Source organism: Haliotis rubra, unplaced genomic scaffold (genome assembly GCF_003918875.1).
Source record: "Haliotis rubra isolate DU_JTF1 unplaced genomic scaffold, ASM391887v1 Scf254, whole genome shotgun sequence".
Taxonomy (NCBI): domain Eukaryota; kingdom Metazoa; phylum Mollusca; class Gastropoda; order Lepetellida; family Haliotidae; genus Haliotis; species Haliotis rubra.
The window spans coordinates 19,968-141,863 of record NW_025766603.1 but is presented as its reverse complement, the minus strand read 5'-3'; the positions used below and the strand labels follow the sequence as shown (position 1 = coordinate 141,863).

The 121,896-nt window shown below is 41.0% G+C and overlaps 1 protein-coding gene across 2 annotated transcripts; it reads left to right on the top strand.

The window, feature by feature from the left end:
• The first annotated feature begins 13,145 nt into the window (after window positions 1-13,145).
• Window positions 13,146-97,117, top strand: LOC124279650. 2 transcript variants are annotated; one of them, XM_046715486.1, is made up of 14 exons: window positions 13,146-13,408; window positions 29,866-29,962; window positions 32,033-32,217; window positions 34,805-35,302; window positions 37,213-37,401; window positions 58,730-58,843; window positions 61,470-61,604; window positions 67,478-67,647; window positions 75,036-75,078; window positions 75,454-75,581; window positions 77,754-77,933; window positions 78,523-79,930; window positions 82,546-82,580; window positions 96,895-97,117. In XM_046715486.1, the coding sequence occupies exons 2-14, from the start codon at window positions 29,887-29,889 to the stop codon at window positions 96,983-96,985; spliced, it is 3,252 nt and encodes a 1,083-aa protein (XP_046571442.1). In that variant the 5' UTR covers window positions 13,146-13,408; window positions 29,866-29,886; the 3' UTR covers window positions 96,986-97,117. The 2 variants fall into 2 exon arrangements, with proteins under 2 accessions (XP_046571442.1, XP_046571443.1); XM_046715487.1 differs by lacking the exon at window positions 13,146-13,408 and adding an exon at window positions 23,012-23,031.
• The last annotated feature ends 24,779 nt before the right edge of the window (window positions 97,118-121,896 follow it).

The following is a 121,896-nucleotide window of genomic DNA, read 5'->3' as shown; positions in this document are numbered from 1 at the left end:
TGGAGATGTTATAAAGTAAAATAGGGTAGGCAAGTATGTTCTCCACATGTTTAAAAGTGAAATTCCTCTTTTTTCTATATCCAATGATTGCTCTCTTAAGTCCTTGGTATGTAAGAAAATCAACATATATATCATATTTCAAAGACAGTATATTACCGTCCACATTTACTATGTTTCTCAAGTATATTATTCCCTTGTCTTCCAAGTTCCTGTGATCGACTGTTTTGCCACCGATCAAAATATTGTTATTGTGCCAAAGTGATTGATTTGGGACCTCTGTATTATTAATTTCATTCTGATAACAAATTGTTAAATAGTCAGACCATGTCTCCACAACCTCCCCCCAGAATCTATTTGAAACATTGGGTACCATACATTTGTTAGTATAAAAACCATCAGCGAACCATAGTTTCTGAATATTTGGAATACATAGTGTGGCATTGTCTATGCATGTAGAATTGTCACATAAGTCTTAATCCAAGCAAGTTTTGGGGATTTTAGAATGTTTTGTACTATTGGAATATTGAAACCTTCATATTCAACAATAGTAGTAGTAACCTTCCTTTTAATTTTATCCTTCTTGCCCTTAAAAGTAAAGTTAAAGCATTTCTTCTAAAAAGATTGAATCGTATCATCTGGAGGGCTTGGTATAGATGAGAACAGATGATTTAATTTTGACAGTAGTAGTGATTTCAGCACAACATTTCTTCCCATAGGTGTTAACAATCTAAATTCCCAAGTTTTCATCTCTCTCTCAATTTCCACAAGCTTGTCAGAATAAATAATGTCTACCATGGATTCTAGATCAACAACAAATTTGATACCTAGAATATTAAACTGTGATTGTGACCAATCTAGATTATACTCCTTGCAAAGCTTGTACCTTGACTTTTTTTAGATCCTTTCCATATTAGGCTTGTCTTTTCATTAACTTTAAGTCGAGAAAACCTTGCAAGAACTGTTAAAATATTAAGCACTGCATGTAGACCCTTTTCGGTTACAGGCCGGGAGATCCATATTTCCGAAACAGATAGCCAAAATGGTTATCTCCCATTTGACCGACACCAATTTGACACTGAACTAGAAGGTTAATTAGGGTAACACCTACGGGTATAATGAAACAGTGCACTGTCTAGTGAGTAGAGCAGGGTGAGCCTGAAACAGGTTCGTTACTGAAACGTTTGATTGTTGGTAAATAGAACTTTCTTGTGATTAAATGATTTCTCTTCTCAAAAGTGATTTTACTATCAATTATTATCGAATATAAAACAGGTTTGTCACTGAGAGGTTTGATTGTGTTTATTGTGGATTTGATGATTCCTTAGGAGATAATTTTGGAACATCTGTCTCGGAAAACAGATTCTGTAGATCAATTTCTGTGCATTCTTCCCTGAAGTATAACTTTTGGTAAAACCGTTTTGTTTCTTCAAGAATATCACTTTGCTTATTTACTACAGAGCCATCGTTTCTTACAAGTTTTGAAATCGACTTATTTAAAAAATTTCTTGACTCAAGGTGCAGAAAGTATTTTCTTGGTTTTTCTCCATGTTCTATCCAGGTCGCTTTTGATCTAATGAAAAGTCCTTGGGTTTTCTCCTTATTTGTTGTTTCTAATTCTGTTTTTATTTCATTTAACTTATTCAATATATTCTCCTTTTCACTCATATTTTCTCTGTATCTAGTTTAATTTCTAATTCTTGCAATTTACCCTCAAGTTCTGTTTCTTGTTTATTTCTCTTTTTCCTTTTTGTTGATGAGTAATATATAGTCATACCTCTAGTTTCAAGTAGCAACATTTCCCACAGTAACTGGTCATTTAGTTCATACTTCAAACCTTCCTCTTCCTGGTTAGAGATTTCATATTTCTGTAAAGTAGCTCTTATTGTTTCCTTAACCATTCTAATGCATTCTGCATTGTGCAATAGTGATGTTATTAAATTTCCAAAATCCTTTACCTCTTTCCAGTTGTGCCGAATTGATTGTAATAGATATTATTGAGTGGTCAGAATTAATGATTGGAATAATATCTGTGTCCGAGATTGAGTGCATTAGATTATGAGAGATCAAAAAGAAATCTAAACGAGATTGCTTTAAAGGAGTTGGTTGTCGCCAAGTAAAACGTCTTTCGTTAGGGTGAATCTCACGCCATGGGTCTTTTAAGTCTAACAATTCAGTTATCTACTCATGTTCAGTTCTAGCTTTGGGATTATTTATATGTTTATAATTATATGTATCCCTTTCACTATCTAATACTACGTTCCAATCACCACAGATTATTGTCTTCTCACTTTCCATATTCTCAACAGCTGTTTTAGTATGTTTATAGAAATCTGGATCATCAGTATTTGGTCCGTATAAATTGACTAGTGAGTATACAATTTCATTTATTTTGTAGTTTTAATGCAACATAATTACCTTCTTCTTGAGGAAGTAAGTATTGATTAGTGCAAAGTTGCGGTAGGGGTCAAACTAGTTTCAAAATGTTCTAGAAGTTACTGCAAAAAATGAATGCTTTAATATTTCTTAGACGTTACATTCCAATGAAATAAATGACTTTTTCAAAAAGAGCGATGAGTTGTTTCATTACGTAAGTTGCATACATGTTGACAGCCGATGCGGGGCGTGGTGTTTCTGCGTGACGGTCAAAACATCGGAGAACTCCGAGAAGCAGAAACACAACGCCTGGCATCGGCTGTTTACATGTGCAAATTATGTAACGAAACAACTCATCGCTCTTTTGAAAAGGTATTTGACGTGCCGCGATACAACAAAGTCCGAGTATGTGAATGGAAGCAAAATACTGATAATATTTGCACCGTATGTTTTGCCCCTCTTATGGTGCAGGATTAAGTTGGTTTTCAAAAGCTGTGTTTTTCACATGAGCCGACTAAAATGGAATGGCGGTAGGTCTAGGTCACATGACACGTGGTGTTCCTCCAAGTAGGTACCAATGGTCTGGACAACAGTATTAATAGGCAGCCGTGATTCTGTAAGCTGTGACCGCCACCATATAGCTGGAATATTGCTGAGTACCGCGTAAAGCTAAACTCAATCACTCACTGTAAGCTGTGGGGTTATACAGTATTCATTCTCACAATGCGTTTATATAATACCCATCAAAAGTTTAGACTCACTTAAAGCACTCACTATATGTTATGTATATATATGTGGTTTTATCGAAAATTAATTTCTCCACTAATTTAGGGGAACCATCTGCAAACCTTATGCAGATGAACTGCACGAGGATTATGCATCAAATTGATGAAAAGCCTGTGCAAATATCGTGCATGTGAACTGCTGCGTGTTGGTGTAAAGATTTGTTAAGAATTCGCCAATTTTCGCTGAGTTTCATAATTTATTGAACTCATCACAATAATCTTTTCAACGTTACGAATTTGTTTTACAATACATCAGTTCATGTGTAAAGAGTATGGAATATTTTGAAAAATCTAGTTTAGGACAGTTGACTGAAGTAAGTGGCTACATTTACACTAGTGAGTCTAAACTTTTGATGGGTAGTATATATACAACCTGTAGAGGCAAGATACTTTATAGATTCCTTTGTGGGAACGTTGCATTTGTTTCCATCAACTTCTAAAATGCTAATAAAACATATTTACAGTATATACTATCTGGCATATTGAAACAGTGAGTCGATAATATACACATTACATATACATGTATCTAGATATATTTCATTCCCCGATCCCCACCCACACCGAAACCATTTGTTAAATATTGATGAGGACTGTTTAACCTTCAAGTAACGTGAAGTTTATCTGGCTATTGCCCAGCTTTAGGTTATCTAGCTATTGCCCAGCTTTAGGTTATCTGGCTATTGCCCAGCTTTAGGTTATCTAGCTATTGCCCAGCCTTAGGTTATCTGGCCATGTATTTAGGTTATCTAGCTATTGTCCAGCTTTAGGTTATCTGGCTATTGCCCAGCTTTAGGTTATCTGGCTATTGCCTAGCTTTAGGTTATCTGGCTATTGCCCAGCTTTAGGTTATCTAGCTATTGTTCAGCTTTAGGTTATCTGGCTATTGCCCAGCTTTAGGTTATCTAGCTATTGCCCAGCTTTAGGTTATCTAGCTATTGCCCAGCCTTAGGTTATCTGGCCATGTATTTAGGTTATCTAGCTATTGTTCAGCTTTAGGTTATCTGGCTATTGTTCAGCTTTAGGTTATATAGCTATTGCCCAGCTTTAGGTTATCTGGCTATTGCCCAGCTTTAGGTTATCTGGCTATTGCCCAGCTTTAGGTTATCTAGCTATTGTTCAGCTTTAGGTTATCTGGCTATTGCCCAGCTTTAGGTTATCTGGCTATTGCCCAGCTTTAGGTTATCTGGCTATTGCCCAGCTTTAGGTTATCTGGCTATTGCCCAGCTTTAGGTTATCTAGCTATTGCCCAGCTTTAGGTTATCTGGCTATTGCCCAGCTTTAGGTTATCTTGCTATTGCCCAGCTTTAGGTTATCTGGCTATTGCCCAGCTTTAGGTTATCTGGCTATTGCCCAGCTTTAGGTTATCTAGCTATTGCCCAGCTTTAGGTTATCTAGCTATTGCCCAGCCTTAGGTTATCTGGCCATGTATTTAGGTTATCTAGCTATTGTTCAGCTGTAGGTTATATAGCTATTGCCCAGCCTTAGGTTATCTGGCCATGTATTTAGGTTATCTAGCTATTATTCAGCTTTAGGGTTATCTGGCTATTGCCCAGCTTTTAGGTTATCTGGCTATTGCCCAGCTTTAGGGTTATCTAGCTATTGCCCAGCTTTTTTATCTAACTATTGCCCAGCCTTAGGTTATCTGGCCATGTATTTAGGTTATCTAGCTATTGTTCAGCTGTAGGTTATCTAGCTATTGCCCAGCCTTAGGTTATCTGGCCATGTATTTAGGTTATCTAGCTATTGCTCAGCTGTTTAGGTTATCTGGCTATTGCCCAGCTTTAGGTTATCTAGCTATTGCCCAGCTTTAGGTTATCTGGCTATTGCCCAGCTTTAGGTTATCTAGCTATTGCCCAGCCTTAGGTTATCTGGCCATGTATTTAGGTAATCTAGCTATTGTTCAGCTGTAGGTTATCTGGCTATTGCCCAGCTTTAGGTTATCTGGCTATTGCCCAGCTTTGTTATCTGGCTATTGCCCAGCTTTAGGTTATCTAGCCATTGTCCAGCTTTAGGTTATCTAGCCATGTATTTAGGTTATCTGGCTATTGCCAAGCTTTATGGTGTCTATTTCCAGCGTTAGGTTATCTAGCTATTGCCAAGCTTTAGGCTATCTAGCTATTGTCCAGCTTTAGGTTATCTAGCTATTGTCTTGCTTTATGTTTTCTAGCTATGTCTTTAGGTTGTCTAGCTATTTCCAAGCTTTAGGTTATCTAGCTATTGTCCAGCTTTAGGTTATCTACCTATTGTCCAGCTTTAGGTTATCTAGCTATTGTCCAGCTTTAGGTTATCTAGCTATTGCCCAGCTTTAGGTTATCTAGCTATTGTCCAGCTTTAGGTTATCTGGCCATGTATTTAGGTTATCTAGCTATTGCCCCGCTTTAGGGTGTCTAGCTATTTCCAGCTTTAGATTATCTAGCTATTGTCCAGCTTTAGGTTATATGGCTATTGCAAAGCTATAGGTTATCTAGCCGTTGCCTAGCTTTTGGTTATCTAACTATTGCCTAGCTTTAGGTTATCTGGCTATTGCCTAGCTTTAGGTTTTCCAGCTATTGTCTAGCTATAGGTTATCTAGCCATTGCCTAGCTTTAGGTTATCTAGCTATTGCCCAGCTTTAGGTTATCTAGCTATTGCCCAGCTTTAGGTTATCTGGCCATGTATTTAGGTTATCTAGCTATTGCCCCGCTTTAGGGTGTCTAGCTATATCCAGCTTTAGATTATCTAGCTATTGTCCAGCTTTAGGTTATATGGCTATTGCAAAGCTATAGGTTATCTAGCCATTGCCTAGCTTTTGGTTATCTAACTATTGCCTAGCTTTAGGTTATCTAACCATTGCCTAGCTTTAGGTTTTCCAGCTATTGTCTAGCTTTAGGTTTTCTAGCTATTGCCTAGCCTTTGCTTATCAAGCTATTGCCCAGCTTTAGGTTATCTACCTATTGCCTAACTTTAGTTTATCTGGCTATTATCCAACTTTAGGCTACCTGGCTATTGCCCAGCTTCAGATTATCTAGCTATTGGCTGGCTATAGGTCGTCAAATAGTTATGACTGATTCTATCTCGATGTCATTTTCTGGTTCACACATCATTTGGTGTCAGTATTTCAGCTTATGTACCATAGATTATTGGTATACTGACACTCTTTTCTCTGATGTAGCATTCATCAACGGACAAGTGGTTGAAGACGTCACCGACTTCGCATACCTGGGCAGCAAAATCGTCACAACTGGTGGCACAGAGGAGGACATCAAGGCCAGGATTAGAAAAGTCCAATATCCTTTCATGAAATTAAAACAGATCTGGGAAAGCACTGTCCTATCCCTGAAAAGAGGACGTCCAAAACAGACCTGGAGACGAAGCCTTGATGAGGGAAACCGGCTGAACCTGGGAGGCTACCAAGAGCATAGCCACTGACCGGCAAGCATGAAGGACAACTGTTGAGGCCCTATGCTCCCCAGGAGGAAGTCAAGTAAGTCAACATTCATGAGTGAATGAGTTTAGTTTTATGCCGCTTTTTGCAATATTCCAGCAATATCACAGTAGGAGACACCAGAAAATGGGCTTCACAAATTGTACCCCTGAGGAATTTAACCCAGGTCTTGTGGCGTTTTAACCACCTGGCTACCCTACCGCCCCAACATTCATGAACCATTCGTTCCTTTATGATATGGTTGATCAAGTTGGTTTCCCTTCACATGCTGTCACTGATTTTGAATTGGTACAAACATAAGGTGTTCACTGGTCTCGAGGGGGACATGGGCTGATGTAACCTCGATGTTTGTGTATGTTCCCTGAAACCGAAACATCAATGAACCAATGCACTTGTTATATGCACAAGCCCATCTATATATATTTGCTCATGCATTGTGTAGTTTGCAGCCTATGCATCATTCAAGGTTATTACTGTAGAAGTTGCCTTACACTAACAAACTCTTGAAAGGAGAAAATTTATTGGCAAGGAAAAGCATCTTTATATGTTTAATTCGTGTAGGTTTTTTGTATGTATTCCGTACAAACCAGGGTTATATATACATGTATAAATGTCAAGCTAACTCTCATTTGTTTTGTATTTTTCATGTAAATCATCTGTCTACATGGGACAATGGACAAGTCGACAAGTCCAACTCTAAGAACAGCATATGGAACCACCGCAAAGCCTCATGACAACATCAAGAACCAGTTTTCAGTGCCAAGACCAGCCACATTTCACAATCAGATACCCTGACAACAGCAGAAAGAACTTGTGCCCCTATACCAGAGAGACATTAATAAACTACTCACACTTTGCTGAGGATCACAAAAGTTCCCAACTTTACTTAAACATAGATTTATAATTTGAAATTGTATCCATTTAAAACTAGATAAATAATGTGGTAACCCCTCTTTAGGCAAAGAGCCACTTTGATCTAACCTTATGCACTTGATACATGAGTAACTATAAAATGGCTTTCATGGCACCAATCAACCATTTTGCAAATCATGGAACGAGTCCTTGACATGTACACAACACGTGTCTATAGCAGGTATGGGATCCACAAGATGCAGTGGCATACTGAAACCTAGGATCCGTGCTTACAATAAGTTTAGATTTTTAAACCAAATTAGAACCCATATCATAGTTTTCTGTTGAATCAATGATTTGATCCTTGGTAAAGTGTGAATAGTATACATAGAATTGTTATTTACTATACTACCAGTTTCTTGTGATTGTCCATCAACTAAAAGTTTGTAGTGTCTAGGAGAAGCCATGATTGGAAATTCAGAGTTATCTTTCCTTGGAAATAGTCCTTGAATATCTCCCTGCCCCTTTGGGCTTAGACAAGGTCCAGTCGTAAACATGGCCACGAGAGGGGTTCGAATCCAGTTTTGATCTGGCTGAGACCAAACTCTTCGATTTGGGCTCATTAAGATTTAACCTAGAGTAAGCGTGTCTATTGTAATACTATAATCATCCAAGCATCGAGTAAATGTGTGAACAAGATTAGTGCCAGTTGAATTAGGATTAGCAGGAATAAGTACTCCCCTCTGTCTTGTCATTTCATTTATTGTAGGGTATTATGAGGCACACTCTTTTTTGTATCATCAACAAATCGTAATCTTTATGGTTCAGTGTTAGATAAATAGTTAGGAAATCAAAATGTTACTCGGTTGGGTTTAGACTCTCCAACTCAGGTTAGCTCTAGCCCTCAGCCGAGAGGCTTGTACTGACTCTCTGTGGCCACCCAATGTTATTCTGTATTTGTTAATAAAATTGTAATTAGCTTCTTGCGACTTTGGACTCTTTGCTGAGCGACCCAACGACCAGCACGCTATTTAGAGGGAGTTTCATGAGAAACCTCATTGGTACCTTACATAGGCGAACATAATACTGCTCTCAGATCTACTTCAGATGTTTCTGAATCTGTCCTTCGGACTGCTTTGGTAGAAATAGAGACTGTTTTAAATAGCCAACCTTTGACCCACAATAGTCAACACCTTGAGGATTATACCACAGTAATGCCAAATAATTTTCTTCTTGGAAGGCGACATAGCCCTGTCATGTTCTGGTGCCCATCCCTTTACAGTTGTATGACCCTGTCATGTTCTGGTGCCCACCTCCTTACAGTTTCATAGCTCTGTAACTGTAAAGGGATGGACACCAGAACATGGCAGGGCTATGTAACTGTAAAGGGATGGGCACCAGAACATCACAGCAGTAAGGGATGGGCACCAGAACATGACAGGTGTATGTAACTGTAAAGGGATGGGCACCGGTCATGAAAGGGCTACACAACTGTTAAGGGATGGGCACCAGAACATGACATGGCAATGTCACTGTAAAGGGATGGGCACCAGAACATGACAGGGCTATGTCACTGTAAAGAGATGGGCACCAGAACATGACAGGACTATGTACCTGTAAAGGGATGGGTACCAGAACATGACAGGGCTACACAACTGTAAAGAGATGGGCACCAGAACATGACAGGGCCACACAAGTGTAAAGGGATGGGCACCAGAACATGACAGGGCTACACAACTGTAAAGGGACGGGCACCAGAACATGACAGGGCTACACAAATGTAAAGGGACGGGCACCAGAATATGACGGGGCTACACAACTGTACAGGGATGGGGAACCAGAACATGACAGGGCTATGTACCTGTAAAGAGATGGGCACCAGAACATGACAGGGTTATGTAACTGTAAAGAGATGGGCCACCATGACCTGTAAAGAGATGGGCACCAGAACATGACAGGGTTATGTCACTGTAAAGAGATGGACACCAGAATATGACGGGTGTATGTAACTGTAAAGAGATGGGCACCAGAACATGACCGGGTTATGTCACTGTAAAGAGATGGACACCAGAATATGACGGGGCTCTGCAACAGTAAAGGGATGGGCACTGGAACATGACAGGGTTATGTAACTGTAAAGGGATGGACACCAGAATATGACGGGGCTACACAACTGTACAGGGATGGGAACCAGAACATGACAGGGCTATGCAACTGTAAAGAGATGGACACCAGAATATGACGGGTGTATGTAACTGTAAAGGGATGGGCACCAGAATATGACGGGGTTATGGAACTGTAAAGAGATGGACACCAGAATATGACGGGGTTATGAAACTGTAAAGGGATGGGCACCAGAATATGACCATACACATATAACGGGATGGACACCAGAATATGACGGGTGTATGTAACTGTAAAGGGATGGGCACCAGGGATGGGCACCAGAATATGACGGGGTTATGGAACTGTAAAGAGATGGACACCAGAATATGACGGGGTTATGGAACTGTAAAGGGATGGGCACCAGAATATGACCATACACATATAACGGGATGGATACCAGAACATGACAGGGCTACACAATTATAAAGGGATGGGCACCAGAACATGACAGGGCTACACAACTGTAAAGGGACGGGCACCAGAATATGACGGGGCTACACAACTGTACAGGGATGGGCACCAGAACATGACAGGGCTATACAACTGTAAAGGGATGGGCACCAGAACATGACAGGGCTACACAACTGTAAAGGGACGGGCACCAGAATATGACGGGGCTACACAACTGTACAGGGATGGGCACAAGAACATGACAGGGCTACACAACTGTAAAGGGATAAAAACCAGAACATGACAACAGTATATGTTCATGTTCTGGCGCCCATCCCTTCTCACACACACACACACACACACACACACACACACACACACACACACACACACACACACACACACACACACACACACACACACACACACACACACACACACACACACACACACACACACACACACACACACACACACACACTATCTCACTCCACTCTGTCTCACTATCTCACTATCGCTTTCACTCTCCCTATCTTACCATCACTATTTCTCAGCCTTCCTCTCTCTCCCACTTTCTTAGTATCTGTGGATACTAACGTATAGAAATTTAAGCAGCAATACCCTTTCTAAATTCATAAGAAATATCCGTCTGAAGTCCATAGCTGATGCAGCGTTAAGCAATATCTAATTCCAAGTATCCATGTGACGCACCTTATCACCTCTACCTCCTCTCTCTCTCTCTCTCTCTCTCTCTCTTTCTTTCTCTCTCCCGATCTCTCTCTCTCTCTGACGCACACACAGTCACACACTATAGGCGGAACCAGATATTTCCAAACGGGCGGGGTGTGGGTGTGGGTTGGGGTGTTGGCGTGGTCAGGGGGTTTGAACCCCTTGAACCTCAACTTGGCTACGTCATTGCAAAACATTAACTTCAATGTGGTCTTTAGTCATTTTCAAAAAAACAAAAGGGGGGGGGGGACCCCCTGAACCGTCCCTCTGGATCCGTCACTGGACCCATGACATATTTTATTTCGGGTCCATTAAACTTTCTTCCACATAACACATATTCCCACAAACATACTTCTACACAACACAAACATAGTTCCGCGTTAGTTACACATTCCAAAGCACCGCCCTTCCCGCTCTCGCTTATGCCACACACTTAACCTTTAAAAACATACCCCGCATGTGTGTTTTGCCTGTTAAATGCTTCTCTATTCACTCATAAACATTGTACAAATATCTGGGGGCATTTTCACCAGTCGCTGACAACAAACGTGTTTGTACGTTTTTCAGAACAGGATTCCCACATGGAAATGAATACCTGCGAATATATAAACAGTTTAATTCAACGTTTAATTCAAACTTACGCTTGAATGACTCTCGTGCGGTGACAGCACAATGGAGCATACCCGGTGAGAAACTCGAGTTTAGAATTCACACGGCCGGGGGTGTTATCAGATGCCGTGAGAAGTGATGATTTATAAATACCAGGCAACATAGGGTTTCAGCATGGTTAAACGTGTCTGGAAGTTTGGTTGGTTGGTTGGTTGTTTAACGCCGCGCTCAGCAATATTCCAGCTATATGGCGGTGGTCTATAAATAATCGAGTCTGGATCAGACAATCCAGTGATCAACAGCATGTCCATCGATCTACGCAGTTGGGATACGATGACATATGTGTCAACCAAGTGAGCGAGTCTGACAACCCGATCCCGTGTGTCGCCTCTTATGACAAGCATGGGTTGCTGAAGATTAATTCTAACCCGGATCTTCATGGGTTCTGGAAGTTTGTAAGTTTGTCAGTGAATATGTTTGTTGCTTAACGTGACAGTCAGCAATATTCCCGCTATATGATTAAACGAAGCAGTACGATTAGGCAATATAATGATTGATATCATGAGTATAATCAGCTGGAAACAGATGACATTCAGTCAACCATGTCAGCCAGCGTCAGCAGACCTTCCAATCGACTGATCGACATCGATGTAGACTATAGGTGAGGTGAGGTGAAATTGGGTTTAACGTCGCGCTTGAGAATATTTCGCTCATATGACGACGTGCATGCGCGTGTATGTGTATGTGCAGCTGCTTGTACTAGCCCAGACTGAAGCTGATTTTATAGTGCTAGCCCACTGAGATACCATACCGCAGTGAAGCATGAATACCCCACTCAGACACATTATACTGACTCCGAGCCGACCAGTCCTTGTTGTACCCATTAATGCCGAGCGCCAGGCAGGGACCAACAAGTACCATATTTTAACATATTTTGGTATGACGCGGTCGGGGATCGAACCCACGACCTTCCGCTCTCCGGGCGGACACTCTAACCACTACACCACGGAGGCGGTCTGATTTAGACTATAGGTTCCCTAAAGTATTGTTATCGTAAGATGTGACTGATTGTTTGGTCGGGCTTGTGGAAATGTCATCGTATCCCATTTCGGTGGATCGATGTACGTCATGTAGTTGGAATATTGCTGTGTACGACGTTAAACAACAACAAAAGGAAGGAAAACAATAAAGAACACTCATCGATTTTATTTGGATGTTTTATAATGCAAAATGGAAGCTCTTTACAAGACGTATATGCCTAGCCACAGAACACTTCGTAAGCCGTATTGTCGTTTCAGTGGGATGATAACATAAAATGTGAATGCATTATCTGGCATGCATGGACCCGATGTGCATTATGACTTGAAGTCATCTTTTCTTGACAAAAAGGAAAGGGGTTTTATTTTGTCTTTTTTTTGGATAAAAGATAAATAAATAGAGAGTAAAATATATTGATATTAAATTAAATAAATACTAAATGAATAAATAAAAAGTAAATTACATAATAGATAGATAGATAAATAGATAGATGATTGACTGACTGACTGACTGACTGACTGAATAAATAAATAAATAAATAAATACATAAATACATAAATACATAAATACATAAATAAATAAATAAATAAATAAATAAATAAATAAATAAATAAATAAATAAACACCACACAATATATAAGAAGCAATCTCAAAGTGAGCAGCAATAATTATCCCTTTACGCGTCACAACACCTGAATGCACAAACCCGTCATGTCAATTATCTATCTCCCCGGGGTACTTTTGAGACGGTCCCTGCACGTAATTCTCCCTAAATCGATGTCGGGTATCCATCTACCCAGTGCGTGAGATAATGGCGTCTCCTTGCTCGCTGCACGGTTCATGGCGTCTGGAAATTACGTTCTCGACTTGACAGATGAGATCCTCTTCGCCGTGAATCAGTCGACACTGGAATGTCATTGTCCGAGACAAGCAGCTCTCTTTAGCCGTGCCCCAGGTGTGGACAGCGGCCCCTGTGTCCACTCATAGCTGGACAGGGCAGACAGGTTACCTTGTGGACTACATGTGGATTGTATCGTTGCAGGTAGGTGCTGGTGTTTGGTTAGTGTGTGGTCTGTAGAAGGGCAGCTGTTACGTTACCTGTAGGTTTGTAAAGGTGTTGACATAGTTTTATGGAGGTGGTGCTTACAACGTGACGAGAGGTGTGGCGATGCGGTTATAGTAGGACTGGTGTGTGAGTTGCAAGTCGTCGATGTCAGTTCCTAATCCTGTAAATCATACACGAACACACACGAGCAAACACACACGAACGAACGAACGAACGAACGAAAACACACACACACATTTAACTTCACGGTTTGATATGACACATTCTCAAGCCTGCGCTCTCTCTTTTTCTGTCCCTCTGTGTGTCCGCCTGTCTCCTCCCCTCTCTCTGTGTCTCTCTCTCCTCCTCTGTCTGATTCTCTCCCCCCTCTCTCTGTCTGTCTCTCTTTCTCCCCATCTCTATCAATCTCTCCTCTCCCCTTCTCTCTTCTCTCTCTCTCTCCGCTTTGTCTTTCTGTCTGTCTGTCTGTCTCTCTCTCTCTCTCTCTCTCTCTCTCTCTCACACACACACACACACCTACCTGTAACCTAGCTACATCTCTAACATCGATGGCTGGAAGGCTTTCTCCAGTAGTAACACCTATTTATTTACAAACATTACTTTTGTTAAACGCAAGTCAGCAATATCCCAAGTAGGTTCTGAAGCAAATCAGACCCTCACGGTGGCCAGAACAAGTGCTTGTACCCTCACAACACCTGATGTCAAGTTTCTTATTGTGTTACACACAGGTGTCGCGAAACCGCTTGACCCGTATCCCAGCCAACATGCTGTAGTTGATGTAGATCGCCTCATAAGGTAAGCGTTGTGCCTGAGGGGTGTTTTGTTGTCCGTCCAGATAGAAGTTGTTTGTACTGGTATTTGTTACACTGTTAATGCTACTGCTTTGTACACCGTTGAGATGAGTCATGATGTTTTATATCATGTAAGTGTGATTGTGTGCGATAGAGACTGTGTGGTGTGGGTGGTTGCAAGTCAAAGAGCATATGTCGCCCCAGCTTCGTCTTGTAAACAACAAACACTGCATTGTGAGTGTTTTACAAATCCCTAAACAATTACTCAGCGCGTATGTTTATATCAGCAGAATATACCTTGTACGTTGTTGTAGTAGCTGAATGTGGGAAACTACTGACTGTATGGGACTGATGACTGTAAGGAACAAGCCCGACTGTAGGGACTGTACTGACTGTACGGGACTGTACTGATTGTACGGGACTGTACTGATTGTACGGGACTGTACTGACCGTACGCGACTGATGACTGTACGGGACTGTACTGACTGATGACTGTACTGACTGTACGTTACTGTACTGACTGTACGTTACTGTACTGGACTGTACTGACTATACGCGACTGATGACTGTACTGTACTGTACTGACTGTACGCGACTGATGACTGTACGTGACTGTACTGACTGTACGTGACTGTACTGATTGTACGGGACTGCACTGACTGTACGGGACTGTACTGACTGTACGGGACTGTACTGACTGATGACTGTACTGACTGTACGGGACTGTATTGACTGTACGTTACTTACTGGACTGTACTGACTATACGCGACTGATGACTCTACTGTACTGACTGTACGCGACTGATGACTGTACGTGACTGTACTGACTGTACGTGACTGTACTGATTGTACGGGACTGTACTGACTGTACGGGACTGTACTGACTGTACGGGACTGTACTGATTGTACGGGACTGTACTGACTGTATGCGACTGATGACTGTACGGGACTGTACTGACTATACGTGACTGATGACTGTACGGGACTGTACTGACTGTACGGTACTGTACGTGACTGATGACTGTACGGACTGTACTGTACTGACTGTACTGTACTGACTGTACGGGACTGTACGGGACTGATGACTGTACGTGACTGATGACTGTACGGTTCTGTACTGTGTACTGGACTGTACTGACTATACGCGACTGATGACTGGACGGTACTGTACTGACTGGACTGTACGTGACTGGTGACTGTACTGACTGTACGCGACTGATGACTGTACGGGACTGTACTGACTACGAGACTACTGACTGTACGGGACTGTACTGACTGTGCGCGACTGATGACTGTACGGGACTTACGGGACTGCCGACTGTACGAGACTCCTGACTGTACGCAACTGATGACTGTACGGGACTGTACGAGACTACTGATTGCACGGGACTGTACTGACTGTACGGGACTACTGATTGTACGAGACTACTGACTGTACGAGACTACTGATTGTACGTGACTACTGATTGTACAGGACTGGTGACTGTACGGGGCAGGACTAACTGTACGGGGCTGTACTGACTGTACGGGACTGCCGACTGTACGGGACTGGTGGCTGTACGGGACTGGTGACTGTACGGGGCAGGACTTACTGTACGGGACTGGTGGCTGTACGGGACTGGTGACTGTAAGGGGCAGGACTAAATGTACGGGGCTGTACTGACTGTTCGGGACTGCCGACTGTACGGGACTGGTGACTGAGGGACTACCGACTACACGGGACTGCCGACTGTACGGGACTGGTGGCTGTACGGGACTGGTGACTGTACGGGGCAGGACTTACTGTACGGGACTGGTGGCTGTACGGGGCAGGACTTACTGTACGGGACTGGTGACTGTACGGGGCAGGACTGACTGTACGGGGCTGTACTGACAGTGTGGTTTGTACTGACTGCACCTTTACTTTCTGAACTGACTTGTTGTACCGAAAGTTCTGAAGTGAGACAGAGTTGTGAACCTTCCTTCAGACTCAGTATCCTCAGTTCAAACACATTCCTTTACAGTATTACTCTCCTCACGACTGTGTAGTATTGCTAAAGTTATGCACTGTCCTTAATATTACGACTGTGTAGTGTTGCTAAGGTTATGCACTGTCCTTAATATTACGACTGTGTAGTGTTGCTAAAGTTATGTACTGTCCTTAATATTACGACTGTGTAGTGTTGCTAAAGTTATGTACTGTCCTTAATATTACGACTGTGTAGTATTGCTAAAGTTATGCACTGTCCTTAATATTACGACTGTGTAGTGTTGCTAAAGTTATGTACTGTCCTTAATATTACGACTGTGTAGTGTTGCTAAAGTAATGTACTGTCCTTTAATATTACGTTGCTGTGTTATGTACTGTCCTTAATAAACGTGTGTAGTGTCCTTCCCATATATTACGACTGTGTAGTGTTGCTAAGGTTATGTACTGTCCTTAATATTACGACTGTGTAGTGTTGCTAAAGTAATGTACTGTCCTTAATATTACGTACCATCCTGTAGGATCATGTACCATCCAGTAGGTGATGTGCAGTCCTGTTGATAATGTACCACCCTGTATTATGTACCATCCTGTATGATTATGTACCGTCCAGTTGAGGATATACCATCCTGTCTCTTGATAATGTACCACCCTGTATATTTATGTACCCTCCAGTGGGTTATGTACCATTCTGTCGGTTATGTACTGATTTGTGGGTTATGAACCAACCTGTTGATAATGTACCATCTTGTTAGTAATGTACCATCCTGTAAGTTTTTGTACCGTCCAGTGGGTTATGTACCATTCTGTCGGTTAAATACCATCATGTAGGTAATGTACTATCCTGTGGAAGATGTACCTGTAGGTTATGAACCTCCTGTGAATTACGTACCATCCTGTGGATGATGTACCATCCTGTGGGTTAAGTACCATTCTCTATCTAATGTTCTACCATGTGGATGATGTACCACCCTGTGGATGATGTACCATCTTGTGGGTTATGTACCACCCCGTAGAATACGTACCTCGCTGTGGACTACGTGCCACCTGGTAGATTAGGAACGAGTGTGTGAAGCGTACTAGTACAAAAATATCAAGCCCAATCTACGGATTTTACATATATGACTGATATATGACAACATACGAGTCACAATGTTGCTAGGCAACGCGAACACATAACCTCTTGCGACAAGAATTATATTACACAATATAAAAGCGAAGTACCAGGATAACGGAAATGTTTCAGTATGCGAGTTGCATATAGCCCACCGCCCCGAGCCCAATAACAAACATAGGATGCGAACCTTTAGATCGAAGTCGACAAAAACTGGAAACAAGAAGAACTATATTAGTAATACACACGTCGCCTCGCCTAGCGCTAGGGCAACACGTTCAAACCCATAACGACAACTGAACTGTGAATACGAGTCCCCGACGATGTGAATACCCTGTGTGTAAGGTGAGAAGCATGTCAGCCTTTAGGCTCTGTATCGACTGTTCTCAACTGAAGGCTCTGCACTCAGTGTTCCGTTCTCACGCAAGGGGTTGTGTGATACCATCTACAGACAGGATCTCGGTCTTCACAAAACTCGACAGGGTTGTGTACCCGTGGTATGACCTCTGGTGGGGAGGCGGGCACCCTTGCGTGTGTGTGTGTGTGTGTGTGCGTGTGCGTGTGCGTGCGCGCGTCTATGGGCTCTTGTTCGTATTTGGGTGTGTGTTGCTCATGGTATTTGTTCGCATGCGTGTGTGTTTGTGTGATGGATGGATGGACGGATGGATGGATGGATGGATGGATGGTGATGGGTGAGTTTAGATTTGCGCCGCACTCAGCAATATTCCAGCTATATGGTGGCGATCTGTAAATAACCGAGTCTGGACCAGACAATCCAATGATCAACAGCATGAATAGTTAAATATAATGACATGTTTTGTTTATTTACACCACCACCCCCAACACCCCTCCCCATATGGTATGGACATGAAAATTGGACTTTACAAAATCAAGTTGATAAAGGTTATCAAGAAGTTAATAGACCGATGCCAACACACACTATGACAACATACACCGTTACTATCGGGCGCTTCCTTTCTCCTCTGTATCCACGCTTGAATATTCCGTGCTGGTATTGGCTTAGTATGTAATAGTGGTTCAAAGGTATGAGTTTCTGATTTGGTCGGAACGAACCACGGAATCATGGTTTAGCTGATATTTTTATATAACTGGTTTGGTCATTTTATTCTATACCCTGGATATGTTCTTCACGTCAGTTTCGTAAGGCCGATTTAGTTTCAGCGGCATGCTCGTCCTAATTGCGTTTTTGGGGATGTCAAGCTTAATATCGAAATGTATTCTGAGCTAAGTACGCCGTGATATACCTGAAATATTGCTAACAGCGGTGTAAAACCATATTCTCACTCACTCACTCTGAGCTAAGTTAGTGATAAAAGAGGATCTCTGATATTACTTCCGAACAGAAGTTATGATGGCCAATAGGTCAACGGGACTGTCATAATGGAATGATTAATATAACCTGGATACTCGAAAATGTCCCATCAGTTACACTGAACAATGGGTCTCCACTGTCAACAATAAACAACCTATTGTAAAGGCACTGCTCTGTTGATTTGTAACTTGTCACATTCGCCTTCGGTTTCGTGTGATAAATCCCTACATAAATATACCTATGGGATTTTACGATAAGTCATTAAGACGTACATGGGACGCACAGAGGGCATAATATATTGTATTACTCTTGTCACCATGGCAACAACTTCAGGTAATGGTCACATGTCATACCTTTAACGGTAATTTATTTTCGGCTGCATAATAGCTGATGCGGCATTATGCAATATTCGTTCACTCTCACCTATGTTTTTCAACTGAATATCTTCTGAAATGAATGACCCGTGAAGATCCAGGTTAGAATTGGTCTTCAGTAACCCATGCTTGTCGTAAGAGGCGACTAACGGGATCGGGTGGTCAGGCTCGCTTGATGCATGTCATCATATCCCAATCGCGTAGATCGAGGCTGATGCTGTTGATCACTGGATTGTCTGGTCCAGACTCGATTATTTACAGACCGCTGCCATATAGCTGGAATATTGCTGATTTCATGATGAAAACACGAGGTCACAGGCCCATGTTACAATTATGATAATGAGGGCACCTATACCGCGCAGTACTCCACACCACAAAGGGACAGGCTCCAAGCGCGCACAAACAACACAACATTATTACCCCGGATAACCCAAGCTGCCTGTTAGGCGCTAGAAGGTTATAGTCATATGACTTTATCCCACCGGGTACCCATTTTCTGCTGGGTGAACAGTGGCAATTTTGAACAAACTCACTTGCCTAAGGTTAGACCACACATATCACATGTGCTTTGTTGTGGGCCAGGACTGAAGTCCTAGAAACTCTAAGGAGTCAAGATGCCAAACACGGTCACCCATCCAAGGATTCTCCGCGCTCAATGTTGCTTAACTTCAACTGTTTTGTGACCTGAGCTCTCTGCACAGGACCACGCGCCACAATACATTTGTTCTTAGAGGTGACAATGTGCGCCACATGGATACTTGGAATTAGACCGCCTCCGTGGTGTAGTGGTTAGAGCGTCCGCCCGGAGAGTGGAAGGTCGCGGGTTCGATCCCCGACCGCGTCATACCAAAAGACGTTTAAATATGGTACTTGTTGGTCCCTGTCTGGCGCTCGGCATTAATGAACTGGTCGGCTCGGAGTCAGTATAATGTGTCTGAGTGGGGTATTCATGCTTCACTGCGGCATGGTATCTCAGTGGGCTAGCACTATGAAACCAGCTTCAGTCTGGGCTAGTACCAACAGCCGCACATACACATACACATGCATGCACCTCGTCATATGAGTGAAATATTTTCAAGCACGACGTTAAACCCAATTTCACCACACCTCACCTCACTTGGAATTAAACATGAGAATACAGTAGACATGTATACACCAGTAATATTCTGGGACAATGGTATTACATAAATCACACAGACAAGAAGGTATTTCTTTTCTTAAAGGCTAAACAAGAACACTTGGCGAAGCCATTTAGGGTAAAACTGTTAGAGGTAAACAGAAAAAAACCTTATTTTCTTAGGGATATTCCCAGTAAAAGGGGCATACAAGGCAAACATGGAATTCTGTTTCAACGCAAGGCACTATACAAAAAGGGCAAAATCTGTCAGATTTGGGTATACCCGCAGTAAAATCATTTCTAGCCAAACACGTGTTATATCAGTAAACCATTCAATGGTGATACTCCAAACAGTAGAGCTTAAATAAGCTAACAGATACCTACTTGCTCGCGAACATCTAAATGTGCTCACGATATAGTCGGAATTGTTGGATCATCGTGAGTAAATATTGCTTAACGCCGCAGCAGCTATCGACTTCAGACGGTAGTTTCTTATGAATATGAAAGGGCGTCGTTGATTATATTTTTATGCCTTAGAAAGCACAGAAATATAGCCATTTAACAGCCTGTGAAATGAGTGTCAACGAACATCCAAAGATGCGTGGTGGACCTCCAGCTTCGAGAGCTCGAGCTCGTCAATTCTGAAGTACTGTGATTGATTTGTAGTCAGTGGTGCATATACAGTTGACCTACTTCTACAACAATGAACCGCTTCCTCGGCCCAGACTATAGGCCCATCAACAGGGGCCAATAAATAGTTCAAGTGTATCAAATCCTGTAATGGGGAATTTGATACCTCTAATCTGTGATGAATACCAGCATGAATGATTTGAGCAGGCCGATCGGGGAAGATCTGTAGACAAAATGCGGGATCACTGTTCAGACGGCCTGACATCGTCAGGCAGATCACCCGCTAGGATCTAGATCATATCGATCAGGATTTGGTCATTGATAATTGTGATCGATAAACATTCCTATCGTGTCAGGAGATATACCTTTACATGGTTAATTAGTATCAGGTGACGTATGATTTTACGTGGAAGCCCTTAAAGAATTACTGATCTTTTGACAATTAGTACAATTTTGTTGGTGGTGGGGTGGGTAGCCCAATGGTTAAAACGCCCGCTCGTCACGCTGAAGACCCGGGTTCAATTCCCTATATGGGTAGAATGTGTGAAGCCCATTTCTGGTGTCCCACGCCTTGATATCACTGGGATATTGCTAAAAGCGGCCTAAAACTAAACACACTCACTACTATTTTGTGAGAGAATTTTTTCCGAAAACATAAATCCTATGCATCGACTTTGGTGGTTAAGTAATCACAATATCTCGGAAAATCAACAAATTTCGGAAAATATATTAACTATTTGTTGTTTCGTTAATTCTTAATTAGTATCAGATAACGTGCAGTTGCAATAGTGTAGTTTTACGTGGAAGTCTTCCAAGAATTACTTCAATGTGCAAGATTTTTGAACAATTAGTACTGAATATTTTGTGGGGCGGTGGAATAGCCTAGTGGTTAAAGCGTTCGGATTCAAATACTAAATTCAATACTAATATGTGGCATAATTTCCTCGAAAACATAAATACCATATACTGACTTTGGTGGCTAAGTACCCATACTAAAAACCAACGTATCATGGACAAAAACAAGTTGTTGTTGCGTTTATACCTGAAAACAAATAAATAAAACTTGCACTTTGAGAATAATTTGCATGATTATTTTATATTTGATAAGCATGTTTACAATCCTATAAATCCATGTTCTAGAACATGCTCAAAGCATTATATGGTCACCACGGTAAATAAATCTGTGTGTACTCGATTGTCATATGAGCACCCTGGGAGCATACTATTAAATGTGAGTGCGTGCGTGCGTGCGTGCGTGCGTGCGTGCGTGCGTGCGTGCGTGAGTGCGTGAGTGAGTGAGTGAGTGAGTTTAGTTGTTAAATAATCACAGTATCTCGGTAAATCAAATATCTCGGAAAATATAACTATTTGTTGTTTCGCTTATTCTTAATATGAAACAGACCCGTGAAGATCCGGGGTAGAATAGGTCTTCAGCAACCCGTGTTCTTGCCATAAAAGGCAACTATGCTTGTCGTAAGAGGCGACTAACGGGATCGGGTGGTGAGGCTCGCTGACTTGGTTGACACATGTCATCGGTTCCCAATTGCGTTGATCGATGCTCATGCTGTTGATCACTGGATGGTCTGGTCCAGACTCGATTATTTACAGACCGACGCCATATAGCTGGGATATTGCTGATTGCGGCGTAAAACTAAACTCACTCACTCACTCACGTAATATGAAACATGCATTTTGAGTGAATGACTCAGTATGGTTTTACGCCGCTTGTAGCAATATTCCAGCAATGTCACGGTGGGGGACACCAGCATTTAGAAGAATATGCATGGTTATTTTATATTTAATGACCATGTTGACAATACTACAGTAACAAGTTCTAGAGCATACTCGGAGCATTCGACTTTCATACTCAGCTTCCTGAGGAGTATACTGTCGGATGTTATCTTTCAGTATAATGATGATTTGAGGCATATTGGTATATGTGAGTGAATGAATGAGTGCGTGGGTGCGTGCGTGCACTCGAGATGAAGGGAGGGAGGGAGCGGGCGGTTGGGTCTGTGGGTGGGTGCTTGGGTGAGTGAGGGAGGCAGGGAGTTAAATTCATAAAGTACTGTATGTACGTCCAATATATTTCCCAACATGTTTACATGCATTCCTGTAAATCAACAGCTCGCAATCTCAACCTATCTTCAGATGACACAAATCCCAGGTCAGAGTACACGGGCGTCACTTGAGAATATTTAATCGCGCCTTCCTATGTTTACCGTTATCAATACATATGTATTTACTCTGTCAACAGGGCCGGGATTTCATAAGGTAGGTGAGGATTTGTCGTGACCTCTTAGGTTTCAATAGTTTTATTTGACAGCAGGCTGTAAGTGTGATAGAAACAGCACGTTTCCTAATGCGAGTGAGATTTACTTATCTGCCTGTACACTTCCCCTATTACTGAAGGTATTATCCTCGTTCTGCAATGATAAATGCACTTGACCGAATTGTTTCGTTTGGAATTTATTCAAATAGTACGACGCTAAAAATGACCGTCCAATCATTTTACTCGCATGAGCGAGAGAGATTATGTGCTGTAAGTTAGAGACGGTTGTCTCCCAAAACCCCTACATCCCAATACCCCTACAACAACAAACGGCATTTACCTGTCTGGCATAATGAACTGACCCAAAGGGGAGATTACAGGGTGGAGTATACAGATGTATACAGATGAGAAGGGAATAAGATTGTGCTGTAGTTGTTATGGTTTTGATAATTCATTTTAAATAATTGAGAATAATTAAATTTTGAACCCATTTTAGCTTCCTGATGTACATAATAGACAGATTTTACAAATGGTAATATATAATATCAGCTGTGTGACATTCAGTATTTAGTTTGAACCCATGGCATCATGTATAAATAAGTGAAAACATGAGATAAAGTTATGTCCTCATGATTACGTCATCTGAAAGGCGGATGGGTAGTGTCTCCAAAACAAGCTCTTTCAGTAAACATGAAGGGGGAATCACTTTAACAAGCGACTGTAGTTTCAAACTGCTTTTTTATGCACTTTAATATCTAAGTTTGATTCGAGCAGACCTCTACCCATCTCAAACACACAAAATGTTTCTTGCATATTTTGTTTCCTGAAACTTGTGATGCATTTATTGCAGATTTTGCATTTTTTGGGGGTACCAAGATAGAGAGTCAAACAAAATGGGGGTCATGAGGCTGGAAAACAGCAAAAGCAATTCGCTTGAGGTTGACAGATAATATGTAGAAAAATAAAACACAAAAAAACAACATTTAATATGTTATGACATTGTGATATTTAATGAAGTTAATTAAACCTCAAGTTCAATATTATTGAACTTTTGTTAAAATATTTTTGTTATCATCCATAAAAACCATTCACTCAAAATGTTAGTTTGGTTATTGCTCATTAAAATCATTCTCTCAATTTCTAAGTGTTTGGGGCTGGTCCATTGTATGAAATAGGTAACAGGCACGAGATTAGCAGTGCACTGGACCATGAACTTTGTTGTTATAAGCTGTAGGGGTTTTGGGAGGTTATCTTTGAGAGCTGTGCAGGTTGTGACGTCATTTGTGAACCACAACAATGTTGGCAAGGGGGTCTGGGATATGTACTAAAATAAATAACGTTCAAAGCGGCTTAAAACAAAACTCAACCACCGACCCCTGGCAATCAATTAAACAAACAAAACGACCCTTTCCTCTGAAAACTGAAGTGCAGACCAATTACTAACAAAGTTTAACATGTCGTTGAGATGTGCCAAGGTCAATTAAAAATTAAGTATTAATAGCTAAAAGCTTTACAACCAATTAAGGACGGATGCAAATCGATATTAGCATTGACGGGTCTTGTCAGGTGAAACCTTTTACACAACAGCAACTTAGTGGGTAATTATTTCTACTGATTATTTTCCGTCCGTGCAGTCTTGCATAACGTTATAATAGACGTCGTTGGTCACGTGACCTGACGTTATTGTGAGGTTGGCGTGAGAAGGGACAATCGTTGACAGTTGTTGACACCCATTGGCCACCGTTGGTAATGAGCACTGGAGTTGTTAGGGCTCCAGGCAATACTTGAGGGGATGTGTCACAACTTAATTTCAGTGTTTTTCAGTGAGTGAGTCAGCATAACGTCGCTCGGAACTACTCGCCTCTTCTTGACCTACAAGAAGACTCGTACCTGTATAGTACGCCATTATTGCCAAGAATCGTGGGAAACCAATCAAATCTTGCGTGGTAAAATGTGAAATGAGCCTAAAAGTTTCGTTATTAGTTTTCAGTATTATTTCCGTGATTATGAAATTATTTTGTTACTGAAAATTTGTTAACGACATAAGAAACTAACTTAAAGTGACTTTCGTGTTGTATTATAAATTTCTAGAGGTAGCCATGATTGGAAATTCAGAGTTATCTTTCCTTGGAAATAGTCCTTGAATATCTCCCTGCCCCTTTGGGCTTAGACAAGGTCCAGTCGTAAACATGGCCACGAGAGGGGTACGAGTCGCCATCCATCTTTGCACGACTAGTTCCGAATGCAGCAATGGCATGGTCGACGTTTCAGTTTAATGTGGGAGGAGAGCCCGAAATGATGAAGTCGTTTCCCATTTTTTAAACCCATTTTTGAAACATAATTTAACGTGGCTACGACCCCACGATCGTAAGTTTCGTAAGTTTCAGGGCCGTGGAGCTCATCACGCTCAAGACCAGGGCCCAGATTTTCGAAGCTTTCTTAGCGCTAAGATGGTCGTAAGTGCCATACATTAACATTAACTTACGACTATCTTAGCGCTAAGAGAGCTTCGAAAATCTAGGCCCAGGGTACAACGTGTGAAGCCCATTTCTGGTGTCCCCGGCAATGATATCGCTGAAATATTGCTAAAAGCGGCGTAAAACTAAAGTCATTCACTCACCCTTGCACGCTCAAGGGACACAACTCCACGCAGCTAACTGCGGCGCCTCAGATTTCTGGATGATCCGGCAATGCCCACTTTCACGTCAGCGACATACACGCCATGCTTGTGCTAGTCCAAATCAATGCTTCGTAGTTCTACCCCACGGGGATACGAAGCCACTGTGCATCATGGTCACCCCAGACACACTATACTGACAGTACACCCTGCCCAAAATCTGTCTCACAATTGACGAACCACATTATTTTCCCTTTCTGCAATGCATAAACTCGTTTGTGAAACAAGTCTGGATTTCCTTTAAATCTCTTTCTCACTTGAGGTGAGGTGAGGTGAAATTGGGTTTAACGTCGTACTTGAGAATATTTCGCTCATATGACGACGTGCATGCGTGTGTATGTGTATGTGCGACTGCTTGTACTAGCCCAGACTTAAGCTGGTTTTATAGTGCTAGCCCACTGAGATACCATGTTGCAGTGAAGCATGAATATCCCACTCAGACACATTATTCTGACTCCGAGCCGACCAGTCCTTGTTGTACCCATTAATGCCGAGCGCCAGGCAGGGACCAACAAGTACCATATTTTAACGTCTTTTGGTATGACGTGGTCAGGGATCGAACCCGCGACCTTCCGCTCTCCGGGCGGACACTCTAACCACTACACCACGGAGGCGGTCCTTTCTCACTTGAAATGGGACCCGTGAAGATCCGGGGCAGAATTGATTATCAGTAACCCATGCTTGTCGTAAGAGGCGACTAACGGGATCGGGTGATCAGGATCGTTGACTTGGTTGACACATGTCATTGTATCCCAATTGCGTTGAACGATGCTCATGCTGTTGATCAACTGATTGTCTGGTCCAGACTTGATTATTTACAGACCGCCGCCATATAGCTGGAATATTGCTGAGTGCGGCGTAAAAGTAAACTCACTCACTCGCTCACTATAAATTCTGAGCGCCAGTCAGAGTAGCAAAAGTAATATATTCTGGATTGACTACATGTAGCTGAATGTATTACATTCAGGAATACCTGTTACTTAAATGTTCTCCATACAAAGATGGGATGATTGGCTAAAGGGTTCGTGGAGTAAATAGTGAGTGAGTGAGTGAGAGAGTGAGAGAGTTAAAATTTAAATTGACATCGGCAATATTTCAGCCATATGTTCTCCATACATAGATGGGGTGATTGGCTAAAGGGTTCGTGGTGTAAATAGTGAGTGAGTGAGTGAGAGAGTGAGAGAGTTAAAATTTAAATTGACATCGGCAATATTTCAGCCATATGTTCTCCATACAAAGATGGGGTGATTGGCTAAAGGGTTCGTGGTGTAAATGAGTGAGTGAGTGAGTGAGTGAGTGAGTGAGAGAGTTAAAATTTAAATTGACATCGGCAATATTTCAGCCATATCGTGACGAGTGGTGTAAATAAACTGCGGCTTAAGTTGTCGTAATTTGAAAACCGGAGTTGCTTCCCCTAAACGTTCCAGGATCTGCGGCTGGTTTGTTCGAACTTAATCTATTGATCGTTGAACTATTGTTACCATTCCCATGTTCTTTGATTTGATCAAATTTCTCCCATGAACAACGTGAACCGCTTGGATTAAAAAATAAATCTGTATCAAGATATTACTGAAATACGCGTGAGTTACTTTAAACCTAAACTATTAATAAGTTTGTCTTTAATTCGAACTGAAGACCACAGGCCCGAAGTATATACCGTGTTCAACAACAGAGGGAATTTCCCTTCTTAGGAGCATGATAAATGAACAAATCAATATTTTCATTAAATGTAGGTTCAACAGCTGAAAATACCTGGTTAAAAAATACCTGGTCTTTTGAAGGTTCTTTCGTAAAATAACTAGGTATATATTTCCTTCATAGGTTACTGTAATGTTCACACATTAGTAGACCATGGTATTCCATGACCTTATTTACAATATTTGCATATTGTAGATTCGTTATGAAGATTTCACTTATAACTCATTAACTACAACAGTAATTGAATTACAATAAATTCAATCAATTGAACAAAACCGTGACAACACTAATCTTATTTTTATATATAAAGTTTTTTGAAAGTTGACAGGAATACAATTAGATTGTTAGATATATTTAAATAGATTGAAAATAAACAACAACACAGAGCCACTCCAACTTGTTTCATTAATTTCTTCAGGGATGATAACCAGATATCAACCTGTCAGATCTCTTCGATCCTCTTCCGTGAAGCATACAACAATTAACTTTCCATCTGAGTCTCAAGCGCTGCAGAGCAGTTTATTTCTGGATATAGCGCTATATAAGTTTTTCCATAGATAGACTGACTGACTGACTGAGTTTGGTTTTACGCCGCTTTTAGCAATATTCCAGCAACATCACGGCGGGGGACACCAGAAATGGGCTTCACACATTGTACCCATGTGGGGATTCGAACCCGTGTCTTCGGCGTGACAAGCCAACGCTTTAACCACTAGGCTACCCCACCGCCCCTTCGATAGATAGATAGATAGATAGTAGATAGATAGATAGATAGAGATAGATAGATAGTAGATAGATAGATAGATGGATAGATAGATTAATTTCTTCAGGGAGTACTAATGAAACATGTATGATTGAAATTGGCCCTGTGTTTTTTTTCAATCTATTTATGTACATATTTTTAGACTGAATAAACCAGAAATATATATCCCATTTACCTACCCCGTGTCAATATTGACGCCGTGAAACAATTGTCAAGACTACTGAACATGCTATTACAATAGAATACTGGAATGTACTGCAAAGTGTTTCCACCTTCATATAATATAGAGAGGACATTATCGCTCCTTGAAGTCTACTTTGTTCGCCTGCAGCACGACATACACGTTCATAGAAAGCTCTTAACGTCTAATGTCTCCATTAAGGCAGTTATATATATTTCATGAGCATTACCGTAACTGTAATATACAGTCTGCAAGCCTTTGATCTGGGCTTATTGTCCGACATTGTTTGATATAAAACTAGACTTAGTAGGAAGTCAGTGCGCATATCATCTTTAATACGGCTTTTATTCGGACTCCTAGCGAGTCCGTGAATAGGAATGGAAATACATGTCAGGTCAATCGTTGCTTCGTTGGCGGTGGAAGGTTAATCAAGGCAAATCGGTCCATTAAGTGAAGCCATAAGAATTTGCTGCAAAGATGTTGAAATTAGTATCTTATGGTGCTTTATGGTCGTTCCAAGATATTGTTATTGTGATGTCGGGTGGTGGATTATGCAGCAGAACCTCATAAATGCGGGTCCCTGGTTAACCTGCAAAGATCTCCCTACGTATCTTTCGTTAAGTATTGCACCTTGCTGTCTAGTTTGAATTAGATGTTAGACGTTAGATTATGCCCTGACGACACAGGCGCCGCAATTAGCTATACAGAGTTACGTCCCTTGGGAACGCCTGAAACCTGGCGTAGTCGGGTTCGAATCTCAATTCGCGCCAGTTATGCTTCCATCATTGTCAGCACCATGGGATTAGGCCTGCAACATGCCGGCTGCCATGCCACCAAAATGCCGACACGCCATAACTGGAATACTGTTAACACCCACATTTAGGAAAATGATGGCAATCGCTGGTCCGGAGCCTGAGAGTACAAAACCCATACCCCCAACCTCCACCCCCAAAACCCCAAACAATGCAAATTGAACAGAACAGTTGATCTTACATGGGGTGTGCGGATTTTCGGACTCGGAAAAAACATGTTCCTGATCAGCCTCCGAAAGGCAGATTCTGTTCGCGGTACTCCGTGCACGGAGAGTCGGAATATATTGATAATATATACATGAGGCTGGTCCTTTATACAGTCACACAAAATTAACACACAAAAATACCTCTAACAAGCGCTCATATCGCGGGTGAAGATAACGAAGATATCGTGTAGGAATTAGAGTCGGAATATCATTCTTGCTGAATATATACATGAGGCTGGTCCTTTATACAGTCACACAAAATTAACACACAAAAATACCTCTAACAATTGCTCATTTCGCGGGTGAAGATATCGTGAGGGGATTAAACTCTACAGAAATGCCCGCACACGCACATACATATTATGTCAATATTATCGTTTTGAAGCAATAACCAAATTGTGTTTCTTAAAATTAACACAAGTCGGATTTGCTACTAAACTACTAAATTCTATTTCACAACAATTTCAGCTTCTGCTAATAATAAAAATTCCGTTTTCAGGTGACCTGAATTAAGATCAGCATGGAAATGCCCGACCTTGACCTTGGCCTCCACGAAGAGGAGCTCGTGGTCCAGAGAAACCCCGAGGCGTTATTGGGTGAGTGTTTGTCTTTAATGTTTTGGTCAGCAATAGCTCAGCGATTTGTAAATTATCCAATCTGGGCCAAACTAATTAGTGACGGACATACGAATAGTATCCATCGAAGTAAGACGACAATCTGCCAGAAAATATAAAAATGACAGCACAATCAATTTTGCAAGCATCTTTTGAGAGTTTGTCTACCTCAGTATCCGCACGATGAAAAGACCCCTTTTAAATATACTTCTCATTTATTGAGAGCGATACTGGAATACGTCGTATTGTTACGAAACTTTGGAACATCGGCACTGTACATGAATTGTGCACTTACGTTTATAAACCTTTTATTATCTTTTAATGAAGCTGAATATAATACAATTGCCTGGTAACGTGGGATACTGCTTGCATGACATCATATTCGGAATTTCCCAATCCAGTGTTCAGCAGTATATCATTCCACTCATTGTACGATTGGTTGGTTGGTTGTTTAACGCTGCACTCAGCAATATTCCAGCTATGTGGCGGAGGTCTATATATAATTTAGTCTGGACAACACAATCCAGTGATCAACAGCATGAGCATCGATCTACGTAATTATGATACGATGACATGTGTCAATTAAGTCAGTGATCCTGACCACCCGATCTCGTTAGTCGCCTCTTACGACAAGCATGGGTTACTGAAGATCAGGGGCGGTGGGGTAGCCCAGTGGTTAAAGCGTTGGCTCGTCACGCCGAAGACCCGGGTTCGAATCCCCACATGGGTACAATTTGTGAAGCCCATTTCTGGTGTCCCCCGCCGTGATGTTGCTGGAATATTGCTAAAAGCGGCGTAAAACCAAATTCAGTCAGACAGTCAGTCCTGAAGATCAATTCTAACACGGATCTTCACGGGTTCTGATTGTACCAGGACAATTCAGTGCAAGTTGCAGCAACAACTTTATAAAAGGGCTTTTACAGATACGTATTATTTTGGTAGGAATTTTTCACTTACAAATAGATCCGTAACTTACTACAACATGAATAATTTCAATTTTTTAAATCCCCCAAAATGATGATTGCATTTTAAAGAAGCAGTCTCATCTAAACATGTATTTCTGAAAAACAGTTTGTGTGTGCACAGCTGCATGCCGGAGATACGACATTTCCGGTGCCCCTTGCCCAGATATTGCTGCAATATTGCTAAAAGCAGCGTAAAGCTATACTTATATAGTTAGCTGTTTGTAACAGCAGATTAAGTACCTTTTATGCAAATGTTGCTACACCTCTTGGTAAAGCGGTCGGCGAATCAGTTCGCCATAAAATTAATATGAAATTATGAAGATGAAACTAAATACTCAGAAATTAATTATAAGTTGGCTTTGACAACTGAACTTGTCAAAGTGTGTAAAACACTATAAAATCATTCAAAGCAAACATGCGTGCGTTGTCTGAACAGAGTTACCTCCCTTGGATTGCTCTTGCTAAATGTATTTCACCAATGTTTGATCGTGTTAAATAATGAAACAGCTGGAAATTGTGGATTGGTGTGATGTATTTCATACAGGAAGCTGATTTTCTTGTGTTTCTGTGACTGTTTTCAGCATCGTAACGTTTTAATAACGTTTGTTATGTTTTGGTCCAAATGTATACTATTTTGTTTAGTTTTAGTTTAGTTATAGTTTATAGTAATACTAAAATAATAATTATTCTTACCATTACGATATGTACAGATTTGTATTGTAGAATGTAAAGAGATACTGAATAATCCATGATTAAATCCAGGTTAAGATAAGTCGTAAGAGGTGATTTAATAAATCGTGCGGCTTCATTGCTGGCGTATCATCGTGCCCTGTGTAGGTCGATGCTCATGATGTCAATCACTGGACTATCTGGTCCAGATTTGAATTTTTACGGACCGCCGTCACATAGCTCTGATACAGATTGTGGCTTTCAACAGACAGGAGAGGTGTCCGTTTGCTATTTGCTATACACACGCAACATGAATGTCGTCATCGTTTCTTGAATAAAAGCAACAAACATTCTTTATGAATTTTTATCAGGTATTGGCAGATAGATGTTACATATAGCATGTGTCAATTTGTTGTAGACGTACTCACAATAAGATCTCTGCGCTCACGAAAAATGGACCCGGAAGTGACCAGCATAGCGTCGGAACCCCTGCTCTCGTTGGATCGAGATATCGACACGTTTGTGCGAGACTTCAAAATAGACGATTCAATTTCGGATATATTTGCAATGGAAGAAGAACCAAAGCCTACAAAATCAAAGCAGGTAATGGCGTTAAGTTATGTCAACCAATTAAAAACATGACATGGAACACACATAATGTGAGTGAGTGAGGCTTTACGCCGTTTCTAGAACTATTCCGGCAATATTATGCCGGGGGTCACCAGAAGTAGGCTTCACACATTGTGCACATGTAGGGAATCGAACCCGGACCTTTTGCTTGATGAGCAAACACTTTACCCACTAGTCTACCCCACCGCCCCACATTAAATGTGAACAATTCTTGATCGTACATTGAATGAATTGGTGAGTATAGTTTTACGCCACTTTTAGCAATATCAACATAGAGAAGCAATATCATGGCGGGGACAACAGTAACGGGCTTCACATATGTACACGAAATCAAACCCAGGTATTCGGTGTGACGAGCAAACGCTTTAACCACTAACCTACCCACCACCAAAACCCAAGTGGTCCCCCCTCGTAGAAGCAGCGAGTGACAACAAAATAATGATCGTTTGTTACACAACGTTTTAATCAGAGTCTGTCGATTTTTAGTGACTGTGCAAAACTTGGTTTTGTTGCAGTCATTAGGTTTTGAGTAAGCAGTTTGTGAGAAATTCATCGGTCTCAAATGAAGTCAAACGGACTGCAGTTCACAGTTCACGATAGTTGATTTTATGTCCTCTTACATACACGGTGTTGCACAAATAGAGTTATTTCCCTCTTAATTGTTGCTGGCCGATAGACCGATGCACCAAATGACTCGCATGTTAGTGAGGTGAGGTGAGGTGAAATTGGGTTTAACGTCGTGCTTGAGAATATTACGACATGCATGCGTGTGTATGTGTATGTGCAGCTGCTTGTACTAGCCCAGACTGAAGCTGGTTTTATAGTGCTAGCCCACTGAGTTACCGTGCCGCAGTGAAGCATGAATACCCCACTCAGACACATTATACTGACTCCGAGCCGACCAGTCCTTGTTGTACCCATTAATGCCGAGCGCCAGGCAGGGACCAACAAGTACCATATTTTAACGTCTTTTGGTATGACGCGGTCGGGGATCGAACCCACGACCTTCCGCTCTCTGGGCGGACGCTCTAACCACTGCACCACGGAGGCGGCTCTCGCATGTTAGTAATTCAATATCATCATGTAATAGTCTTCCTTTGTTAAACATCCATTAAGTACTACATCTGGACCACCACCATAGAGAAGATCCGGCTCAGAATTGATCTTCAACAAACCATGCGTGTAATAAAGGTAGCTCAATGGCGGCTCCGGCATTTTGAAAAATGGTCGGGGATGGGATTGCATATGGCCGAGGGCGTAGTTATTGAAATAGAATTGGTCTTCAGCACCCATGCTTGTCGTAAGAGGTGACTAACGGGATGGAGTGGTCAAGCTCCCTGACTTGGTTGGAACATGTCTTCGTATTCCCTCATGCTGTCAATACCCCGTGAAGATCCAAGTTAGAATTGGTCTTTAGCAAACCATGCTTGTCGTAAGAGGTGACTAACGGGGTCGGGTAGTCAGACTTTGGTTGACACTTGTCATCGTTTCCAAAATGCTGATGATGTTAGTCATTGGATTGTCTGGTCCAGAGTATTTAGAGACCGAGGCCATATAGCTTTAATATTACTGCAACAAACAAAGATGATAGTGTCAGTTAATGGACTGCCTAATCCAATCATAGTCTGTTTGCGGTGAAAACGTACCGATGAATTTCACTTTAAACAAAAATGTAAATCAAATAAAGAGAAATTAAGATTACGATCCTCATAATTTTACCTTGCCATTTCAAAATTTAAATCTCAGATTTTTATTCAACTTAGGTTAAAAGTTGTTTAAGAAACGATCATAGTTTCAAATCGCTATTATTGGTTTGTATTACAAGGGGGTATGCACATTAAATGAAACACCGAGAACAAGGAGGGTTGGTCTAAGTTAACGCTCATCACGTACCGCACGTGCGTTTGTTTCACTGTTCCAACTACTGCGCTTACCCCCTTGTAATACAAACCAATATAAGCGATTTGAAACAATGATCGTTTGTTAAACAAAGTTTTTCATAAGTTGAATAAAAATCTAAGATTTAATTTGTAAATTGCCAAGGTAAAATTATGAGGATTCGCAATCTTAATTTCACTGTATTCGATTTACATTTTTTTTAAAGTGAAATTCACCAGTACGTTTTCCCTGCAAACAGACTATCTAAGCACATATGATCTAATATTGACATTTCGCTTGTCGAACCACGAAATCCTTTCATATATTCAAACGTTGCCGAAAACAAATAATTTGAGAGATTATTGCGGGTTTTTATAACCCTAGTGTCTTAATGATTTTGTACTGGCATTGACCAAGAGTGAGTGAGTAAGTTTGGTTTCTCGACGCTTTGAGCAATATTCTAGCAATATCACGGCGGGGCACACCAGAAATGGGTTTCACACATTGTACCCATGTGGGGAATCGAACCCGAATCCTCGGCGTGACGAGCGAACGCTTTAACCGCTAGGCTACCCCACCACCAAGAACTACCGATTACTCGATTTCTGTTCAATGTTCCCAAACACCAATATAATTAACGAGTATATTTATGCATTCAGTTCCGTATGACCATTTCTTTCAGAGCGCTGGACTACGCTCACAAGGTCCGAGCCAAGCCAAAGGTTGGAAGAAAACATGTCGACGAGCTCAATCTGTCGACAACATCCTTGAAGCTGCTGGAGTCGGTTCTACCAGTTCCAAGAAGCAGAAGACATTCGGCAGTATATTTTCCCGCAAACCAAAGGCGAAATCCGAATCTCGAAAAAATAAAGTTCTAACATGGCATACGGATACCAATAACATGCCTCAACCAACGTCAGAAACAAAACAAAGGGGAGGTAACTCTAAACCTTTTCCTGACAAAGTTGAGGATGTCGACGGTGGCTACATGACCATGAATAAAGCTGTGTACACAGGTGTGAATCCCACAAAGAGCAGCACGAAAGACAAGGTTTTTGAAAAGGAGCAAAACTCTAGCCATCTGGACAGTGGATATGCTGTTTTACACACTGTGTGCACACAAAACTCCACGTACGATGCACTGGTGCAATGTATTGACAGAGGCCGACAGGAGGATTTGGTAAGCAGATCAGTTTTAGTGTTATTGTGTATAGGTGAACACATTATTTAGTATTCACTGGATATACAATGCGTACATACTCAAATACCCGTGAAGGTCTAAGTTAGATTTGATATAAAAAGACAATAGGGCAAAATTCTTCTTAAGTGAGTGAGTGAGTTTGGTTTTACGCCGCTTTTAGCAGTGTTCCAGCAATATCAGGGCGGGGGACACCAGAAATGGGCTTCATCCATTGTACCCATGTGAGGAATCGAACCCGGATCTTCAGTGTGACGTGCTTACGCTTTAACCACGGGGCTACCCCACCGCCCCTAAAATTCTGTTTAAACTGACGTGCAAAGGAAAGTACACACCTGATGCTTTGGTAAAATATTTTCCTAAAAACAGCTTAATATTTAGAAAAGTGTTTTGATTGTGACTCACAAGTCACAAACACTGTGTACGTGTTGCAATAACACCGTAGATATCCTACCCAATTGGAACATTAGGTACATAGTACATAGCCATCCCGTGAAGATGCGAGTTAGAATTTATCTTCAGCAACCCATGCCTGTCGTAAGAGGCGACTAACGGGATCGGGTGGTCAGGCTCACTGACTCGGTTGACACGTCATCGTATCCCAACTGCGTAGATCGATGCTCACGCTGTTGCACACTGGATTGTCAGATCCAGGCTCGATTATTTACAGAACGCCGCGATATAGCTGGAATATTGCTGAGTGCGGCGTAAAACTACACTCACTCACTCATTCGAAACGACTTCATTCTCACTTCGTTAACGCGCTTTGAGCAAGTGAGACAAGACTATGACATGACGACACATGTAATAAAACTATGGACCACCAACAACCACAGATGGAACACCTGACCGTGGACCCAGCAGGATTTACGCCATTGCTGCTGCTGGCGACTTCTCGTTGAGCAGACATTTTAAACAGTCATACATAATTCACGATTACAACAGGGCTAAACATGGAACTGCTTCAAATGACGTGGTCGTACAATAGCCCCTTGCATGACCCCAAACACGCCATTCCTCAACCTACTGCTGACTGTTGCAAATCAAGCCGAAACTATAGATGAACATATTCCACGAATAAAACAGACACACATGGCATAGTCCAACAATAGAGAGATAATTAGCCCTCGCGCTCTGAGAACTTTAAGTCTTTAAGTGTTCCCAATATTAGATTCATGTCAACCTGAGGTATTTACGCCTGTGAGTCTGTGACCGGATTAGAGCGACTCGAAAGACACGGTTCTTGAAAAGGATCTAAACTCTAGCCATAATCTGGACAGTGGATATGCTGTTTTACACGCGGTGTGCACAATTGCGTAGAACGATGCTCTTGATGTTGATAACTGAATTGTCCAGTCCAGACTCGCGTATTTATACACCGCCGCTATGGGTCAGGATTATTGCCGAAGGCAGCGTTGAACAACAAACAAATAGTCTTAAATAGGGTGGGGCGGTGGGGTAGCCTAGTAGTTAAAGCGTTGGCTCGTCACGCCGAAGGCCCGGGTTCGATTCCCCACATGGGTACAATGTGTGAAGCCCATTTCCGGTGTTCCCCGCCGTGATATTGCTAGAACATTGCTAAAAGCGGCGTAAAACCGAACTCACTCACTCTTAAATAGGGTACACAGTGCCTTTTAAAAAGTGGTCAAATGTAACATACATATATAGGATTGCACTTTCTCAGTAAATTACAGATTTCTCGTATTCAAATGGTTGAGTCCATTATCTACATTTCATTGTGTCTTGCGTTCTCTTTTATACCATAGTAATATTGCCAAGAAGACTACTAAGCATAATGTGCACTGATATAAAATGGATGTTTTCCGCCAAGTCTGAAACCAAATCGGTATTTTTCTAAGCTGAAGTTCTTAATGAATAAATCTCTTTGTCAGATTCATGACCTGAGCACCATGCCACCAGAGGTCGCCTACACTCTCTGCGACGTCCGAGGTAACACTATACTGCACAGGTGTGTTCTGAAGAACAAGGCCAACTTTGTGTCAGCTATAGTCTCAATACATCCGGGCCTTCTTTCACGTCAAAACAAAGAGGAGATAACCCCAGCTGAATTGGCTGTAAAGGTAGGTTGTCGGGGCGGGTACAGAGCTTAGACACAAAACCTGGTAAACTGAACAGTCTAGTCTGTCTCACAGTCCCTGAACCATATTATTTTCCCTACTGTCCCTACCCTGAACCATATTATTTTCCCTACTGCCTAGCCCTCTCTGCAATGTAGTCTGTCTCACAGTGCCATATTATTTTCCCCTACTGCCTAGCCCTCCTTGTCTCACAGTCAATGCCATATTATTTTCCCTACTGCCTAGCCCCTCTAAGGTCCCTAAATGAAGCCCTGAACCATGGTTCTGAATCTCTGGTCTTTGGTCTCCCTGGGGCTCCTTTTTAATTTAAATGGGTTTGTTTCTTACTATCAAAATGATATATACATGTATTCAGAGACTAAGCGTTAGTCTACGAACATTACTGTGCCTGTGACATCGTCCTGACTGACTAAGTATGTCCAGTGACATATTATAGCGCATACAAAATACGTTCAATGCAACCTAAATTTCGACAGATTCGATTATCGGAGGAAAGAAAGTATTACAAGTGAAGCACATTCGTAACTACTCGCCTCTTTCTGTGACCTACAAGAAGACTCGTACCTGTATAGTACGCCATTATTGCCAAGATTCGTGGCAAACCAATCAAATCTTGCGTTGTAAAATGTGTAATGAGTCAAATAGTTCCTTTGCGATTATCGGTCTTCATTATTATTTCCGTGATTATAAACTTATCTTGTTACTGATATTTGTTAAGGACATGAGAAACTTAAAGTGACTTTCGTGTTGTATTATAAATTTCCAGGAGTAGCCATGTTTGGAAATTCAGAGTTATCTTTCCTTGGAAATAGTCCTGGAATACTTTCATCTCCGTGCCCTTTTGCGCTTAGACAAGGCCCAGTCGTGAACATGGTCACGAGAAGGGTACGAGTCGCCATCCGACTTGCCTCGTATTTTTCAATCTCAACTTCCTTGGAACCACACAACTCTTGCAGCCATTTAGTCGCACGAAGTTAATGTGGCTTTCCCATCCTTACGAGGTACCCATTTACAGCTGGGTGGACTGGGACACATGGTCACAGTACTTTGTCCAAGTTCACTGCACGTTGCTGTACCCGGAACTAGGTGTTTGCACGTATTCATGTGGCCACCAACTGGTCATTTACCAACGGATTCGTGGGTTCTTTTAAGTGCACAGTGTTGTGTACTGTACACTAGGGGTTGGGTCAACACTGAAAGAGTCAAAATTGACTCCAGGGTTTTACACCCAGTCACAGGTGGGCACGATCCCGGCACCTTAAGCTCGCTGGACCACTTGCCTGGCGCCTTAGAAACACATTGGGGTATAATATTTCTATAAAAATCACAGAAAGTGAAAAATGATCTGTCATTTTGTACCTCTTGGATAATTGTATGCTCTCAGATAATGTCATATAAAATATATTGAGTGCAGACACTTGTCTGACCATTCAGTATTTAGTTTGAACCCTTGGCATCATTTATGAATAAGTGAAAACATTAGAATAAATTATGTCCTTATGATTACGTCATCTGAAATGGGTTGGGTAGTGTCTCCAAATCAAGCTCTTTCAGTAAACATCATGAGCGGGTGGGGGCTTCTTTTGGGTCTCTTTAACAAGTTTCAAACTGCATTTTTATGCACTTTAATATCTACGTTCGATTCTAGAGGACTTCTGCCTATCTCAAACACACAAAATGTTTCTTGTATATTTTGTTTCCTGAAGTTTGTTATGCATTTATTGCAGATTTTGCGTTTTTGGGGGTGTATAAAGAGTCAAACAAAATGGGGATCGTGAGGCTGGAGCATGGCAAACGCGATTTGCTTGAGGTTGACAGATAACATGTAGAAAAAATAAAATATAAAAACAGCTGCATTTGTATAATTTTCAAGGTGAGGCCGACTACTTTTGGGACGCCCCTCGTATATCATTAAGTACGTCACGGATATCATTTTGGTCACTGGTGCGTCGAATTGTGGTGTGTTTCCTCAACAGGAGTACCATCCTTTTGAGAGCTATATATTTCAGATGTCACACGTTAATAAACATCCAAACAAAACACACACACACACACCCCTCCCCGCAGACACACAAACACCCACACCCCGTACCAACACCCACGAAATTTGATAAATAAGGTAAATAAATCTAAACTAAGGAATTGTACGCTATAAAAAAGCCCAAAGGCTCGCTGCCCACAAAAAGAACGAAACAAACAAAAGCAAAAACGGAAATAACCCCCCACTAACCACGGTGTTAAATTGCTTTCAGCAACTGACGTCACAGAGTGCATGCTTTTTAACATTTATTTTAACGGGAGGCATCAATAGGAATTTCCGACTGTGCTATATTTCTACAATATATTTGTTGACATCACACCATCTCATTCTGTCTAGTCGTGTTCTATATTTATCATATATTACCAATTCTGGCAATAATACCTCGTGGCAAGTCATGTCATTCTGCAATACATGTATATCGGTACACACGCAGAGTCGTGCTCTGATAGTGGTAATTTATGGTCGGTAACCATGGGAACTGGTGCGATTATGGATACTTAACAGAAAGCTGAAGTTCTGAGAATGTACAGGGCAAGCTAACTGAGAGTGGTATCTTTACAGAATTATCACTGGAAGGAATGCTCACTCACAAATGCTTGACTAAGCCAACATTTGAAAATTGAAATATAGTAAAAACACACGAAGCGTTAGCGCAGCAGACCCCGGGAACCAGGCAGCAGTGGATTTCCCTCTCTCGTGTTAAGACGGGTTTCCAGTGTTTGACGCGGTCCGCAATGATCGGACCGGCGCCCAGTCTGCTTGTTTCCGCCTTCTGAAGGTTAAAGCGCACTGCAGGGCTTATAAGTCAAAATGCGTTTACTCTGAGATTACGCCTGATCATCCAGTGTATGGAATTCACAGCAAGTGGTACAACATACCTAAACAGGATATCAGTCATAACAAAACAATTCCTGACCGATTGTTAATTGCTGTTTTAATTATTCACAGTCAAGTTTACAGGTTTCCAGTGCTGTTTTCTAGCACTATCAACAGGATAAATAGGAGGTTAAACAAAACAATTACCGATTGTTACATTGCTGTTTAATTATTCACAATGTCAAGTTTACAGATGACCCGTTTCCAGTGCTGTTTTCTATGTTACTATAGGACATACGACGGGAACAAACAGGGTAAGTCTATGTTACAGTTTGGGAGGTACGACGGTCAAGCGCTACGACTGTCGTAAGTCTATGTTACAGTATAGGAGGTACGACAGTCTAGCGTTACGACTGTCGTAAGTCTATGTTACAGTATAGGAGGTTCGACGGTCTGTGAAACGGGACCCCGGACTACGACGTAGGCATTGTGGCCATGCCCAAAATGGGTTTGTTTTGGAAGCTGATTAGGAAATTCTAGTGTTTTGTTTTGTATTTCCAACCTCAGCCAGCAGGCGAAAGCAATAAATAAATAAATATAAAAATGTATTCTCTTATTGTGTAACTTATTTTATGGAATTTTGAAATATAGATCTCTTGGTAATAGTCTTTAGATTAATTAATACAGTTTCCTTTTTTCTTCGAAAACATTTTTTTCTGTAAATGTAGATGGAGAAGGTGTCTGTATGGGTATCAGTATTCTGTTTGTCACATCAGTTAATAAAATTCCACAGCAGAAGAAATTGAGATAAGAAAATGCTATATATTATGCAAATTCAGGACGGGCAGGAGATGGAAAACACGGACAAATATGTGGAAAGTCTCATGGGTCATGTGATTTAAAAACTTTCATTTGAACTCTGAAATTGATCACATTACATCTATATAGATTCAGTTCACTTGCCTTTTTACTTTTTAGCTACATTCACTGCTTAGAGTGGAGGTTAAACACGTTTTCAGCTTCTTTCGAGCAATACAGGCTGCTGGAGATCTTAAATGGATTTCACTTATTGTAGCTTTTGGGGATTCGAACCCGGCCTAAGCTTGACAAGCGAACGCTTTACAGTTACATGATGTATTGAAAAGCTGAACGTGTTGCAGATGGAGATACATTTGTGAAGCCTACGAGTGGGGGACATTGTCCCAAGTGACCGAGGGTTAGAATATAGAGGAGTTGGAGATTCGAATCATTATCCTGATTCTGCTAAGGGACGCAACTCGAAACGACTAACTGCGGCATATCAGACGAGCTACGGTTCCTTATGTGTCCTCATACTACTTCACAGCCTATCGCAGATTATCATGATACCTCTTATTACACAGAACTAATATCCCCCCTCCCCCCCTTAAAAAATAAATAAATGTATTAAAGTTAAAATGAATAAAGATAAATAAATAAACAAGTCTGAAATAAATATTTATCCACTGACATTGAAAAAAGTCTCTGCAAATTATGAAAACTATAGGTCACGGAAAATGTACCGTAAATCAAGAAGCTCGTTGTGACTTCGTCATCACGAAGTGCTCCTTGAGTATACTCATTCCTGTCATGTCGTGACGTCATGTCGTGACTCCCTCTACTTAAATGTACACTATCAACTTAATAATCCCAGGATTGATAGATTCAGGTATGGAGTGGTTGTAATATTGAACAATATCACAGGGAGACGGCGATTAATGGTGCTTTTGTGCCCAGTCCCTTTGTCCTCTTCGGACAATCAAATATGAATAAAACAAACAATACTACACTTTGCTTAAAGGTACCCTACCAACCATTGTTCTGTCTAGTTAAAAAACATAGTGATTTGTTCCATGTGTGAAACTTGGGAAGCGTCTCTATGTTATCAGGTTAATCACGAACTCGTAGCTTGATGCGCATAATGGAACTGGACAGGAGTACTAGATCCGTGTTAAAACTGGTCTTCAGCAACCCATGCTTGTCTCAAGAGGCGACTGACGAGAACGGTGGTCAGGCTCGCTGACTTGGTTGACAGGTGTCATGGTATCCCAATTGCGTAGATCGATGCTCATGCTGTTGATCACTGGACTGCGTTGTCCAGGTTCGAGTATATACAGACCGCCGCCACATAGCTGGAATATTGCTGAGTGCGGCGTTAAACAACTAACCAACCAATCGTACAATGAGTGGAATGATATACTGCTGATGGTGTTGATCACTGGATTGCCCAGAGTCGATCATTTACATACGCGGCGTTAATAAACAAACAGGTGTACAAGCCAAACGACCTGGTACCCATCTACAGAAAAGATCTGGACGCCGTGGCACTTTTAGTGTAGTGTGTAAAACTGTGGCAGTGACAATGAGCAACATAAAGTTAGTATTTCATACTTTTATGACATAAAATTTAAAGTAGCATTGAAACAAACTGGTAATTTACGGGCTATGAAAATAATAGCTGGGGATGCCTATTTGTGGGACACACAACCCCTTTAATGCTGGAAAAGAGAATTACATGTGAATATAAAACATCGACAAGCCTCGGTCATCCCCGAAAGAGATTCCATTGGGCAAAAGGCAGAATAGAGTCCCAAGGTACATGAACAGATCACTGAACGATGTTTGCGAAAAGAGGAAGCATGTTTTGCCTTACCGGTAGCACATGCCACTCATGAAATCCACATGGGGCTAATAATAGTGAGTGAGTTTAGTTTTACGCCGCTTTTAGCAATATTCCAACAATATCACGGCGGGGGACACCAGAAATGGGCTTCACACTTTATACCCATGTGGGGAATCTGCCAACTTGAGTTGTCACGCGTATGATATTGAAATGTATTTTCATGTGCTTTTGGCCATGAGGCCTTATCACAGAATAAACTTGTCTCTTGTCACATGTGGCGAATCGAACCCGGGTCTTCGGCGTAACGAGCGAACGCTTTAACCACTAGGCTACCCCACCGCCCCTGAGCTAATAATAGAAAGAAGATAGATCGTGCAACCACTTTTAACCGAATCAGTAACTATATTACAAATAAGTGCATTTAGTTTATCTCGTCAAGAAAGAAATACAATCAAACACCTTTGTATCGAAATTCAATGTGACGAACCTCCGGCTGTCTCGAGATAAAGCTTGGCCCCAGCGTATTAGTAATTTAGTCACTTATCGGATTTATGTCGAACCTTGATAACTCGAAGTATTTAAGTAGGACCCTTTCACTTCGACACAACGGTAGGGCATTGATAAGCCTAATGGTTAAAGCGTCCGCGCGTAACGCTGAAGACGGGGTTTGATTCCCCAAATGGGTAAAATGCGTGAAGCCCATTTCTGGTGTCCCCCGCCGTGCTGGAATATTTCTAAAAGAGGCGTAATACAATACTCACTCACTCTCTCGACACAATGGTGTTTGAGCGTATTTACAGGTCACCATCTAATAGGTGGACTATCGGCCAGTGTGGTATTAACCAACAACGGAATCGGCTTAGTTGATGGGTTCTTGTTCAATAACACCGTCCTATTTACCTATCCGAAGGAAGCCACATGCTGATATATTTTCGTATCAAGTCAACATCTCTGTTCGTATAGCTATTAATGTTTCCGAAAATAAACCTGATCATCGATTAACTCTCGCTGCCAGCCATTTACAACCGGTGTCATATCCAGATTGGGAGAATATCGACCGGTCGGTGACGTTATGTCACTGAATATTCTGTGTTGTGTAACATCCTGTGTTTGGTTGGCACTAAAGTCGGTACAAAGTTTGCAATATTTTTGCTATTGTATTGGTTGCTTCGTTGGTTTGTTGTTAAACGCCACACTCAACAGTATTCCAGCTATGTGGCGGCGGTCTGTAAATAATCGAGTCTGGACCTGACAATCCAGTGATCAACAGCATGAACATCGATCTGCGCAAATGGAATGCAATGACATGTGTCAACCAAGTTAGCGAGCCTGACCACCCGATCCCGTTAGTCGCCTCTTATGACAAGCATGGGTTGCTGAAGACCAATTCTAACCCGGATCTTCACGGGTGCTATTGTACAGTACATTATATAAGTCGAATATTTAAAGGGTATTGTGATATAGCCGTTCTTGAGAGCACAGTAAACTACTGTTATATCGATCACAAAGGGACCAATAGTTTTCGTTCGTAATAAAACGTTATTGGTTTTACGATTTTCGACTAGAAAGACAGATAGTGGTCGGAACAAAATAAAATCAAACCAACCTTTCGTTATATCTGTCAGTTCGTTCTATCCGTCAGTTCGTTATATCCAACTGTTCGTTATATCCAACAGTTCACTAAATCGGTCAGTTCTCAGTTCGTTATATCCGTCAGTTCGTTATATCCGTCAGTTCGTTATATCCAACAGTTCATTATATCCGTCAGTTCGTTATATCCACCAGTTCGTTATATCCATCAGTTCGTTATATGCAACAGTTCGTTATATACATCAGTTCGTTATATACAACAGTTCGTTATATCCAACAGTTCGTTATATCCGTCAGTTCGTTATATCCACCAGTTCGTTATATCCGTCAGTTCGTTATATCCACCAGTTCGTTATATCCGTCAGTTCGTTATATCCACCAGTTCGTTATATCCAACAGTTCGTTATATCCACCAGTTCGTTATATCCATCAGTTCGTTATATGCACCAGTTCGTTATATACAACAGTTCGTTATATCCTCCAGTTCATTATATTCATCACTTCGTTATATGCACCAGTTTGTTATATCCAACAGTTCGTTATATCCAACAGTTCATTATATCCGTCAATTCGTTATATCCAACAGTTCATTATATCCGTCAGTTCGTTATATGCACCAGTTCGTTATATCCGTCAGTTCGTTATATCCACCAGTTCGTTATATCCGTCAGTTCGTTATATCCGTCAGTTCGTTATATCCGTCTAGGTTTCTGGCTGATCTAAGGGACTCAACTCTGCACGTCGGATCTCGCGACGTAGACGAAAGCAGGACCAGCAGTACGAACGTGCCCCAATGTTGCAGACAAAACAATCAAAACAATAATTCAGAACTGACTTTATAATACTGACTTAATTATATTTGTTTGATTAATGAGTGTATAAAAGTGAAAACAGTTGTCCAAACTGGAAAAATCCGAGGGGCGTTTAAATATACTAATTTCGCAGACTTTTTTATTCATTAATACAGAAAAACCCTGCAGACATTAACATAAAACAAATTTTGCACATGTTATATTTTGGATCAAACTTTCTCAGTAAAGAACAGATTCTTATACTTTTTGGACTGAGTCACATGTCAGCGATCTAGCCCACCCAGCCACACAGTGGGCTTCCACTCAGTGGGAGACTGTAAAAGTATAATCCCAAATATAACGCATGATGCATTTAACCACTTTCTTAATGGCATTGTGTATTAATAAACAAATTATTTGGTTGGCCAATGACAGGCCACGGATTTTGCATTTATTCATAACAAAATGCATCATGGTTACTATAAATCGATGACGTTAACCGTTGGCTGCATCACTGTCCGGCGCGTTTTCCTGAGTGCGTACGGTAGTTTGAAGATGTGGAAAAGTTGCCTCCGGCCTTAACCAGCTCGCAACGTTTGATCAAATAACTAATGCTACGAACACATTTACCCCTTTCCTCGACAACATTAAAACCCCTAGAGACATTTTCAGGAAAAGGCCACGCCATTATTCTTCTCGTGCCTGAGATACTATTGAGTATTTAGTATTGAATTTAGAACGTGAGGCACGGTTTAAACAAATTAAAGCGATAATCAAATATCCCTCGGTTACTAATGTCAGATCGTCTTCAGCTGATTGTGTGAGTTCATTTCTCCGGTCAGATAATAGCCGAACCTCGCGTATCCGCTTATTTCTCAAATATTGTCCGAATAAACGAATTTTCAGAATTCTTAAACTCGTGTCAGTTAATCCTCTACCCAAATTCTACTTAGGAAATATATTTCATTGTGCGTAACATACTGATAGATAAAACAGTTACATTGTACCCCTTCAGCGAATTCTGGTGTACGAGTGAGTGAGTTTGGTTTTACGCCGCTTTTAGCAATACTCAAGCAAGATCACGGCGGGGGACACCAGAAATGAGCTTCACACCCTGTACCCATGTGGGGAATCGAACCCGGGTCTTCGGCGTCACGAGCGGACGCTCTAACCACTAGGCTACCCCACCGCCCCTCTGGTGTGCGGACGGGTGAAAACAATCTTGTTCCAAACTTGGTCGCCGAAGTTCATTTACAAACGTAAGTCGACTTTGCAATTGTACAAAGCAGCCTGGGCGTTGGCAGTCACACGATCCCCTCGGTGCTACAAGTGTCGTAAGTCAATGTTAATGTATGGAATTTACGATCACCTAAGTGCTACCACAGTCGTAAGTCTATGTTAAGGTATGGAATTTACGATGACCTTAGTGCTACAACAGTCGTAAGTCTATGTTAAGGTATGGGAGTTACGATCACCTTAGTGCTACAACAGTCGTAAGTCTGTATTAAGGTATGGGAGTTACAACCACCTTAGTGCTACAACAGTCGTAAGTCTATGTTAAGGTATAGGAGTTACGATCACCTTAGTGCTACAACAGTCGTAAGTCTGTGTTAAGGTATGGGAGTTACAACCACCTTAGTGCTACCACAGTCGTAAGTCTATGTTAAGGTATGGGAGTTACGATCACCTAAGCGCTGAGATCGTTTGTACAACCCACCCTAATATACGATGAACTTTGTGATTAAAAGCTATGTGCAATAACATGGCTAAAGTGACGCTGCGATAATATCCCCCTCCTTATTTGTAGGTGCGTGGTGATGAATTGCAAAACAAATATCGTCAAGTCCCAATTATGTATATCGATGCTCATGATGTCAATCACTGGATTGGTTGGTGCAGATTCGGTTTTCTACAGACCGCCTTCATATAGCTGAAGAAACAACTGCTGAGTTAAACAATAAACAAACAGATACGTTGTCATCATATATGGTTTCAGGTGATATTGTGACTTTACAATGGTCTGAAAATCATTGTAACGATATCTCTTAGACATCGCACATTACCCATGCGATGTCTCCTGTGGAAACCAGTTACGGATGATACACAGCGCCCTGCCACCGCTATACACAGTTCAAGCTATTTGTGAATTCTATCTTCCGTCTGTTTGCATTCGTTTGCCGATAATAAAACATGTCTTTGAAATTTCACATTTGTTTGTAGGACAATAAGTAAATACCAAACTTGTAGCCATTTTCAGCCATTACAAATGCCCTGCACCCACTTGCACGTTTTTTTAACAAAAATAGATGCCTTACATTCAAATTGATGTTTTCTCAGACTGATTGGACTTGAATGTTCACTTTCGAAGATACTTGAACATATTTCAAGTACATAACACAAATTTCCAAACTGGGCAAGGAGCACGGAGGCGTATCGGATAGGGGTGTTCTGGGGTTGCCCTCTTTCCCCGACCCTTTTTACATCTGGTCTTAAAGTAGCACTGGTAATAACTTGTGGCGTTTAGGATAGGCTTTTGAGTAGGCGCTCTAGATCTCTTTAAGGGATCAAGCAAAATGGGATCGGTTATGTGAAAAATGATTTTTTTTGGTGTCAGTGCTAGTAAAAAACCCATCAGATTATAAGGTAATGTGTTCGCAAGTGTATGATTGAATCTTGAATATTGTTTCGTTCCACTTTCATGTCAAACAGAAAACCATTGTAGCGAGCAATTCACCTGGTCATTGAACATGCTGCTGTCCTTAAATCAGTGTTGAAGACTGACGTCATTGGGTCATGCTTTATGGCGCGTTGTCGAACTGCATTAGCGTTGACGTTGGAGGATGTTGTATGTGGACAGGTCCTGAATTCCTAAGTGAGGTCGTGAATCAGAAACAGAATCCTTAAAAACCCAATATCCTTCACATAAAAATTGAAAATCGAATTGCAGGTTCAGGACTTCCCAGAGAGAATCTCCTACCGTGCACGACCTGTAGTCAAGTGGATTTATGTGTTTGATCTTCACACTTGGTTTCCCTTCTTCACGTGGGTAAATTGCCAGACGGTCATTGCCGGAGTCCCCAGGGTGATAGAAACATAGATTGAGCGATAAAGCCCTTCGGCTCGATAAACCATGAATTGCAAGGTATGTTAGTGTTGGAAGGGCGGTCAAGGGGAATAGGAAAGAGGGGATGTTGGATTGGGGAGGCAATTGCATTGCATATACATTCGAAGAAGACAAATACTCGTGTCCCCTGGCCACGATGTCAGTTTCTGCAAGTTGTTGTGAAGGGTTGGCTCCCTTGGGTACGCCAGGAATGTGTGATGATTCATACCAATTCCTGTTCGCCCCGTTTGTGTTTCTAAATTTGTCAGCACCTCGCTCATTGGTTTCCCCAGATTGACAAACCTCAAAGACCAGCGTTCCTTTGGGGTTTCCTCCCACGTTAAACAGACGCGCCGTGACGTAACTGGAACAGTGTTCTACGCGCCGTAAACCCACCTCCCTCGCTTACATTTTGCTATTGACAAAAGTATCATACCGTTTGCATGGGCAAATTACACAGAGTAGCGTAGACTATAGTGTTAATGTTACATGGATATTTTGGTAAGTTATAGAAATGGATGGTTCTTGCTTTCAAATATCACCAATTGTAATCCGTTTGTGGGATTGGAGGGAGAGGGGAAACTGCAAACGTAAGTCGACTTTGCCCTTGTACAAAGCAGCCTGGGCGTTGCGGCAGTCACACGATCCCCTCGGTGTTACAAGTGTCGTAAGTCAATGTTAAGGTATGGGAGTTACAACCACCTTAGTGCTACGACAGTCGTAAGTCTATGTTAATGTATGGAATTTACAACCACCTTAGTGCTACGACAGTCGTAAGTCTATGTTAAGGTATAGGAGTTGCGATCACCTTAGTGCTACAACAGTCGTAAGTATATGTTAAGGTATAGGAGTTACAACCACCTTAGTGCTACCACAGTCGTAAGTCTATGTTAATAAGGTATAGGAGTTACGTTCACCTTAGTGCTACAACAGTCGTAAGTCTATGTTAAGGTATTGGAGTTACGATCACCTTAGTGCTACCACAGTCGTAAGTCTATGTTAAGGTATAGGAGTTACGTTCACCTTAGTGCTACAACAGTCGTAAGTCTATGTTAAGGTATATGTTAAGGTATTGGAGTTACGATCACCTTAGTGCTACCACAGTCGTAAGTCTATGTTAAAGTATGGGAATTACGACCACCTTGGTGCTACAACTGTCGTAGGTATGTTAAGGTATGTGCTGGATATTGGGGAACGCCATATATACCAATGTTATTGCATCCACGTGTTCCAGGGAGAGGCTTTGAGAGTATGGTCCTTTCTGGGCCAGGGTCCAGGGTCCATGAGAGATCATCCGAATCATGTTCCCACTTTCTGTCAACTGTTGATCGTACAGAGCGTGCAGGAGGTCATCTTGAGCCATATCCAAGAAGTCTTTCATGACGAAAAATGTTTCAAAACGACAGCAGTAAAGTCAACCAGTAACGTTTGAAGATGCAGCTCATGGAAACTGGGCCCGTTTTTCTTTGGCTGACATATGACTTCATAATATTCCTCATGCGTCAATAAAATTGATAGTGTACGGTCGAAGGATTTCTGAAGTCGGGAATGGCAAAGGATTAGTGGTCCGATTCCAGGCCACGTTATAGCAAGGGATTTTAAAGATGGTAATTGTTGTTACCCTGTCTGACACACGGTATTGAGGGATAAAACACTCTGAGTCAGGACACATTGTTTGAGTGTGGTATTCATGGTAAATCGTTGGTGAGAAACATAAGACAAATCTTGTGACCATTCTACAAGATCGCTTGAAAGGTGAGGTGTCCGGACTAATAGGGTCGCCAGGAACGGGATAATCTTCTCCTTCCGTCGCATCGATGGCAAATCTTGTCACCTGATCGCCCGGAAGGCGAGGTGTCCGGAATAATAGGGTCGCCAGTGACAGGATAATGTTCCCCTTTTATTAGATACTCGGTAAACCTTGTCAACTCTCAACAAGATCGCCCGGAAGGCGAGGTGTCCGGATTAATAGGGTCGCCAGTAACAGTATAATATTCCCCCTTTATCAGATACTCGGCAAACCATGTCAACTCTCAACAAGATCGCCCGGAAGGCGAGGTGTCCGGATTAATAGGATCTTCAGTAGCGAGATAATCTTCGCATTTTATCCCATTCCCGGTAAACCTTGTCACCTCTCAACAAGATCGCCCGGAAGGCGAGGTGTCCGGATTAATAGGGTCGCCAGTACCTGGATAATAATTCTTCTCAATTTATCACATTCTCGGCAAACATTGTCACCTGACAACAAGACCATCCGGAAAGCGATGTGACCGGTCTATTAGGGTCAACAGTAATGGGGGTTCTCTGTAGTAGTGTATGTAGAAACTCTACTAAATCGTTTTTAATCCCCAGTCCTGAACAACTTACACAATCAGCTAAAAGATTTACGACTGTGCACTGACATCAGTTTATCTCACCGAACATCGACCAAAGCACTGAAGCATTCTATGTTTCGTAAATGCAGTGGAAATTCAATCAGAGTCGCGACCCTGTCAAGATTCTGTGTCCACAGTGGAGGCCAAGGAAGTTCTATGGGACTATTTGATCCAGCTTGCGGAATTCTGTTTACATCCATCAGGGGGAATGTATGGGTTCCAAATGCACTTTCAACTTTCCTCACGCTCCTATTGAAGTTGCACTTGTGTGGGCGAAGCTCGTGATGAAACCCTAGTATCAAAACCCTGGCCGAGTGCTGTATTTTTGCGTAGGAGTGATCGATATTTTCCTCTCCTAATGGTCTTCTTGGATATTATAAGCGATGCGTTATGAAGATGTTATTATTATAATGTTTAATAGATTATAAAAAAATAGAAAGCAACAGAGAGAGAGGTCTGGTGATCCTGGCACAGTCAGGCTGGTAAGGCTCATCATCAGCTCAGGGCCCTTGCCCCCTCTACACGCAACCCAGACAGCGAATGGGACTTCTCCCAGGAAAGTCTACCTAGTCGAACCCACCAAGAACTTTCCGGAGAATATGAAGGCTCCCCAACACTGCAGCCTTCTGCATTACCCAGAGTGTCAGAAGGGCTGTGCTCCTGGTGGAGAACCCGGGCACTCTCCTGATCTGTGCCAAGAGATCCTGATCTCTACCAAACCAAAGGCACAGAGAACAACGGGAGCCTGACGACAGTTTACCTGGGATGCAAGCTAGACAATAGCGAGGTCCGCATATTTAGCGTGATTTTCCTGAATCTTGCCCAATTATTATTATTGTTATCATTATAAAAACAACAACGTTTGTCCTTTGATGGAAGGTGTATATCTGTGACCGTGCACTGACATTTATTGCAATGATGACGATGACGATAGTAATAATTATCCAGACTTCTGCATTATTATCAATTCCCTGATAACTCACTCCATAGCAAATGACAATCCTTCCAAGCAAGAAGACCCATGGTCGTCGGGTCGACTTGATGGTTTGAATGGTCAGACTGGTTATCAAAGACGCCATTGGCCGTTGATCATGTAAAGCCTTTCAATGGCATGTATAGAAGGACTACACATAACTGGGAAAATCTGAGGATTCCACTTCTGTTCGTGTTGTTTAAACTTGATTAGTGTACATGAATTGTATAAAAAAAGACAAAGAAACAACAAAAACAAACAAACCCCCCAAAACCAAAACCCCCAAAACAAGCAAAAAACCATACATCCCCAAAAAACAAAAAACAACAACAAAAAAACAACAAAAACAAAAACAAAAAACAACAAAAAACAAACCCAAACAAACAAAACTGATAATGTTTTCATTTCTCGAATATTCTGTTACTGGAAACTTAAGACGTATCACATTTCAGATAGCTCTTTAAACGTAATGGAGTGGTAATGGCAAAAACCACATTGTGAAAACCTGTAGTATGTTTTTGTTCCAGATCATTTCCGTCTGTTGACATTATGTGATATGGGTTTTTATATGTATATTTTATAGGCATTTTTATATACCTCTTTCGATCCGTGCATTAACGACAGATCACATTTCAAAGTTGGACACCAGATTGTGATTTGCAACACACTAAAAGAAATAATTTCAGCAAATTCGTATTTCTCTTTCCCAAATGTAACATAAAAACAAAACCTGCACGTCTTTTTCCAATGGGAATTGGAGAGATGAATTTATTCCGGTCACAAACTCAAAGGCGCAAATACCTCAAGTTGATATGAATCAACTTAAAGACAGTTCTCAGAGCGCGAAGGCTAATTCTCTCGAAATACTTCCGCACATGGAATTACCCCTGCATCCAATAAAACCTTCTTCGTCGGTGTTTCAGTCACAGATAGCATCCCGTTGAGAAGCTATTGTTGGACTATGTCATGTGTGTCTACCACTATTAAAAGTAAAATTATGATATACTACAAGGCATAATACTGTAATTCCATGACTGTTTTTTAAATGAAAAACAACGCATAACTTGTTCAAGTCACATTAATGCTGAATTATTACCGACGGGATTTGAATTATACCAATCAGAAGAAGCAATTCATGTATTCTCCTTATAGACATCTCGTGAATAATTTATCCAAGATAGCTGTACCAGTGTGGGGTGACAATAAAAGAGCGATGTGCAGGTTATTTGTGTCTCCAAATTGATGCTTTACCAGGAGCCGCCGTAATTCAAGACCATGTTTGATGGTTACTACAAAAGCCTAAAGAGGGCAATTACAATATTTTCTACCAAATGGTGATTTATGCCATCCCGATATTAGAAATCGCCCAAAATAGCAGTGACATTTTGGCTATGATTGGTGGAACGCGACACTGAAGTCGTTATTTTTGGCAGCCAAACGCATTTGTCTATTGAGTAACTCCAGCATATCCATCGATAATACCAGAGCTTGTAACTTGGCTCAGCCCCTGTTGAGGCACCATCGAGTGCCAGATGGTGAAATGTCTGCAGAGTCTTGCATAATGCGCCTGTGTTGTATAACAAATAACCGCATCTTCTATACGCCCTTTAACCCTAATTACATCAGTCACTCACGCGTCTTGCGCCGTTGAGCAGCAAAGACGCTTGAAACCAGGCGCTAAATAAATGTATTATTATTATTAGTATTATCAAGTAATGGTCGTAGGCGTAAATGTGATAGATCCATATGCATATATGGTTAAAACATTTATGCATTTATTCAAGGCAGTAAACGTTCTATTCCCTAATCGAATATTAAAAATATAATCCGCCTACTAGAATTTTTTTCAAATAATAAGTGAATTCATATGGATGTGAGTTTTGTTTTTTTCATCTTCAACCGTATATTTTAGTGAATGATTTGAACTGATGATTAAAACCCACTACTTACACATAACGTTTACCGTTATGTCTAATATTCTTGAGAAATAGAACTGGCACGGACGTCTTGACAGAGGATTTAACAGAATGGAAGACCTCAGAATTGCTCACAGACTCTAGGCAACAAAGCAACTGCCGTGCATGTATATGATATTCTTCTTGATGAATCAAGTCATCATTTCATCACGTGATATCTATCTGACCACCGGAATGGAATCCCGCCAAAACGTCCTTGTGCTAATGTTCGTTTTAATGTATTATTTTTTGTTTTCGGAATTATTTTATGAAAGAGTCGTGATATCGTATCGAGTACAACGTGCTGCTTATTATGGATTCAAGCGGTCTTATGTTCGGAATTGTATCTTCTGGTTCGAAGCAGTTCCCAAACAAACCATGATGATCGCTTCCGGGATATGTTTGGTCCCAGAGCGATAAGCTGTCGTTTCCAGTCTAGGTTTGATCACCAACAAACCCCAAACAGATTGCTACACTTTGCTGGTTGTTTCCGGGTTTGGTTTTGACCCCAAACACTAGGTTGTCGTTTCCGGGTTACATTTTGTCCCCCGGAACTCTAGGCTGTCGTTTGCAGGTTAGGTTTGGTCCCAAGAACGCTAGGCTGTCGTTTCAGGTTAGGTTTGGTCCACAGAACACATGTTGTCGTTTCCGGGCTCGGCGTCGCCCCCAGAATACTAGACTGTCGTTTATAGGTTAGGTGTGGTCCAAGAACACATGTTGTCGTTTCCGGGCTCAAAGCACAGGCCCCGTTTAAGGTCAGGTGTGAAGTCCCCAGGCACTGGTTGGTCATTTCGGGTTAGTTGTGTCCCCATCTAGGTGTATAGAATTCACAATCGGGTGGTCACAATTAGTTCAGCTGATTGCGGGTACCCTGATGTCACTGGACAATGTCCACAGGGTCACCAACAGGATGGTCAGTAGACGAACTCTTTGATAAAACAAATAATTTGTCCCCACGCCCGTGTGTAGATGGGGAGATTCTAGATGAGGCCCCGATGGTCTCGAAACAAACTTAGTTTTTACTCAAATTTCAAACTGGTTTGACAATTTGAAACAGCTGAATTTTTAACTCAACTGCATTTTTATAATAAAACAGCCCAAACAACTTAAGTAATCCACCCACCAAACTCAAATTGTCTAGTATGTTTGAGTTTAATATCAATTTCAGTTCATTCTGCTAAATGCATTTTCTCTATTTGAGCAAAAAACTCGAACCTAAGTCAAAACTCAGACTTAAGTTTGTTTCGAGAAATCGGGTCCAGGTCTATTTTGGGCTTTTGCTTTATAGACAGGGATAGGAGGAATGGAAAACAACATGGTTCAGGTACTTTGAGGAAGACCAGATGTTCTGGCCATACTATTCACAGGCCGACGGCATACAGTTGAAATATGGCTGACAGTCGCCTTCAGCAACAAACAAACAGGACTGCCTGCTTTAAAAGCTCCTAAGCATTACCTTCCAGTGCCATAATCCAATCTGCGCTGACGAAAATAGAACGCTCTTCAATTAAACTACATTCCTTAACAGGAACAACACAAGCACTCAAGTATAATTTCTGTCGTAACACTCTCAACAATTTGCAACACAATTACCGCAGAGGAACACGATACGTGACTCATGTTTTCACGGGTTTCTCTAATTGAAATTTGCAACGTTTGGTGATAGACCAATGGGTACCACTCAGTCCAACGCTCGCGGTAATTGCTCTGAATTTGATTCCAGCTAAAAATAACCGCTCAATCGCCTTATTATGCTGCGATAACAGTTCCTCTACAAACGATAACGCATTTATCAACCGACATCAACTTCACAATGGCGTTTGTCAGTAAACATTACCGCTTGATGGAGCAATCCAGCCACCGAGTTAACAAGAAAAAATGACGTCAGGTTTCGTTTATTGCTGGCGATACGGCTGCTTGTGAATGAACGTTTCCCGAACGTCGTTAAAGAAATAAACTTAGATCTTTATTCATGAACATTTGCGTGGTCGTGTTTTTTGCGTGCAGTGATCGGCAAGAGAACCTTTGTAATGCGAGTTGGAAATTCAACACTTGGTGACTGTCTGATCCAATTCCTGTTTGTAATGTTTGTGCGTTCTTGCCAATGTTAGGCGTGTATTTTAGTTAACCTCCAAACAGTTTGGTAAACGTCTTAAACGTTTGTTATGCCTGATTATGCAAGGAGAGGTCAATGGCTCTTCAAGAAGTGTCATTCCATCTGAGGAAAAATGTCTTTCTTTGACAGTTATTTCATACCAAATTGATGTGTATTTTCTGACTTCATAACAATGTCTGTGATATCGTGGGCAGTGAGTGTCCTGTGTTTGCCGTTAGGGAGGGAGAGTTAGGGTTGGGGTGGGTCTTGACGTATTTCGTGATGCCCCACAGGATTTAGAACCTTCAGTGTTTGTTGGCTGCAACAGAATCCGGCGGATTATTGAAGTTAACGGGAAAATACTCGAAGCAACGTTAACAAGTAAATACTGGGAATTTCAACTTGAAGCAACGAGAATATACTCGAAGCAACGGGAAATTAATTCAAGTAACGATGAATTAATCGAAGCAATGAAAAGAAAAAATTAATTGAAGAAACGAGAAAATATTCGTAGGAACGAGTTAATACTCGAAATTTCAAATTTTTAAAAGAAACTCGAAGTAACGAGAAAATAAATAGTCGAAGCAACGAGAAATTAATCGAAGCAACGAGAAAATAATCGAAATAACGAGAAAATACTCGAAGAAACTCGAAGGAACGATAAAAATATTCGAAGCAAAGAGAAATTAATCGAAGCAACGAAAAAATAATCGAAATAACGAGAAAATATTTGAAATACGGAGAAAATTATCGAAGAAACACGAAGGAACGAGAAAATATTCGGAGCAACGAGAAATTAATCGAAACAACGAGAACATGAACGAAATAACGAGAAAATATTTGAAGCAACGGAAAATTAATCGAAGCCACCAACAAAATAATCGAAACAACGAAAAATGTCGCTGAAAAACATATTTTATGCTACAAAAAAGGCAAAATTAGGCTTTCAAAATTCGCTGCTGGTTATATGAGTAACCGGATTGTCTTAGCCAGCATCGTTTATGCAAACGCCGTTGTCTCATAGCTGGACCTCTTTCTGAGTGTGGAGTCAATGTGTGATTTGTCTCTTTGTTCAGTCACCCGTGAAGGTCCGGGTTAGAATTGATCTTCAGTAACCCATCCTTGTCGTAAGAGGCGACTAACAGGATCGGGTGGTCGGGCTCGCTGACTTGGTTGACACATGTCATCGGTTCCCAATTGCGCAGATCGATGCTCATGCTGTTGATCACAGGATTGTCTGGTCCAGACTCGATAATTTACAGACCGCCGCCATATAGCTGGGATATTGCTGAGTGCGGCGTAAAACTAAACTCACTCACTCACTTTGTCCAGTCAAACTGATAATGATTATCATGCGTTTCTGTAACTGGTAACTGCGTACTACCACCAAGTTTGTTCCAACCGGAACAATGCTAACACGTGTTATATTTGTGATTGCATTTTCTCAGTAAAGTACAGATTCTTGTACTTTTGTTGGGTTCAGTCCCATCCGGGATTCGAACCCACACCCTCAGAGTCAGGTACCTAGTCTCCAGCACACAAAGTCAGCCGCCTAACCCTCCCAGCCACCGGGGTGAAACGCTTCACATTGTAACCGCAAACGTTCCAAATATAGCTCTTAGTCTTGCAGAAGTCAAAATTCAAGTCAGCCGCCTAACCAAACAGCCACTGCAGCTTCCACAAAAATGGGGGAGGTGGGGTAGCCTAATGGTTAAAGCGTTGGCTCGTCACGCCGAAGACCCGGGTTCGAATCCCCACATGGGCACAATGTGTGAAGCCCATTTCTCGTGTCCCCCGCCGTGATGTTGCTGGAATATTGCTAAAAGCGGCGTAAAACCAAACTCAATCAGTCAGTCAGTCAGTCCACAAAAATGGAAGACGGACAACTGGCAGTCAAGACTTTGTGTACCCCTCTGATGAATGTAGATTGGCACGCCTCCCATGGCCGAAAGCTATGAATACACAATGCCATTTCGAAAGTGGTCAAATGTAACAAATGTTATATTTGTGATTACACTTACTAGATAGTACTAGAATCTGTACTTTATTGACAAAATGTAATCCCAAATGTAACCACTTTCTAAATGGCATTATGTATTCGAAACAATGCTGTTTAGGAGAGTATGACAAACACTTATATTGATATCAATTATGTTGTAGGTCAGTCACCATTAAACCGCAATGCATCTTGTCCCGAACAGGCATTGATTCGGGCTCTGAAATCTATTTACAAACATTTACAAACAAAAAGATCTATGTGTCTAAATATAGTTTACCTTTGAATATGAAGGTTCGAGTTAATATCATACGCTACTCACCAGAGATATATGAGAGACATTATTTAGTCAAGCAATTGAATAGTAGTATTACATTTATGTGTAACTAGATACTGTTATTTACTGCCTGAAATCTAAATGTCGAACAATATAGTTGCCAGAACGGTTTTGTTCACCATTAAAGGTATCTGCAATTCTGTTGACTAAACCCAGTAATATAGAGTGAGTGAGTATGGTTATTTAATCCGCTTTTAGCAATGTTCCAGCAATATCACGGCGGGGAACACCAGAAATGGGCTTCACACATTGTACCCACGTGGGGAATCGAACCCGGATCTTCGGCGTGACGAACGAACGCTTTAACCACTAGGCCACCCCACCGCCCCCAGTAATATAGAGGAAAATGATGCTTTTCTTTTGGAAAGGCGGGCTGTATATTGTGATAGGGACCAGGGGGTAGTTTAGAAGTTTCGTTCTGATTGCCCCTTTTTTAAGTTGTTGCGAGCTTTTCATTGTCTTCCTTTGTAAGAAACTGAAAACAGTTGCTCGATGCGCCTTTTAACTGAAACATATTTTACCATTGAAATTTACGTATATTTTGTAACTGACACTTTGACTTGTATACTTTTTAACAGTAAATTGTTTTATTTTCAGCTGGGACGAGTGGATTGCATGAAGGTGTTTCTGCAGAAATGTCTATCCGACGGTTCTGAAACCTGTGTGTCAGAGCTCTCCAGCCTACTGTCATATGCAATGCACTCTAGACAGGTACGTCTTGTTGAGTCGAGGATATTTACCTCTTGTAGTTATTTCTTGTTTTGCTGGCATCTGAATACATGTCTCTGGTGGTCTATCCGGAGAGCTGAACTTTTTCTGCGATAGGCGTTATACAAAAGTACAAATGGTTTGAGTACCTTTAAAAATGATATAAAACAAAGTAAAGTGCCGAAAGAAAAATAAATCATTTGCTTGAGGAATAGATATAACCAAACTAATTTGTTCTAATAATAAAACATAAAATAGTTTGTTCGAGAACTATAAGGAAAAAACCTATTTTCAGAAATGAAAACAAATATGATTTATCCAAAAAATGAATAGTAGTATTTGTTTACGATATAAAAAACAAATGGGTTCTAGAAATAAAAGAGACATTCTAATTTGGCCTGGAATGAACTTTCGTATACTGCCCTCTAATTAACTAGCCTTGTTATAATAATACAAAAGCAAAGCAAAACAAAAATAACCAAATTGATTCTAGAAATAAAAGGGAAATTCTAATTTCATCCAGAATGAATATTTATTCACTGCCTTTTTACTAACTAGCCTTGTTATATGAAGAAAACCCCACAACAAACCAAGACCAAATTGGTTCTATAAATATAAGGGAAATTGTCTTTTATAAACTGCCCTTTTACTAACTAACCTTGTTATATTTATACGAAATAAACCTCAAACAAATTAGTTCTGGAAATATTAGGGACATTCTAATTTCATCGAGAATGAACTTGTACATACTGTCCTTTAACTAACTAGCCTTGTTATATAAATACGTGCTCGAGTATTATTGTCGTATTCAACGAAAGTCGGCTACTTAGACAGTGTTTTGTTCGCTATAATAGTGTTGTGACTTGTCTGGTCTACGTAGGTGTGCTCTTATCGCATAGTGAGTATGGTTTTACGCCGCTTTTAGCAATATTCCAGCAACATCACGGCGGGGGACACCAGAAATGGGCTTTACACATTGTTCCCATGTGGGGAATCGAACCCGGGCCTTCTGCGTGACGAGCGAACACTTTAACCACTAGGCTAACCCACCGCCCCCTTATCATGTAGACCTTATCATGTGAAAAGTACTCACGACGTCCTGGATCAAATCCGAATTTTATAACGTATTTATTTCAAACAGCGGCACGCAAATATTTGTTGCACTAAAATTCTCCTGAAATGACGCTCAGAAAGCACGTGCAGAACGGGCTTGGCTACCGTCTGATGTGATTAACCTCAATGGCCCACACATCTGACCAGCCCGGCGTTTTCACAGTGCACATCCAACGAGCGTTTGTCAAACATAATACCAGTCTGGAGAAGGAGCTTAATATGATGCGGCAGACATGATCGAACGTCGGTTTCGGCTTTGCAGTTTAGTGTTGAGTGAGAGATTATAGGGATAGACCAGGGCCTGGGCCCCTCGTAGTCACTTTACTGTGTCTGAGTCAGGTAGCCATGTTAAACTGCCGAGTGGTGGCATATTGGGCTAGTGCTAAAACACCGGCTTTAGTCCGAACAGGACAACGTTGTACGACGTTGTAGGAGCGCAATAACATTGGGTGCGACGTTAACAGCGTTGATCACTGGATTGTCTGGTCCAGACTCGATTATCTACAGATCGACGCTATATAGCTGGAATAGTGAGTCTGTTTAGTTTTACGTCGCTTTTAGCAATATTCCAGCAATATCACGACCGGGGGCACCAGAAATAGGCTTAACACATTGTACCCATGTGAGGAATCGAACCCGGGTCTTCGGCGTGACGATAGAATGTTTTAACCACTAGGCTACTCCACCACTGGAATACTGCTCGGAGTTAAACAACAAACAAAACAAATGACCTGACCTCAAGAGGTGACAAAAAAATGACATCGATTATTCAGAAAATGTTGACCATTTTGATGTCCAATATGGCCGCCAAAATGCCGGACACACATTTTGATTTCATTGTACCTTGTGAATAACATGAGTAACACATAAATAAGAGTAATGGGGTTGTGTGGATAGATATAGTGAATGGTTGAGTGAATGGACATAGTTTAATTTATCTTACCGTACACCTCAATGGTAATTGTGAACTGTTTGGAGCACGGGTATGGATCCTAGTACAAGACGACAGTACAAGACGACAAGAAAAATAAATTTAGAGTTATCTCCCTTCCATCGATTTGCATTCGCAAAACATCGGTAATTTCCGTACATCATACGTGATTCAATATTATTCGAGAAAAATAATTACTACTACGAAGTACCAAATGAGTTACTCGTTTGTAAGCGGGGTACGTTGAAAATAATAGAAAAGCGCTCAGCCAATCAGAAAACGACATTTATGTGTGAGGCAAGATAATGTTTTATGCCGCCTTTATCAACAATCAGCCATATAACGTCGGGAACCAGAGTTGGACTTCAAGCATGGGGGAAATGGAACCAAAGCCTTCAGATTGACGAGAAAACGGTTCAGCCAAAACACGAACCCTTTTAAATAAAGAGTATCAACAAATATTTGATCACAAATGTAAAACAAATGTAAGCCATTACTAGTGGTGACATTTCGATGATGTTTGCACCGGCATCCGCCGTTACTGACCTAGCATCATGATTCTTACGTTTGATCGTTGTGTTCCAGGAGGCAATGGCAGGGACGCTTTTGGATCACCTTTCAACGCTAACAGCTGGTTCTACGACGCCCATGCCAGTGCGAGAGAAACGTGGGAACCCGAGTCACGTGGCGGCGAAACGTGACGACATCAGTAGCCTTCAGGTATGATTCATTTCAAGGTCAAGGCCTGGCGAAGCTGCATGGCTTCATACCGAAAAGCGACAATGTCAAAGTTTGCGAATGGTTTGCCAGGCCTCGTTCGTTAATGTCAAGAATCTTACCATCCACCTCATTTTCTAGTAGGAAGGGCTTTTAATTGAACTGAAACCCTTTTGCTCCCTCTGTAAACATTGACTGATTCGCTTTGATTTAATTCTGAGGTCAAATCAAAATGGTTGTAAAATAAGCTCATGTCGATTGGTCAATGTCCAATCGCAGCTTCGATAAAATCCTTAGAACATATTATATGTTACACTTAAACGTAAATAACCCGACAAGATCCGGGTTAGAATTGATCTTCAGTAACCCATGCTTGTCGTAATAGGCGACTGACGGGATCGGGTGGACCGGCTCGCTGACTTGGTTGACACATATCATCGTATTCCAATTTCGTAGATCGATGCTCATGCTTTTGATCACTGGATTGTCTGGTCCAGACTCGATTATTTACATACTGCCGCCATATAGCTGAAATATTGCTGAGAGCGGGCATATCTAAACTCACTCACTCACTGTAAACGTAAATTATTTGTGGTTTAGGGTCAGGACCCACCCGAGTCATCATGCAAACACATCACAACGGTCCGGCCTCCCTTTCATTCACCCGGGGAAACCCAGGGCTACTGCCCCAATCATTCTCTCTAAAATCTCGAAAGTAAAACTTGAAACGTATCTTACCATCCTGGGGCCGTTTCACAAAGCGATCGTAGCGCTTCGACTGCCGTAAGTCTATGTTAAAGTATGGGAGTTACGATCACCTCAGTGCTACGATTGCTATGTGAAACGGGCCCCTGTGTTGGAGCAAAACGTTTCACATAACGCTTAACACGATGCTTCACGTAACACTTAACACAATGCATCATGTAACGCTAAACACAATGCTTCACATAACACTTGACATTATGTTTCACATAACACTTAACACAATGCATCATGTAACCCTTGACATTATGCTTCACATAACACTAACACGATGTTCCACATAATATAAAGCTTGACACTTCGCATAACGCTTCTCGTCACGTCACGTTCCGGGGTTTCAACCTCCAACCACCACCGAACCTCCGACAGAATATTAAATGCTGTGCTCATAGCACTGATAGGATTTTGGAATGAAAAAGCAGCTGAATATATCATATTTATATGGACTCTTTCAAACATGCGGTACCGTCACAATGGATCTTTACCGTTTCTGGGCTTTATGAACTCATGGGCCAAAGAAAGTATAGGACTGGAAAAATTTTTTTTTTGTCATTGACATGGTTATGAGAATTAGACATGCTGGCAATGTTGGCCCCACTACTGGGAAGGGAAATACACCGCCAAAACGCAACACGTTCGAACGGTGAGAGTGATTGCGTCACAAATGTGGAAAGCATGTTCCATGCCCCTAGTACATAATGCACGTGCGAAGTTTCGGTATAAATGCGATGCATCGGTCCCGTCATATCACAGCTGCTGAAAACACATGAAAAGTATGCCACGACTGACGCCAGAACAGAGAGAGAGCCATAGGGATGTCCGATATGGGAGCGTCGAACGTCAGAATTGCAAGAATATTTGGTTGTACGCCACTGACGATAGCAAGACTCCTCCAACGATTCAGACAGACAGGTCGAACACAGGACAGGCCGAGGAGTGGACGTCCACGTGTAACCAGCGCACGTGAAGATCACCATATACGCCTGATACACCTCCGAAATCGATTTGTTACGGCAACGTCAACGGCCGAAACAGCGTTGGGACGTCGCATCAGTCGAAGGACTGTCCTCAGACGTTTGAGAGCAGGTGGAATACGTTGCTATCGACCATTCCGTGGAATGAGACTAACACAACAACATCGACTTGAAAGACTGCAATGGGCAAGACGAGTATACCGCTGGCAAGTGTGTGACTGGCGTAGGGTCCTCTTCACCGATGAAAGTCGGTTTTGTCTGCACAAAAATGACGGCCGACAGAGAGTTTACAGGCGATGGCGTGAACGTTTTGCAGCAGCATGCTTTCAAGAAGTCCATGCCTATGGTGGAGGTGGTGTGATGGTATGGGGTGGCATTATTGGCGACCAAACGACACCCTTGGTCGTTATTCAGGGGAATCTCAATGCTAACGAGTACCGAAATCAAGTCTTGCAGCCTGTTGTCTTACCTTTCTTGAACAATCAACCAGCAACTCCCCATACAGCAATAGCGACGAGAAACTTTCTTAATCAGAATAACGTTAATGTTCTACCCTGGCCTTCTCGATCACCAGATATGAATCCGATCGAGCATTTGTGGGATCATCTGGGAAGACAAATTTGTGGTCATCACCCTCCACAGACAAGACAAGAGTTGGAAGTGGCACTGAGGGACGAGTGGCAGCGACTATCAAATAACGTCATCCGACGCTTGACGTCATCGATGTGACGACGTGCACGAGCGTCATCGAGGCTGCTGGCGGACACACATGCTACTGACGTTGTGATCGTTCTGGAACAAACTTTTCTGTCTTTTGTGTGCGCAATTCGTCAAAGGAATATCATTGAAACTTTGGCATTTACCCCCTGACTGTTTGAATATCAATGTCACCTTTCAGTTATTTCAACCAGGTGATGATTTGTACACACAGCAAAGTGCAAATGAATTTGCTACAAATTACATCTATTACATAGTCCAAATCTTGTGTTGTTTCTGTTTTACTGATCTTCAAAATGACCTATACTTTCTTTTGCCCATGAGTTTAGTTAAAGCGGTCGCTCGTCACGCCGAAGACCCGGGTTCGATTCCCCACATGGGCGAGGTAACGGAAGAATTACAGGGCGACCATTGTATGACATGTTGGAGAATGGCTTTTCTTCACATAAATGTGTTTTCACGAAACCACCATGACAGAATTTGAAATGAAAAAGCAACGTAAAACATTTTTTTTTAAATCGAGCAGCATGCACACTGTAAATATAGACAATGCCATTCAAATTCGTTCCGAGAATGCTGTGTCTCTGCATTTCTGTCGAATTTACTGTCACGCGATGTTCTTTCTTTGACATGGAATCGATTATAGCGTCAATTTGGAACCAGTGTAAAAGTAGACATCTGACGCAACCGATATTGTCAAAAAAAATGTTTATTCTATTTTCTCTGCCTACTCAGAAAGCAAATTGTACAGTGGCATCCCTCATAACCCACGAAATATGTCTACGTGTATTTGTTTGTTGTTTAACGCCGTACGCTGCAATATTCCAGCTATATGGCGGCGGAAACCAATGCTTGAAGCATAGGCTTGGTGTCACTTGTCGAAACATGGCTAAACGTTCATTTACTCCTCATATAAATGCTACCCTGGTTTTCCTCGCACATGCATGTTTTTAGATGATGATGCATATAGATGTCACGAAGCATAGGTTACTATCACGATACCCATGTCACGATTCGATACGTATCACGATACCTATTTTCGCGGCATTATTGTGTAAATTTAGTTACATTTTGAACATTAATATTACATATTGTATAAAATAAAAAGATCAACGTTTTTGATTCTCTAATTCCCCATCTTTGAGCATGAAAAATAATCATTTATAACTCTCATAACATCAAAAAACATGATACAATTGCAAAATGTAAACGAAACATATTTAAACTGATACTTTCAAAACTAAATATCGATACAGTTTTGAATGTATCGATAATTTTATCGACTTAGAAAAAGTATCGATGCATCCCTAATAATGTATAGTGTTAGACTTCAGGGGCGGAGGGTAGTGAAGTGGTTCAAGTGTTAAGGCGTTCGTTCGACAAGCTTGGGAACACGGTTCGAATCTCCACATGAATACAATTTTATTCACCCAAAGCTAGCACGTACAACAAGGGAGTTTAGTTATTTCCTGACCCGTGTATCACTGGATTGTCTGGTCCAGACTCGATTATTTACAGACCGCCACCATATAGCTGGGATATTGCTGAATGCGGCGTAAAACTAAACTCACTCAGCATGAGCATCGATCTGCGCAATTGGGAACCGATAACATGTGTCAACCAAGTCAGCGAGCCTGACCACCCGATCCCGTTAGTCGCCACTTACGACAAGCATGGGTTGCTGAAGATCAATATTTTAACCCGGACCTTCACGGGTCGCCAGAATAATGAACGCGTTTGGTTTGGATGGTATTTCACTTACGTAGCGGTGTGTTACCTTGATTAGGGAGGATGATTCAGATTCTGGACATGTACCACGGTTGCAATCCTGACAACTGCGCTTAGAAACCAATATCCATAAACAGAGCAAAGTCTGGGAATCGAACTCATGATCACATGATCAGCGAGTTTCACGACGCATTTCACATCTGTGCCTCAAATGTCACCTACAGACCTGACTAAAGGGGCACCTATTTAAACCGTGTTGGAAAGAGAAGGACGTCTGATAATTTGATCATTAGGTCATCTCCAGGATCTCTTCATCTTTTTTAACACAGTTTATGATGTATGTTTATGCTGCGCAAGATTTAACGTTACAATTGGAAACTTCACAATAGAAAACAAAATCAAATATTCCTGCAAAGATATGTTGGGGAACACCAGAAATGGGCTTCACACGTTGTCCCTATGTGGGGAATCCAACACGGGTCTTCGGCGTGACAAGTGAATGCTTTAACCATTAGCTACTCCACTGCCCTTTCAGCTTTGTCACGTTTTGATAGCATTTGTTATTTTGGGGTCAAATGCAATTTTTAACTGTTTGCCTTTTGCCCGGGACCCTCCTCCAAGAGGCACAAGCTGCTGGATGTATATTCTAAATCTGAATCCCCACTGTAAACAATATTGTAGCATAATCAACGCTTGATTTAAGACACCATACAAAACACATGATCAGCACACCAACACTTTCTGATTTGTGGGACAAAAACGGCCACTATTCCTTTCGGCTACATGACGGTGGTCTGTAAATAATCAGGTCTGAACCTGACAATCCAGTGATTAGCCTTATGAGCACCAGTCCAAGCAACTGAGAAACGATGCATGTGACAACCAAGTCAGCGAGCCTGACCACCCGATCCCGTTAGTCACCCCTTACGACAAGCATCTGTTGCTGAAGACTAATTCTAACCCGGATCTTGACGGGTCTCAAATGAGTCATCGGTATTATCGTCAATGCTGGATATATTACAGAAACAATGTATTCTAACTGATATTCCATTTTGCCTGTATATGTATTATGCAAAAGCGACAAAGAAGCAAAAACATTAATCCATAATGTCTAGTCATAATAATTAAAAGTGGTTTGAACCAGTACAAGATAGGGATGAAGCCAGGCGCTCGGGAAAAAGCGAGCGCACCCCCTATCCTCCTCACCATAAACGCATGCAAAGGCAAGGCAATTGTTCATCCATTAAATACACTGGCGCTCACGAAACGTCTAAAATAGGGGATCGCGTCGACATTTTTTTTTATCACTGATGAGTCAGATATAGACATGTCCTTTATATGTCTACCATAAAGCTTTTTGAAAGTGAGTGAGTGAGTGTGTTTAGTTTTACGCCGCTTTTAACAATATTCCAGCAATATCACTACCGGGGACACCAGAAATGGACTTCACACATTGTATCCATGTGGTGAATCGAACCCGTCTCTTCGGCGTGATGAGTTAACGCTTTAACCACGTGCACTATGCTACCCCACCGCCCCCTCTTTGAAAGTGTTTTAGAGGCCTTGCATGTCACCTTCTTCAAACGTCTTTTGTGCAAGTTTCGCAGAACGGTCTTTGAAATCTTCAAAGCTGTACGTCTTTGTTCTATTTACATTGTTTTTTATTTATGGTTATATATATTTTCTTCATTTCAGAGGCTGGTGGAAATGGGATTTGACGTCTCTTCCGGGACCACTGAACATGACCGTCCAATCAATGTCGCTTACAGCAACAACAGTCAAACCAGCTTCCGGTATCTTCTTCTACTGCAGGTGTTGGAGACTGTCTTAAAAGAGGCGATGTCGTTGGAACAATCAAACAACAGGTAACCGACATGATCTGGTATGTGTGGGCGGTGGGGTTTGTTCACTGGCTCAAACTGCAGTGGCTTGAGACCGTAATGGCTTCAATTCCCGACATGGGTACAAAGTGGAAATCGACATTTTGATGCCTCTCGCCCCTGTAATGTTATGTGCGGCATACAGCATTACTCACTCTCTGTTCTTGCTTAATGATTTAAACTTCTGATATAACTCACTTTTTTACAACAAGAATGCAGCACAAGCACAGAAAATATGTGAATCACACAAAATATAAGGTATTAATGTATCGCATAGAACAACAAATGTTATCAGAAGAAATAGTGCGGTTTTTGTGTGCATAATTATAAGACCATTTTCTAAAATATTTTAGCTCCAAATCTCATAATGGATAGTTAGGTTTAGTTGTTGTTTAACGCCGCACTCAGCAGTATTCCAGCTATATGACGGCGGTCTGTAAATAATCTAGTCTGGACCAGACAATCCAGTGATCATTAGCATGAGCATCGATCTACGCAATTGGGATACGATGACATCTGTCAAAAAGAGTCAGCGAGCCTAACTACCGATCCCGTTAGTCGCCTCTTACGACAAGCATGGGTTACTGAAGATCAATTGTAACCCGGATCTTCACGGGTCAGTAATGGTTAGAGAGAAGTGAAGATGTAAGACGGTGCAAAGGGTTGCTCTCAAACCTGTAAAAAAAATAACATTATCTACAGAAGACCGTCATCATAAGTGAACTATACGTTTTGTTTTTGACAGACATTCTTCCTTTTGGTGCCAACGTAATAACCTATGTTCAAAACAAGTGGCACCATAGTTTTGAAAAAAACCCCTTATAATTGTATTTCATTGAGTTAGAAAAAAATCTAAACTCATTAGTGAGCATTCGGTGTTGAAATTGAATACTGTGCTCTACTGCGCCTTCATAATCCGCCAAATGTTTTTTCAGATATATTATTGACTAGAATTCCCAGCTGTAGAAGTAGGCCACAATGTAAATTTCTCACTTCTTAAATCTAACTCCTACATCGTGTGCGAAGGCACGGCGGCCCAGTAATGCGCTGCAGTTTGCCGATGTGTGCCATGACTCCATGGTCAAGGGTTCGAATCCCACACCCGCCCTGATTGTGATGTTTTGTTCGTCAGCGCCATTCCCTTGCCTGTCATTTGTTTCAACAAAGTGACACTCTGGGCATTCGACACATCAAACAGGCCAGCCGTGATATGTAGTATACTACGTTTATAACGAGCACGCTTATAACGAACTTACGGATATAACATACTTACGGATATGTCGAACTGACGGATATAACGAACTGACGGATATGTCGAACTGTTGGATATAACGAACTGACGGGTATGTCGCACTGACGGATATAACGAACTGACGGATATGTCGAACCGACGGATATAACGAACTGACGGATATGTCGAACTGTTGGATATAACGAACTGACGGGTATGTCGAACTGACGGATATAATGAACTGACGGATATGTCGAACTGACGATATAACGAACTGATGATATAACGAACTGACGGATATGTCGAACTGACGATATAACGAACTGACGGATATAACGAACTGACGGATATGTCGAACTGACGGATATAACGAACTGACGGATATGTCGAACTGATGGATATAACGAACTGACGGATATGTCGAACTGACGATATAACTAACTGATGGATATGTCGAACTGACGATATAACGAACTGACGGATATGTCGAACTGACGATATAACGAACTGATGATATAACGAACTGGTGGATATAACGAACTGGTGGATATAACGAACTGACGATATAACGAACTGGTGGATAGAACGAACTGACCGACAGAACGAACGGACGGATAGAACGAACTGTTGCTTTGATTTTATTTTTGTCCCGACCACTATCTGTCATTCTAGTCGAAAATCGTATAACCAACAACGTTTAATAACGAAGAAAAACTATTGGTCCCTTGAGTTCGATATAGCCGTAGTTTACTGTACCCTCAAGAACGGCGACATCACAATACGCTTTAAATATTCAACATATTTAGTGTACAGTACAATAGCACCCGTGAGGGTCCGGGTTAGAATTGATCTTCAGTTACCCATGCTTGTCATAAGAGGCGACTAACGGGATCGGGTGGTCAGGCTCGCTGACATCCGTCATCGTATCCAAATTGCATATCATGTTTCCACCCTGTTGACTTGCTGTAATTTGAGTCGAAATACGTACAACTGAGTTCGTTATAACCGTAGCTTACTACATACTACATACTCAAAGAAACAATGACAATGCCACTGAAAAAGAAGGAAAAAATCCCACAGGGTTATTTGAGATAGCTGAACGGGTTCGATCCCCGGCTGCGTCATACCAAAAGACGTTAAAATATGGTACTTGTTGTTCCCTGCCCTGGCGCTCGGCAGTAATGGGTACAACAGGGACTGGTCGGCGCGGAGTCAGTATAATGTGTCTGAGTGGGGTATTCATGCATAACTGCGGCCTGGTATCTCAGTGAGCTGGCACTATAAAACCAGCTTAAGTCTGGGCTTGTACAAGCAGCCACACATACACACGCATGCACGTCGTCATATGAGCGAAATATTCTTAAGTACGACGTTAAACCCCATTTCAAGTCACCTCACCTCGTCACGCCGAAGCTCTTTGTTCGATTCCCCACATGGGTACAATGTGTGAAGCCCATTTCTGGTGTCCCCCCAGTGATATTGCTTGAATGTTCCTTAAAGCGGCGTACACCTATACTCCCTAACTGACACGAGCCCTAATCCAGTCCCTCATCCAACCAACCCATCCCAGAATATTGATAACCGGATCCTTAATAAGAGTGAGTGAGTGAGTGAGTTTGGTTTTACGCCGCCTTTAGCAATATTCCAGCAACATCACGGCGGTGGACACCAGAAATGGGCTTCACACATTGTACCCACTTGGGGAATCGAACCCGGGTCTTCAGCGCGACGAGCCAACGCTTTAACCACAAGGATACCCCACCGCCCCTCCTTAATAAGAGGTTATTAGTCATTAAATTTAAGTCGCACATGTTCCTCCGAATCTTTCTCTAATCAAATACTTAGGCATACCTGACCAATTCCTGGTGTCCCGTCGTGATATTGCTAGAATCTTGCTAAACGCGGCGTATAATGACACTCACTATAGGTATTTCTCAACTTTGAATAGAATATCTGATATACTGTTGACTGCGGCATAACACTAATCTCGTTGATTCATTGCAAAATGTGCTATAGTATAAAACACCGCTGTGTCGAAGTTGATAAAATACTTCGAGTTATCCGTTTGACAACCGCAAAATTGTAACTTATCATGGAATATACTGACTGACTGACTGAGTTTGGTTTTACGCCGCTTTTATCAATATTCCAGCAATATCACGGCGGGGGGACACCAGAAATGGGCTTCACACATTGTACCCATGTGGGGATTCGAACCCGGGTCTTCGGCGTGACGAGCCAACGCTTTAACCACTAGACTACCCCACCGCCCCTCATGGAATATACAGCGATCAAGGTTTTACTTCGAGACAACCTATGTTCGCCACAGCGGTGTTTGTAATGATATTGTGGCTTTGTATAGCACTGTCATCGCATTAATGTTTTTTATCACTCCTCGACATCACTCCTCGACATCACTCCTCGACATTACTGAAATAGTGTGGCAACATTCGAAACGAACCCGTGAAGATCCTGGTTAGAATTGATCTTCAGTAACCCATGCTAGTCATTAGAGGCGACTAACGGGATCAGGTGGTCAGGCTCGCTGACTTGGTTGACACATGTCATCGGTTCCCATTTGCGTAGATCGATGCTTTTGATGTTGATCAATTGATTGTGTGGTCCAGACTCGATTATTTACAGACCGCCGCCTTATAGCTGGACTACTGCTGAATGCGACGAAAAAACTAAACTCACTCACTCACTTCATTCACAACTCGTTAACTCACTTAATGTAGCAAATGCAGATTGTCCAATAATCATGGACATTTTCATCCCAGTATAGCACCGTTATCACGTTATTTATATTTATAGTCCGCCAGCCATAATTTTGGCTCCCGGGTGCTCAAAATTATCTTGCATTACACACGAAATCACGCAATGAAATTGGGTTATTATCGAATAATGATCACTGACCAAATAGAAATGCCAGTTTTGTAATACTTCATGGCCTTATATAAATATAATTACTTTCTTGTTATCGGGTAATTTTGGGACCCCGTTGATATGAAAAGGGGAATGTGTGTGTGCGTATGGAATGCTGTGTGTGTGTGTGTGTGTGTGTGTGTGTGTGTGTGTGTGTGCTGTGCTGTGCTGTGCTGTGCTGTGCTGTGCTGTGAAGCAGAGGTATCACAGGCGCGTTTCAAATTTAGATTTAAAAAACAAAGGAAATTTTGGATTGCTTTAAAAATATTCCCAAAGGAGGTGCTCAGCGTATAATTGTATTTGCCCATTCACTGACATATAAGAGAATGTGAACACCTGCTTCAGTTCCGTTTGTAGTGCAGATGTGGAAATACAATTAGGGGTATTTAGCTGATCGACGTGTTCCGTGATTGTGGTATATTTAGACATGCCTAGGTATTTTTAGGCACTTCACGTTATCTTGTGAACTCTTTGTCTCACTTTGGGTTCAGTTTTATAGCGTAAATTCAGCTTTAACCAATACGAACTAAATATACTGTGCTACATACGTACATAATCTTCTTAATACGGACATCGTGCAATCCGGATTTTGTTGAGCACATGTCAATATGTTTAATATAACAGATCTTACTGAGCACTCACGTTTTCTTTATCCGGACATGTGTTAATCTGGACGATTTTACTAAAAAGGCACAGTCCACATTAACGGGGTTTCGTTGTAAACGTTAAAATAGAATATTTTACTAAAATGATATCATGTTTATTAAAATTTTGTTTTTTATTACCATATTTGTTTTTATCGGATGGGGTTTTCAGATGGGAATATAGGTTTTATGGATCCGTGCTTGTGAAAAATGGCGACTTAACTGCTTTGTTGGTCAGACACACTGACTTGGTTGATGCAAATTGCGTGATTACGTTGTCATGATATCAACCACTGGATTTATAGACCGTCGTTACGTTACCACAGTATTTGGCAGTGGCATTTAACAGCAAGTGAACAAAACATATTCACACTCGAATATTAACAAATTACCTATTCAAACATAACTCTGTCTGAATTTGACCATTACATATGTATTTCAAAATCAGATCCAGGAGCCATTTTGCCAACGTCATTCAGTGCAAAATGTGTGGGCTAATTGGTGTATTGACAAGGGTAGATAAGTCGTCTTGGGCGCTGTTATTTGCTGTGCAGAGTTGCTTCCCTTTGGGACGACAGAAACGAATCATCACTTGCTCGAATCCCTGTTCGTCCCAATTACGTTTGTAGGTTTGCTTGCACCGTACCAGTAATGGTGAGTTTCACCAATGTGTGAAAAGTCGAAGACCTGCACTACTCCGGGCTTTCCCCAACATTAAACGCACCCACCGTGATCTAATAGGAATATTGTTTGAACCATGGGGTCGTGTTTCGTCAGATACTGATGTACACAAAAATGTACACACCTGGTGTTTTGAGATTATACAAACAACGTAAATATTTTGCTAGAATTGTTCCAATTGGGTAGGATATCTATGGTGTTATTGCAACACGTACACAATGTTTGTGACTTATGGGTTGCAATAAAACACTTTTCCAAATATTATGCTGTTTTCAGGAAAACATTTTACCAAATCATTAGGTGTGTACTTTCTTTTGTACTTCAGTTTAGTTATTTATTTTCTCTGAGAATACTCTCTCTCTCTCTCTCTCTCTCTCTCTGTCAATAAAGAATGTATGTCTCTCTCTCACACACACATACACACTCGAACACTTAAAGACACTCACTCACTTACAGACACACCATCACACAGTGTGAGTGAATGAGTTTAGTTTTACCCCACTTGTAGCAATATCCCAGCAATATCATGGCGGGGGTCACCAGAAATGGGCTTCACACATTGTACCCATGTGGGGAATCGAACCCGGGTCTTCGGCGTGACGAGCGAACACTTTAACCACTAGGCTACACCACCGCCCCGAGTACACGGAGAAAGTGGAACAGTGCTCAACGACGGACGTATAAAAGAAAGTACACACTTGGTGCCTTTGTCGATTGTCACAAGTCACAAACATTGTGTACGTGTTACCGACGCACCACAGGTATACTTTCTTTTGTGCATCAGTTTACATTACACATGGGTTATGACGAACAAGCGGACCATATTATCCTTAGTTCTAATATCCCAGGGTAGTGGGGGTATCCTAGTGGTTAAAGCGTTCGCTTGTGACGCCGAAGACCCTGGATCGATTCCCCACATGGGTAGAATATGTGAAGCCCATTTCTGGTCTCCCTCGCCGTGACGTTGCTGGGATATTGCTAAAAGCGGCGTAAAACTAAACCCACTCATCACTCTAATATCCCAGGTCTGGTTATGATAATTATCATTGTTTCCATGAACTACATAGAAGATATTATATGAGTGTCCATGTCATACTATGTTTACGACACGAGTGCCTAAATGTTGGTATTTCCAGAGCAAGAGCGAGGGGTATACCGATATTTAGGCACGAGTGTCGTAAACATAGTATGATATGGGCACGAATATAATATTGTGTTTATTATCGAAGTCGTCAAATTGAGGAAAATAAACTTAAACTACTTTCAAACATAGGCTGGCTACCCGCCGTCGCCGCATGTAGAACGCAACGTCACAGAAGACACGTGACGTCATAGCATTGTTGATGAAGTCACGTCACCATGACAAAGTGATATTTGAAGAAAATGAGCCCCGATATGTTCGCCCTCGTAAGGAATAAAAAGGGATATTACGTACTAACTCCGAAAAATGTACAATATTTTTATTGTCAGAAACTCTTCCCACTGAACTATTCTGCATCATCTTCGAAAACAACTTCAACCTTTTTGCTCCTTTTAACTCGTTTAATGAAATTTTTGTGACAATTTTAATCACACAAAGTCGAGTTAATTTGTGTGTAGGTTTTAATTATACAAAGGTCGAGTTAATTTCGAATGAGTCATCATGAAGAACCAATCTATGAGATACTTTTCTTAGGACCAGTTCTCATATACCTGATCCTAATTACCTATCAAGAGGCGAGACACAACGACATTATACGTGTTTTACAAACTACTTCACGTATCTTTGACGCCGGGTTCCTGTCTGAGAAAAAGGGCGAAAAGGTTGAATTACATTCAGCGATTACCTAATTGTGTTTTTTCAGTTCAATTTTGAACAATAATTAACTTTGAGATGTAATTTATGGTTGCAGATATGGAATTATAGACACTGAGGAAAGGCGCGGGAGAGATCGGGTGAGTGTTTGCTGAAATGCACGCTGGAAAAACACGTTAAGAGCCGACCTTTTGATATTGGAGAGAGGAAGTGAATATATTGTATTTAAGACAATTATTTTGGTTGGTATTTCTATATATGCACCTTTTCTCTGGAAAGGCATATTTTTGTAGCCTCATCCTCCGAAGAATATCAAGTGATGATGATGATGATGGTGGTGATGTTGATAATTCTTCCATAACGTCAAACTCCATACTCTTGTAGCCGCGAATAGCTGCAATATTGCTGATGCTGCTTAAGGCAAAATTTACTTACTCGCTCGCTAAAGTCTTGTTTACTCAAAACGACTGTCACTGACCATCAATCTGATGTCTGTCCCTCTCTTGTCTGTCCAGATAACAGCCAACGTTCAGCTCCTTAGGAAGGCTCACAGCCAGTACCAAAAACTGCTGACAAGGCACACGACACTGGCCAGACAGTGTGCAGACATCGTGGACGACCTGATGGAAGACAAGGAAAACAGGTGGGTATGTTTGATGATGACGAGAGATGATGATGATGATGATGATGATGATGATGATGATGATGATGATGATGATGAAATAAAACAAGGAAAACAGGTGCGGTATGGTTGATGATGACGAGAGATGATGATGATGATGATGAAGTAAAACAAGGAAAACAGGTGCGGTATGGTTGATGATGACGAGAGATGATGATGATGAAATAAAGCATGGAAAGCAGGTGCGGTATGGTTGATGATGACGAGAGATGATGATGATGATGATGAAGTAAAACAAGGAAAACAGGTGCGGTCTGGTTGATGATGACGAGAGATGATGATGATGAAATAAAACATGGAAAGCAGGTGCGGTATGGTTGATGATGACGAGATGATGATGATGATTATGATGATGATGTGCGGTATGGTTGATGATGACGAATAAAACATGAAGAAATAAAGCATGCGGTATGGTTGATGATGACGAAAGATGATGATGATGATGATGAAAACAAAGGAAAGCAGGTGCGGTATGGTTGATGATGACGAGATGATGATGATGATAGTTGATGAAACGAGCGGTATGATGATGATGACGAGAAGATGATGATGAATGATGTAATAAAACAAAGAAAGCAGGTGCGGTATGGTTGATGATGACGAGAGATGATGATGATGATGATGATGAAAACAGGTGAAGGTATGGTGATGATATGATTGATGATGAAACAAATGATGATGATGTGCGGTATGGTTGATGATGATGATGATGATGAAGTAAAATAAGGAAAACAGGTGCGGTATGGTTGATGATGACGAGAGATGATGATGATGAAATAAAACATGGAAAGCAGGTGCGGTATGGTTGATGATGACGAGAGATGATGATGATGATGATTATGATGTAATAAAACAAAGAAACGTGTGCGGTATGGTTGATGATGACGAAAGATGATGATGATGATGATGATGATGATGATGATGATGATGATGATGATGATGATGATGATGATGATGATGAAAGAAATAAAACAAGGAAAACAGGTGCGGTATGGTTGATGATGACGGAAGATGATGATGAATATGATGATGAATTAAAACAAGGAAAGCAGGCGCAGTATGGTGGATGATGACGAAAGACAATGATGATGATGATGTTGATGATAAAATGTAGCTAACTACTAACTAATGAAATAAAACAAGGAAAACTTGTGCGGTATAGTTGATGATGACGAAAGATGATGGTGATGATGATGATGATGATGATGATGATGATGATGATGATGAAATAAAACAAGGAAAACAGGTGCGGTATGGTTGATGGTGACGAAAGATGATGATGATGATGATGATGATGATGATGATGATGATGATGATGATGATGATGATGATGAAATAAAACAAGGAAAACAGGTGCGGTATGGTTGATGGTGACGAAAGATGATGATGATGATGATGATGATGATGATGATGATGATGATGATGATGATGATGATGAAATAAAACAAGGAAAGCAGGTGCGGTATGGTTGACGATGACGAAAGACAATGATGATGATGATGATGAGATTTACTTCAACAAAACAGATTAGAAAGTAAGGAAACATATAACATCCGGTACGGAAACAGTTGAAGTATAACAAGGATAAAAAGATGAGATATAGTAAGGACATTTAGTTTATAATGGTACGGATCCCAGACCCTGTCTAGTAGCTGATGCCAAGGAACATTAGCGCGGGGATATATAAACTGTAACTAATAGCAAATCGTTGATGCTTTTCCACGATAACCGCATCCTGGCACAAGTAAGAGGCGTAATTGCTATTACGGCCACAAGGATCTCAAAGGTTATCTAACATAACTGAAAAAGATTTAAATCCAAATCACTGACTTGAAAAATTTGACAAGAGCTAAGCAATTCAATTCATTTTTTAATTGTTTGAATCCAGGCCCGTGACTCCATGTTGTTGGAATGTGGCTCCATATACACGTCTTTGATGTGACCGATTCCCTAAATGGGTTCAATGTGTGAAGCCAATTTCTGGTGATAATGCTGGGATATTGCTAAAAGCAGCGTAAACGTAAACTCACTCACTCACTTTGATGTGACAGATGTACAAATGTGGGATTGACACTTTCGTTCAAGAACGTAATGTACTAAATAGTGTTTAATGCAGCGTGTTATCTCTTGCAGGACCTGTGTGGAGAAGTTGAGACAGCTGCGATGTTTGTTGTCATCAATGATGGAAAGTGGGTCTGATAGATTTGGCATGAGTCGGGGAATCGACGACATTGCACATGTCCTTCAGTCAAGGGACATTACTCCGTCACATAAAGGATTGATTGATATTGAGCAGGCACGAGAATCAACCAGGTATTTGAATACCACTTTGTAGGTTTTTTTTAAACTATTACACAGGAGACCAGGCTTGGATTGAAGCACAATATTGTTTGATGCCCCCGGTATTTGTTTTGATTGTTGTTTTACGCCGCTTTCAAACAAAATCATGCTACATCACGAGTTTGAAACAGTCAAACCAGTGGTTGATATTATGACTAACGTCGATCTGAAGCCATAAGTGTATAATGTCACAGTCAGTAAAGTAATCGAGCTTAACAAGCATTTAAGTAATTTCATTTAATTTATTTGTCTCTTGTAAATTAAAAACGAATTATTTCTGTAATCACAAATATATAACACCCCAATGCACAGCAATTTTTCTAACCTTGTTCCCACGTGGTTTAAAGCCTTGGGGAGATCAAAGATGTTTTTAATCAGAAATATATTATTAATGGATAGTAATTCTCTAACCCATTAGTACTGGAGTTATGTCTGAGATGAAATGCTTTTCAAATGTAGAGAACAGATACGTAGACATGGAAGAATAAAGACAGTACCAACAAAGAATCGGACGCAATAATTTGTATCAATGTCTTTTGTAAAAAACCCATTTGTTTAACAGGTCTCTATTGAAAGGCGTTCACGAGTCCTGGAACACTCGAGACTTTGACATGACACGAGAAGTGAAGAAAGCCCTTAGTCGCTCAACATCAAACCAAAACGCCAAGCCCTCAGTCAAAACACAGCGGCGTTTGAGGGATGGGGAACAAGTTCAAGTAAGCTCTACTTGTCAAGACGGCGATGTTGTTGCCGCGGCCGGTGACGCACGTAGCAGGCATCCGGGGCGGAAGGGAACAACTTCTAGAACAGTCATTACCGCAGGCGGTTTGTCACAGGATGCGACCAAACACACGAGCAATGCCAGACTTGGGCAACGGCCAAAATCGATACCATCTGAGGGCCACGCGAGTATACCACGACACCAAACACCGTCCCACGATTATATATCTCTTGACAGAGATACAAGATCAATAGATGATTTGAAGGAACTACCATCAGAAGCTGCAAGACAGACGCAAGGTCATAAGCATCTTCGTCCTAAACTTTCACATGACTATGCTGTTATCGATAAACATTCGATCGAAAGACAAAATTCTGCTATCGCTGAATTTAATGAAAACGAAAAAAATGTGAGTTCCACAATCAGGGAGGGGACCCCAGGGGGAAAGAAGATCCCCCTGAGTGCTCAGAAATCCCCGGATTACGCGACAATCAGTTCCGATATTGGCGAAAAGACTGAGACTGAAAACAGAGATTATGGAAATAATGCTGATTTTTCAGATGGGGATACGATGTCAACAATATCTTCCCATAATTCCTCACTTCAGTCGGCAGTAGCGCACCTGTCACGTGATTACCTCTCGGAGACAGGGGAGAGTTTCCGTTCAGTATCATGTGTGATAAATGCACGTCGTGGAAACACAGACATCGGTCAGTTTGACGTGTCGGACTTTTCCGCAGACAATTCTTCAGATTTGTTGTCTGTATCATGTCCTACTCAAAACAGTCAGAGTCAGATGTCATATTGCAGTGAAGATGACGATGAGAACGTTTGCTATAACTACGTCAGACTTAACCTTGAAAACGAGGATCTCCCTGATGAAGTGCTACGCAACCACCGTCTCTTCCGCCATCTTGAAGCTGTTCAACGTTTGAACACAGAAAACAGTGACGTCATCGAAACCGTGGTCACAGCGTCTGGCGAAAGAATAAGCTCGGATTCTTCTGATGACAGCTCGAGTAGATTTATCAACGTTAGAGAGGAGGAAAGTGATAAATCGGTGCAAAAACATGCACTTAACGACAAGAAACAGCGGAGAGTCAAACTTTTCAATCTTTGTGAATTAGTTTCCAAACGAGAGTTAACCCAGTCGGACTTTCTCGAGTGCTACGATCGATCAGCTGACGTCATTCATACACAGCGTTGCCATGACAACCTTGATCTGCCGTGGGATCAACTGCAGTTTTCTGTAAGCTTTTTCCCATCTTCTGCATAATCATATTTCGAAAGCTTCCAACTTGCGGATTTTCTTGGAAACTCGATACACACACCGTCTGAGTAACTTCAGCCATGTTTCGCTACAACTCAGCATGTTAAGTCGTCTATTATTCCCCAGATTTACTAAATGTATGCAAAAGCACCGCCAACGCAAAATTCTCCAATTCCCTGCCAACGGAAACCACTCTGTTTAAAAAGAAACAGCTTTTTGTCCAGCAATATCTGGTGACCTTTTTAGAACCGTTATTTAAGCCCTGCAAGTTACTAGAATATCAGCAATGCGTTAGTGTTTAAGATTGCACCGGTGTGGCGGTCTGTAAGTGAAGTGAAATTATATAACTTGCATTGTGTACGCAGTAAGGCATTGTGTTTCTGTAATGTACCAAATAGAATTCTTGATCGAACAATATCACTTGTACAAAACCACTAAGGATTGAACAATATCAATTTGTGATATTATATACCATCATTTCATGATTATATATATCTATATACTACACGAATATACAATACAGTTCTTTATTTGACAGAAGCGGTAGCCTAGTCGTTAAAGCGTTCGCCCGTACGTTGAAGGCCTGGGTTCGAATTCCCATGTTTGCACATTGTGTTAATCCCATTTATGGTGTCCTCAGCCGTGATATTGCTGAAATATTGTTAAAAGCGTTACAAGACCCAACACACTCACTCATGGTTCAGCTATATCAGTTTTGATGATAAAACGTCAGTTTATGATCATACAATACCACTTAATGCTTATACAATATGATTCAATGATGATACAACGTCATTTCATGATTCATACTATACCACTTATTGCTTATACAAAATGATTCAATGATGATACAACGTCATTTCATGATTCATACTATACCACTTATTGCTTATACAATATGATTCAATGATGATAAAACGTCATTTCATGATTCATACAATACCACTTATTGCTTATACAATATGATTCAATGATGTTACAACGTCATTTCATGATTCATACAATACCACTTATTGCTTATACAATATGATTCAATGATGATAAAACGTCATTTCATGATCATACAATACCACTTATTGCTTATACAATATGATTCAATGATGATACAACGTCAGTTCATGATTCATACAATACCATTGACAGGTCGTTATTAACGATATCAATTTTAATCAATACCGCAACACTATTTCAAGAGCTACGTTGCTGTTTTGAAATAGCTTCTCATTACTGAATTCGCTGGCATCAAAGATAAAACGTATCCAGCAATAATTCATGATTATCTGATTATTACACTCTGCTGTCGTCATAGCGAGAGTTATTGTAATGATTTTTCATTCTTGTAAAAAGCCAAATCCTTTGATTTATGGCTGTAATGATGATCAAATATTGACTGGCTCGTTGTGGGACGATTCCTGTCTGTTAGTTCATCACTTCGGAAGGCCTATTTAGGACCATTGAGGGCTTTGGGGAGTTTGGAGTCATTAGCTCGATAAAATATTCAGAAATGACAGTATTGTGTCCAGACTTGTTCATCCTGATGTTTCACGCCAGTGTTGGCATTAGAGCAGATTAACACCTGCAATGTATTGTTGCTTTCATTCTTCAAATACAATGGACTCTAACAATGGAATGAGAGTGAGTGAGTGAGTGAGTTTAGTTTAACGCCACACTCAGCAATATTCCAGCTATATGGCGGCGGTCTGTAAATAATCGAGTCTGGACCAGACAATCCAGTGATCAACAGCATGAGCATCGATCTACGAAATTCGGATACGATAACATGTGTCAACCAAGTCAGCGAGCCTGGGCCCTTATTCTCGAAACGTTCGTAGCCCAAAGAATTCTTAATTTTTATCGTAGTCAATGTGTTAAGAATGGGCTTAAGAAGTTCGTAGGGCTACGAACGTTTCGAGAATAGCTAGCCTGGTTGACTAGGCGACTAACGGGATCGGGTGGTCAGGCTCGCTGACTTGGTTGACACATGTTATCGGTTCCCAATTCTGTAGATCGATGCTCATGTTGTTGATCACTGGATTGTCTGGTCCAGACTCGATTATTTACAACCCGCCGCCATATAGCTGGAATATTGCTGAGTGCGGCGTAGAACCCACTCCCATTCGGGACACGCACCGCCCGGAAAGACGACACAAATACACCGCAGCTCTATAGTTTGTAGAAAGGAATTGGTCATCCGAAAATTGGTAATACCAATGATTTTATGGCAAACGTTACTGTTTAGATTAGCGAGGGTTTGCTGTATCCATGCGATGGTTTGCTGTATCCATGCGATGCTTTGGTCAACCATGTACTCTGCAAAGCACGACACACTCGAAATCCTTCCTCACGATTTGTTCAGTAAGATGAAAATGGAAGATGGAATATGGAACTTTGAGAAACAGAAAGGGTCACTATCTTACGTTTGGTACTCTTGTCTCGAACAGTGGATAGGTGGACATATTCCTTATTCGATTTCGAGTTAACTGTGCTTCGCTTTTTTGGGGCCATTGCTAAAAAAATGTTTTCATATTCAGCGCATATTCACTTCCGCATCTATCCATAATTTATCATTATACTTCCTCTTTCCCTCTTTACAGGATGTGGAAGACGAACCTGCTGAGGACAGACCATGGTAAGTCGCCTCTGTAGACGCTGTAGGCAGTATTTTCTAATCGATGTTCGTTAATGAAATCTGTTTTGCCAAGAAAATGATGATCAACCGGAATTATCTTCAAAGTTAATCTTCAAACGAAGAGAAGAAGATCTGACGTGCGATGTCATATTATTGCTAGGGCCTTAATAATTGGCAGCGTTATAATTTGGAAATACAGAATAATTAGAGTAGTTTAGTTACTCGTGATAAAGGGCGGTACATTACTAGATGGTAAACAAATTATGTTAGCAATATGTGGCGAAAAGAGGCAAATGTGGATGTAAAGTGGTTATGTGTGATGCATTGGTTATGTGTGATGCATTGGTTATGTGTGATCTCTTTGTTATGTGCGATGCATTGGTTATGTGTGATCTCTTGGTTATGTGTGATCTCTTTGTTATGTGTGATCTCTTGGTTATGTGTGATGCATTGGTTATGTGTGATCTCTTTGTTATGTGTGATCTCTTGGTTATGTGTGATGCATTGGTTATGTGTGATCTCTTTGTTATGTGTGATCTCTTGGTTATGTGTGATCTCTTGGTTATGTGTGATCTCTTTGTTATGTGTGATCTCTTTGGTTATGTGTGATCTCTTGGTTATGTGTGATCTCTTTGTTATGTGTGATCTCTTTGTTATGTGTGATGCATCTCTTGGTTATGTGTGATCTCTTGGTTATGTGTGATCTCATTGTGTGTGATGCATTGCATGCATTGGTTATGTGTGATCTCATTGTTATGTGATGCATTGGTTATGTGTGATCTCTTTGTTATGTGTGATGCATTGGTTATGTGTGATCTCATTGTTATGTGTGATGCATTGGTTATGTGTGATGCATTGGTTATGTGTGATCTCTTTGTTATGTGTGATGCATTGGTTATGTGTGATCTCTTTGTTATGTGTGATCTCTTTGTTATGTGTGATGCATTATTTTATGTGTGATCTCTTTGTTATGTGTGATGCATTGGTTATGTGTGATCTCTTTGTTATGTGTGATGTTTGATGTGTGATGCATTGGTTATGTGTGATCTCTTTGTTATGTGTGATCTCTTTGTTATGTGTGATGCATTGGTTATGTGTGATCTCTTTGTTATGTGTGATGCATTGGTTATGTGTGATCTCTTTGTTATGTGTGATCTCTTTGTTATGTGTGATGCATTGGTTATGTGTGATCTCTTTGTTATGTGTGATGCGTTGGTTATGTGTGATCTCTTTGTTATGTGTGATCTCTTTGTTATGTGTGATGCATTGGTTATGTGTGATCTCTTTGTTATGTGTGATCTCTTGGTTATGTGTGATGCGTTGGTTGTGTGTGATCTCTTTGTTATGTGTGATCTCTTGGTTATGTGTGATGCGTTGGTTATGTGTGATATCTTTGTTATGTGTGATCTCTTTGTTATGTGTGATGCGTTGGTTATGTGTGATCTCTTTGTTATGTGTGATCTCTTTGTTATGTGTGATGCCTTGGTTATGTGTGATCTCTTTGTTATGTGTGATCTCTTTGTTATGTGTGATCTCTTTGTTATGTGTGATGCATTGGTTATGTGTGATCTCTTTGTTATGTGTGATGCATTGGTTATGTGTGATCTCTTTGTTATGTGTGATCTTTGTTATGTGTGATGCATTGGTTATGTGTGATGCATTGGTTATGTGTGATGCATCTTTGTTATGTGTGATGCATTGGTTATGTGTGATGCATTGGTTATGTGTGATGCGTTGGTTATGTGTGATGCATTGGTTATGTGTGATCTCTTTGTTATGTGTGATGCATTGGTTATGTGTGATGCATTGGTTATGTGTGATGCATTGGTTACATGTGATGCGTTGGTTATGTGTGATGCATTGGTTATGTGATGCATTGGTTATGTGTGATCTTTGTTATGTGTGATGCATGTTATGATGCGTTGGTGTGATGCATTGGTTACATGTGATGCATTGGTTATGTGTGATGCATTGTTATGTTATGTGTGATGTGATGCATTGGTTATGTGTGATCTCTTTGTTATGTGTGATGCATTGGTTATGTGTGATGCATTGGTTATGTGTGATCTCTTTGTTATGTGTGATGCATTGGTTATGTGTGATGCATTGGTTATGTGTGATGCATTGGTTATGTGTGATGCATTGGTTATGTGTGATCTCTTTGTTATGTGTGATGCATTGGTTATGTGTGATGCATTGGTTATGTGTGATGCTTTGTTATGTGTGATGCATTGGTTATGTGTGATGCATTGGTTATGTGTGATGCGTTGGTTATGTGTGATCTCATTGGTTATGTGTGATGCATTGGTTATGTGTGATCTCTTTGTTATGTGTGATCTCTTTGTTATGTGTGATGCATTGGTTATGTGTGATCTCTTTGTTATGTGTGATGCATTGGTTATGTGTGATGCATTGGTTACATGTGATGCGTTGGTTACATGTGATGCATTGGTTATGTGTGATGCATTGGTTATGTGTGATCTCTTTGTTATGTGTGATGCATTGGTTATGTGTGATGCGTTGGTTACATGTGATGCATTGGTTATGTGTGATGCATTGGTTATGTGTGATCTCTTTGTTATGTGTGATGCATTGGTTATGTGTGATGCATTGGTTACATGTGATGCGTTGGTTACATGTGATGCATTGGTTATGTGTGATGCATTGGTTATGTGTGATCTCTTTGTTATGTGTGATGCATTGGTTATGTGTGATGCATTGGTTATGTGTGATGCATTGGTTATGTGTGATGCATTGGTTATGTGTGATGCATTGGTTATGTGTGATCTCTTTGTTATGTGTGATGCATTGGTTATGTGTGATGCATTGGTTACATGTGATGCGTTGGTTACATGTGATGCATTGGTTATGTGTGATGCATTGGTTATGTGTGATGCATTGGTTATGTGTGATGCATTGGTTATGTGTGATGCATTGGTTACATGTGATGCGTTGGTTACATGTGATGCATTGGTTATGTGTGATGCATTGGTTATGTGTGATCTCTTTGTTATGTGTGATGCATTGGTTATGTGTGATGCATTGGTTACATGTGATGCGTTGGTTACATGTGATGCATTGGTTATGTGTGATGCATTGGTTATGTGTGACGCGTTGGTTATTTGTGATGCATTGGTTATGTGTGATGCGTTGGTTATGTGTGGTGCAGTGGTTACGGGTGATGCATTGGCTATGGGTGATGCATTAGTTATATGTGATGCATTAGTTATATGTGATCTCTTTGTTATGTGTGATGCATTGGCTATGTGTGATGCATTGGTTACATGTGATGCATTGGTTATGTGTGATGCTTTGTTTACATTTGATGCATTGGTTATATGTGATGCATTGGTTATATGTGATGCATTAGTTATGTGTGATGCATTGGTTATGTGTGATGCATTGGTTATTGGTTATATGTGATGCATTGGTTATTGATAAAATGTGATGCATTAGTTATGTGTGATGCATTGGTCATGTGTGATGCATTGGTTATGTGTGATCTCTTTGTTATATGTGATGCATTGGTTATGTGTGATCTGTTTATTATGTGTGATGCATTAGTTATGTGTGATGCATTGGTTATGTGTGATGCATTGGTTATGTGTGATGCATTGGTTATGTGTGAAGCGTTTGTTAGATGATGCATCAGTCTAGCTCCACTACCAGTAGGATGCAATTATTTCTTTGTTTGTTTGTACTTGGCGACAGCTGTATCGCGGCAGCCTGTTTGCCATAAAGTCTGTTGAAGTAAAGCAAGTGGTTGATATCATGAACAACTCATCCCGTCTGGTATGATGACAACCAATCCGCCATCGCACCGCGTCTAATTACCTTAGCGATCTCATTAATCTTAAACCGCTATTCCGGGACGGTGGTCTAGGGTAGCCTGGTCGTTAAGCGTTCGCTTGTCTCACCTGAGACCCGTGTTACAACGTGCGAAGCCCAAGATATTGCTGGAATATTCCTAAGAGCGGCGTTAACCCATCCTCACTCACACGCTAAACCACCTGTCCTGAAAAGGTATGCACCTATCTGATGCTAACTAGCTAGAAACAAACAAGAAACAATATTCAGTGAGGATGTATTTGAGTGAGTGAGTGAGTTTAGTTTTACTCCGCACTCAGCAATATTCCAGCTGTATGGTGGCGGTCTGTAAATAATCGAGTCTGGACCATACAATCCAGTGATCAACAACATGAGTATCGTTCTGCCCAATTGGAATACGATGACATGTGTCAACCACGTCAGCGAGCTTGACCACCCGATCCCGGGGTGTATTTGAGTTGTAGATTTAGTTTTGGGGATGAAATCTGCAATGTTTGGGCACATGTTTCAGGCATTAATATTTGATGTAGTTTTAAATTGTTTGGTCAAATCCAATTTCGTTCTTTGCCAGGAAATATATGTCTCTTTTGACAAGGTAAAGACCGGGTTTATTTCAAAATGGGTCCCCCCTGTGATCCCACATGACGTGTATTGGTAGTTCTTATGTGGCTCAGTCTTGTTCCGGAGAGCGGAAGGTCGCGGGTTCGATCCCCGACCGCGTCATACCAAAAGACGTTAAAATATTGTACATGTTGGTCCCTGCCTGGCGCTCGGCATTAATGGATACAACAAGGACTGGTCGGCGCGGAGTCAGTATAATGTGTCTGAGTGGGGTATTCATGCTTCACTGTGGCATGGTATCACAGTGAGCTAGCACTATAAAACCAGCTTAAGTCTGGGCTAGTACAAGCAGCCACACATACACCTACACACGCATGCACGTCGTCATATGAGCGAAATATTCTCGAGCACGACGTTAAACCCAATTTCACCTCACCTCACCTCAGTCTTGTTCATTGGTTAGTTTCTTTCTGTCTTCAGTATCAGACCCCGCATGGAGGAGGCCAAACGTTTTGTTCAGATAATAATGATAAATTCTGGCAAATATAATTTTATCTTCTTCTGGTGCCTTATAAATCAATTTCAGTGTTACATGAAAAATAGTGAATTTAGTATGTGTGGGCTTATATCACAAAGCTTTCCAATCTTCTCTTCAAAATATTTATACTTTACATAGATTAAATAGATTTTTCGATCATATCCATCCCACGGTTTGTACACTGTTCGCGATACTTGATGAAAATAGCTCCAGCACAACCCACCTTGTATCGAGGGTATTAACTGAGGAGGAAAACCCGACACTGGAGTGGGTAGAACATATTTAATCTTGTAAATATTAGACATGTCTGCCCACGTGCGTGAAATATCGGTTAATCTCATCAAAACAAAATACCGTCAAATCATTTACAACCTGATCATATTCTCAATCTGATCTGATGTCATAAACTGGCATTTAGTCCCAGAAATAATCTTATTCAAAAGTACATAAAAATATTGACAAAACAAGACCAAATGGAGCTCAGAACAATTCTTAATATCTGGTGGGGCGGTGGGGTAGCCTAGTGGTTAAGGCGTTCGCTCGTCACGCCGAAGACCCGGGCTCGATTCCCCACATGGGTACAATGTGTTAAGCCCATTTCTGGTGTCCCCCGCCGTGATATTACTGGAATATTGCTAAAGGTGGCGTAAAACCAAACTCACTCACTCACTTAATATCTGGTCTAGGTCTTATACAATTCAAATCATTATTGACTTGAAGGGGACTTATATTTAATTTGTCCTGTTGGGTCTTGGGTCGGTGGGCTAGCCTGGTGGTCAAAGCGTTCGCGTCTTGAGGACATAAGACTGATGCCACAACAGCTTATATTGCTGTTACGCCTTAATTGACATCAACTGTCAGTTCAAATGAGTGTACACTTGAAATTCGAATTCGACTTAATAATATCCAACGTTATGATAATGATAATAATAATATTGTTATTTATTTGTATAGCGCCTAATTCCAATGTAGTACTGCTCAGAAGCGCTGAATTATTACTCCGGATAACCCAAGCTGCCTGTGGGGCGGTAGAAAGTTAATAGTCACATGACTTATTCCACCGGATACCCATTTTCTGCTGGGTGAACAGAGGCAACTTTGAACAAACTCACTTATGAATACCTTTCTAGGGTAATAAACTGAAAGAGTACAAACGTCTACACACGACCAGGATACCCTCATCAAATACATTGTCTTAGAATAACCATTTCGTGTTTGTTTTGTATGTAGCCACCATCGGACATAGGGCCCTTCTTTCTTTAGCCCGGTAGTTACTGTAGCATAAACAGTATGTCTTCGTGATACTTGTTCTTCAGATATTGCTTTAGTGATAGGTGAGCCACAATGCCTACAGTCAATTTGGTTAACCGTATGAGATCAGTAGATTGTTAGCAGTTGATTCCAGAACCAACCAGAGACGTCCAAATTAATGTACTGATTATATCCTTGTGATATTTGTTGCTCAGATACTGCTTTAGTGATAGGTGACCCCAGTGCCCACAGTCAATTTGGTTAACAGTATGAGATCAGAAGATTGTTAGCAATTGATTCCAAAACCAGCCAAAGACATCCAAACTGATGTACTGATTATATCTTCATGATGCTTGTTGTTCAGATACTGCTTTAGTGACAGGTGAGCCCCAGTGCCCACAGTCCATTTGGTAAACCTTATGAGATCAGAAGATTGTTAGCAATTGATTCCAAAACCAACCAGAGACATCCAAATTGATGTACTGATTATATCCTTGTTGTACTGATTTGTTGTTCAGGTACCTTATGAGATCAGAAGATTGTTAATCATTCCAAAACAAGCCAAAGACATCAAATTGTACTGATTATATCTTCATGATGCTTGTTGGCAGATAGGTGAGCCCCAGTCGCCAGTCCAGGTGCAGAGTTGAAGATTGTAAGCAATTGACCCTTAGTGATCCAGAAACCTTTGTTCTTGGGTTCGAATCCCAAACTGATGTACTGATTATATCTTCATGATTTTGGGTAGCAGATCGGCAATATGAACGATTGACTGTAATCCTTGTGATTGGCGTTTCTGTTTATGAATACCCAAGTCAAATAGTCATGATATCAGGATGTTCTCGTACTGTAACAAGCGTACCCTACTCCATCAGTTTCATCCGTCCCAAATACGTGCAAAGGCATGTCAATTTTTCACCTAAACAAGTGATGATACAAGTCACAATAAGGTATTACTCAACACTTCAGTTTTGTCTGTGTCTGTGCTCTGTTCTGAAAGCAGGATTCCTTATGATGGAGGGGGTGGTGGGGTAGCCTAGTGGTTAAAGCGTTCACCTGTCACGCCGAAGACCCAGTTTTAATTCCCCACATGGGTGAAGCCCATTTCTGGTGTCCCCAGCCGTGATATTGCTGGAATATTGCTAAAAGCGGCGTAAAACTAAACTCACTCACTCATTCACTCACTCACTTATGATGAAGGTTTTCTCGAAGTTTTTTGTTCCACATAAAAGACGGTAAAACACACACAATATCATTAATGTCTGCTACGTACACATGCAATGGCGGTCTTAAGATCAAATTAGAAATTAACCTCCACCAGGTATATAAATATAAGTTATTATTCCCGTCTACTGCGCATCAACATTTCTCTTATCCTGACACACAAACTTTATGTAAACAACTTGTTATGAACAATCTATAAATACCATCATGAAAATCACCTATCTTCTTTCATGGATAAGTACACAGGTTTTAACATAGTTTTTGTCTTAATAGGTGGATAAAAGTGAACTTATAATTCAAATTTCACTCAGTACAAAAATGGGAATTTTTAACTCATAATACTTTTTCACAGGTAATTTGAGGTAAAACGCTTGAAAGCATGACGTTTCTGTTTCTGTCCTGCTCGTTAAGGTATAACGAAATAAGCCAAGGCCAGATATTGCGACATCAAGCCCGAGCCTACACAATTCAGTGGGCTAGAAATAGCCTGAGTGGGACGATAAGGAGGACGCTTGCTGTCAATACTAATGCGGCACTGTGTTGACGATTCCTTGAGTACTAATCAAGATGTCGATATTCTGTCTAAATATGGACTGAGTTTGTTGAAGGATGTAGCTATTGCAACTAGATATGTTGTCTGGGGTTGAAGTGATTGGAAAGTTTGGGCGTTTATTGCTCTGTAACTTTTTCCATGGCAACGTGTATTTGACTGCTGTGGCTATACCAGCTCAATTTGCTTTTGGCCGCTGTGTTCGTTCCGTGGCAATTGTAACCCACTACAGTAACTGTTTGGAGGCAATACGTATTTGGTATACTTCAAGGGTAAACGCCATTTCACTACGGTAACCCCCTCAGGGGTATTTGTCTGCTGTAACTGCATCAAGGCAATAGCTATTTGACTACTGTAACTACACCAAGGCAATAGCTATTTAGCTAATGTAACTGCACCAAGGCAACAGCTATTTGACTACTGTAACTACACCAAGGCAACAGCTATTTGACTACTGTAACTACACCAAGGCAATAGCTATTTGGCTACTGTAACTACACCAAGGCAATAGCTATTTGACTACTGTAACTACACCAAGGCAATAGCTATTTGACTACTGTAACTACACCAAGGCAACAGCTATTTGACTACTACTGTAAGGCAATAGCTATTTGACTACTGTAACTACACCAAGGCAACAGCTATTTGACTACTGTAACTACACAACAGCAAGGCAAAGGCAATAGCTATTTGACTACTGTAACTACACAACAGCTATTTGACTACTGCAATAGCTATTTAACTACACTAATGTAACTACAACTACAAAGGCAATAGCTATTTGACTACTGTAACTACACCAAGGCAATAGCTATTTGACTACTGTAACTACACCAAGGCAATAGCTATTTGACTAATGTAACTACACCAAGGCAACAGCTATTTGACTACTGTAACTACACCAAGGCAATAGCTACTGTAACTACACCAAGGCAATAGCTATTTGACTACTGTAACTACACCAAGGCAATAGCTATTTGACTAATGTAACTACACCAAGGCAACTAGCTACTGTTGGCAATAGCTACTGTAACTACACCAAGGCAATAGCTATTTGACTACTGTAACTACACCAAGGCAATAGCTATTTGACTACTGTAACTACACCAAGGCAACAGCTATTTGACTACTGTAACTACACCAAGGCAATAGCTATTTGACTACTGTAACTACACCAAGGCAATAGCTATTTGACTACTGTAACTACACCAAGGCAACAGCTATTTGACTACTGTAACTGCACCAAGGCAATAGCTATTTGACTACTGTAACTACACCAAGGCAATAGCTATTTGACTACTGTAACTACACCAAGGCAACAGCTATTTGACTACTGTAACTACACCAAGGCAATAGCTATTTGACTACTGTAACTACACTACTGTAACTACACCAAGGCAATAGCTATTTGACTACTGTAACTACACCAAGGCAATAGCTATTTGACTACTGTAACTACACCAAGGCAATAGCTATTTGACTACTGTAACTGCACCAAGGCAATAGCTATTTGACTAATGTAACTGCACCAAGGCAATAGCTATTTGACTACTGTAACTACACCAAGGCAACAGCTATTTGACTGCTGTGGGTTCATTTGCCTTCTCTGTTATACTCAGCATGTAAGATGTCCCAGTCCCTCGACCTTCACAGATAATGACGTACGAAAATGGATGCTTAATGTTTTCTGTTTTACATCTGTCGATGGTTTTGTAACGAGATCCTCTACTATAGTGATGCCATTATTTTCTTTCTGGAATAAAACAATAACTTTCGTTCCTCATTACCCTATTAGTAGAAGACTCCGTAACACTCGTAACATGTGCAGTCGATTAACATAACTCAGAATTGATGTGACCGATTACCTGAATTTAATCGTTTTCAATAGTATAGTGACATTTTGTTCAGCTCAAGATGAAAGAGGTCACCGTGAGGTTGTCTGATAAGGGAAAACGTTTCTGTTACATCTATAAACCTCATATGAATCAAAGGATATACTTATTTTAATGAATTAACGACCACAGAGATAATTGATACTTTATGAGAAACAAGGTTTGGTTTGGTTTGGTTATGCGTTAAGCAGCACTCAGCAATATTCCAGCTATATGGTTTGTAAATAATCGAGTCTGAACCAGACAATCCAGTGATCAACAGCATGAACATCGATGGACATAGTGCTGTGACTATGTGTCCCAGTCCACCCAGCTGTGAATGGGTACCTCGTTAGGATGAGAAAGCCACAATAACTCGGTGCGCCTAGTGGCAGCAAGAGTTGTATACTCCCCAGGAAGTTGAGATTGCTAAAACGATGTGCAGTTGATATTGACATCCAAATTAATGATCGAGGGAAAACATACCAGCGCCTTGAGCATGCACTAGTGCGTGGATATGTGCGCTGTATAAATATCCTATAATAAAAATAAATCTACGCAGTTGGGATACGATGACATGTGTGAACCAAGTCAGCCAGCCTGACTAGTGGTTAAAGCGTTCGCTCGTCACGTCGAAGACCCGGGTTCGATTCCCCTCATGGATACAATGTGTGAAACTGTTTTTTAGGTGTCCTGCCGGAATATTGCTAAAAGCGGAGTAAAACTAAACTCGCTCACTCACTGTAAAAGAAGGAACGGTGTATTTGATATCTTTTCACAACATATTTACTTCACGAATTGCATCATGTCTAGCGTACATGTATATATTTCTTTTTGGATGGAAACTGAAGACGTTTTTTTTATAACTACTGTGCACGTGCAGTAGTTATAATTATTAGTATCATTTCTCCTGTACTCTTGTTGCTGCCAATCAGTGTAATCTTAAAATCGATCAAACAACGCAGAAATTCAACTTCAAACCCAATTCTTCAGCTTTTTCTCCACTGCAGTTTCAAATCTCGAATAAAACTTTTATGTACAAAAAGAACAGTACATAATTTGAGTGTTTTATATACCATTCACCTTTGGTTTATGTAAGAAGAAAATAATAATTACAGCATCGTACGAGAGAACAGTCTCGATTCATGTTGACTGGGTCCCGTCCTATTGCGCAACTTAGTACAATAACCAGTCCAGAATTTTGAGACCAATTCATTTAACTGGATACATAATGATTAATCAGTACTATTTGATACATCTAAGCACTTGTATATTGCACCACTACGCTCCTTCTAATCCTTGCAAACACGTCGTGCAGCGTGCTCTGTCGTACAGCGATCTCTGACAAACGGAAACCTGGAAATCGTGGAAATCTTAAAACGAGGCTTTCCAGCTAGAAAAGTTTGGCGGTCTGGTACGGACTTGATATTATATGAATCACATTGTACGTTACAGAACTACACTGAATAAGTGCAAAAAAACACATAACCGGTGTAACCAGTGAATCATTGTGAATCATGTTACGACCTCATCAAACAAAGGCAGTCTGTGAATTCATGCTGCCTCAACCTCGCCATAAAATATAGAAATACGATGTTATTAAAGTTTAAAATTAAAATTTATTTGTAAATACCATTTTCTTATGAAACAAGAAATTGGAATTCGGTGTAACCATAGTTGTTTGTGATGTCTATTTTCACTTTCACACGAGAAAATTTGGATCGGCTGAAAAGTAGGTCATTGTTTGAATAGGTTAATGAGACTCATGTTTCGGTTTGCCTAGTAGTTAAAACGTTCGCTCGTCACGCCGAAGACCCGGGTTCGATTCCCGACATGGGTACAATGTGTGAAGTCCATTTCTTGTGTCCGTTGCTGGAATATTGCTAAAAGCGGCGTAAAACTAAACTCACTCACTCACATGCAGGTACGCTTTGTATAATGAAACCTACACACCGTTATATGTGGAAATGAAAGTCTTCAGATGTCCAGGCTTTGGGGTATTATTACAGACGGGATTATTCAGACAATTCAAAGGCTTGTGTGGGAGTATGTTGCACGTCAGTGCTAATACCAGCGTAGGAGCGTTGATCTGTCGACAACAGGTCTTCGGGGCTTGAAATACCAACACATCAAAACGTTCAACTATAAATATTCAGCCAGGCTGACATTTATAGGGTACTTCAATCTTTTTGAAAATGCAATTTTAGATGCATGGCTGCCGAATATAGACGTGTTGCGTATCACGGATTTAAGTGGAAAACTTAAATAATTCTGGCATTGAAGCCGTGGATGTAAAAGTGGAAAACGGAAGCCATTTATTTCAAAATTGCAGACTAACAGTCGTTTGACTGGCATGTTTATGAACAGTAGATAAATTTAGGTTTGTGTTATGCAACCACTTATATTGAAGTATGCGAAGTTTTATTTTAATGAGGTTATAAACATCGTTCCTAGAGTTGGATTATCCAAATATTTCTGAAAACTCTTCCTTTCTTACTGGGCGGTGGGAAGCTTAAAGGTTCAAGCGTTGGCTCGTCACGCCGAAGACCCGGGTTCGAATACCCACGTGGGTACAATATGTAAAGCCCATTTCTGGTATCCCCGGCGTGATATTGCTGGAATATTGCTAAAAGCGGCGTAAAACACAATCAATCGATCCATCTTATGGTGGTGGTTAGCCTAATGATTCAAGCGTCCACTCGTCACGCTGAAGACTCGGGTTCGATTCCCCACATGGGTACAATATGTGAAGCCCATTTCTGATGTTCCCCGGCGTGATGTTGCTGGAATTATAATGCTTAAAGCGGCATAAAACCATACTCACTCACTCCTATCGTACGATCGTTGAATTTTGCTGTGTTCACTATTGAACTCTCAATCTCAACAGCATTATCAATATTGGTCCATATATATAGCCTGATTGTAAATATTATCTCGCCGAATCTGCATTTGTTCGATTGTAGGGTTAGATGGTGTGAGAAGGGTTCTAACGTCGCTGTCAAGATCATTCGACTCGAAAAGCGACATACATGCACGTTTTTGTGAGACTATTTGTGTCTATCCTGGCACACGCTACGCGTTCGGCTTCGAATGAAATTTAGAGACTATCAATTCGGTCTAACATTCATCTAATTTCCAAACACAGTACGTTTATCTCCTAAATATGACGCATGCAGTGCACGGAGTCCAAAACCGTTCGATTAGCTGTTTTTGAGTTCACTATGTGCACATTTATTTTACCGACTTCCACTGCTTTATCTAAACTATTTTATACATTGCATCGTTTGCACACCCAACTTAAACACACTTAACCAGTTTTATAGTAGTTTAAAGCTTGTTAGAATATGTTTCACTGATTTTGAAAATCCAGTCGAGCGGCAGACGCCATTTTGTTTAAAGTCGGTAGCGAGCTTCAAAATATCTTCTTAAATAAACTGAAATGACATTTTGTACATTTAACATGGCGGTAAGATAAAGACATCGTACACTTCTCCCTCGGGTAATACGGTCTGATGTCCGCCTCTTTGTAGCAGTGTCATCCCTCGCCTACTGGCTCGGGTGACACTGCTACAAAGGCAGTACATCAGACCGTATTACCCTCGAGAGAAGCATACAACTTATGAAATATACATGGTGGGTTTAGAAGAGTCAGTTATATGTAATATGTTTCTCAACAATAAAGCACAATAACGTCATGACTTCAGTCGACCAATGAGCATGGATACAAAAAAATTCACTTATGCAAATATCTGAAACTTATTACCGATAACTGTTCTACCCTCATAGGTTATGTGATATATCATGAGTGAGTGAACTTTGTTTTACGCCAGTTTTAGAAATATTCCAGCAACGTCACGGCGGGGAAAACTAGAAACGGGCTTCACACATTGTGTCCATTCGGGGAATCGAACCCGGGCCTTCGGCGTGACGAGCGAAAGCTTTAACCACTAGGCTACCCCACCGCTCCGACATATAATGACATATACGCACTAAACTTCCAACTTGCGTTTTGGTTCTTACTACAGCAGGACCAATTGCACTTGTCTTTTAACAGTATCACATATTTGAATTGGGGCGGTGGGGTAGCCTAGTGGTTAAAGCGTTGGCTCGTCACGCCGAAGACCCAGGTTCGATTCCCCCACATGGGCACAATGTGTTAAGCCCATTTCTGGTGTCCCCCGCCGTGATATTGCTGGAATATTGCTAAAAGCGGCGTAAAACTAAACTCAGTCAGAGACATATTTGAATTGCTCCCGTCACTCCTGTAATATAATGGACTACGCCACACATGCATATTTATGAGGTCAAGGGTCAAGGTCAGCAGTAGTACTTTGAGTCAGTGACAAGAGTTTGCTTTCATCATTTATCCGAATGTTCAATTCAAGATGTAGTTAAATCCAAATGGCATCGCGCGATACGATAAAATTTCTCCTTATTTTTCGTTCTGGCTTGAATAATAAATTAATGAGTTCCTCAAATTGTCATTTTCAGGTACGAAGTCTCAGAAGATGAAGAAAGCCTTGCGCATGCGTGGTCGAGTGATAGTGAGGCTTCTACGCTGTGCGGCAGTTCGACTGACTGAACATGAAGCCCGGCTCCTTGATGTGAGCTTCGTCCAAAATATGAACAATAACTTGTTTAAGTGATATACCATGAGCAGCAAATAATACATGTGTGACTGAATGTATGTTCTGCAATAAAATATTTACGTCAATTGAAGTTATCATTCCAGTAGAGTGGTGGTTCTTTAAAGCGTTCGCTCGTAACGTCGAGAACCCCGGTTCGATTCCCCACATGGGTGCAATGTGTGAAGCCCATTACTGTAATATTGCCAAAACGGCGTAAAACTATACTCTCTCTCACTCACTCACTCACTCACTCACAGTCACTCACTCACTCACAGTCACTCACTCACTTGATCATTCACTCGCCCACACACCCACTCATAAATGGTCTGAGACCTGCGGGCTTTCCTTTGATGATGATGATGCTCCTTGTGTCGAGCTGAATCATGGACCTCCAGATCCTGACAAGTGCAAGGGACGTAAGCCCTACAAATGAGACACGCCATCTCAGATCAACTCCAACTGGTCTTCAGCAACTCATGCTTGTGAGAAGCGACTGACGTTATTGGATGGTCAGGTTCGCTGACTGGATTGTCTGGTCCAGACTCGATTACTTACAGACAGCCGCCATATAGCTGGAATATTGCTGAGTGTGGCGTAAAACTAAACTCACTCACTCACTGTTTCATGTGGTGAAACGCGACATCCAGTGAGATAACTGTTCTTATTTATGAATATCTCCAGAAAGATGACGTCCATGCCAGGTGAATGAGTGAGTGAGTGATTGAGCGACCAAGTGAGTATGGTTTTACTGAAGGCCAATATTCTAACCAGGACCTTCACGGGTGTTACAGAACAGAATGACGAATCATATTTTAGTCTCGGCTACTTGCTGTCTATTTTAGTCGAAATGTGCAGAGCAAACTACGGTTACAGCGAACCAGAATAAGTTTTCACGAGCGTTTCAATGGTCATTTAACAAACTTTAAGCCTCCCCCCACCCCCCTCCCTCTGGATCCGCCTATGATTTGGCTAGGGGGCCAGTAGCTATTTCGAACACAGGGGTTGTAACCGGGTGTCGATTGCGTCAAATGTTCAAAAATGAACCATCGGTGTGTCTGGTAATGATTGCATGTTCAGCTCAGAGACGTTGCTTTGAAATGGCAAGGGTGAAAAGAGACTTTGATGTAAAACTCTAGACTCAGGCAATGGTTAGCTGCCGACCAAAATTCTTAAGGGATTAATGCGTTTATCAAACATTGACAATACAGAGATATGATTCTTCGCATGTTTAAATAAAAAAGAGTGCATTTTCAGCAATATTCCACCATGATCCCGACAAGGAACGGAATGACAGGCCTTCAAACACTGTATTAAAGTGGTAAAGGGATGGTGGGGTAACCTCGTGGCTAAAGCATTCGCTCGTCACGCCGAGGACCAGGTGTCGATTCCACACAATTTGTCAAACAATTTCTGGTGTCCCCCGCCGTGATATTGCGGGAATATTGCTAAACGCGGCGTAAAACTCAACCTACCCATGTGGAGTATACGGGTCTCGTAACAAGCAAACGGTTTCTCCACTGTGCTACCTGACCGAACCAATTCGCGGAGAAGTGCTATCATCTAAACAAGCGTCACAGACATAAAGTCGATCCGTTGCTGCCAGGTGTATATGAGATGTCCTTCGAGCTGGTTATTAAACCAATCTTCAGACTGAATCTCGTCAGATTAAAATGTCTAATTTCATATATTGCTGTCAGCAGAGAACCTGAACTGGACGTCAACTAAGTATGTATATAATTTCATCTCGACATAACATCGCGTGTATCCGGGAGATTGTGACTGACACAATTACCATCCACAGACATCTGGCTTTGTAACGTGATGATGAGGCAATATCCGACGTCGGGAAGTCTTGCGTGCAGGAGCAAGAGCAATTTTATTACACGTCTTTTTGGCATTCTAGCAAGTGCCATACTTGAAGGTGTTATCCGGAGGGCTTTTTGTCTCATGGGACACATTCCATTTTGAAATTCTAGAGGATGCATTCAGAAAATATACTTGATGTGTTAAATATTCATAAATGTGTACGTTAAGTATGTGTTGTGTTCATGTTTAGTTGGGGCACGTTGTGTCTACTTTGTAGGTAAAATAGCAGCAACAGCTGTAGCAGGTGTAAGTAAATGTGGTAGATATAAAAGAAGACATAACACTTGCTGTAACAGTATCTGCAGATATGTATATATGTTGATGAGGTAGTTTCAGGGGCACAAGAAGCTAGTACCACAAAAGATACGTCCTTCATTTCACAGTGTCTACACATAGAGTGCAGACAGGCACTTGACGTGGGGGGCGCTGTGAGTGGACGTCACGGTCAGTGAACTGATGTCTCCGAGACTGTCAGAGTAAAGTGATTTCATCGCCAAGAGCAAGTACGTCGACAACGTTTACAATGGGCACAACCTGACTGTCCTGAAGGCTGTAATCTTGGAATGGTCTTTATTGGATTAGGATCAAGCTGGTTCGGTTGTCTATGTTGCCAAAGTTCTGACTCAGCAATCGTAGAACACTGAAATTATCTTCGTTCCATACTGAACGCATAGTGAAAGATAGTTATCTATTTCAAACGAATATTAATTCCAAAAGGAGTCTGACTTTAATCCGCTATTCTTGTTATCGTGTGAATATCTACATAAGACAGAATTACACTGGTGTCGTTTTAGGAAGTAGATTTCCATTTGTGCGCTTGCGATTAGGTGCTTGACTCTGAGCCTCAACCTAAATATGTACTCGAATCTGCACTTTACTGAGAAAGTGGAATCCCATAAACGGCATCTGCTACACTTGACCATTTTTTAAATGGCATGGTGTATTCTTAGTTTTCGGTCGTACGAGGCAAGCCGATTTAGTCTTGTCAGATGGGCACACAAGGTACGTGTTCTAGAATGATAGTTGTAGGACTTCCTTTTTTGTGGAAGTCGATGGCTGAGTGGGTTAGATAGCTGACTTTGTGGCGATTAGATGCCTGAGTCTGAAAGTGTGGGTTAGTATCTCGGATGGGACTCAACCCCCAAAAGTACTAGAGTCCGTACTTTGCTGAAACAGTGTTACAACCCATACAAGATCAGTCCCTGCCACATATCTCAACCACCAATCACAAGAAACAACACTAATACTTCAACACTACCCGGTACTGTGGGGTAACCTAGTGGGTAATGTGTTCTCTCATCACGCCGAAGACCCGGCTTCGATTCCCCAGTTGGGTACAATGTGTTCCCCGCCATGATATTGCTGGAATATTGCCAAAGAGTCATAAAAACTAAACTCACTCACTCACGCACTATACCAAGTCCCCACACCCTCAGCATCTAAGCAATCACCATCAACCACATAAAACACAATTCACAGCACTTCACCACCTTCCAGCCAACATCATCAACCAATACCACACCCTCATTTAATCCAGACTCATCTCGCTAAATGTTTACACATACCAGTCATCAAACAAAACCTACTCTTATGTCCTTTAATATATATCCAAATCCATTTAATCTTTACCATACAAGCCAGCCAACATTCTACCAGAGGGACCCATTACATATCATCGTTGTGCCAGCACGATGGTACCGTTGTATCGGAATGTACGGCAGCATGGCAGGAATATATTAATAACTATCAACTATACTGAGTACATCCTTCCTGGCTGTGCACACGCTGGTAAGCATTGAATTGTCCCCACCTTTGTTTGAAACGTGGTCGTTTTGGAAACTAATGTAGTGCTTATTCATACTCTGTCAGGTGAATCTCGTATGGACATTACTATGGCATCCTAGAAGGGACATTGTCGCATTGTCGCTTTGTCCCCCTTACAAAACGTAGCAAAAAATGTCGAAATTAACCAAAGCACTGGAGTGTGAACGTTTTGCCAATTTTTTATTTTACGCATTTTAATGGGTTTTTTTGACACGTTTTAGATTAGGCGACAGTGTAACAACGTGAATTATTTTACCTTTAAAACTGTGGCACTGAGCTATTGTTTCCCCTTTGTACCATACACAGATATTATCCAAAGCCCTGTATGTGACATAACGACAATATGACAAATTAAATATTGCGTTGTTGCATTGTTGCGCCTTTGGGTAATATTGAAACGATTTGTTCGTTTTTGTAAGGGTGACAGTGTCCCTTGTAGGATTCCATTAATCACAGATCACTTGGCGGTGTCCTAGCAACGTAACAAATACCAGCTCGGTTTACATGGTGTAGGCATGACACTAATAACACCAAAGTATGATCCTACTGTAGCCTGACATTTGTGCCTCCACGCGGGGTATTATTTGCATTCCGGAACTATATATATTAGTTGGCGTGTTCAACGTGTCGCAATGTTGGAGAGGCAAATATCTCGAAACCTGTTAGGCACACTAATTGCTTAGTATCCCATGCTAACGATTGGAGAATGTGTAAATCGTGACAGCAGGCTTGTAAAACAGCAATAATGGTCAAGAATATGACTGTTTTATCTTGACAGTTCCACATTTCCTCATGTCAATAATATACTTCAATAATGTCTTGTGAAGTGGTAATCAAATATGTTTTATGTTTGGGGGCGTGTACAAATATAACAAAACCGTGATGTTCGTGTGAGAGTTCGCTCTCAAAGAGTATGCTTTGTTCTTTTTGTCTTTTGAAAATTGCACATCAGAATCTGCATGGGTGGCCATATAAAACAAACCCAGCTCTAAGCAATGGTGATTCAGAGAGAAGGGTTTTACGCCGCAACATTCCAGCATTGTCACAACGAAATTGGTTCCACATTTTGTAGCCATGTTGGTAATTGAACCCTGGCGTCAACGTGTATGAAATAACATACTTTTGACCTAAAACCCATGTCTTTGTCTTGAAAAAGGGTCGGTGGGATAATAAGGGCTCAAGCTTTCGTCAGGCTGAAACCCTTGTTCGCTTCCTGTCAAGTGATCATTGTGTAAACCGATATATTGTTACCAAAGTTTTGGTATTTTGAACAGTGCACAATTATGTTGCATAATCCATTACTCTCACCATTAAGAAGTGTGTGTGTACACACGTTGCTTTGCAACTCCAGCAATATTTTCCCCCAACACAAAAACAAAGAAAAAAACGAAAAGGAAAAACAAATGGTGCTTGAATCGTCGTCACAGTGTTAATTTCCCCACAATCGTGAAGCCAACGTGTGGTGTACATCGCCATATGTTTGCAGGAACATTTAACAAAGCCGCGTTAAACCAGAGTCGTCAACCACTCACGACTCTCAGAATCAGAATTTCTCTTTCAGTTTAATGAACTCACAGTGGGTGGGGTTTGTTCAATGAAGCCTTGATATACCTGATAGGTCAGCTAGATGTCATGCACATCGTTTGCCTTTGTCAGGGATACTCTTGAACAGTGGCATTATGCCAGCCTGGACGGAAAATCTTTGAAACCAGAGAAGTTGTTGTCGTCAGGAGCCAGTTAGTATAGCGCCTCAACACCATTGTTTGGCGAACAGGTAACATGTAACAAGTGTGAGGTTAAGACCACATCCTTTCAATGCGTATAATAAATTTCGAAAGGGTAGACGTGCAATGTGTATCATAAATAATGAAAGAGTTAGATTTTGACCTGTCCGATGTGATGTGATGTGATGTGATGTGATGTGAAGGCCATTGGTGATTCTGTCAGCGTGTACAGTAAGGTCTATGTTTCATTCTGTCAGTGTATATTATGTGTGATGTAAGAATTGTTTTAGATCCTTCAATTGTGTATCATATGTCACCTAAGGTCAGTTTTTGTATTCTGTCAAAGATTATAAGGGCTGTTTTTTGATTCTGCCAGTGTGTATCCTACGTCATGTAAGGCCTGACTGATTCTGTCAGTTTGTATCATATGTGCAGTAAGAGTTAGCTTTAATTATGTTGATGCATCACACATAAAGTCAGTGTGTATCATATTCTGTCAGTGTGTATCATATGTGATGTAAATGATTCCATTCCAATTTTACCACATGGGAAATCAAAACTGGTTCGGATCCCTATGATATGTACACTATGTGTATGCGTGAGTGAGTGGGTGAGGTTGGTTTTACTCCGCTTTTAGTCATACTCCAGCAATATCACGGCGGGGGACTCCAGAAATTGGTTTCACATATTGTACCCATGTGGGGAATCGAACCAAGGCCTTCGGCGTGACGAGCAAACGCTTTAACCACTAGGCTACCACACTGCCCATAAACTGAGGGGCAAAAGAAACGTCCCCGATCATTTTGTATCATAAAATGATACAAACACGTGCAATTCAATGTTGAAATGTTTGATATAATTTTTGAACACATTATGCAGACTGTCATTACAGAACAATTGAAACAATTTGCTGTAAGTAGAGTTTTGTGACGTTTTCACAGGAGGTTCAAATGTCCGGTTTTCGATCATGACAACACATGCACATCAGTACTGACAGAGTGTCTTTGAGTGTCCAACTCCTCAGTAGCGAGTGTGTCCACCTCTTGCAGCGATACATGCTGCCACACGACGTCGTGCAGAGTGCACAAGACGTCTGATCACGTGATGTGGGATGCGACGCCATTCTTCCTGTAGAGCTTGAGCCAAAGCGTTTCTTGTCTGTGGGGGATGTTGACGTTGCTTCACCTGACGGCCGAGATGATCCCATAGGTGCTCAATAGGTGATAAATCGGGGGATCTTGCTGGCCAAGGAATGACGTTTACGTTGTTGTTGTTCAGGAAGTTCCGGGTAACAACAGCAGTGTGGGGAGTAGCGTTATCCTGCTGAAACAACACGCCTCGATTCTGCTGGAGGAAGGGTAACACGACAGGTCGTAAAACAACATCAATGTATCGACGGGCATTCAGGTTTCCCTCTATCACCAACAAGTCAGTCTTCCTCTCGCCACAAATTCCCCCCACACCATCACACTACCGCCGCCAAACGTCTCAACTTCCTGAACGCAACAACGTGCTGTGCGTTCGTTCCGACGTCTGTAGACTCGTACCCGACCATCAGCTTTGTTCAACTGGAAGCGGCTCTCGTCACTGAAGAGTACCCGGCGCCAGTTCCGCGGCTGCCACTGCCGAACTCTACGTGCCCAAGCCAATCGACGACGTCGATGTTCACGCGATTAACGTCACGCCCGGAATGGTCTGTAGGCTCTGATACCGAATCGGCGGAGTCGTCTGGATATGGTCCTTCTACTGACTGGATGGGTAAGGCTGGTTGTTGCTGATGACGTCACAGTCAGGAATCTGTTGCGCAAGTGAAGCACCCGTAAATGGCGGTCTTCCTGAGGGGTGGTTACGGGTGGTCTCCCTGTCCTAGGCCTGTCTGCAGTCCGACCTGTTGTTCTGAAGCGTGTCATCAGTCTGGTGATGGTTTTCTTGCTGCAACCCATGATTCTTGCAACGTGACTGTGAGAAGCACCCAGCTGCAACATCCCAATAGCTCGTTCTCTCTGTTCTGCCGTGAGTCGAGGCATGTTCTTTGTGTCCAACGTATTGAAGTGATGAATTCGAACAGTCGAGCATAATTTTTATACTGTACTTTCATACGGGTATGTTTCCACAGAAGCATGCAAAAACGTGAATAAAAGCAATTTTCATGCTTACAAAAACTCCACGTGGATTTCCTTTCTGTGAGACGTGGGGATGCGTTCGGGAGATGTGTTCCTAAATAAATTTCCGTCATAACGAAAACAGAAGAAATGTTTTTACAATTTTACTTTGGGGACGTTTCTTTTGCCCCTCAGTTTATTGTATACCTTGAGAGAATACATATATTTGCACAATACTTCATCGTTTTAGCATGCCTATTTATAAGAAATCAATAGCAACAAGCCAATTCACTTCACCATGTAATTAAGTTTAATTAATGTAACTATTTCATGTTCTAGTTTTCGAAAGCGCGAACAAAAACAAACAGTAAGTACCGGTATATGAGACAATAGATTAGACAACTGAACAAAGAGAGGACATATTTCACCAGTGAACGGTAGAGACCATTCATTATATTCCGTGCCGGGCAAAAGACAGGAGTCACCTAGTCATGCATGTTTGATGGTGGCTAAAGGGGAAACAACCCAAACTGGTTATGCGATGAGGATATATTTGGTATGGTCATCAGAGCTGGTTTCGACCTGAAGTTAGCAGTGTGTCGGCGACAGGTTGTAGCCAAGTGATTTGTATTTTTTTTCAAATCCAATTTATATTATGGACAGCGAGGTCCCCATTGTCCGCCTTGAGCTCCAGACTGCTTGAGAATCGAATTGACCCGGGAATTTCATCAAATAACGAGATCCCTTCCACTGATTTACTTATGAATCTAGAAATAGGTGAGACCAGTAACACTTCCTCATCCGTCTCATATAAAGAGCTATCCCTAAAACCAACAAAGCAAACAAAATAACAAAAATAACCTTACAATCCTATTCCACCATAAACAAAGCAAACAAATAAATAAATGAAACACAGAATGCATATACATTTCGATCATGCACATACTTTAAGCCAGACTATCATAGATATCAGGCCACAATCCAGCCTAATACAATACAATCCAAACAATACAATCCAAAATTACGGAACCTCATACAACGCACTCCCAAAACAATTTCAATCACTCCAAAATGAAAAGAATGAAAGGGAGTTTCAGAAGGAAGTTTGATATTTAGATTTTGACTTAATTTTGACTCAGGTCACCACTTTCAATGGTCAGGATATTTAGTCTCATCTAAAGATTATTGCGAAGAGAAGATATCAAAATCTGGAATCCCTCGTCTATGTGAAAGCTGGGGAAATGGAAGTGATCCCGACCTTGCTGATCTGTTCTTTATGCACATGAATGACTGCTCGAATTGGCAAGACCTGGGAATTTGTCCAACAAGTTATTCATTAACAGATGCTTGAGATAGAAACTTCTCATATGATTACAGCAACTTTGCATGAACATTCATTAAAAAAACCTAACAACAACGTTTCCAACGTATTCAAATCTTTCTTCAAGACATCAAAATAAGAAACAAACCCAATAAACCCTGTGCATTACATCTCAATCCACAGTACTCTATATTAGACGAATAGACCTGACTCTTGGAAATATGGAAGGTGAAGGTTCTTTCAAGAAAAAAAGCTTGTAGATCCTGCTCAATGCACCACCTTCAGTTGATATACACAGTGTCAATGTGTTAGGTCTCTTTCACAGTTAAGTAAACAGAAGTATTGGATCAATTTCCCTTAAGAAGTTTACAGTGTTAAGGTTAAACACATTCATACCTTCTTGGACACCAGAATCATTGTTCTTGAATTCTTGAATCGAGATATCGTTTCCAGAACACCAGTCCTTTGTTCACAGCATTAACATTGTTCAATTATTGACAACAACGCAGCGACATTGTATACTTAGCAGGGAGTACCACACTGTCGCTTGTCTAATGACTGGCGTCATCCTCTGAAATGAATTATCATCACATATTAACAGTCAGACAGAAGAAACTTTCGTTGGTCATTATTTGTACAGCTTGTTTGTTTGTTGTTAAACAACCTCAGCTGCTCCTTCCAATAATCATCAGTATGTTTCAAGAATTCGAGATACGATGACCCGTAACCAACTAAGTCAACGAGCTGGAATATCTATGTCGTCAAATCTTGCAAACATAAATTGATTGGGAACAATCCTAACCCAGAATCTCCTCGCTTACGATGATAATATCAACTTTGATCTTTTTGGGTTAGGTAGTTCAACAGGTCCCGGTCGTGTTCCATCACGCCCCAGGGGCAATTAGATATGTCTCATCTCATGGTTTCAGTCATTTAAGCAGCAAATACTTTTCGTCTCTTTTAGTCATGTACAACTGCGACTAGCCACAACGCCACTCCGAGAATAGATCGTGATTTCAATCACTGGACTGAGCGCCCTCATACAGCTGGAACAGTATTGAGTGTGTCGTTAAACAACGAACAAACAAACAAACAAACAATGGACACAATGCCCATGGAACTATGAGTTAATTAATGTTTGTGCTTAGTTGTGAGTTACATGCCACATCGATGTCGATTCCATATCAAACAGAGGGCAGCGTAACGAAACCCATAATACATGTAGCTAAACAGATAACCTGACTCTTCTATTGCATATGCACATTTGTGACTCCACACATTTGTGACTCCACACCTATGATTCAAGATTTGTGAGGGTCATACTCTGCTGGACTAAACTGTAACTGTCTCGAAACCTTTATCACCTTGGCTGCCACTCAAATTGTATCCGACACGCCTATCAGTACTGTAATATTGTACAAATCGGTGTGAGTTTAAATACATTCATTCATTCACTTGACCCGTGAAGATCCGGTTTAGAATTGGTCTTCAACAACACTTCTTCACTTGGTTGTAGCATGTCACGGTATCCCAGTCCATGTTTAAGATGTCAGTTTCTGGGTTGTCTGGCCCGATTATTTTCAGACCGCTATCATCAAGTTGAAAACCGCCGAGTGCAGCGTTAAACCTCATTCACTGACTCATATACATATATCGTACTTAAATCCCATGACATATTTCCTAAAACACTTCCAAAGACAATATTCAAAATCTCAACGTTGTGAATATTCAACAATACTTCGGTATCTATACCTTAGACACAGTTAGTCACCGGATCTCTTCAGGGAACCACCAGCATCAGAAGCAGCCACAACCTTGGTGATGATGGAGTTCACCAGCATCGGGTCACAAATAAACAATCCCTATAATCCGCCTTGCTTGTCCGAGAGGTCGATGAAACAAGCGGATGTCCATTTGGCCACACATAACAAGAGCGATATTAACACAGTCGCATGAAGGTTCAATAACCATTTGCCAGAGCGATGAAATAATGTTTCTGCTTTGTTATTAAATTTGCTTTGTCTCGGAAGACAGGGTCCTTTTTAACGCGAGCCACTCTCGACTCAAAGCTATAAATCAGGTTCAATTATTTAGATGCCAGTGACCAGGATGTTATTATGCCATATCAAATGTCAGAACGACAACAATGTACTCTTTTTCAAAACATTTCAAGTGCCCACTCTGAAAATTCTATCATAGTTTTTGGGCTGAAAGGACATTGATTTATAAGGATCATTGTCATATTACCTTGAAGTAGTTCTGAAGGTCCACAAGAAGTCGCTATTAAATCACTGATGGCAACATGGAAATTGGAGATAGAAAAGAGCACAGCAAACTACTGATAGAGTAGACTGGAAGGCTGTTTGGTAGAACTGTAGAGTGTCCAATGGAGAACCATTCCAAAAAATTGCTACAAAAACAATTGCGACAGGAACAGTAAATATTTTACAGATTACAAAACATTATATACATGTTATCACCTGGCTGCTGCCATCGCTTGGTAATGCTCTGGGGATCTCCATGTCAACGTTGCTGAATGCAACAGAACTTGTAATACAGAAGTTGTCATCCACGTTGTTCTAGGTTTTCATTTACTCACTAAACTCTAGGAAGCGAATAAAAATATTATGAGAGATTATTAGTTCTACTGTGGCATTAAGGTACCTAGTAATGTATAACTTGGGAACTCTTTGCCAGAAAAGACTTTGTCTTTTTTTGTCAAGCCGTGTAATTATTTTTCATTCATGTTTAAAACGCATTAAGGGAAGCACTTCACCATGACACTTGCTGCTCAGTCATTATAAACTGACGTACAAAAGAAAGTACACATCTTTGAGAAGCAACAACAATGTAATTGGAAAATGTTTTGATTGTAACTTTCAAGTCAGGAACATGATGCCAAACACCACATATATCCTTTTCAATGCTGACGGCGGAATATTTTTAAAATTGTGATTTTCTTGACTCGCACGTGCATGTTAAGCGCCAGCGGTATAAAACAGAGTAATTAGAGAATGCTTGTCCTACACCGTATAAACAAATTGCCAAGATTATCAGCAGCGGAGCGTGAACGAGCCTTTGCAATGTCGCCGACCGGTGCTTTGAATAGTGATATTGTCAGAACGTTTGAGTGTAGAAGGCAGACCATCAACCAGACTCCTCAGACATCTAACAATCCCAGAACCAGATGACCGAGAGTGACGACCCCGTAGGGTGACCATCACCTGTGCATTTTCTGCGCAACCTGCATCAGCAGGAACACAGTATACTCGTTTTGGTACACTATCCAGCATCTACAGTCTCTTCCAACCAGAATTTTTAAAAATCCTTAAATATGACGCCTCTGTTGGTTGTATTCACGGAAGGAATAAGGCACACTGAATATTTCTTGATCTTGAATAATATGCTGTTGGGGTAGAAATGATAAATACAGTTATACTTTGATGCTGAAGATGATTCTTAAGAAGTTTAGTCTGGTGTTTGGGAAAATCGATATCATATTATTGCTCAAAATGCCTCGAAAAAATATGTCTTCGCTATTTTCTACTTAAGCATATGTGTTAAGACGGAATTTAATAGAAATGGAAATTAGACGATGGAGATGTTCATTTTTCTACAAAACCTCATTCAGAAACAGAATTGAAAGTATTGAAAGTATATGACACACAGACAATCTGCACAATTGTTGTTTACTGCGTGTACAATAGCACCAGGATCCATTGACAAACTGAGAATATTTGTCATGTTTTGCAATAAACCCACGCATTTACTAAACAAATGTTTACACAAAATCTCCAATGATGACAGTATTTACAGAACGATTGGAACTTACACAACTCGGGAGTACCATAACATATATCACGTTCTCTAAACGTGTGATTGCTACACCATTGTCACGTTCTCTAAATATATGTAGTTTGATGGATTACTCGTGACTATTTCATTATAGTAATAATATATGACGGTTGCATTGGTCGTTATTGCCCTTTCGTAAGTTTTACTGACAAAACTGTTCATAGAGAATGAAGAGTATCATCCTCGACTTTCGTGGGTGCTATATGTCCATCCGCTTATGACAAACACTCTGTATCTGATGGTTGCATTGATGGCTATAGCTCTTCTTGGTTTCTGTTGATAGACGTTTCAAAGATAATCATAAGTACCATCTTCAACGCTCCAGGGTCTTATATGTCAATCCAATTAGGACAAACGCTATGCATATGATGGTTTCAATGATTGTTTATGTCTTTCTTGATGTCTGATTGAAGTAAAATGGAACCAAATCAGAGAGTCTGACCATTTCATCCTGTTTGTCGCCTCTTACGACAAGAATGTCTTGCTCAAGATCGGATCTAACAATGTTTATTTTATGTGAAGTAAGGACTGAGTTTGATTCTGTCAGTGATTATCAAACGCCTGCACCAGCACCAACTGGTCTTCAGTAACCCATGCCTGTCGTAAGAGACGACTAACGCTTTTGAGTGGGAGTGGTCAGGTTGGGTGACTAAGTTGATGATGGCAATCACTTGATTGTCTGTCCCGGACACGAGTGTAGCGTTAAAGAACAAAACTAAAACAAAACAACAACAATAAACCCCCAACCCCCCCCAAACAAAACAACAACAACAAAAACAAACAAAACAACAAAAACAACAAACAAAACAAACAACAACAAAAAAGCAGCCACCAATATCGACACCAACATTTTACTTGCCAGGCCTTTTCCAGATACAGTGATGCTGACATTCAATCCCAGAAATAGTGTCATATTTAAAGATATAATATATGTATTTGCAAACAAATCCCAATTTTGATCCAGAACAATCCTTAATTTCTTGAGCTTAGACTAGATACACCAGGCTTGCCAAGTCATTCCAGACTTGAGTAGGAGTCCAAAGTCATGTATTCTCTTGGGTCTGGGAGACTAATATGATGATGAAACCTTCTATCCAATTAGATCAGTGCTCTTATTTTGAATAGTTCCAGAAAGATGATGTCCACAGCAAGTGAACCGGGCGATCAGATAATTAAAGATTCGTCATTTCATCCCTGCCTCGCAAAAAGGTTTTGGACAGTAAGGATACATATTACTGTCGTATTTCTCTCTCACAATAATATATATGCTTAAAGTCTTCTCAGTATCAACTGCCTCTTCTTGTAACAGTAACATGAACCACTCAGCATGGGTCGTCTAAAATAGGACTGCGTCTCAGCCTTTAGGAAAAGCATTCATTCCTTTGAGTTAAAAGGAACAATGGCGTTTTTCCTCAAATATGTAGAAATACAGAAAACTAGCGAACGAACTGATTGATATAACGAATCATTTTTTTATCTCGGCTACTTGCTGTCTAAGGTTGTCGAAAAAGTCCCTTTGTGTTTGTTATGAACGTAATTTATTGTACTTAGTTCAGTTGTCTTAAACCTTCGAAAATATTTGTCGTTGGATAACGTTTTCATAATTTCAGTGGAAATTCGACAGTCGATGGCTGTGGCAATGGCAGCGATAAGGTTTTTGAAACCTTAGGTCGATTTTGTCAAACGTTCGAGAATGAACCATCGATGTGTCCGATAATGCTCTCCTGTTTAACTAAAAAATGTTGCTTTGATATGGCAACGGTGAAAATAGACCTTGATGTAACACTCTAGACACAAGTTGTTGGTTAACTGCCTATCAAAAATCTGGACTGAGATCTGTTTCGGCGCATGTGTATATGACAAAAATGAGAGTGTAAGTTAACGCATTTTCCATCAATATTCCACCACAATCCCGACAAGGAACGGAATGAGTGGGCTTCAAACACTGTATTCAAGTAGTAAAGGGTCGGTGGGGTAGCTTGGTGGTGAAAGCTTTTGCTTGTCACGCCGAAGACCCGGATTCGAATCATCACAATGTGTAAAGCAATTTCTGGTGTTCCCTGCCGTGATAATGCAAGAATAGACCCGTGAAGGTCAGGATTAGAATGAACCTTCAGTAACCCATGCTTGTCGTAAGAGGTGACTAACGGGATCGGGTGGTCAGGCTTGGTTGACACATGTCATCAGTTCCCAATTGAGCAGGTCGATGCTCATGCTGTTGATCACTGGATTGTCTGGTCCAGACTCGATTAGTTATGGACCGCCGCCATATAGCTGGAATATTGCTCAGTGCGGCGTAAGACTCAACTCACTCACACTCACTAACCCTGGAATATTGCTAAAAGTGACGTAAATGTCAACTCACTCATGTGGAATATGCGAGTATGACCAGCGAACGATTTCACCACTGGGCTACCTGACCGAACCTATTCACTAAATCTCGTCAGATTAAAATGTCTAATGTCATATATTGCTGTCAGCAGAGAACCTGAACTTGACGTCAACTAAGTATGTATATAATTTCATCTCGACATAATAACGCGTGTATCCGGGAGATTGTGACTGACACAATTACCATCCACAGACATCTGGCTTTATAGCGTGATGAAGAGGCAATGTCTGAGGTTGGGAAGTCTTGCGTGCAGAAGCAAGAGTAATTTTATTACACGTCTTTTTGGCATTGTAGCAAATGCCTTACTTTTGAAGGTGTTATCCGGAGGGCTTTTTGTCTCATGGGACACATTCCATTTTGAAATTCTAGAGGATGCATTCAGAAAATATACTTGATGTGTTAAATATTCATAAATGTGTACGTTAAGTATGTGTTGTGTTCATGTTTACTTGGGGCGATGGGTTAGCCGATTGGTTAAAGTATTGGCTCGTCCTGTCTAAGACCATGGTTCGATTCCCCAAATGAGTACAATGTGCTATTTCCGGTCCCCCGCAGTGATATTACTGGAATATTACTAAAAGCGGATAAAACTAAACATACTCACGCAATCACTCATCTTTAGTAATTTAGATGTTCATACTTGTTCATATTTTCTTTCTTTCTGCTTGTGGGGCTGCTTGGTAGCCTGGTGGTTAAAGCGTCCGTTCGACACACAGAAGGTCCGGGTTCGATGCCAGCTCACGTTGCACAGTATTAATTGGAACATCTGTAATTTTAGAATTTGTGTCAGATGTAGTTGCAGTAGTAGTAGTGGCAGTAGTAGGAGAACCAGTAGTAGCAGATGCAGTAACAGTAGTTGAAGCAGCAGCAGCAGCAGCAGCAGCAGTAGTAGTAGTAGTAGTAGTAGTAGTAGTAGTAGTAGTAGTAGTAGTAGTAGCAGTAACACTGGCAGCATGTTGTGTCTACTATGTAGGTAAAATAGCAGCAGCAGCAGCAGGTAAATATAAGTAAATGTAGTAGATATAGAAGAAGACACGGCTGCAACAGTATCTGCAGTGATGTATAGATGTTGATGAAGTAGCTTCAGGGGAATCAGTAAAGGAAGTTATTAACACAAAAGATGCGTCCTGAATATCACAGTGTCTACATATAGAGTGGAGACAGGCACTTGACTGTGGAGGGGGACTGTCAGATTAAAGTGATTTCATCGCCTAGAGCTTGCGTGTCGACAGTATTTTCAATGGCCACATCCTGGCTGCCCTGAAGGCTGTAATCTTGGAAAGCATATTTGATTTAGGATCAAGCTGGTTCGGTTGTCTATGTTGCCAAAGTTCTGACTCAGCAATCGTAGAACACTGAAAATCCCTTCGTTCCATGCTGATCATTCCGTTAGCACAGTTGAAAGTAACTATCGATATTATTTCAAGCGTACATTAATACCCAAACGAACTAACCTAACATTAGATGCGCTATTCCCTGTATCACGTGGATTTGTACACAAGGTAGAATTACACCGGTGCCGTTTTAAAAAGTATAATTCCAGTCGAGATGCCTGATTCTGAGAGTGTGGAAAACACTGGCGTGTGTACACAAGGTCTGGGATCTGGTTAATGTTGTGATGGAGTAAACACTCAAACTTGTATAACATAAAACTTCTGTCCTTGCAGCCTTCCGTTAGCATAGTGAAAGGTAGTTATCTACGTCATTTCAAACTAACATTAATTCCAAAACGAGTCTGACTTTAATCCACTCTTTATATTATCTTGTGAATTTCTACATAAGATAGATTTACACCAGTGTCGTATTAGGAAGTAGAATTCCATTTGTGTGCTGGCGATTAGGGGCCTGACTCTGAGCCTCAACCTAACTCTATTCTCGAATCTGTACTTCACTGAGAAAGTGTAATCCAATAATTGCCATATGACCACTTTTTAAATGGTGTATTCATAGTTTTCGGTCGTACGAGGCGTGCCAATTTACTCTTGTCAGATGGGCACACAAGGTACGTGTTCTACAAGGAACGTGGGTTAGCCTAGTGGGTAAAGAGTTCGCTCTTCACACCGAAGACCCGGCTTCGATTCTCCAGTTGGGTACAATGTGTCCCCATGTGACCATGATATTGCTAGAATATTGCCAAAGTGTCATAAAACTAAACTCACTCACTCACTCACTCACGCACTATACCAAGTCCCCACACCCTCAGCATCTAAACAATCTCCATTCACCACATAAAGGACAATCCACAGCACTTCATCACCTTCCAGCCAACATCATCAACCAATACCACACCCTCATTTAATCCAGACTCATCTCGCTAAATGTTTACACATACCAGTCATCAAACAAAACCTACTCTTAGGTCCTTTAATATATATCCCAATCCATTTAATCTTTACCATACAAGGCAGCCAACATTCCACCAGAGGGACCCATTACAAATCATCGTTGTGCCAGCACGATGGTACCGTTATATCGGAATGTACGGCAGCACGGCAGGAATCTATTAATCACTATCAACTATACTGAGTACATCCTTCCTGGCTGTGCACACACTGGTTAGCATTGAATTGTCCCCACCTTTGTTTGAAACGTGGTCGTTTTGGAAACTAATGTATTGTTCATTCATACTCTGTCAGATGAATCTTGTTTGGACATTACTCTGGCATCCTAGAAGGGACATTGTCGCATTGTCGCGTTGTCCCCCACAAAAAGCAGCTAAAAATGTCGAAATTAACCAAAGCACTGGAGTGTGAACGTTTTGCCAATTTTTCATTTTACGCATTTTAACGCTTTTTGACACATTTTAAATTAGGCGACAGTGCGACAACGTCATATATTTTACCTTTAAAACTGTGGCACTGAGCTATTGTTTCCCTTTATAACATACACAGATATTATCCAAAGCCCAGTATGTGACATAGCAACAATATGACAAATTAAATATTGCGTTGTTGCATTGTTGCGCTTTTATAAGGGTGACAGTGTCCCTTGTTGGATTCCATTAATCATAGACCACTTGGCGGTATCCTAGCAACATACAAATACCAGCTCGGTTTACATAGTGTAGGCATGACACTAATAACACCAAAGTATGATCCTACTGTAGCCTGACATTTGTGCCTCCACGCGGGGTATTATTTGCATTCCGGAACTATATATATTAGCTGGCGTGTTCAACGTGTGTCGCAATGTTGGAGAGGCCAATATCTGGAAACCTGTTAGGCACACTAATTGCTAAGTATCCCATGCTAACGATTGGAGAATGTGTAAATCGTGACAGCAGGCTTGTAAAACAGTAATAATGGTGATGAATATGACTGTATTATGTTGACAGTTCCACAGTTCAGCTATGTCAATAAAATATTTCACTAATGTCTGGTGAAGTGGTAATCAAATATGTTTTATGGTTGGGGGCGTGTACAAATATAACAAAACCGTAATGTTCGTGTGAAACTTGGCTCTCAATATGCTTTCTTCTTTTTCTTTTTAAACTTGTAGTTTAGAATCTACACAACACCTGGATCCAAGGAGCTTCGGTTTACTTAACTGTCTATTCTGGAGTATTGCAGGGTTCTGTAATAGGGCTGATGATGTGAACTTTATAACATTTCTCAAGTCTTATGATATCATGGGACTTACGGAAACATGGACATCCGGTTATGATTTTTCGGCCTTATTCACTGACTATAAGTGTTATTGTGTTGATGCAGCTAAAACATCATGTACAGAACGACTCTCTGGCGGTATAGTGCTTTTTGTTAGGAAATGTTTCTCTGATCGTTATGTGAAATCTGTGAAAATAATTGACAATGCTATTTTTGTTGTGCTTGACAAGACTGTGTTTAATCTTGACCGGGATATTATACTCGCTCTTGCATACATCAATCCTGCTGGTTCTCCGTGGTATAAGACCAAACAGTTTACATGTGGTTTATCATTCTTTTTGAATCGCTGTTAAATATTATATGTGGCCTGTGTGATCCCATTGTCATTATCGGTGGGGACTTTAACGCTAGAACCGGCGAGGAAGCACACAACATTGACAACACCATTGCAGATATCTTGGGAGATGACGACATTGACACTTTCTTTCATACAATAAATACAAAAAGACATTCATGCGACAAAATGATTAACAAGACAAGACAAGATAGTGAGATTATTAACAGACAACCTGTTTAATAGTAAAGCGTTTTGGAACATATTCAAAAGGTTTTCGGGACATCTGTAGTACATCCCAATATATCTTTACAGACTGGTTTGACTATTTCTGTAATATGAACATGGACGCTGCTGCTTCGATAGATGGTAATGCAACTTACAATAGCGAATATCAGCCCACGGATATTAATGTTACAATAATTCTGGACTCGTCAATTACAGTAGAGGAGGTTACCAAAGCAATAAATACCCTCCAGTCCTCTAACTCTGCGGGTGATGATAAGTTAATTGCTGAATTTTTCAAGTTTTCTTCTGATATTCTTGTGCCGTATTTAACAGTTTTATTCAACATGATCTGTGATAATGGTGTGTTTCCTGCTCAGTGGCCGGTTGGTCTTATTGTCCCAATTCATAAAAAGGGAGATCGAGATTCAGTTTCAAATTATAGAGGAATTACTATTCTCAGTGTATTTAGTAAACTTTATATTGTAGTGATTAACGACAGACTTAAATTTTGGAGTCAAGCTTATGCTAAAATATGCGGGGCTCAGGCAGGGTTTAGAACAGAACACTCAACCGTCGACGACATCTTTATTCTTCATTCTATTACACAGAGAATTCTATCGAAAAAGGGTAAGTTGTATGCTTTCTTCGTCGACTTTTTAAAAGCATTTGATTTGGTAAATAGATCGAAATTATGGTTAGTTTTGCAACAGAAAGGATTAACACCCAAGATGTTAGGTTGCATCAAATCCATCTACAGTTGTGTTAAATCTTGCGTTTAAGTCAATAATTCTTTTTCACAGTTGCTCGACTGTAATATTGGAGTTCGTCAAGGATATGTGTTGAGTCCCTTCTTGTTCTCCATTGTTATAAACGATTTAGTTGACAGTATAGAATCGTTGTGTTGCACGGGCATACAGTTATATCCAGAATTAACTCAGTTGTTTCTCCTTCTATTTGCTGATGATGTCATTCTATTCTCAGACACCATCTATGGGCTACAAAAACGTATTAATGTCCTTGAACAGCATTGCAAGGAATATAAGCTATATGCCAACTTAGATAAATCTAAAATTGTTGTGTTTAGAAATGGTAGCATCCTTACTAAGCACGCAAAATGGTACCTAGGAGGTAAATTAATTGAGTGCGTTTCTTCATATAGATATTTGGGTATAGTATTTTCACAAACATTGTCATGGCATAAACATTTTGAGGGCTCTATTTTACAATCCAAAAGGCTTTGTTCGGTATTTTGAAAAGTTTATCAGAATTTGAGCACATGAAATGTGATGTCTTCTTCAGAATTTTTGACACTAAAGTAAGGCCTATTTTGCTTGATGGTGCCGAAGTATGGGGTCTAGACTGTGATTGTAATTCATCCATTGAAACAGTGCATACCCTAACTTGTAAATACTTACTCTGTGTTAAACTATGTACCCTTAACCACGTTGTACGTGGCGTATTCGGGAGATACCCTATGTATATCTTTGCGTACAAACGCTGTATTATGTATTGGCACAAACTGTTAAATATGCCTTTTACACGTTTCCCTAAGAAATGTTACAATTTATTACTGTTAGATGCTTCAAATGGTAAAATTAACTGGACATCAAACTTAAAAACTTTTGGGATACGTGTGGATACATATATCATACTTAAATCCCATGACATATTTCCTAAAACACTTCCAAAGACAATATTCAAAATCTCAACGTTGCGAATATTCAACAATACTTCAGTATCTATACCTTAGACACAATTAATCACCGGATCTCTTCAGGGAACCACAGCATCAGAAGCAGCCACAACCTCTGTGATGATGGACTTCACCAGCGCCAGGTCACAAATAAATATGCCCTTTATTTCGCCTTTCATGTCCGAGAGGTCGATGAAACAAGCGGATGTCCATTTGGCCACACATTACAAGAGCGATATTAACACCGTCGCGTGAAGGTTCAATAACCATTTGCCAGAGCGATGAAATAATGTTTCTGCTTTGTTATTAAATTTGCTTTGTCTCGGAAGACAGGGTTCTTTTAGCCCGAACCACTCTCGACTCAAAGCTATAAATCAGGTTCAATTATTTAGATGCCAGTGACCAGGATGTCTTGCTCAAGATCGGATCTAACAATGTTTATTTTATGTGAAGTAAGGACTGAGTTTGATTCTGTCAGTGATTATCAAACGCCTGCACCAGCACCAACTGGTCTTCAGTAACCCATACCTGTCGTAAGAGACGACTAACGCTTTTGAGGGTCAGGTTGGGTGACTTGGTTGATGATGGCAATCACTTGATTGTCTGTCCCGGACACGAGTGTAGCGTTAAAGAACAAAACAAAACAAAACAACAAAATACCAAAACGAAAACCCAACGCCCCAACCCCCAACCCCCTCCCCCCAAAACCCCCACCAACAACAAAAGCAGCCACCAATATCGACACCAACATAAGAATAAAATATTTTTACTTGCCAGGCCTTTTCCAGATACAGTGATGCTAACATTCAATCCCAGAAATACTGTCATATTTAAAGATATAATATATGTATCTGCAAACAAATCCCAATTTTGATCCAGAACAATCCTTAATTTCTTGAGCTTAGACTAGATACACCAGACTTGCCAAGTCATTCCAGACTTGAGTAGGAGTCCAAAGTCATTTATTCTCTTGGGTCTGGGAGACTAATATGATGATGAAACCCTCTATCCAATGAGATCAGTGCTCTTATTTTGAATAGTTCCAGAAAGATGATGTCCACAGCAAGTGAACCGGGCGATCAGATAAGTGAAGATTCGTCATTTCATCCCTGCCTCGCAAAAGGTTTTGGACAGTAAGGATACATATTACTGTCGTGTTTCTCTCTCACAATAATATATATATGCATGAAGTCTTCTCAGTATTAACTCCCTCTTCTTGTAATTGTAACATGAACCACTCAGCATGGGTCGTCTAAAATAGGACTGCGTCTCAGCCTTAAGGAAAAGCATTCATTCCTTTGAGTTAAAAGGAACAATGGCGTTTTACCCAAATATGTAGAAATACAGAAAACTAGCGAACGAACTGATTGATATATAACGAACCATTTTTTATCTCGGCTACTTGCTGTCTAAGGTTGTCGAAAAGTCCCTTTGTGTTTGTTATGAACGTAATTTATTGTACTTAGTTCAGTTGTCTTAAACCTTCGAAAATATTTGTCGTTGCATAACGTTTTCATAATTTCAGTGGAAATTCGACAGTCGATGGCTGTGACAATGGCAGCGATAAGGTTTTGGAAACCTGTGGTCGATTTTGTCAAACGTTCGAGAATGAACCATCGATGTGTCCGATAATGCTCTCATGTTTAACTCAGAAATGTTGCTTTGATGTGGCAATGGTGAAAATAGACCTTGATGTAACACTCTAGACACAAGTTGTTGGTTAACTGCCTACCAACAATCTTTAGGGACTAATGCATTATCCAACATGGACTGAGATCTGTTTCGGCGCAAGTGTATATGACAAAATGAGAGTGTAAGTTAACGCATTTTCCATCAATATGCCACCACAATCCGGACAAGCAAACGGAATGAGTGGGCTTCAAACACTGTATTCAAGTGGTAAAGGGGTCGGTGGGGTAGCTTGGTGGTGAAAGCTTTTGCTTGTCACGCCGAAGACCCGGATTCGAATCATCACAATGTGTAAAGCAATTTCTGGTGTTCCCTGCCGTGATAATGCTAGAATAGACCCGTGAAGGTCAGGATTAGCATGAACCTTCAGTAACCCATGCTTGTCGTATGAGGGCGACTAACGGGATCGGGTGGTCAGGCTTGGTTGACATGTCATCAGTTCCCAATTGCGCAGGTCGATGCTCATGCTGTTGATCACTGGATTGTCTGGTCCAGACTCGATTAGTTACAAACCGCCGCCATACAGCTGGAATATTGCTGAGTGCGGCGTAAAACTAAACTCACTCACACTCACTTATCCTGGAATATTGCTAAAAGTGACGTAAATGTCAACTCACTCATGTGGAATATGCGAGTATGACCAGCGAACGATTTCACCACTGGGCTACCTGACCGAACCTATTCACTGGAAGCTAGTCAGATTAAAATGTCTAATGTCATATATTGCTGTCAGCAGAGAACCTGAACTTGACGTCAACTAAGTATGTATATAATTTCATCTCGACATAATAACGCGTGTATCCGGGAGATTGTGATTGACACAATTACCATCCACAGACATCTGGCTTTGTAGCGTGATGAAGAGGCAATGTCTGAGGTTGGGAAGTATTGCATGCAGGAGCAAGAGTAATTTTATTACAAGTCTTTTCGGCATTCTAGCAAGTGCCATACCTGAAGGTCTTATCCGTTTGGTTTTGTCTCATGGGACACAATCCATTTTGAAATTCTAGAGGATGCATTCAGAAAATATACTTGATGTGTTAAATATTCATAAATGTGAACGTTAAGTATGTGTTGTGTTCTTGTTTAGTTGGGGTGGTGGGGTAGCCGACTGGTTAAAGTATTGGCTCGTCATGTCTAAGACCATGGTTCGATTCCCCAAATGAGTACAATGTGCTATTTCTGGTCCCCTGGAGTGATATTGCTGGACTATTGCTAAAAGCGGATAAAACTAAACTCACACACGCTCTCACTCATCTTTAGTAATTTAGTTGTACATACTTGTTCATATTTGCTTTCTTTCTGCTTGTGGGGCAGCTTGGTAGCCTGGTGGTTAAATCGTCCGTTCGACACACAGAAGGTCCGGGTTCGATGCCAGCTCACGTTGCACAGTATCAATGGGAGCATCGGTAATTTTAAATTTGTGTCAGATGTAGTTGCAGTAGTAGTAGTGTCAGTAGTAGGAGCACCAGTAGTAGTAGATGCAGTAACAGTAGTTGAAGCAGCAGCAGCAGTAGTAGTAGCAGTAGGAGTAGTAGCAGTAACACTGGCAGCATGTTGTGTCTACTTTGTAGGTAAAATAGCAGCAACAGCAGCAGGTAAGTGTAAGTAAATGTAGTAGATATAGAAGAAGACACGACTGCAACAGTATCTGCAGTGATGTATATATGTTGATGAAGTAGCTTCAGGGGAATCAGTATAAAGTTAGTAACACAAAAGGCACGTCCTCAATATCACAGTGTTTACACATAGAGTGGAGACGGACACTTGACTGTAGAGGGACTGTCAGAATAAAGTGATTTCATCGCCTAGATCTTGTGCGTCGACAGTATTTTCAATGGCCACATCCTGGCTGCCCTGAAGGCTGTAATCTTGGAAAGGATATTTGGTTTAGGATCAAGCTGGTTCGGTTGTCTATGTTGCCAAAGTTCTGACTCAGCAATCGTAGAACACTGAAAATCCTTCGTTCCATGCTGATCATTCCATTAGCACAGTTAGAAAGTAACTATCGATCTATTTCAAGCTTGTATTAATCCCAAAACGAACTAGTATAACATTAAATGCGCTATTCCCAGTATCACTTGGATTTGTACACAAGGTAGAGTTACACCGGTGCCGTTTTAAACAGTTATAATTCCAGTCGAGATGCCTGATTCTGAGTGTGGAAAACACTGGCATGTGTACATAGGGTCTGGGAGCTGGTTAATGCTGCGATGGAGTAAACACTCAAAC

Coding starts and splice junctions, on each gene's coding strand:
- LOC124279650 (XM_046715486.1), top strand. CDS start 29,887: ATGGAAATGCCCGACCTTGACCTTGGCCTCCACGAAGAGGAGCTCGTG. Junction 61,605..67,477: donor ACGACATCAGTAGCCTTCAG/GTATGATTCATT, acceptor TCTTCATTTCAG/AGGCTGGTGGAAATGGGATT. Junction 75,582..77,753: donor ATGGAAGACAAGGAAAACAG/GTGGGTATGTTT, acceptor TATCTCTTGCAG/GACCTGTGTGGAGAAGTTGA.